Below are 122,921 nucleotides of genomic sequence, written 5' to 3' on the forward strand. Positions count from 1 at the left end.
CGCGGCTTCCTGGTCAGAATGCGCCCTGCGTGTCCGGGTGACGCCGCGCCCGCTGATTGCACGCCTGCCCGGCGACAGCCCCCACGCAGACAGCGGCTCTCGCCCTAAAATGGAGCAAGTTGTTAATGGCGGTCACTCGCAAGTGACTTGCAAGAAATCCTGAAAGTGGCTCACATTAGGCATTTTCTGTGCAAAAGACACATTCCCACTTCCGGAGTTCGAGAAGTTCGAGGGCTTGGTGAATGAATGAGGTCACGGGGGCTGGAGAGCATGTCTGAGGGGCGCGAAGCGCGCCATCGTTGGGCGAGCCGTCCCCTTGCGGGGTCTCACGGAGCACAGTGGGACGGGCCGGCCTTATCTGTAAAACTGCTGGGGTGCTGCGTTTCTGGAATTCGGTATTTCTTTTTAAATAACAGTGTTGCCACGGGCAGCTGTCAATCATCTGTGCCAGGAAAGGGTAAGTCCCACGGGTAAACCCGATTTACGGTGATTGGTTATTTCCTGCGGCTCTGCCAGGAACCCCTAGAGCCCTCGGTACGTCGAGGCGGCTCCCCTCTCCCAGGAGCTTCCTCCAAACTCGAGCCCCTTTCGGGGTGGCCCTACATGCCCCTTGGCCCAGTCACTCTTGTTCTGTGACGTAGCTGGACCTGCCTGAGGCCAGGCGACCCTGAGCGGGCCCCGGGGTGACTGGTCGTTCTGGTCCCCCCGGGCGGACAGATGCTGTGAGGTGCATTCCTGAGCAGGGGGGACACGGGGGGGGTGGCGGCGGGGGCCCCTCATGCACCTCCTTGTGCTGCAGACGGAGGGACAACTCACCGGTCACCGTGGTGATGGGTGTCTTCAGCTCACGGAAGTCACCCCTGGCCCCCACCCGAGCTGCTGTCACGTCCGTGCCCTGTGCCTGAGAACGAGAAGGCTGGCCTCGGGGTGGCGGGGTGAGGGAGTTGCCAGCTGCCCCTCCCTGCCCACCCCCCCACCCCGCCCCCATGTGCAGCACTTATCCTGCCACAAGGGACAGGAGAGGCTGGGTGTCCGCGGACCTGAAGTTCTGGAGATGAGTCAGTCGCGCTGTGGGACCCTTTACAACCCGGAGCTCAGGGCGACCGCCCCTCCTGCCCTCGAGCGCCGACACAAACGAGACTGCAGGTTATTGGAGCAACGATAGGCCCCGGCTCGAGCGGGGCCGGGAGACACATCAAATCGGATCACGTCTAGGCAGACGGAGCCAGCTGCGCCCTTCCCTGCCGCGTTTTGAAATTCAAATCACATTTCTACCTTGGACATTGTTAGAAGACTATTTTTATCCCCGCTGTAATCATCTAATTTGCTGATTACGGGTCTCAAATTGCCACAGAGAACTCAATTTTTGAAAGAATTGTCCTGTTTGATCAAACACGTTATTCCGGCAATGCAGCGTTTGTTCCACGAGGGTACCTGCCAGGCAGGGCCGGCCGGGAGTAATGGCATTAGAAGCCCGCACTTAAAACCACGCATTAGCTAATCTACCGGCGACAATAGAGCCTTAAATATAATTTGCCGCAGACACTTCAGTTCCTGCGAGGCAGACAATTGCATTGCATTGTAGATTTTCCTGCCTCATCCCAGTTCCGAATGTGACTCCAGGAGACTCTCACTCCCGGGCTCCCGGGCTCCCGGGTCCACTTCCCCCAGCCTCAGACAGGGGGCGATGGTGGTAGCCTTGGATGACAAAGCAGCCCCCACGCCCAGCTTTTAACCCGTTTGTCCTGACCAGCGCCAGCCCCCGCAACTGTGTAGCGTCTGGCTGCGGTGAGGGGCCAGTCTGCGGTAGGCTGCCGTCATAAGACACACGTGTGAGCGGCGTGTACCTGTGCTGGGCGCTGCCTGCAGAGCAGGCTGGGTGCCGTGGGGCAGCCCAGGTGAGCCTGGGTCCAGGTGAGCGGGAAGCCGCACGGGCGGTGGTGTGGGAGGGCGGGGGGAGGGCGGGAAGAGACCCTGGTAGCAGGAGAAGGTGGGCACGAAGGGGCGGCGGACGGAGGGGCCCCAGGCAGAAGGGGAGCGGGGACCCAGTCCCCAGGGGCGCGGGCTGTGAGGCGGAAGCGGAGCCGAGGGTCCCGGCAGCAGGGGCAGTGTTTGCGCGGAGGGCAGTGCCGGGCGGCGGGGGCTCCGCGGCGTTCCTGGGCCGGAGCCAAGCCTGGCGCACACAGGTGAAGCCCGCCCGCCTTCCCTGCGCCCACGGTCTGGGGACCCCCGAGAAGACCGCCGCCCGAGGTCAGGGTGCTGCAGGGTCCCCACACGTCTTCCCAGGCTGTTTGTAACACTCCCGTGGATATCTGGGTCCACGGGCAACAGATTCACAGAAACCACGGTGGTGGGGGCGGGGGGGGGGTAGAAATTCACAGAAACGGGATCAGACCCTGCCCAGCGTCCTGCCGCTGGTTCCCTCCCTTCGGCGTCCTCCCCAAGGGGTGCCTGTGTCGGTGCCCGTGGGGCTGCCTCCATCCCGGTGGCAGGGGTTTGCTCGGTGGGGATGAGCCCCCGTGCCCGTACCGCCGCCGCTGCCGAGTGGGCCCCCGAGGCGCTTTCCTGCGGCTTCACGCCCGCAGGTGGTGCTGCCCCCAACACGTGCACACACGTGCCGCGTGCGTGGCTCTCCCAGGCCCAGTCCCAGGCGTGACGCTGCGCCTCCGCCCCAGGAGATCAGCCAGCCCCCAGATCCTGCTGATTCTGCCCCCACTGCGGCGGGTGGCACCAGCCTGGGCACTGCCCGCCATGCCGCCCGGTAAAATAGCCGCGGTCCCACCGGATGGGCTTTTCCCCGACTGGGAGGGTGAAGCGCGTCTGTTGCACGGAGCTAGGCAGCTACGCCACACACAGCACAGACGCGGCAAGTCCCCGGAGACGCCACGCCTCACGGTCTCGGTGAGGAAACACCGTAGCTGGCTGCACGGTCCTGTCCTGGACGCACACTAACATGACGAGACCCCTTTCCTGCAGGGCTCACTTGTGCAACGGTGCCCTCTCTCTCTCTGCCGTTTTAAATGCACGTGTGCATGCGAACTTCCCCCTTTTCATTGATACTTTTTAAAAAGGCTTTATTTATTTTAGAGAGGAGAAGGGAGAGAGGAAGAGGAAGAGAGAAGCATTGATGTATGAGAGATATGTGGACAGATCGGTTGCCTCTCACACACGCCAACTGGGGACCTGGCCTGTCACCCAGGCATGCGCCCGGACTGGGAATCGAACCAGCGACCTTTGGGTTCGCAGACCAGCACTCAGTCCACTGGGCCACACCAGCCAGGGTAGTTTCTGTTGCTCTTTATCTGTGAGCACCTGCTGTTGGTGCCATCGCTCGGCACAGAAGCGTGGGACATGGCCCGGAGCAGGCGCTCGGTAAGGATGTGCTCCGTGAGTACACGGGCAGCTGGACCGATTCTTACACAAACAGGCACTTGCATTAAATTTCACACTTTTCCAGAGGAAATGTAGGCCAGCTTTTACTTGCAGAAGATCAACATTGAGACTAGAAAGCAAGACACAAACAGGAGTGGACCAGACCCCGTGTCTGTGCCGGTGCCTTTCGGAGCAAAGCTGCCGGGCCCCACCGGATTCCGATTCCCGGCAGGGCGGCTAGGGCAGGCTCCCTCCGCCTGCCCGGCCCCGACGCGTCCTCCGGCAGAGAGCCGGCAGACGATCCGTTCCCCAGGACAGACGAGGCAGCTGGAAATGCAGAGCAGCGTCTTCCGGCATCACAGCCTGGGTGCCCAGGACCCTCGTCTCTGTGCGAGGCGATGGATGGCTTGGCCCGAAGAGCCTCCCCGTGAGCCGTGCCCTCCGCCCCTGCCGGTCTGTCCCCCCTCCGCCCCTGCCGGTCTGTCCCCCCTCCACCCCTGCCGGTCTGTCCCCGAGGCTGTGTGGCCCGGGAGGCAGGTCGGTGCCGCCTTCCGTTGTGTTTGGGCTGCACGGAGGCTTCGAGACACGTGACCCCTCCATTGACACTCGGGAGAGCTTGCGCTTGGACACCCTCCCCGCTCTGGGCGGCCGGAGGGCGGGGCCCCGACTCCCACTCCCCTCTCTGTCCCAGGAGCCCAGGTGAGGCCCCGGGTCCCGAGAAAAGACTGTTCTGGAACCCGGGAACAGGGTGAGACCAAGGAAAGGAAGGTTTCGAGGGCAGCGGCAGAGATGGCACGGCCCCCTCTCCACCCCGGCCGCCCAGGATGTCCGAACACGTTTACTAACTGGGACACAGCCCCGTGCCAGCCTGACCCCCACGGGTGATTGCTGCAGATTCCGGGGTTTATGGGAGGGTCTGTGGGCTTTCAGCTCATCACTCGCCCACCCGGGGCCTCCGTGTCTCCCTCAGGCCTGTGGGCGGGGGTGGGGGCCGCTGCACCAGCGAGCCCAGCCTCCTGGGCGCCAAGGCCGCGCTCCGGCTCTGCTCACACTCTGTCCTCCAGGTGGTGCCGGGAGCCCAGTCGGGCACTCTCAGGTTTGCAGTCACACGCTGGGGAAGCCCCCGCTTCCTGTCAGCAGAGGTTTCGTTTCTCTAGCTGTCAGGAGGGCCGGGGCAAAGTGACACTGGCCAGCAGGTGGGCTAGAAACCTGCCATGGTCTGAGAACTGCTTTACCTCCTCCTTGCCCTCCAGGTGACCCCCGGGTGACCTCTGACCCTCACCCTGACTAGGGCGTGTCCAGGAGACAGGTGGGGCCGCTGTGATTCCAGGGTTCCAGCGCTGCTGCTCGGAAAAGACCCCCTGTGCAAAGGCTGGTAGCCGGCCCTGCAGGTGGCCCTGGACACCGTCCGGGGTGGGAGGGGCACTGGGCTCCCTCAGAGCCTCAGCCTGGGGCCGGGCTGTGTCGCCCCTGGGGTGGAACCCCGAGCCGAGCGTGGCTGAAACACTGTCTCCCCAACTCTGCCCGGGACCCAGAAAACCCAGGCAAGGGGCGACAAAGTGCAGCACAAACAGGTTCCCAGGTGGCTGGCTGAAGGGACTCTGTGCGCTGCTCGCTGGAGCGCCGTCCAGGGCAGGTGTGGGTGCGGGTGCGGCGCGGCTGAGGAGGGAGGACGGAGTCCCGGGATGCCCAAAGGGTGGCCGGGCCCGTAGGAACTGTGCTGCTTCCTCCTCTGCACGACAGCACCTGGTGACCAACACTGACGGGCCCCAGGGATGCTAACGATTCCATCCTTTGGTCTCTGTTAAGAAAAGAAAAGGAGGAGGAGGGAGGAAAGGCCTCTCTGCCCGAGCTCCTCAGCCCCACCTCAGCCCCACCGCGGACCTGGAGCCCAGCAAGGCGCTGGCCTCTCCCCGTCCTCCGGACAATGCCGACGACAGCTCCCCGGGTCCCCAGGCCCTGTCCCCACCCAGCTCCCTTCGGCTTTTTCTTTTTCTGATTTTCAGAGAGAGAGAGAGACATGGAGTCACACACACTCACTGGTTGACTCTTGTATGTGTCCTGACCAGGGATCGAACCCACAACCTTGGTGTAGGCAGACGATGCTCTAACCAACTGAGCCAACAGGCCAGGGCCGTTCTGCTTTCAAATAACCCACCTTGGGTCCCCTGACGTGGTAACACGCCCTGTTTGGGCGGAGCCGCAGGCCGAGTGAGTGTATGTGTGTGTATGTGTGAGTGTGCGTGCGTGACGGGTGTGTCCCACAGTACTGGGGACAGTCAGTGCTTAGTCGTGCGGAGAACACTTCTCTCCTCCCAGGGCCCCCAGGTGCACCTCAAATCACGTTTCTCACCCGAGGGTTGGAAGAAAGAAAGAAAGAAAAAAGGTACGGGCTTTCTTCCCACAACCCCTGTCTGTCGGATCTCGCTGATGGGCAGGAGGCAGGAAGGGGTCCGTTGCTCGGGTGGGTGGGGGGATAAGGCGATGGCCGCGAGAGTCATGGTCTCCTCCTTGAGCCCTGGAACGCAGGACTTGTTGGGAATGGCACCAGAGAGGAGCTCCCAGGCCAAGTGTGCTAGCCCTCCGTGGCCTCCGGCCCCCTCCCCGGTGTCCCTGTGCGGCTGCGGCAGCTCCGGCCCCGAGAGAGGCCCCGGGGAAGCCTCCCAGCGCCGGACGATGTCTCTGGCGGGAGCGGGTGAGGTGGATGAGCCCACTCGGTGCCTCTGCTGATCCTGGAACACGGACGTGGTGACACGGCACGTGCGAGGAGGCACGCACACGCTGGGGACCGCCTTCGGCTCCGATGCCAGCCCCACCCAGGACTCTCACCCGAGAAGGGGCCTCCAATGGTGTTCCGGTGACCCTCCTGCCCTACTTCTCGCCGGCACGCCCCCCGCCCCGGGTCACCCTGGCGTGTGGGAAGGTTCGAGAGGGGTCCCGATGTGGCCACCCCTGCCACAGCTCAGACAGGCTGTTCTGGAACTTCCACGCAGGGCGCTCAGGTGGGAGCCCCGGGCCCTTCCCAGGGCCAGTCTGCTACTGTCGCCCAGCTGGCAGTCCAGGCTCCTGCGGGCAGCCCTGGGGAGCCAGGGCTGAGAAGGGGGGGCTGAGCCGTGGACGGCACTGGGGCGGGAGGCCCCCCACCCTGTGCTCACAGGCCCCAAACAGCTGCGGGACCCTGGCACCCTCAGCTGCCCGACTCGACTCCCGGAGACAGTCTCGGCCCGACCACCTGCGAAGCCGTCCTCGCTGGAGCTGCACCCACAAACCCTGGCTTCCCCCAGACGAGCTCAGACCTGCGCAGATGGGCCCTCACACCACGGAGTAAAAATAACGACACGTGCGACTCCGGGCCTCCCCTCCTCGCTGGGCAGATGTTCCCCTGCGCTTTGGGAGCGCACTGCCTGCGCCCCCTCCTCCCCGCATTCTCACCCCTTCTGGTGCGCTGGCGGGGACCAGCCGTGCGCTCCGGGGGTGCCCTTGCGAGGGCTTCTGGGGTGCCGTGGCCACACTGCCGCTCATGAAATGGTCCTGGGAAAGGGTGGGGGGCTGGGGCGAGGCCTCGGGGAGATAGCCGGTAGAAGTGGGGGCCAGAGGCTGCATTAGTGCCCAGGGCTGGTGGCAGACAGGATGGAAGGAAGCTCCGGGGGTTCCTGGGTTTCTGAACCCCAAACCTCAGTCAGCCCCAGGAGCTCCCATAGGCCATCCACGTTTACTGCCCACGTGTGCCGGGAGCTTCTGCGCCAGGCCCTGGGACACCGTGCTGGACAAGGCAGCCCAGAGGACACTTGCCGAAGGCGGACTGCAGTCTGGGGGGCCACAGACTCGGGTTGGGGGGCAGCACAGGGGGCGGAAGAGAGGCCAGAGGAGGCAGGGGTCCTGGCCAGACCCGCTGTGGAGACCCTGGAAGGCTGGGTGTCCCTGAGGAGCCGCAGGACCTGGAGCCCCAGGTGTGGGGGCGGCTCCATGCTGTCTGCCTCGCCCCTTGCCCCCCAGTTTCCTCTCTGGCACCCCCCAGGTCTCCCTGCCTTCTAGCTTCCACCTGTCTCTCCCTGAGACCGGCACCTGCCATCTCCCAACCTGCTCTGGAGGAGGAGGAGAGACCGGGGGTCCTCACTGGCCAAAGCCCCAGGCCTGAGCCCCCAAGCACAAGGCCTCTCTGTTGGTCACCCAGATGACCACTCTGGGGCCACTTGTCCTCTTTAGTGGGATGAGGGTGTCCAGTCCAACATCCCAACGCAGTTCAGGGAAGCTCCCAACAGGTGTGGCCATTGGTCCGGGGATGGGGGTGGGGCAGGGAAGCGGCATTACCAAGGAGAGAAGCGCTGAGGCCGGCCAGCAGGTGAGTGAGCTAGGAGGGAGCTAACAGAAGCTTCAGGGGCCACCACACAGGTGAGTCCCTGCCCTGACCTGTCTCAGCGAATGCATCAGGATAAGCCACTTTGAAGGTGCCCGCCTGGAAACTTCCATGAAAGAGGGCCGGAGGGCAGGACTGCGGTCGGGGCTGCGGCTGGGCTCAGCCCGCAGGAAGGGGCAGTCCCATCTCCGCGTGCGCGCTCACTGGCGTGCGCACCTCTCCGCTGTCCCGGTTTCAGTCCAGTCATCTAAGCCGCCTCAACTCCATTTTAGGAGAGAGGAAACTGAGACCCGAGGAGGTTCGGAAACTTGCCCAAGGCCGCACCGGCGGGGAGGGGCTGGCTTCAGGGCCTGTGGTCACGCCGCGTGAGAAGCCCAAGTACCAACCCCCAGACCCAGCTGAGGGTTGGCCGGGTCCCAGCATTCGCTCTCCCCCGGGGCTGCGTTCCCACGGCGGCCGGGCCACATGGGCCTACAAAGAGGGCGCCTCTCCCCTGGCCCGGCCGCTCGGCTCCAGTGCGCCCCGACCACCCTGCCGACTCCGCGGCCGCGCGCCTCCCGGTCACGACGGAGGAGGAGGGCGGGCGGTCCGGGAGGGAGGGTGGCTCGGAAAAGGAGCCTTGCGTGTGCCGGGCGCCGCCCCGCTGCGGGGTTGCTGCTGAGCCCGGGCTCCGGGAAGACACAGGTGGGTCCCGGAGGAGAGACCGTCCGGTGAGCAGCGGCCCTGCGCCGGGGCCCCTCCATCTCCAACCCCGCCACGCCCGGGGGAAGCTATCGCGACGTTTGTGAGAGCGCCGCCTCTGAGCCTCCGCGGGAGGCGGGCACCACGGTCACCCCACCGAACACCCGGGCAACACAGGCCTTCCTGCGAGCCCCAGGCCAGGCCCAACCCCGAGGGGCGGGGGCAGGACGCCAGGTCAGGACCCCGACCCCGGCAGGGAGGAGCCAGATTGCCCGGGTTCGGATCAGGCGCGCGGCCCTTCCTGGACACGTGGCTCTGGCGCATTTCCTAGCGGCTCCTGGCTCCGCTGTCCCCGGCAGGGAGACGGGCCGGAGCTCGCCTCCCCAGCCCGCCGTAACTGTGACGTCTCTTGGGGCGCCGCCCGCACGGCCCAGCCCGTCCTCGCTGCTCGTTTGACTTTGCAACGGTGGCTGGAGCGGGACAGGGCGCTGAGGCTCCGCGGGGCCGCCGCTTCCCAGCCGCTCTCTTTGGGCTTCCCCCGCGAGCGCCGGCCGCGCGACACAGCCACCAGCTTCCCTCCGCCAGCAGCGAGCCGGCACCGCCCTCCCAGCCGGGCCGCCGCTCCACGTGCGCGTGTTTACCCACGTGACCCCGCCTCGCCCCGCCCGCCGGCCGACCAGGGCCCGCCCCGCCTCCGAGTGCGCCCCGCGGAAAGGGCGGGGCCAGGCCGGGGGCGTGGTCTGGCCCGCGCAGGCGCTCCAGTGGGTCGGCCCGGGGGCGTGGCCAGCGTGCTCCTGGCTGCGGGTCCGGAGCGCGGTGGAGCTGCTGGAGTCAGGTAGCGGGGAAGCGGCGTGTTAGTCCCTGTCGCGGGAGACGGAGCCCGGCCACGCTCGGGCGTTCAGGCAAGGGCACGTCCACGCCCAAGTTCCTCTGCCTTCTGGGCGGGGCCGCTTCCTCCCTGGCGCTGGTCCTCTGGCCCTTCCCGTGATCAGCCCTTCGCGCGTCCTGCCGCTCCAGCGCTGGTGTCGCCCGGGGTCGGGGTCCGCCCCTCACTTGACTCCCGCCCCCGTGCGGACAGTCCTGGCAGCTCTACCAACAACGAGCCCACGTGAGCCAGGCGCTCGTCTGTTCCGCCCTGATCTGGGCCTCCCGGCTCCCTGTCTTCCCGCCCCGACGCCCGCTACGCCCCCCGGCCGGGCGGAGCAGACTGACTGTGGTGGAACCCACCTCCCTCCCCAAACCGGGTTCCCCGCTGCTCTCCCCCCGGCTAAGGACGTCACCACCACCCCAGCCCGGCCGCGTGCCCCCAAACAGGGCTTGCGTCTTGACTCCTCACTCCGAAGGGACCCTGCCCCGCAGTCCCCTCTGTCCCCCCCCCCCGCCCCCGCCACCTCGGTCTCTGCTGCACCCTGTCTGTGGCCCCAGTTTGGGCCACGTCATTCTTCAACCGGGACCCCCCAAACCGTTTCTAGAGGGCCCCCGTCCTGTCTCACGCCGCACGGTCCTCAGGCCAGCCTTCGTGGACGGCTGTGGAGGGGCGGGGGTCTCCTCGAGGGCGAAGCTCTAGTGACTGCGGGCGCCTGCTTCCAGGACGGGGCTAAAACCCGAGTCTCTTCGCCCTTCTGCAAGTCAGAGGACGAGGGTGCGCTCCGGCTCTGCCACTACTCGGTGTGGCCCTTGACTGACAGTCCGGCCCAGGCAGCGGGAGAAAGATAGAGTGAGGCTGAAGCGTGGGAGCAAAGAGGCAATGCAGTTGTTGTCGAACACGGGGAGCAAGGGAGCCGGCGACTAACCTAAGGACGGAGCCGAAGGAGGGTGTTTCCTGTAAGATCGGAACAGAGTCGGTGATGGGTTCCCCTGCAATGACAATGCATTCCTTCCTTCTTTCCCCCTTCCTTCCCTGCTTCCCTTCTTCTTTTTATTTATTTTTATTTTAAAGATTCTATCTATCTATCTATTAATCTATCATCTATCTATCTATCTATCGATAGGAAGGGAGGGAGGATGAGAGGGAGAGAAATATAAATGTGTGGTTACCTCTCGTGGCCCCCTACAGGGGGCTGTGGCCTGCAACCCAGGCATGTGCCCTGACAGGGAATAGAACTAATGACACTTTGGTTCGCAGCCTGCGCTCAATCTACTGAGCTATACAAGCCAGGGGCTTCCCTCCTCCTCCTCCCTTCTTCTTTCTTCTTCTTTCTTCATCTTTGTTTAGAGAAAGAGAGAAACACTGATTTGTTGTTCCACTTATTGATGCAGTCATTGGTTGATTCTTTTTATGTACCCTTGAGCGGGGATGGAACCCACAACCTGGGGAACTGGGATGGCGCTCCAACAAACTGATCTACCTGGCCAGGGTGATACATGTCTTGAAAATATTAATAAAAATAAGATATCCTGGACAATACTGAAATATTTCGGAATTAACCTAATAAAAAATGCACCAGATCTTTAAAGAGTTAAATCTAAAACTCAGAAATATAGATTAAAAGAAAAAGACCCAACTGCATAGATAACTAATGGGATAATATCTTAACCTTGAAACAATGTAACTTTTCCACCAAATGACCTATATATTCCATGCAATTCCTGTAAAAAATCCTGGTCCGGTTGTATTGGAACTTGGGAAACTGATTCTCCAGTGTACATGGAAGAATAAAACAAGTCCACAGAGTGTTCAGATAGTTTTGAAAAAGAACAAAAGGAAGGTCTTGCTCTACAGGCACTAAAACAGATTACAGCCCCAGCTGGTGTGCCTCAGTGGACTGAGCACCGGCCTGCGAACCAAAGCGTCGCCAGTTCTATTCCCAGTCAGGGCACGTGCCTGGATTTCGGGCCAGGTCCCCAGTAGGGGGGACATGAGAGGCAACCACACACTGATGTTTCCCTCTCTTCCTCCCTCCCCCTCTCTCTAAAATAAACAAACAAATAAAAATATGTTTTAAAATAAAAAATTTAAATAGATTACAAAACCATAGTAATTAAAAGAACATGAAGTAATTAAAATAATGAGAAGGCAGGTGGGAACCTGGTGAATAGGGCTGAAGAGACTCCCGTCCCCTTCCCTGAGCGGGTCACCACCAGGGACTGCAGCTGCGTCTGCCTGGGGTGCTTTGTGGGCTTCTGAGCCTTTGTCACTGACCCTGCCGCCCCTCCCACCAGCCGTGCCTTTGGACTGGGCGGGGGGGAGGCGGCAGGTGGCCCGGGGTTACCTGTGAGGGATTAGGCATGCTCTCACTTTCACATAGGGAGGCAGAGGTCAGAGGGCTCAGACCTTGCCTGAGTGTCAAAGCAGAAAGGGCTCGGAGGGCCAGGCTTGGACTTTGGAGTGTGCACCACGGGTCCCAGTCCCTCCCCTACTTTCTAGGCACAGGAACTCGGGCAGGAAGCCCAGCCACAGTGAACCTTGGTTCTCTTCCCAGTGAGACGGGAATGAAAATAAGGTCGCACTTGGAGGGCAGGGCCTGGAGGCAGAGGCGGGGTGGGAAACCGTTCTCTCCTGCCCTGTGTCCCTGTCATTGCCTCTCTCTCTAACAGCATGGACCAGTGGAGACCCCGGTTCTTTGCGGGTCTTCGCACATCTTTCTGATCACCAGGTGGCGGCCTGGAGGCCTTCCGGGAGAAGCTCAGAGCCAGGGAGGGAGTGCCCGTTGTAAGTGGCCAAGGAAGTCACCCACCGGAGCCAGTTCTTTCAAACCCCATCCCTTTGGGCCCAGGTCTGAGATGGCCCTTTGAGTCAGTGCTGTTTGGGGAGGCGGGTGACATAGTGCCCCTCACCCCAGTCAGGGTTCTGACACCCACACACCGATACCGCACCGTCTCGATTGCTGCAGCTGTACAAGTCTCGAAATCAGGTTGTGAAACCTCTCCAAAATGTACCTTCCTTTTTTAAAGCTACTGTAGCCATTTTACATCTTTCACATCTCTATATAAAATTTAACATCAGATTGTTGCCCTGGCTGGTGTGGCTCGGTGGATTGAGCGCCAGCCTGCAAACCAAAGGGTCGGTGGTTCAATTCCCAGTCAGGGCACAGGCCTGGGTTGTGGTCCAGGTCCCCAGTTGGGGGCACGTGAGAGGCAACCACACATGGATGTTTCCCTCCTCTTTCTCCCTCCCTTTCTCTAAAAATAAATAAATAAAATCTTAAAAAAATAAAATCAGTCCGTGGCTGGCGTAGCTCAGTGGATTGAGCGCGGGCTGCGAACCAAAGTGTCGCAGGTTCGATTCCCAGTCAGGGCACATGCCTGGGTTGCAGGCCACGGCCTCCAGCAACCTCACACTGATGTTTCTCTCTCTCTCTCTTTCTCCCTCCCTTCTCTCTCTAAAAATAAAATAAATAAAATCTTTAAAAAATAAAATAAAGTCAGGCTGTCATGCGGAAAAGCCTGCTGGAGCACCAGTGGGGACCGCCGTGACTCTGTCGATCCGTTTGGGAAGAGCCGATGTGCTAACAGCTGTGTTGAGTCTCCGGGTCCACGGCCATGGCCCCCGTCTCTGTTTACTGAGGACTGTCTGGTCTCGGTCAACGAGGTTTACGGAATTGAGCCTGCGAACCCCCAGCATATTTGTTTTGAGATTCACCCCTAAGGATCTCATTGTTCATGTCACTTTAAACAGCATTGATTAGAGAATCACAGCTTCTCATTTTTGGGGGGGCCGTATTCTTGGGGATCTTCTACAGAGGTGATCACGTCTCCTGTGAACAGTTAGTTTGGGGTCTCCCTCTCCGCTTGGCCCGCCTCCCCCGTCGCACGCCACTGGCCGGGACTTCCGGGGCCGAGTGGAATGGGAGCCCGAGAGGGGACCCTCCGAGGGCGTCCTGACCCGGGAAGGAGAGCGTTCAGCCTCCCCCACCGCGGCCGGTGCCAGACCCAGGCTGGTGGAAGACGCCCCGCGTCAGCCCCTCCTCGAGTGCGTCTCTTCCTTTCAAATCACGAACAGGTGGTGAGTTTTTCCAGCGCGGTTTCTGCTGCCGTTGAGGTGACCGTGTCGTATTTCTCCTTTCTGGGATTATGATGATTTTTTGAATCTTAAACCCAGAATTCCTGAGATAAAGCCCACTCTCCTGCGTTTCTAGGTTTGACTGGCTAACGTGGCGTTCCAGCTGCTGCACGGGTGCTCAGCAGGGCTGTCCCTCTGGGCCTCCTTCTGTGGTGGGCTCTCTCTCTCTCTCTCTCTCTCTCTCTCCGACCCCCACGGTCCCTGCCTGTGTGCTGTGGCTGCCCCAGCCCCTGGTCCTCCAAGGCAGGAGGAGTCTTGTACCCGAAGTGTCCTCTCCAGGTTCTACTCGCCCTGCGTGGGGCAGACTGGAGCCCGCCCTCAGACTTAAAGCCACACGCGCAGGCCGCTCACCCAGTGCCACTTGGCCGCGCGAGCGTGCCTCTCCCCCGCCGCCCGCCTTCAGCCCCTCCCCAGGGCCTGGTGCCTGCGGTTGGTCAGTGTGGGGGTGCGTGACCGTTGCCTGCAGGAGGCTGGTCGGAGGGGGGTTACTCGGCCCTGACCAGAGCAGAACCCCTGAGGAGTGACCCTGGGGAGTCAAGAACCCTCTTCCTGCCGATGTGCCCGCTGCCGTGACTCTGGGAGCCCCCTGCAACTCAGGTGGAGGACAACCTAAATTGAGAGTTGAAACCTGAGATCTCTGAACAAAGCACCGAGTGTCCCAGAAACCCTGCGATGCCCTAGACTCTTCTGTCGCTAGGCTTCTGCTCAAAGCGTGAGCGCCAAGCTCCCAGCCAAGCAAATCCTTGGGGACAAGAGAGCCTCCTTCCCAGCAGTTCCCCCGAAAGTCTCAGGACGGAGCCTCATTGGCCCGTCTCGGGTCACGTGAGCATCCCTGAACCAGTCACTAAGGCCAGCACAAGGGGCAGGGCTCTGATTGGCCACCAGCCACCCCAGGTCGCCTGGACTCAGAGATACAAAGGGGCTTCCCAGGAAAAGGCCGGGGCTGGTCCGCTGGGAGCCGGGCGCTAGGTGAGGATGTGGTCGACAGGCTCGCCCAAGGGGGTCTCCGAACCCCACGCCCAGGACCCCCAGGCCGGCGCCGCTCCTTCCCCTCCGCCGCCCGCAGTCTTGACGCCGAGGAGCCAGCTCTCGTTGCAAAAAGGGGGAGAAAGACTTGGCAGTAGCCCCGGGTGCAGACGACTTGATAAAATATTTCTTGTTTTCTCGAGTTTACGTAGACCAAGCGTGCACTGTTGCGAGGGGGTGGGTTGGCAGGGAGGTGAGATCAGTCTGTGTCATTCCTTTTTTTTTTTCTTTTTTTCTGTGCGTCGCGTACACTTCCACTGGCTTCGCGAGCACGCACACGCACACGCACACACAGGCTTTACAGAAACCCTCAACCCCTCGCCTGCTCTCTGTGGAAGGAATAAATATGTACTTTCAACTTCTGTTCTTCGAAACACCATATGGTCTGCGCTGTGAGCTTAAAATACTCTGGTGAGCGGATGCGTCCGTGGAGCAGGCAGCCGGGCGGAGCCTTCCCCGCCAGGCTCGCAAGGTTAACGCACCCTTTACAGTGCGGCGGGGCCGGCGGGCGGGGCGCGGCGCGGTCCGAGGGAGGCGGCCCCTCGGCCTGCACGCGCAGGCTGCGGGGATCAAGGGGTGCCGGCGGCCGAGGTGGGCTGCCCAGGGTGCCTTTGATGGGCGCTCAGACACTCGCAGTTTGGGTCCTGCATAATCAGGAGTAGCAGGCTGATGGTGTGCGTGAATAACTAAGTTTGTCATTGAGGTTAATTTTCCTTCAAAAAAGAGCACGCCCCCCCCCCGCCATCTCTCTGGGCCGATGCATATTTATAAAGGGCAAGAGGGAGGCTGGATGGGGGGAGGAGCCCCGGGGCGCTGGAAGGGGTGGCTGGACCCCGAAGTCCCAGAGGCCTGGCTCCGGCCGGGCCGGCCGGCAGCTGGGAGCGGGGGCAGGGCGCTGCGGGTCCCCGCGGAAGGAGCTGCTGGGGCCTGGCAGCCTCCTCCCCGCTCTGCCGCCACCCGCCCCCGGCCCAGGCCTCGGGGTCCCCAGAGGACTGCCATCTCCAAACGAGGTGTCAGTAGAGGAGGGACGGCCGCGGACGTCCATCGCACGTAGTTCTCTGAGCCAGCGGTTTGTTTGGACAAATTCTCCCGTTTTCTTGGGAAAAGCAAAATTGTATCGTGCTGTATGTGTTTTGGTATTTAATACGTGTTAGATTGTTCATCGTAAACATTTTAAATAGGGGGTGGCTCTTGTAACCTGCCTGTGGCATTTCTTTTCCCCCTCTTTTCCCAGACTGTCCCCGGGGTCTCGGGTGGAGCGGCCTAGCCCCTGGCCATGCCTCTCAGGAGCCAGGCAGGGGTGGCTGAAGAGGGGCTCAGGGACCCTGCCTGCCCGCTGTTCGGGGCAGGCCCTTTCTTCTCGGTGGCCAGTAGGTGGCAGCTCTGAGCCCCCCACTGCACTGAGCTCAGGGCCCCGGGGCCTGGCGGGTGTGGAGATCTGGGAGGTGGAGGGAGGCTCGATGGAGCAGCCCAGCGATGTCCAGCGGCCCCTGCCTGGGACCGGCCGTCCACCCTCCTGTGCCTGGGTTCCGATGCAAGGCAGGTGGACTTCCTGGAGGAGTTGGCATCGTAGGCGAGAGCTGAAGGACAGTAAAGATTTCAGGCAGCAGGAAAGAAATATGCCAGCATCCAGAGGGCATCGGCCCGGAGCACTCAGGAACTACTCACAGGCAGCGGCCGTGGCTGGAACACGGACGATTGGGATGGAGCTGACTGGGGAGTCAGGGCGACCTCTGACACTGGTGGAGGCGGCGGGGTGCGGGCACCCCGAGCGAGGGGTCTGGACTCTATCTTGAGAGCAGTGAAGAACCCCCCAGCCCCCCTCCCCGCCCCTGCAAGGCCTTCAGGTTTCACCCCACCCTACCTGCTGTGGCTTTGGGGGGGCAGGGGTGGTTGAGCACCGAGGAAAGGGACCGAGGGTCCCCCACTGCGTGCTGGGCTGCTTGGAGGAAGCACGTGCCCCTTGGGAGGCTGTCGGGAGGTCCCGGCCCCCGGGGGCTGGCAGGCCAGGCCAGGGGAGGGCACGTGGCCGACACGCTAAGCGGTCTCTCAGGGTGGAGGTGGGGGCGCTGGGCCTGCCTTTGGAGAGAGAGGAGGTGGCGGGTGTGGGCCGCTGGGCGTGTCCATAGATTCTGCCATGCGGGAGTTCGGCTCCTCCCTCTTCCACCTCCCCAGACCCAACTGGGAGACCCCTGCCCCGGGGACACGCGGCATTTCCAGACAGCACCGCCCAGCGGGTGCTGCCCAGGGCCTCTGAGCCTTTCTGCAGCAGGGCGGGAGGCCAAGGCTGTACAGACCTGTTCCGGGCCTGGTGACAGGCTGGTGGCTGTTGTGACACAATGTTCATTGAGTCCCATCTGGCTCTGTAGTTCATGTTCGTTTTTCAATTTTTTTAAAGGTCATATTTATTTATTTTTAGACAGAGGGGAAGGGAGGGAGAAAGCGAGGGAGAGAAACATCCAAGTGTGGTTGCCTCTTGTGCGCCCCCTACTGGGGACCTGGCCCACAACCCCGGCCTGCGCCCTGACTGGGAATGGAGCTGGTGACCCTTTGGTTTGCAGGCTGGCGCTCAATCCACTGAGCCACACCGGCCAGGGCTGTCGGTAACATTTAAATATTTAATTAAACGTGGCCAATAGTTCATGAAACACTGTCAAAGCCACGGGGACGCTCCATGCCACTCTGCCTCACCCTCCCGGGCTCTCCACCCCCTCCCAACAGTGCAGCCAGGCCTGGTGCCTGGTGGCGAGACCCCGGCCCGCAGCCCCCCCCACCCCGCGCTCTGGGCGCCACTGTTGGGTTCGATATTGGCTGCACTGGCCGAGGGCGGCGGGGCTCCTCTCTGGGCGGGGACATTGGGCTTCTCACATGGCACCCTGGGCTCCCAGGGGCCCCAGTCAAAGGCGGCCGTTTCTCGGGACAGCCGGGCCTCAGCCTGGCCCAGCTCACCCCTCACCGTCCGGGTAGTCACAGCTGCTCCCGATGGACAGGTCAATGTGAGCATATGTGAGGAGGGGAGACGGGTCAATGTGAGCACATGTGAGGAGGGGAGACAGGTAAATGCGAGCACGTGTGAGGAGGGGAGACGGGTAAATGCGAGCACATGTGAGGAGGGGAGGCGGGTCAATGTGAGCACATGTGAGGAGGGGAGGCGGGTCAATGTGAGCACGTGTGAGGAGGGGAGGCGGGTCAATGTGAGCACATGTGAGGAGGGGAGACAGGTAAATGCGAGCATGTGTGGGGAGGGGAGACGGGCTCACACAGGCTTCGGCGGGAGCTGCTGTGCACGGTGGCGGCGGTCCGGCAGAACCCGCGCGCACGGAGGCCGGTCTGACGTGCAGCTGGGGCTTCCTTCGCGGTGGAAGCACCCGGGAGGTTCTAACTAGCGTGCCCCCGGCCCTCTGGTGCAGGCTCCTGGCTGGATGCCCGCTCCCCTCCTGGCTCCAGCCCGGCGCCCTCTCAGACGCGGGACCCAGCCCCTTTCTCTCTGATGCCCCCTCGGGGACACCCCTCTCCTCCTTGGCAGCAGAGCCACAGGGACCAGGGTGCAGCCTCCCACTCACCGTCCCCCAGGCCCGAGGTCTCTCCTGTCTCCAGGGGACATGGCCGTCTGTGCGTCTCTGCTGGTCTCTGCAAACCTGGTGGGCCGGTGCCTGTGGGCCTGGGAGGGCGCCGCTGGCACCCGGGGACGGGTCAAAATGCCCCAGTGCACACGGAGCTGCCCACACTGCCCTGGAGATGCCAGCAGCCCAGCCCGTACGGGTGTGGTTGTTACGGAAGAGCCGTCCTGGGGGGCGGGCAGGCAGACAGGTGTGCCCACCGCCAAGTCTTGAACTGCAGCAGAGACATTGGCCTCGACTCCGAAGACGAAAGCGGGAATTTTAGCCCGGGAGCGGGCGGAGTCAGTGGATGGGGAATTGCTGGGAGGACACGAGGGGCGGGGGAGGCTCTGGCCCAACCCACAGGGCGGGATCCTTGCTGAAGGCCGTCTGGGCGAGCGCACATGGGTGGGGCAGGGGTGGGGCAGACGAGGAATCTGACGGGATGTGGAGGGCGATCAGATGGGGAAGGTGGGGGTTCCGGTGAAACTGACAGAGCCGGATTCTTGGTGAAACTGGACAGTGCAGAGGCGAACGGGGCAGCCCGAAGGCGAAGACTAGCTGAATGAGTTTGGGGGGGCCTGGGTCGAGTCTGGTAGTGGGGAGTGCCTGCCAGTGTCCAGGGACCCCCATCCCCGCAGAGCCAGAAAACCGGCACCCCTCTTCAGGAATGCAGGAGCCCGGGGGAGGAGTGTTAGGGGGGCGGGGGCAAGGGACGGCGGGCCCCCTGGGGAGGCCAGGGTGTGTCAGTGGAGCCTCACAGGCCTGAGGTCAGCGGGCAGGGGAGGACCCTCAGGAGCTGCAGAAATAAAATGATCTCCCAGTGTAGACAGTCAACCCTGGGGCACAGGCGGGGATCTGGAGTCTCTGAAAATCTTCAGTTTTACGTGTTTTTAGCATCTGGGTGTAAAGGTGATACTTTATCTCTCCACGCCGGCCTTCCCCACGTCCATGGGCATCTGGGGTGCTTCCGGGTTTGCTGCCTTCCTTACACACGGAGCTGCAGGAAGCGGCCTGGCCCAGGTGCTCCTCTGCTGGTGCCTCCGGGGGGAGCGGGCTGCGGGGTCCAGAAGGCGTCTGTGCCGGAGCCGCCACCTCGGGTGCGCAGGACGGAAAGGTGCCTCCCTGCCGAGATGCTCCTTCAGTTCCAGACACACAGCTGACCTCGTGATCGTGGGAGTCTCCTTCTGGGCTGGGGTCTAGGCTCGCATCCCCCAGATGCCCAGGCGTTGGGGGTGGGTAGTGGGGGGGGTGCGCATAGGTGATTCTGCACCTTCAGTGACACCATGGGCTCTGGGACCCTTCAGTCCCAGCATCTCTCTCCTGGTTCTGCGGTGTGTGCTTGGGGTGCGGGTTACCCAGGGGCCTTCCTGTGGCCCAGCTACCGAAGCCCAGCATCTCAGGGCAGGGCCTGCCCGCCACCTAGCAGCCCTTCCCTGCTTTCTTGGGGCCACTTCCTGCCATTTCCTGTGTCCCTAGGAAGGCCCCCCACCTGGACCCTGCACCAGAGAAATCTCTTCTGAAGGGCAGGGTGGAGGGCAGGAGGGGGAGGGGAGCTTCCTTCTCCCTAAGTCCCCTTCTCCTCTCCCATCGTCTCCCCAGACACTCCCCGTGGGCCCAGGGTCTTGCCCGTCAGCTCAGGGCCTGCCCGAGGCTGGGGAACCAGAGCAGAAAAGGGGCTGCAGTCTCCCCCTGCTGCCACCTCTCTCCTGGGCCCGGGAGCCAAGGACGGCCCAGCCGCCCTCCTGGGGCGGGGGCACTCACAGGTGCAGAGAGACGAGGGGGAGTAACATGTGGAAATGCTGCCCCCCACACGCTCCCCTCGTGAACTACGGTGCACCGTGGAAAACAGGCGGCGGCTCCCCTCCGGCCCTCAGCTGCCTGTGCCCCCGTTCTCTGGGACCTCTGTCACCTCGTGGGTGCCGTCCTCATGGGACGGCCCGACACTCAGACACGCAGACGGCCTGTGCACACACGGCGATGGGGCGTGGTGCTGCTCCTGCCTTTGCCCAGTTTTCTATGGTGGGTCTTCTGCTTTTTTCCTCGTCAGGGTGAAGGGCCTTTTGTTTGGAAGTCAAGGAGGCCTGGGACGTGTGGGGGCCGGTGTGGGCAGGGTCGGCGGAGCCGTTGGGTTCTTCTTCCCAGACGCTGGCCAGAGGGCCTGGGGGCGTGGCCCAGGGGCTGAGAGGCCGACACCCACCCCGAAGCGCGCAGCCAGACTGGGCGAGGACAGGGGTGTGGCTGCGCCAGGGTGACCGGAGGCTCCGGGACAAAGGGGAGTAAAAGCAGTGGTGTCAGAGAAACAGAATGCGGGAGAAATGAAAGTGAAGTCAGGGTCAGAGTCAGAGGCAGGGAGGCCCTGGGGCAAGACCCTGGGGCGAAGGTGGGGCCCAGGCACCTGGGGGAGGCCCGCCCACTCCCGCCCCTCCTCACGCACAGGCACCCATGGCGGCCCTGTGCGTGCGTGACTGCTCGCACTCCGCGGCGAGCAGGGAGGCGGCGAGAGGCGCAGTGACTCGTGCCCCGTGCAGAGGGCGTGGGGGGTGGGGCCAGGGACGGGACTTGAGGCTGTTGACTTGGTGCCACATCTTGCCTTTTAAAGTTTCTTTTTTTCCCCTTATTTTCTTCCATTGTATTTTATTTTATCTGTTCTTAGCCTTTCTTTTTCAACGGGCTCCCGAGTGAATGCGTGGGTTGGCACTGCGCACACAGTAGATCCCAGAGACTCCACTGGCTGGGCATTGCCACGGCCGGCTCGGTTGGGTCGCTGCTCTAGACCCGGGCTGTTGGACCCACCGGGGGTGAGCCCTCCGGGGCCGGCCGGCCTGCCTGCCAGCACCGCGGCTTCAGCCTCAGTCTGCAGAGGGCGCGCTCTGGCTGGGGGCTCCCTGTGCACCAACTCAGACCCCTCCCAGGGCAGAGGATGCCAGCCCCTGGGTCGGCCATCGCCCCCTGGCTGAGCCAAGTCCACAGCCCATTCCGCTCCGCTCCAAACGCACACTGCTCGGAAGGCAAACACTCCCCAGATGCTTGGAGGTGGGAACCGACCCCTTCCCTCTTCTCTGCCGCCCCTCCCCTAAAGCTCCCGTCCCCGGTCAGCTCAGAAACTGCCCAGGGCTTGCCTCGGGGCCTGCGCCCGCTTCTGGCCAGGGGCATCATTGCTGCCCGCTCTCCAGCCAGGCTCAGGGCACCATCGAGTGTGAGGCCCGGCCTGGGCCTCAGGGCGTGGAGACCCTGCCCAGGGTCCCGCGGGCCATCGGCCACCGAGTTCTTAGCAAGGCCCTGGGCCTGTCGGGGCCACATTTCCCTCGGGCGTCCAGTGCCCTCATGGGGTTGGGGCGGCAGCAGAGCGACAGAAGTGTGAACAGCTAGAGGGCGCGCTCGGGGCAGCCCGCCCTCTCCTGCGGCCGCCGCCCGCCCGCGGGAGCGATCGCTCCTCCAGCATCCGGGCCTCGGCCGCAGCCAATCAGCACGCGCGCCTGGAGCGGCGTGAGGCGGTCGCTGGAGGACCAGCTGCGGGCCCCAGCCGACTCCCCCACGGCCTGTGCCACCTGCGGGGTACGGCGCAGCCCGGGCGGGAGGCCCGCTTCCGGGGGGCGCGCTGCAGGTGGGCCCTGCAGACCCTGCTCCGGCCTTGGCCTGGCCGAGAGCTCCCTCCCGACGCAGCGATCGCACAGCGTCTGCTGCCATCTGGTGGCGGCGCGGGGGCAGCTGCGGCGCAGCGCGGGGGAGGCCGGGCCAGGGTAGCGCGCGCGCCCCCCGCCCAAAGCTCCCCCGCTGCGCCACGCGGCCGGGAAGCCCCAGGCCTCCACGCTGCTCAGCACCCCCAAGCCCAGCGCGGTCCGGAGAAGGGCGGCACGGTGCAGTGGCCCGCGCCTGGCTGTTGGGTGACGCGCAGCAGGGCCCTTCCCTCTAAACCCGGCTTTCTCAGCTGGAAAGCGGGCTGACAGAACCGTGCGCCTGCGGAGCGGGTGCAGGGACCGCGCGGGCGGAGGCTCGGAGAGCCCCAGACCCGGGTAAGAGCTCGGTCAGTGTGAGCCGTGGCTCTCGCCAAGTCCCAGTCTCTCTCTCTCCGCCCGCCACTCGGCGGTGCGCGGTGCTGGCCGTGTCTGCATTCCCCGTGTCTCCGTCTGCGAACTGGGTACGCGAGGCGGCCTCCCGCTCCGCAAGAGGCGACGGTGCCGGGACGGCTCCGCCTTTCCGAGGACACCAGCGCTTGCGGCGCTAGGCTTTGGGGGCGCGCCGCCTCTCAGGTCCCAGCCGCGAATCCTGTTCCAGAACAAAAAGACTCTCTTTCTGCTGCCCGAGCCTGGAGGCTCTTCCCCGGGGCCCATAGATGGGGTCCGCTTTCTGAGCCAAGGGCATCTGGGCGCCTTTCCTGCAAACCCCTCCCCAGGGTCACAGACCGGGGGGTCCAAATCAGGGGACCCGCTGACGCAGACGGCTCATCCCTCTGATAATATGGTGGGCGACTTAAGGAAAATAAAGTTTCCTTAAGAAAGAAAAGGCTGGCCTGGCTGGTGTGGCTCAGTGGACTGAGCGCCGGCCTGCAAACCAAAGGGTCACCGGTTGATTCCCAGCCAGGGCACAGGCCTGGGTTGCAGGCCGGCTCCCCAGTAGGGGGCGTGCGAGAGGCAACCACACAGGGATGTTTCTCTCCCTTTCTCCCTCCCCTCCCCTCTGTCTAAAAATAAACAAGTAAAATCTTAAAACAAAACAAAAAAAGAAAGAAAAGGCTGTTTGGATCTATTCCTGCACGGAGCCCCGTCCCAGAACCTGGGGGTCTGGGGTCTGGCGTGTGCGCACGCTGTGCCTTGGACACAATTCTGGCTGTAATTCCTTTCCAGCACGCAGCCAGAGAGGGCTCGGGAACCGGGCCCCGGGGGTAGCCACGTACGCCTGCACGGGAGGGGAGACGTCTCTGGCAGCTGCTGCCACTCCACCTAGGAAATCGCCGGCTCCGATTCAAAGGTATCAAATATTTGCCTAGCTGTTCAACATTTCTTCAAATAATATACTCGCGGCTAATTCATATCGAGACTCGACGTCTTCATCTCTCCCAGGCCTCCCTCCCGGATTAGCGCGCCTCGCCTGTTCTGGGAGAGCCTTGTCCTACATTCTAAGAATAGGCCGGAGCCCGGACACCTGCGGCATCAGCAGAGCTTTTGTCTGTCTGCAGGGTTGTCCTCCGGGGCGGCTGCGGCGGAGCCCGGAGCCGCGCTGGGGACACAGGCGGCTGGGGGAGCCCAGGTGCACGCAGGACGGAGGCTGGGCCCTCCTGAGCGGTCCTGCTGGCTGCTGCCTTCCAAGAGGGGGTGCATCTGCTCCCAAGGCTCCCCACCAATCCCTCTTTCCACCCCCCAGCCTGGGTCCTTGACCTCTGCGGGGGATGCAGGCCTCTCACCCGAGAAGCCCGGGCCTTTCTCCCCGGCATCCGACCCTGCTCCCTCCAAGGTCGCAGCAGCCCAGGGTGTGTCTGTGTCAGCCGGGACCTGGCAAGAAGCAGGTGGCATGGGCACTCCGGCCACTCGGGGAGCATTTAGGAAGGGGCTTCTTTACAAGGGGGGTGCACGTGGGCAGGACACGCCCGGGCTCCAGGGGCCTGGGAGGGAGAAGCCACCTGAATCTGGGGACCGAGGCGGCTGCGTGGAGAGTGCCGTCCGGCAGGAGGCGTCCCCAGGAGGGGCACAGGCCCTCCGGTGGCTCTGCAGCATCTGCAGTCTCCCGCTGTGGTCCCCAGGGTCCGCCCACCCGGAAGCCAGCGCCCTGTGTCCTGTGGAGGAGGCGCAGCGGGGCACGCGTTCGGCCTCCTGTCCCTTCCTTGCGGCCCCCCCCGCACGCCGGCCCCCCCGTCCCTCCGTGCCGGGACCACGGTCCCGCTCACCGACTCACCTTCTCCTGGGGCCCCTCAGCTGTGTCCTCTCCACTCCCATGCCTTGAAGACGGTGGGGGTTTCGGGGGCGGGGGGCTGCTCCTCTCACGTGACCTTCACTGCTGGAGGGGGAGAACGCCAGGCCCTGGGGCGGGCGGCCGGGACTCTGGGCTCTCCCTCCTCTGAGCGGCTCTGAGCGAGGCCCATCAGCATCGCTTTCGTCCCGTTACTCAAGGGCTTCCCAAGCCCCCTCCTTCGCCCCTCCTTGCTGCCTTGGCGGGATTACTGAGGAGGAGTTCTCTGCTCCCGCAGCGCCTCTGGCCACCAGCGAGCCCTCTCGAGGCTCCTACTGTGTGCCCAGCCCAGCCCACGGGAGAGACTCGGGTGCCTGAGGCCAGAGCATGCAGTCCAGGTGGGGGCAGGACCACCCCACGCCCACGTGGTCACTGACAAAGGACCCCCGGGGCCGCCGCACGGGTTCCGGGCCTTGCCCCGGGGGTCGATGTGGCCGGGGAAGGTTTAGTGTCCACTCTTGACAGCTCAGAGGGCAGGGTGTGGGCGAGCCCCTGTGAGCTCAGGCGCGCTTAGCGGGGAAGTGCGTCCCCGGGGCGCCGCTGCTGTTGTTCAGTGGCAGGGACTTCCGCCCTCCAAGCATCACAGGTAAGAAGGTGCGTCTCCCAGGCGGCGGCTCAGGGGGGTGCAGACCTCAGACAGTGGGGCGGGGCTCGAGGGGCAGCAGGTGTGCAGCTGGGCCTCCGCCCTCGACTCTGGGTTGAAATGGGACAAAGTGATCCCCGGAAGGACCGTCCCGCCCGTGTGGTGTGTCCACACTTGTGGACAGGGCTCTCCACACCGCTCTCCCACCCTGGGCGTGACGTGCCCGGCCAGTGCATGCGGCTCGAGCGTTTGTATAATTTTTGCTTCTTTCCCAGCCTGCTGGGTGCACTGCGGCCGATCTCCGTCCTGCCCTCCCCTTCCCTCGCCGAGAGAGACGCACCCCCTGCGTCGCCCACGCCAGGCTCCGAGCAGAGCGGTGGCGTCGCTGGCGCCCACCGTCCCCTGCCCTCTGGGTGTGATTAAGAGGAAGGCACCCTGCAGGGGAGAGGGAGAACAGGGTGCAAAACAGCCCAGCCGGTGCTCTTCTCGGGAACTCCCTCGCCTTCACACCCCCCAGTGTGTGCCCCCCCCCCCACCCCGCAGGACCCCCTCCTGGGCCTGGCAGGGCTGCCCGGGCCCCTCCCTCCGGGGCCTGCCCTTCCCGCAGCGGCAGCGTCTCCCCTTCAGCTCCTTCTGGTCCCTGCTGCCCCGGCAGCCCTGCTGTGTCCTGGGTCCTGCTTTTCCCTTGGGGGGGACCCGCCTGTCACGGGGAGTCCGTGCGTTTTGGGTGGCACTAACCGCGTGTGAGAGGTGGGGCGGAGCCAGGGCAATCAGAACGGGGCTCGGGAACCGCTCCGGGAGTGTCCTCCGCCGAGCCCGGCCTGGGCGTCACGGGGGGACCCTGTCTGGAGGAAGAAGCCAGAAGCCGGCTCCCAGGACAGCTGAGCCTCTGGTGAGAACCCGGGAGCTGGTGTCCTGTTGGGCCCTGGGTCCGGGCTGCTGGACTTTGCAGGCAGACTTGTCCTCCTGTCCCCTAAGTGTCCCTCCGAAGTAGCTGGGGACCCTCCCACCTTCCCGTGGCTGAGGGACCTCGAGGTGGGTCCCCAGACTGCATCAGTGTCTGGGGGAGGCGTGGGGGCCAGCAGCCGGCCGGCTCCCACGCAGGCTCTCGGGGCTGGGGGGCCGGGCAGGGCGGGCTGGGCGGGTGTGCAGGTCTCCCGCCCTCGGTGAGAGGCCCAGGGGATGAGAGCCCCGGGTGCAAAGTGCTCGAGTGCCGACCAGACACACTGTCTCTCACAGGGGTGACCCGTGAGCACACAGGTGGCACCTCTGGAAGCGCCAAGTGCCCCAGGTGCAGGGCCCAGCCTGGGGGCTGGGGGAGTGGGGTGGGCAGGGCTGCTCAGCGGCCCAGGAGGCCCCGACCCAGCCTGATGCCACACAGCGAAGAGAGAGGCTTTCATCCTGGGAGTCCCCCCACCCCCTCCCCAGTCGGCCCCGTCTGACACACGGGAGGCTGGTTCTGGCTGGAGGGGGTGCAGGCATGCAGCCTGGCGTCGGTTCCCCGGGGACGTGCGGTGGGTAGGGCCCCACGGAGCAGCCTCCAGTTGGTGACAAGAGAAGTCGTGGACAGGTGGTCCAGCTCCTTTGCCCCTAGGAGGGCCGGGGCCAGGCGGGTCAGCGCTGCGCCCCGGTTCCGGCTGTGGGCGGTCTGCAGCCGGACCTGGCTCCCCTCCCCACCCGGGCCTCGCCATGCCCCGCCCCCCCGACCTCAGCAGAGCCTGGAGGAACCACCGGGCGCTCAGTCTTTTATCTGCAGTGCCCCAGGGGCCTAACCACTGCCCCAGGTGACCTGCCCAAGGAGACGGGAGTCACCTCTGGTCTCGGGGTCCCGTGGAAAGGGGTGACTAAAGTTGCCAGAGTCTGTGGCACTTGGAAGAGTCTGTGGCCAAAGCCTGTGGGGGGAATGGGCAGAGGGAGGTGAGGGCAAGGCAGGGAAGTCCCCGGAGAAGCCGAGGCCGGGGGGGGGGGCGGCTGCCCCCAGAGCCCACTCTGCAGCCGGGGGAAGCGAGGGCGTGGCAGAGGGGCCTCCCCTGCTCTTCCCGCCCGGGAGCGGGGGTTTCTGGGAGCCTTCCTTTTCTTGCCAGTTGGGCTAAGGAGCAAAAAGGAACAATAGATTTAAACAGAAACAATTTGCATTTATGATGAAGACAAGGAATATCTACCTTGCATTTTCCTAAAAAAGAAAAATTAAACCCGTTTTTAATTAACTGATAAACTATTAATCAAATTTTTGCAATGTTAGGTGACACATTATTCATTTAGATAGAATGACTGTGAACTTAAACTAATCAAATCTGATTTGCCCACATAGGCTTGATTGAAATACATTTTAACTAGCATATACAAAGAGAAAATCTTGGATTTCTTACCTAATCTTCAGAGTATACTGCTGAGTTAATAAGGGCATTTTTTTTTTAAAAATGAGACCACCATTTCTTCATCTGCATATCAAAATCAAGAAGAACTTAATTGCAAAACACATATTCCTGAAATCTAATCATTACACTGCTTTAGGGTATTTTATTGAAGCACGTTAAATTATGGACAGAATATTAATGGTGGAGCTAATCAAACCCAATTAGTCACTTCTAACAATAGTCACATAAATATACAAGTCAGGTACGACGGCACTGTAGCTGTGATGTAAAATTGTTAAAACAGTCAACCTATGGGATATCCGTGGAGTGTTGGGGTCAAGTTTAAAGGCGAGAATGGTGGGGTAGGTCACTTTGAAGGAAACAAGGTAGGCAGTCCCCTGCAACACCTGACAAGAATTCACAAGTTTTCCCGCAGTCTTCAGGTTCATGGGACTCCGGGACATGAGCGTGCCTATAAGCAATCAATCAATTAATCAATCAATCAATCAATCAGCAAATCCTCATAAGGGGGCTTCCCATTTCCGTGACCCAGAATATGACTCTTGCATCCACAGACGCCACTTGGACTTCTGCTTTCTGACTCGTTGCAGGCCTGGTGGAAGTGTAGGTCTGAGGTCCCCAGGCCTCTGGGAAGCGGTCAGAGGGGTGGGTGGAGTGTTCCGGGTCTGGGGACGTGTTGTCCACGGGGTCTCCCTCCCTCCCCCCAGGGGGCAGAGCCAGGCGGGACCTGGCTGGTGGACCGCCTCCTCCCACAGATGGGGCTTTGGGGCAGGGGACTGCAGGACTGTGGGGAGTCCCAGCAGAGGCCGGTGAGGGAGGGGTCTTGGTGGAAGATTCCAGGCCTCAGAGGGAGGCCGCAGGAGGCAGGTAGCACCTGACCTGGGAGACCCCCTTGCAGAGACCTCCCAGATTCTTCTCAAGCCCCTTGGCCTAACGGTCCCAGACTCCAGCCCGCAGGCGTGCCTGACCTTCATGTCACCTTCGTCAGGTGGCTGCAGCCTCATGGTTCGCTTCACTGGCTCACGGCCTCTGGTGTCCGGTCCAGACCCCTCTCTGCAGGGGACAGGCGGACAGCCGTCTGCATCTTGTCCTGTCGACCTCTGTGGACTGGGGGACCCCATCCTTTCTGCACCCTCCCCCTGCCCCTCCTCCGCCCCTCCCTCCAGCTTCCCCGAGTCACCTTCCAAACAGACCACCTGCGCCCCTGTCCCTGTCTCGGTTCTGCGGGACCCCTGCACCCAGGCCTGCTGGGTGCTGTGACGTCATCTCACCACGTTTGTTATAATGAAACACACACCAGTACCCCCTTACGACGATAAGCTAGAGATAAAATAAGCAGTGTTTAAAATAACATTTATTAACAACACACCTTTTCGCTCTCGCCCACATATTAATTACGATATTCTTGGTGAGTGGCAGTGTGATTAAATGGGCTTCATTATTTCTGAAAATCTTGATTAACAGTTTGGGGTGTAGCAATTTAGAAGCCCGGCCTGGTTTCATTTCGCCGTCACGCGCAGTTTCACGGTTTTGGGAACGAGAAGGGTGCGTCAGAAAGGTACGTGGGCGCCCACGGGGCGCGGGCCGCCCTGGGCCACCCGCCCAGCCAGCCAGCCGACCCCGTCTTCCCGGGCGGCGGCCGTCACCGACGGGAAGGGGTCGCAAGGCTCCCTTTACTAGAAGATGCGTTTCCAGAGGAGTCGCAGGGTCCGAGGGTTTGTCCGTCGGGATGTTTGAGACGGTTTTCCTGGGTCACACACCCCCCCCCCCCGCCACGCTCCTTCCACTTGCTGTTTGTACGCATCTATGTCTCCTCGAGGTTTCCCACGCCCGAGGTGAAAATATTTAATTTTCATTGATGCAATAAGTAAACTACAGCATCTATTTAAATCTGCATTTCCCGAGCATTAGAGAGAATTAGTGATTTTCCTCACAGGCTTTGGCCATTTATGTTTCCTCTTCTCTGAACTGCACCTTCTGGTTCTTTGTTTTTTTTGTTTTTTTAAAGATTTTATTCCCTGGTTTGCAGAGAGAGGAGAAGGGAGGGAGAAGGAGAGGGAGAGAAACGTCGGTGTGAGAGACAAACGTCACACCTCCAGCCAGGGACCTGGCCCCAAACCCGGGCACGCACCCTGACTGGGAGTCGAACCAGCAGCCTTTCAGTTCACAGGCCGGTGCTCAGTCCACTGGGCCGCACCAGCCAGGGCTCTTTGTTCACTTTTATAGTAAGTGTTTTGTTTTTTTAAAAAAAGATTTTATTTATTTACTTTTTGAGGGGAAGGGAGGAAGAGATACTTTGATGTATAAGACATACGTAGATTGGTTGCTTCTCACATGCGCCCCAACTGGGGACCTGGCCTGCAACCCAGGCATGTGCCCTGACTGGGAATCGAACCGGCGACCTTCTCATGCACAGGCCGGCTCTCAGTCCACTGAGCCACACCAGCCGGGGTGTATTTTGTCTTTCCCGATTATTTGTAGAAGATTCCTATATATTCTGCCTATTAATCTTTCATCTATTAAACATATAGCAAAGATTTTTATCCCGAGGCTTCTTTTTAAAGTTTGTAGTATCTTTGTAGACAGAAGTTTAATGAAGTTAAATGTGTTATTTATTTTCTCCTGTCTGTTAGATTTGCCTAACAATGCTTTGCCCGTCCAAAAAGCGTTTAAAAATTCTACCATGTTTTCTTCTATTATGTTTACAATGCTTTTTATTGTTTTGAATCTTTAAATCATCAGACGTCAGTTTGCGGTTATTGAATTAGGTATAAGATTCCTTTTCAAAACAGTAGGTGGTCTATTCCAACGGTGTTTATCCGAGAAATGCTGCCCTGCTCCCTCCCTCCTCTCCCACGTGGAACGCCAGATCAAACCCGACTTCTCTTTAACAGTGGTGTCTAGAATTTCTGTCCCGCGCCTCTGATCTCTCACGGCCTTCTGTCAACACTGTGTTGTGTGCCTGCTGCTTCTTAAACCGCATTGAGGTATTCGCAGGCCCGCTATTCCCAACTGCTCTCTGTACACGTATTTTATTCCTGGCATTTACACTTCAGATGAACTTGAGGACATTAACGAGTTCATAGCACAACCTGCGTGGACGTTGTGTGGGGTTGCACGGAGTACGGAGATTAACTGGTGCAGAATCCCCAACGGACATTCCCCGGGCCGTCGCATGCGATTTATATCTTGATTTTTAGAAATCTTTACTTGAAGGATCTTCAGGAAAAATTGTTTGGTTTTCACAGTTCTCATTAAGTTGAGTTCTAGACTTTGTGTTGTTCTGGAATAAATCTATGGACTTGAATTTTTTTTTTTTCTGCTCTACTAGGCTGAAACCCTGGGACATGGTTTTTGCAGTGTGATTGCCTTTCTCGTACAGAATGTACCTGCATGTGCAGCGCCTGTGGCTACCGTACATCTCTGAGTATAAGTGCCTGTCTTCTCCACCTCCACGGGTTGATGTCTCTCAGGGCAGGCGCTCTGTTCTGGTTACTTTGTATCTAACACCTGACACATAGTAACAACTCAAAACACCTTTGCAGAGTGCATGAATGAAAGAATGAATGAAAGAAAGAAAGTGATATTGAAGGGCCTACACAGAGAGGACAAGTGTCTTTCCCCTGCATGTGTGGCATTGTGCTTTTCTTAAGTTCTTTCTGCTTTGCAGTTTTTAAATTTTTTTTTTGTGATAATGTATTAATACTTAAAAAAAAAAAAGAAAGATGATTTTCACTTGGCAAAAGAAGAAAACCACGATGGAAGAAAGAGCACCACAGGGTGCGACTGGTATATTTCTCGTCAACTGGAAAAGGAGAAAGCTGGCCCTGGCGGGGGCGCGCAGTAGGTTTGGAGCGGCGTCCGGATGCGCGGAGGTTGTGGGTTCGATCCCGGGTCGGGGCCCGTATGGGAATCAACCAGTGACGCATCATTAAGTGGAATAACCGATCAGTGTTTTTTCCTCTCTCCCCCTCAAGTCAATAAAAAACTAAATGAAAAAGAGAGAACTGTGTACCTTACGAGCGGCTAGGGAGGGAGGGGCCTCGCGTCTCTGGATGACTGGCTGTCCCAGCGGTAGCGGCTCGGTGGTGCGTCCTCTGGGACGCTCCTGCCTCTGGCCCTCCCAGGCCGCGGGAGGACGCGGCTGCCTTCGCTCCTCTCCTCGCACGGAGCTCCCGGCCCCGCCGAGGCCCTGCCCAGGCCGGAGGAGTTAGACGACAGCCACAGCCGGGGAAGGGCTTCCCCCTGGCCCTGGGGTTGCTCCTACAAGACGATGATCTACGGCGCAGGCTGCTCCCGTGCCCCGGACGCCCGAGGGAGGGCAGATAGACGGGAGGGCCGCCGCGTCAATAACACACGCGGCCGGCCGGGGAGGACATCGACCCGGTTCCCTCCAGAAGGCGGACGCCGGGGACCCTGGAGCCCCGAATGGCGTGTAAATAACGAGCCGCGGCCCCGCCTGGCCTCGCGGCGGCGTTGAGGACAGCGGAACGAGCCGGAGGAGGACAAATTAGAAACACAGAGGGCGCCGCGCAGGGATCCGCGCAGGGAGGGCCATTCATCAGGCCGGCGTTGCTTGCTCGGGACAGGAGCCCGGGGCTGCGACGGCTCTGGACCGAGGTAACGGAGAAACTCGTGGTACGATCATTATCTAGTAACGGGAAACAAGAACGTGCTGCTCGGGAGGAAGAGCGATGCGGGGATCACAGCAGCTGGCGCCGGAGCCTGTCACGGCTGGCGCCGCGCCAGGCACTGGCCCCGGACCAGACGCGCGGATGACAGGGGTCGCGACCAGAAAGGAGGCCGCGGGGGTGTGCGCGGGGGAGGCAGGCCGCCGTCCTGCGCCTGGAACCGGCGTCGGGGAAGGGCCAGCTCGGCCGGCTTCGCACGGGTCTGCTCGGGGGCAGGGCCCCGGCCTGCGGGCACAGGGATGGACCACCCCCACGCGCCCCCTTGGTTCTCGCCCACCCCCTAAACTTTCGTTTTTAAATTAAGACAATCTTTTTTTTTTCTTTCTTTAGAGCAGGTTTAGGTTCACAGCTGCGTGGGAAGAGATGTCCCATCACCGGCCTCCCCCACCAGGGTGGGACTTTTGTCCCGACGACAGACCTGCGCCGACGTGGCCTCGTCACCAAAGCCCGCAGTTCGTGTCAGCGGTCGTTCCTGGTGCGGTACCTCTCATGTGCGCGTGTAATAACGCCAAGTAGCGGTCCTCACGGTGTCACGCAGAGACGTTCCCCCGCCCTAACCCTCCTCCGGGCTCGGCCCGCTTCCCACCCCCCCCCCGCCCCCGCAGCCTCCGCGAGCGCCGGTCCCTCTCCTGTCTCCGCGGTGCTGCGGTGTCTAGGGAGCGAGTCATCCAGCTGGAGTCACTCGGCAGGTGGGTGTACCCGGTGGGCTTCTTCCGCCGGGTAGCGTGCATTCATGCTCCTCCACGCCTTTTCGTGGCTCGATAGCCCTTCTCTCTCTCTTTTTTTAGTGCCGAATGGAGTGCCACGGTCTGCACGCACCACAGTCTATTTGTTCATTCGCCCGCGCGAGGACCTCCTGGCTGCTACCGGGTTTCGGCGATGAAGCTGCTGTCAACGCCCACATGCGGGTGTCTGGTGGTCGTAGTTCCGGACTCCTCTGGGTGAACACCAAGGAGCACGACCGCTGGACTGCATCGTAAAGACGTGGTGAGTTTTGTAAGAAGCGGCCCAACTGTCTCCAAGGGTCCGGAGCGGCCGCACCCTTCTGCATCCCCACCGGCCAGGAGCGAGAGTTCCCGCCGCCCCACGGCCTCGCCGGCGCGCGGTGGTGTCCGCGTTTCCGATTCTGGCTGTTCTGCTAGGCGCGCGGTGGAGTCTCATTGCCGTCTTACCTGCTCCTTTTTATCGTGGAAAATACAAACACGCCCCCTCCCCCCGCCCCCTCCCCCAGCTGCAGCATCACCGGCTCCCGGGCAGTCTTGCTTCATCTCTGCCTGCACCCCCTCACCTCACACGCCCATGGGTGCGGGAGCCGGGAGCCTTGGGGAGAACTCCAGCCCTGTGCAGGACTCCAGGGCCCAGGGAGCCAGGCCCGACCTTGACAAGACTGTGACCTTGTCGAGGAAAAGGAAAAAAGGGGACCTTGGGCTGGAGAAGGAGGCACTCGAGAGGCCGCCAGGACCGTCTTCAAGTCTTGGCCGAGCGGTTCGGGAGCAGAGCCGGGCACAACCCAGGGACGGCAGGGAGCCGCACTGGGGGCGCAGCCGGAGGAAAGAACCTTGCAGGCACAGGAAATAGTGCAGGAAGAGTCTGGCCCGACTGTGGCGCCTCCGAGAGTGACCCGCTGGAACCCGCGCTGGGGGCTGTGGCCCAAGGACACTTGCGCCTCATCCGAGTGTTTGAACTCCTCACTTCAAAGGAAAAGACATGCAGGTTTTGCCTCTACTAAGAGCACCACAATGGTAAAAGAAGGCGTTTTCTACAGTGACGACTGTCTCCTAAAGGAAGTCCCCGGTCCCTGCAGATGTGCCCAGCGGGAGGGGCTGGATGTGGCAGGCGCCCCAAGCCGGGCCCTGGGAGAACCACCCCAGACTTTGCTGAAACACAGAGATCAGGGTTCAGCAGGTCTGGACAGGCCGAGGACATTTTTTTTTTCCTAATTTCCCCCGAATTGGAAACTTCACTGGATATTGGATGGTATTAAGGCATTATTGATGTCCAAAAGATATGTACAAAGATGCTCACCTCACCGATCATCAGAGAAATGCACACTGAAACCACAGCAGATATAATCTCGTACTTGTTAGGACGGCCACTGTACCCCAAAATACTGAAAGCTAACAGATGGTGCTGAGGACGTGGAGAAGTCGAACCCCTGTGCACTGTGGCTGGGAGTGGACCGTGTGCAGCTGCTGTGCAAACGGGTCCCCCCGCCCCCCGCCTGAAAAAATAAAGATAAAACCACCACAGGACCCAGCAATCCACGTCTGGTTATTTATCCAGAAGAGTTGAGATCGGTGTCTCAGACGTCTGCACCCCCTTGTCCACTGCGGCGGTGTCACCAAGAGTCAAGATGTGTGATGCGTGAACAACCTGTGTGTCCGTCCGGGGACAAAGACAACGTGGTGTAACATACAATGAGATACTCAGCTTAAAGAAAATAAGGAAATCCTGTCAGACATGTGTGACACGTGGAGGAACCTGGAGGACATTATGCTAAGTGAACTAAGCCAATTACGGAAGGGCAAAGACTGCCAGATCCCCTCGCAGGAGGAATCGAAAGCAAAGTCAGAAGCAGAGGACAAGGGGGTTGCTAGGCGCCGGGGAAAGCGGAAGTGGGGAGCGGCAGCAGCCACGCATCAGATACAAAGTCTCAACTGCCCCAGTTGAGTGCGCTCGAGGGACCTGCCGTATAACACAGCTCAGGATATTGTGACTTAAGCACCTGTCAAGAGGGTAGATGTGTTAAGCCTCATGGCAGAAATAAAAAAGGAATCATTGTAACTGTAACTATTTTTCTTAGGTTTCTTCATGATATTCTGGTTATATTTTTACAAAAAGTATTTACCTTTTAGAGACCTATGCTGAAAGAGTTACAAGTGGAATGATACAAAGTAGCGCATTTGCTTCTGACCGAGGAGGTGGGGAGGATGGGATGAAACGAAATGGGCCACGAGTTGGTGATGGTGAAGGATGGGCCCTGGAAAGGTGGAGTTCATTACTCTGCCCTTCTGCCAGGAGGAAAATGTAAAGAGTGAGGCCCTTGTGGATGCCCGGGGAGCAGGGAGGGGCTTCTAGGGACAGGAAAGCAGGGAGGCCTGGCTATTTAAATGGAGGCTGCAGCGATGCGGAGGAGCGGGTGTGCACAGACCTGGAGGAAGTCTCGCGGGTGGAGGACTGGCCGGTGCAGGCCCCTGAGGCTGACACTGGTGGGAAGTGCTGGAAGGAGAGACTGAGAGGCAGGGGGCTTGCAGGAGGTGGGAACGTGGGTAGGTAACGCACACCTCCCCTGGGGCCCCTGGGCTTCCGGGTTGCAGTGAGACCTGGGTCCTCACCAAAGCCTCACTCGGGCTGTGGGGCTGAGAACAGACGGGGGGCTGTGTGAGCCACGTGTGTTTGGCTGCCAGCGATGGAAATCCTGATGCAACCCACTGGAACCATCAGGAAATTCGCTGGTGTCTTTAACTGCAAGTCCGGAGGTAATGTGGGCTCCGGCGTTGGCGGCTTCAGCCTAGGAAGGAGCGCTCAGATTCTGCCGGCCGCAGATTCAACTTCCTCTGAGGTTTGGAGGTGGTCTCAGTGGTCTTCCTAGGTGAAACACGCAAGGCTGCCTGCTCAGTGCTTCCCGCCAAGGGACTGGTAGGTTTCTTGCAGAAGTGTCTCCAAAGAATGAGGAAGAACTTTTGCAGAAGCCTCCAGAAAACCTGTATTTGTGGGGTGTCACATGTCCCTTCCTGAGCTAACAAGGCACAGGGAAAACGCATGGCCCTTAGACTGGGGCTGGGGGCTGCCAGCTTCCCACAGGCAAAGGAGCTGGGACGTCTGGGGCTGAGCACCCCCATGAGGTGGTGTGGCAGGGGTGGGCAGCAGCCAATACTCATCACGGGGGGCACGAGTGGAAGCAAGGAGACCAGAGGACAAGCCCCTGAGGTGGCTGAGGATGGAGAGATGATGGCAGACAAGGTGCTCAGCGGTGTCTCAGGGGTGTCGAGGTAGGGCCCGCAGGGAGGAAGGGAGCCATCACCACGGATCCTCTCCGCCCAAGTTGCCCTCCTTCGTCTGTTTGGAGCACATGGAAAAAGGGTGTCTCAGGTTGGGCGCTGGCCAGGAGGGCGGGCAGGCACCCCAGGGTGTCAGGTGCAGCTGCCTGTGGGTGCACTCCCATCTGCACACGACAAAGGAACGGGGCCATCGCTCCCGTTAGGGATGGTTGTTAGTGCAAGGCCACCTCCACGCAGTACGCGTGCACGGGGCGCCTACTGGGTACAGTGGTCGCAGGAAGGAGAGAGCGCAGGAATACTAGAACGAGAGGGAAAGTTTCGTTCGCACACAGCAATATATTAATATGAGTATCATAGCTTTGAACAAGGAACCATTAGAATGTGTGCCGTAATGAATGCACATGCAAATATAATCGCGTCTTTCAATTCATTAAACAGGAACGGTTTGCACTTGCTACAGTTGAGTGGCTGAAGCGGCAGCTTGAGTGCAGGAATGAAGTGCATGAGATGCAGCCCTGAACGCCCGGGGTGGGGGAAGGCGGGGACGTGGGGCACAAAGCTCCGTCTGCGCCCCGCTCCGGAACGCTCACGGTGCGTGGACACCGAGTGGAACCGAAGCTTTACGGGAGGGCTGCGCACGGGCTCGGCCTCAGGCAGCCGCGCACCACGTGACCGCCGGGGGCGGGGCGAGGGAGGGGCCGCGCGCGCTTCCCGGCGTGCCGCGCGGGGCGGGGCGAGGGGCGGAGCCACGCGGGAGTTCGCCGCCGCGGGACGTCAGGCTCGGCTGGGCCACCGGACAGCGCCTCCCGTTCTCCCGGGTTCGCTGCTGCTCGGAGCCGGCGGCGGCGGCAGGCGGAGGGCGGCATGCGCGTGTGAGATGCGGCGGCGGGCAGCCGGGACGCGAGCCGCGGCGGAGCAGGCGGGCGAGGCCTCCTCAGAGCGGGGCGCGCGGTGCATGAGGGCGAGCACGCGGGCGCCGGGCAGCCGCCGGCCACGCCGCCTCCATAAACACTTGTTTAGGACTCGTTCGCCTCGCTGAGGCCCCGGCGCCGCCATGGAGGCCCCGCCGGACCCCGCGCCCCTGGCCGCCGCCTCGGCCTCGGCCCCGGCCCCGCTGCGCGCCCCGCAGGTGGCGCGGCTCCGCGAGGAGCAGGAAAAGGTAACAGGCCGCGGCCCGGCCCGCGCTTCCGCCGAGTCTCCGGGGGGCGCCCGCGTCCCCGGCCCGGGCCCGCCCCCCCGGCCCAGCCTCGGTCGCGGCCCGGCCCGCTCCCACCCCGCACCGGGGAAGCGCTCAGCCTCCGGGCCGCCTGGGAGAAAGTGACGGGAGAAACTTTTGTCACGTGCTCATGTTGTCTTTTGTCTGCAGCCCTTTGACCTCCGAGGGGGCGGGGACGCGGGGAGGCTGCGACCCTCCGCGTCACTGACGTGCGAAAGGGGGTCACGCTGTCGACGGAAGTGGCTGCGAAAGTGTGTACACGCCGCATCCTCGCCCCTGCCGGTTCTATCCGGCCTGTAACGCGGCCGCGGGCGCGCTTCCAGCGCGGGCTGCGGGGCGCGGGGCGGCGGAGATGCCCTCCCGCCGCGTGTGAACTTCGGTCGGGTGGCCCGTGGGCTCTACGCCGCCCACGACGGGGGCGGGGGGCGAGTTGCGCATTTCCTAACGGGATGGTCTGCGCAGACGCCCCCACCGCACCGAAGCAGCACGGCGTCCCTGCTCGACCTCAGATTTTCCCCTTGGGGTTCTGGAGCATTCCAGGTGTCCCCTGCTCCAGAAATTTCGAAATCCTGACTCTGGAAAGCAACGCTTACTTTACTTAAAAGGCCCTGGGCCACGTTGCGAGACAGGGTCCTGGTGCAAAGCGGGAGCAACTTGTCTCTAAGCCCCAGGGGGACAGCCCCGTGCAGAAATGTCTCCCCCGCACGGCCGAGGCGCACAGCTGCGGCCCCGGGCGGGCGGGAGGGGGTTTCACAGCACCTAGAGCAGAAAACCGAACACGCCCGGCCCTCGCGGGCTCGGGAGCCACCTGTTGGGGGCGTCCTTCCTGCCTGCGCTGCTGGGCCCCCCTCCGGTGCGCGGTGGCGCTTTGCGAGACCCGTCGCTCTCTAACCAGAGATACGACTGTTGGGTTTTAAACCTGGCTCCTGTCTACACGGGGGTTTAAAAATTAACGCTGTTTGGCACATTTAAGCTATAAGACATTAATGGGTCTTCATTTTCTTGAAGAGAGAAATAAAAGAACAATGAAGAGAGCTCTTTCTGAAACCAGTTTGTCCATTTTTGGCGAAGCTGTTTACGCTGTTGTTCTTGTAGAATCGGTGAAGCCGACCCCCGGACGACGGTGTTCCCGAGTGGCGGTCGTCCCGGTGGAGGTGTCAGCGTGCAGCGTGCCGACCCGGCCCGCGGCCTCCCCTGGCGCATTAAACAGAGACGTTCTGGGTTTCACTCGGACGCCAGTGCGTCTGGAACACACGCGGGATCCGTGTGGGGTGCTCTGAACAGCCCTGGGTGTGGTGTCCAGTTACCTCCGAAAACCGCCTTCCGGGTTCAGTCCTGCGGAGCCTGGGTGGCTGGTTTGAGTGGACCGTGCTCCCGGGTCCCCATCCCGTGTCTCTTGGTGCCGGTGCGGCACACCCCCCGTGTGCGTGTGCGTGTGCATGTCTGTTGTGCTGTGTGCACTCACTCCCGTCAGGGAGCGGCCCCTCCAGGAACAGACGAGGCTGCGTTTTAGAGGCTCCGGGCCAGCTAAGGCCGCGACCGCAGACCCGAGAGACCGCTGCGTCCAGCGGTTTGGGGCTGGAAAGCTTCCCCCGGCCAGTGTCCAGCGGTGTTGTGAGGGTCCTTATTCGGGCTCTCAGCCCAGCCTGCCTGCAGGGGCTGAGCGAGCTGGAGTGGGGTCAGAGCGCGGGGACGAGGCTGGAGGGGGATGGGACTGATGGCGCAGCGGCCACGAGTTCGTGTGGCGCCCAGTATTCCGTGTGCGGTTCCAGACAGCTGTGCGGCGGGGCCTGGCCTTGCCCTCCCAGGGCCGTGCTGCGGGAGAGAGGAGGGGCCTGGGCAGGGGGGCAAGGGCCGGCGTGTCCTGCCCCCAGGGTGGTACCTGGCTGGATCCCTCACAGGCAGGGCCGCCTCCGGGTCCGGGCGTCAGCCCTCTGCAGCCTGGGCGGAGAGGGGCCAGGTGGGGCGGGTCAGTGTTGCTCCTCAGTCTGCTCTCCATGGGTTTCTGGTGAGTCCTGCTGAGGATGGAGGCAGGTGTTGACCCGGTCCCTGGCCGTGTTGCCCGTGTTTGCCCTCGGAGCACACACAGCAGGGACGATATACGTCGGTGACCCAAGGCGGGGAGGCAGCAGGGGCAGGAGTGAGCCATGGCCCCCACTGTGACCGTGTCTAGCGAGTGGACAGTGAGAGAGATCGTAACCTGGTTTCCATCCGTCACACCCGTGCCGGGCCTTCCGCTCACTCCTTTGTGATCTGGTAAGGGCACGGGGGGCGGCGGGGAGCAGTTCCTGGCGGCTTTGCCTACAGTGGAGAAGACACTGAAAACCCAGCGCTAGGGGCTTGGTCACGTAAGTCCCCGTCGGGGAGGAGGGCCCTTGTGCGGGCAGCGGAGGGGAAGAGTGTGTGTGAGATGTGGTAGCAGCTGGGTTTGCGCTCGCGGGCGTCATCCCCTTCACGTGGAGGGCACGCCGCCACGGTTTCCAAAGCACAGCTCCCTCCCTCAGTTTACCCACCAGCGAATGAAATCGGGTGGGGTTTTAGCTTTTTCAGTAACGGGTGTTGGTAACAGTTCATTAGTTCCAGTAAGAACTGGGATGTGGTGTCTTCAACCACTAAATACTTTCTGTGCCGAGAAATGGCTTTTGGCTGGTTGCTGGGCAGGTTTATTTCTTGGTGTTTCCAGAGCTGATGGACACGGTTTATCCAAACGTCCATTCTCCGTTCGTTTTTTGTTTGTTTTCTTTTTTCCCTGGAGGTTTTGTTTACTCTTAATTCTCTGTCAAAAGATACAGGGACAAGAGGGAACTTGGGTTAACATTTTCTTCTTTTAGCCAAGTCTGTTCCTGCTGACAGTGAGACACTCAGTGGAACCGGGAAGCTCCTCAGGACCCGGGACTGCGGGGCGGCGTCTCGGGGCAGCATCTTGGGCCGGTCGGGAAGTCTCCTCCCGCCGGGGCTTGTTACAGCTGCTCCTGCCTGGGAATCGCCTTCTGTCGAAATTCTGGTTTCTTGGCTGAGGAGATATTTCTGTAATGTCAGTATTTTATATCTTCAGAACCAGTTATCTTTCAGTAGCAGAGCTACTGGGGGTTTACTGTAATGTGGAAAAAGAGCTGTATACTGTTGTTTTTATAAATTTATTTGCAGGAAAATAGTAACTTTTGGAAAACTCATAAGGATAATAGTGTTTATTATTTCATTGTAATTGTTACCGAGTGGCTCATGTAATTCTTACGCAGAGTTTTGGAGTAACTTGCACTTTCTTGATGTGGAACCTGGGGAGGTAAATGCATTGAGCACACATTTCAAAATGTTCATGAAGCAGGACAGTAACTGGTGGGGCCTCCGTATTCCTCACGGCGAGGAACTGCCTGGAACTGCCTGCCGCGGGTCCCGAACGGTAGCTCCTCTCTCCCGCCCCGAGTCCGAGCCGCCTCATCCCAACAGGTGCTTATCCGGTGCCTGTCGCATGCCAGCCGTGTGCTGCTGGGGCCAGTCATGAATGCGGCAGAGGCAGCCCTTGCTGGAGCGGGGTCGTGTGCTGGCGGCAGAGGCACAGAGCGGGCCCACTGGAGATGTCCCGTGGGTGTCCTCTGCGGGGCTGGGCGGAGTGAGAAGGTCTGGGAGGGTGCTGCGGTGCGTGGGGGTCTGAGCAGGGGTCGGACAGAGGGGGACGCCCCATCTGTGTGGTGTGTGTGCGCAGGGCCGCAAGGTCGGGGGGTGGGTGTCGCAGGGAGCACTGAGGTGAGGGCCTGCGGTCAGGACGTGGGGACTGGGGTGGGTCTCGGCAGTGGGAGGGTTTGGGTTTGGTGTCTGTCAGGTGAGGGGCACGGGATGTGCTTCGAGATCCCACTGATGTCAAGTGGGACGCGTCCACTTGTCACGTGTGGGGAAGGGACACTTGGGTTGGGTGTTGCCAGTCTTTGGTGACATGGGCTGGCGTCACCCGGCCGGCTTTCGCCTCAACGGTGCTCGTCTGGGGGCGCGTCGCGTCGTCTGCCCGGGTCTTCTCGCTCATCGCCTGGCCGTGGTTCGGGTCCACCCACTGGGCCACACATTCTCCACTCGTTAAACCTGCTGTTGCTTCTTTATTTCTTTTCTCTTATGTTAATGCAATGTATCTGAAAGCTCAGCGTGGTGGTTACATGGTTCCCACTGTCCGCCTAGTCGGTGCCTTAGAGGTGACAGTGTGTGTTCGCTTCGGCTCGCAGGCCGCCGTGCGTGCGGGGGAGGTCCCGTACCGCTCCGCTCCGCCCTCGTCTGTGGTGGGCGGTGCGGCTTCGTGGGCCTGCCCCCCTCGTCTGAGCTGTGCTTTACCTGTTCGGGCGTTTGTCACCTGGATGTTACGTCTCACGTTGTATCCACACTTCGAGGATGCCGTTCCGTTTCTCTGGCTTCCTCTACTTCTGCTCGTTTCTGTCGGTGTTACTGTTTGTTCCGGGAGAGTTTTGGTATGTTTCCCCCGTCTGCTTTTTTGCACGGCTCTCTTCATCTTGGTTTTTTGGCATTGGATTGTGACGGGCCTGGATGTGGTTTTCCTTGTGTCCCGCCGGCTTTAAATGCACACTTGCTTCAATCTGCAATTTGGTGGCTTCTGTGAGTTTAGAAAATTCTTGCCCACTCTTCAAATACTGGCTTGCATCGTTGTCCCTCCTCTACCTGCGGCACCCTGGGGACACTCGGTTAGACATTGACCGTCTCGCCTCTCCCCTGCCCCCACTCTCTGGCCTCCTGCTGCCCTGATGCCAGTTCGGACCCCTTCCATCCACCTGCACTGTGCTCACTGGTCCTCAGCTCTTACCTGTTCAGTGTGCGGCGCCGCCACCTACTGAATGCTTAATCGCAGGAGCTTTCTTTTTTGTCCTCAGGACTTGCGGTTTGACGTTTTAAGTGGGGTCTGCCTCCGCTGCCATCTGCAGCCTCCCCTCTGTTTTCGTGGTGTGTTAATTGTGGAGCGTCTGTGGCGTTTAAGCCAAGTTAGGGTCTGTTTCTGTTTGTTTTTTCCTCTTGTTTTCTTTTCTTAGCTGCTTCTCTTTTCATAGACTGCTTAGTAATTTTTTATTCGATGCCAGACATTGTAGTGGAAAATCGTAGGGACCTTGGAGGAGGTTACCTTCCTTCCAAGGGGTGACTTTCCTCGCAGCGTCCGGAGGGCGAGCGGGCCCGTGTCACCACGCAGACCAGAGCGGGCTCTGGGTTTCGCTAGGGCTGGCCTGCTGGAGTTGGGCTCCGACTCCCGGCACGTGACCCTCACTCCTGCAGTGTAGCCCCGATTCCACAGGCAGTACGACGTCCTCTCTCGTGACTTACACGACAACATGCGTGTGCTCTGTTTCTCTCCTGTTCCGTGCTGCCGGATGACTCCCTACACCCGCAGCAGCGCCACGCTTCTTACACGGCTCCGATGTCTTGTAGGAAAGTTCCTCCAGCTTTGTTCCTTGTCAAGATTGCCTCTGCTTTCCTGACCCTTTGCTTCTCCAGGACTATTCAGAATTAGCTTTTCGGTACTCACAAAATAACCTACCGGGGTTTTGCTTGGAGTGCATCAGGTCTGTGATCGATTTGCGGAAAATCAACATGCTTACAACATTAAGCTTTCCAATCCATGAATGTGGTATGTCTTTCTGTTAATTGAGTTTTTCCATAACTTCTTTCAGTATTGGCTTTCTTAGTACATGTATCTTTCATGTGTTTTAGGTTTATCCCTAGATATTTATTTTTTATTGCATTTTTAATTTATTGGCTGTTTATTTTTTGCTGGTATGTAGATGTGTATTGGGTTGGCCAAAAAGTCCATATGTTTTTTCTGCAAAATAAAAGACATATTTTTCATGTTCACTAATAAGTTTATTGATTTGGATATTTTGAGTATGTCGGCTCTCTCCCGTGTGGTAGAACATTGATTGTTCTCAGTTAATGTCTCGGTTTGATCGCTTTCAACTTCAGCTGGTCTCCCCTACCCGACCGTGGAGCGTCGTCCGATGAGAAATCTCCGGCACGAAACTTTGCAACCACTTCTGACACTTTTGATCAGTCACAGCACCTTCTCTACACAATGCACCGATCTTCGTTTGCATTTGCTACCTTTCTTGAAATACTAAAGCATGAGATGCCGAAAACGTTGCCTGTTTTCTTCCATCTTCAATGTTAAAATTGCTACATAAAAATTCACTGATTTTGACTTTTTTAAATGCACACTGTTAGGTCAGCTGCCGCAACACAGTCTAGCACCGTTGTTTTGAATGCAGCAGAGACAACTGAGGCTACCGGCAGAGCCATCTGGTGGGGGGGACCCAAGGAGCTTTCTGGCCACCGATGCTGGGCTTCGGGGGACATCTGTGCAGGCTGCTTGACTGCGGACTCTTGTTCGAGTGCTGTGTCAGTGTGTGTGTGACACGTGGGCGTGTCCTCTGAGCGGTAGCTGTGCGCTTCGAGGTTCTCACGCCTCGGTGTTATCCCGTTGCCTTATTGAACACCCGGGGCCATCAGTGTGACGTTGGACGGAGGAGCTGGGAGGAGCCTCCACGTCCTGCCCGGTGAGTCTGGGGAGAGGCTGTGCCGATCCACTGATCTGCCGATCCACCGTCGCAGGCGGCGTTTGCTGCGGGGCTGGTGCTCTTTAGGGAGGCGAGGAAACGTTCTTCTGTTCCTGGTTTGCTGGCTTTGTCACTGGAGGATGCTGAACTTCATCACGTGCTTTGTCTGTGTTTATTGAGGTATTTACGCGGTGAGTTAATCTGAGTTTTCAAAGTACCAAGACACCCTTGCGTTCCTAGAAAGGACCTCTTGCTTCCATGTCTCCCTTATCACGTGTGTATTGCCAGACAGAATTTTACACGGATGCAGCTCTGTTCGATTGGAGGCGGGACTGGGTGATGTGGGGAAGACGGCCCGCCCCAGTCCCTGATTGGTTCGTTCCTATGTAAATGAGGGCTCCTGGCCCAATAATATTGTCCTGACTGATTGGCATGATGTCACCACGGCTGGTGGCTGAGGGTGCAAGAAAGGATATAGACGCGCCCCCCAGTGGGGAGCAGGCCTCCGGCCCTTCAGTTGGGTTCCGGTTGGGTTACCAGCGCGGGACCTCGGTTTGAGGCCGGCCCAGGGGGCCCGGGCGGGGCAGTGCGGGAGGCAGGCCCCCCACCCCCCCAGAGCCTCCGTGCCACTGTGGCTGCTTTGCTGCCCAGCGGGCTCCCGGCCTGCACATGGTTGCTGGGGTCAGTGTCAGGACAGACACAGCTCTGCGGTCTGCTCTCCCCCAGTGGCCCTGCTAGGTTTGGTCTCCGGGTCGCGCTGGCCTCACAGAGTGGCTTTCGGTTCTGTGTGTTTCATCACAGCATGGGTGCTGTTGGTGCTGCCCGACCTCACGTCTGGGTGATCAGTCGTCAGACGGCCGTGGCCTCGTCTTTTCCTGTCCAGGTATTTTAAACTAGGGACGCAATTTCTTTGTCTGCTAAAGGACTATTCTGAGTTTCTATTTCTAGTTGTGTCAGTTTTGTAATGGGATTTTCAAGGACTGCTCATTTTTATCTAAGTTAAAACTGGTTGACCTTGAGTTAGTCGTAATTACCTCCGGTCTCGTTTCCGTCTGTAGGTTTGGTGGTGATGTTCTTTCCACGTTTGTTATTGACAATCTGTTTTTCCCTTTGATTTGTCTTCTTAGGGTTTTATCAGTCTTTGACTTAAAATAAGTCATTTATTTATTTTTAGGGAGGGAAAGTGAGGGAGAAAGAGGAGGAGAGAAACATCAGAGGAGAGAAACATCAATGTGTGGCTGCCTCTTGAGCACCCCCAGCTGGGGACCTGGCCGGCAACCCAGGCCTGCGCCCTGACTGGGAACTGAACCAGCGACCCTTTGGTTCGCGGGCTGGTGCGCAGTCCACTGAGCCACAGCAGCCAGGGCTCGTTGACATTTTTGAAGAACCAATTAATTATCATTTTCTTTGTAAGTTGACTTTCTTCTTCATCGATTTTTGCTTTTATCTTTTTCTTCCTTTCAGAAATTTCCTGTTGGCCTGCTGTTTTTTTCTGGCTTCTTGAGGTAGGAGCTACCCTTTTCAGCTGCTCTGTGCCGCCCGGTTTTGGGTTTCACCGCATTTCTCTCTCATCAGCACCTGGGGTGCCCGCATGCCTCGTGTGTGTTGTCAGTCACTCGCAGCACGTTCCGACCCCCACTGCGGTCTGCTCAGGAGTTAACTTCCTAAATAAAGGTCACTGGGTTGGCACACATGAGATAGTTTCGATTTTCTGTTGTCACAGTGAATTCTGTTCTGGTCCGAGGACACGCGTTTGCGAACGGGTCTTGCCGTGTGGCCTCGTTCGGCGTCCTGCCTGCAGTCCCGGCCGGGTACCAGAGCGGTCACGTCAGCGTGTTGGTCTTCGCACCTTTTCACGATGGGTCTTGTTCTGTCTCTTACCTTTGTTCTTCGTGTTTTCTTTTTCTTTTAGTTTTAACCTGTTTGTGTTCGAAGCGTGTGTCTTAGAAGCGGCACGTGTATTAGTTACCGCGTTAAACACCCACCTGGGCCTCCTCCCCTTTCACCCGGGCTGTTCAGTCCTGGAAGAAGCCCTGGCCCTCTTCCTAGACTGGTCATGAGTTGGGTGGGGGGGAGCAGGACCCTGGCGCCCGTGCCCGTGGGGCAGCGTGGGGTTGTCAAGCACGCCAGGCGCCCGGCTGACCACCGGCTGGCTGGTGGACTGCCATTGAGAGCGAGCGTGTGTCTGGGAGAGTGGAGGCCAGCTCTCAGCCAGCGAGGACCTCACCGCGCGCCCGGCGCCGTGCGGCTCCGTGCGTGCGCCTCGCAGCTGCGGACCCCTGGCCGCAGGGGCGGCTCTCGGGAGGAGCTCACCGGGCACTCGTTCCGGCTGCCCAAGCCTGCCAGCCGGCTCTTTCTGCCGGGCCGAGTCAGGGGGGTTCTCTCTGCTTCAGGAGTCGTCGTCGTATGTTTTGGCAAGTTTAACTTAAAAGCTAGAATTAATCCTCCATAGCCATCTTACTTTAAAAAAAAAAAAAAGCTTCTGTGAAGGACCAGAAAGCCACGAAGGGTTTTATGTTGTTCTGGTCTGTTTTCAAGAGCTGCTGTGACAGAACCAGGCTCAGGACCTTATAGTTGCTGTATGTATTTAATAGCTAAAGGAATTGACTTGAGTTCATTTCAGAGCACATGTGGTTATTTGGAACTATTTAACTTAACAGAAAATACAAGATAGTCCTTTTTAACCCAGGTAGATAGATTTGAGTTTGAATCACAAGATTTTCTTCCTTTTAAAATGCTCCTTCATAGCTAAATTGCAGAAATTTACCGAAGTTTAGAAATCATTTGCTGCCTGGAGAAGGACGGCCGGGCGCCCCCTCGCGGCGTGAGCGCAGCTGCAGACCCTGGGGTTTTTGGGAGGCCGCGGTCTCCGAGTCTGCAAGCAGGATAAGCGCCGGCCTCCCTCGAAGCCCGCCCGCTTCCGTGGCCGCCTCTTCCCTGCGCCACGTTTCCGCGGGTCTCAGCACGTCTCCCCTGTATCTGGGTGGCGCCCCGGCGGCACCGGGCCAACCCTGCGCGTCGCTGATGCGGCTGCAGCGTCGGACGGGGTCTTGGCAGCGAGCGCTTGCCGTGTGCGCTGGGGAGCAGATGTGGTGGTGGGTTACCCTCGAAACCTGCTGCTGGGAAACTGTTTCAGGGAAGAGAAGGGGCGGGCGGGGCGGGTTGGGGGGACAGCCACAATCCAGCAGGGGGCAGGCGGGTGCGGGGGTGATGGCAGGGACCCTCGGACTCGCCCAGGCACTTGGTTCTTAACCGTGAAACGCATGCGTGCCAGATTTGCATATTTACTAATTAAAAAGGCTTCCTGGAAACATTAAGTAGATGATCTTCTGTAACCTTTAACACTGTCACTAATGGATATTGCATGGAAAATCTCATCGAAGGTCCTTTAAATAATGTACCTGATTAGGAATATGCAACTAGTTAATATGCAGCTGCGGCGGGATGACGGTGCAGAGGTTAATGAACACCTGCCCGGGCGCGCGGGGCTCTCCCGCCTGCGGTCTGGCCCCTTCGTGCTGCGGCGCTCGCGTGGGGGCTGCGGAGCCTCCTCCCCGCCTCGCGGTCTCCCCTTGGGACGGAGCCGTTACACGGGGGCTTTGTAAAGAGGGTCTCGTCATGTCGGCTTCCTTTTCCGTTTGCATGTAATTCCGCTCGTGTGTGTGAGATGATCGCCAAGTCGGAAACCACCGCGGGGCCGGGTGCGGTGCTGGGTGCGGCCCTGCGCGCGTGCTCACTGGGAGGGCTTCCTCCGAAGCGGCGAGGCGAGCGCGTAGAGGGCTGGGTGCTGGGCCACAGCACGCCTCCTGGTTCAGGACCGCTCGCTGCCTTGGTCTTCGCGGTGCCTCCGAGGAGGACCCTCGTTCCGGGAGTTAAATGCCGTCAAGAGAAGTCCGGTGACGGCCCCAGCCCGCTGTGCGGTTTCTGGGGAGCGTGCGCGCGCGCGCGCGCTCGGAGTCCAGTATGGGGCCTGCGCCGTGTCCCTCCCACCAGGCAGCCTTTGTCGCTCGGTGTGTCTGTCTCTGAAGTGCTGCCGCCGCCGCCGTCCTGGAGGCTACTGCTCCGAATTTTCACCAGTGGGCTGCTTAGAAACAGACCATTGATAATCTTTGAAGACAGCGCTCCTTTTAAATTGCTGTTCATTCTCCCCCTTACTGGTTCGTGTTACTTGTTTTCTGAGCACTTTTAGAATCTACTGGAGTATCTCTAAGGGAGACAAATAACTTTTATATTGAGTTTTGTTTTAGTGTTATAAACATAACTTCGTCTGGCTAGGAAGTGCTTAGAGGTTTGTCATAATTCACCGGGGGAGCGAGTGGGCTGTTCAGAGCACCTCCTGGTCCCGAGTGTTTCTTTTTGAACACGGAGTGGAAGAGTATCACCGAACTCATTTTTAATGCGTCAGGATAAAAATTACAGGTGAAAACATTTGGAGATATACCGACAATATAAAGTATTTTCACTGTTGTCATTTCTTTTTTTACCGTTGAAACATGGATGCTATGTTGTCTGTTCTGTTATTTATAACACTGTGTGTATTCTACAAAATATGTAACATTGAAAACAGGCCTGTAGATTGTACAGAGTACCAGTTATCTCATGTCATGTGTCACCTAATGGCTCTGAAGCGGGTTTTGCACCGAGGGAGGGTCGGAGAGCTGCCATTTGTCCTGCAGTTATCAGCCGCATTAGCGGGCGTGATGAACTGTGCCGCTCAGAGCCTGCCTCGCGCGGCTGTGCCCGTGACAAGTAAAAATGGAGGCCGAGGGGCCGCGGAATCTGTGAAGCCGCCGCTCCAGCCCCCTGCCGCGCTGACGTCCGCCTCTGTGCAGGCCCACTTCTCACGACCAGTTGTCTGTTTCCACGACAGGTGGTCGCACGCTGCCGGGAGAGCATCCAGCACTGGTGAGTGGAGACGGCTGCGGCCTGGGCGCGTCTGCAGCGTGGGCGGGCGCTCGTCTGTGTTTGAATACAGTGTGCACTGTTTCTCGGGTGGCCCGTAACTGGGTTCTTCTGGTACCCTCCACTTCTGATGCCTCTGCCCGCAATTTATGTTGTCTTTCCCCGTTTCCTGACTTACGTGCCCCGTGATTTCCTGAAGCTGTCTCACCGCTTGTGTTTATTCTAATTGCCTTTCTTTCTTTCTTTTTTTTTTTAAAGTAAGAATAATTCGATTATGAAGTGGGGACAGACGTTTTTGAACTAGACTAATTGTAGCTCTGTTTGGGGGCATTTCTTGCATCTATACTAGAATAATGATTGCAGTTGGTTGTTTTTAAATAAGGGTGGAAACGTGCACATCCCCCTGGAGTTTGAGAAGCTGGCTGGCTCCCTGCACCCCCCGCTTGCCGTGCTGCTGCGCTCGACCCCAGTGCGGGAGGAGGCCGGCAGCCGCTCGCTCATCCTCGGCGTCTGGGGCGGCCCTCCGCAGATGGCGCACCTGCTCTGTCCTCCGGGGAAACGCTCAGCTGGGCGGCGGCCAGAATCTTGCCGGGGGCGGGGGGGGTCGTCCTGAGGTCCAGCTGCCGACCTCCCAGGACCTCCCAGGCAGGGTCACAGGACACCCACGCGATGCCTGCGGAGGCTTCCCCGCACCCTGCTGACTGTCAGCTGGGAGGGGCCTGCCAACGGCCCTTTGGTGCTGAGATTAAACCTCTGCTTAGACGCCAGCCAGCGTATCATATTTTAAATTTATTTTGAGGCTTTGTCTTTGTGCCCGAGAGACCTCCAAGGGGATAATTTATAGTTGGTGCACACCAAACGTGTCCTGGTTCCAGCGCCCGTGCAGGGGGAGAGGGGACAGTGCAGGCTGTACTGGGCCCTGAAAGCCGCCTGAGACTTGCCCTGTCCGCCCCTCGAGCCCTGCGTGTCCCGGGCGCTGCGTCTGTGGTGGGGTCCGCCTGGCAGCCTTCTGGAGGGGACTGGCCGCTGTCATCAGACACTGTCCCCGTTAAACCTGGGCCTCCGCCAAAGAATTAATTCCGCCCCCCAGCCCCCAGCTAATTTGGTCCAAGTGAACCATTTTACAAATGGTTCTTAGAGGAAATTTTATTAATGTTGGCTTTCTCTCTATTAGTTTTGGTAAGGAACTCAAGAAATTAGCAAAAGGTTGGATTCAGTGAGAACAGATGCTAATTGACACCTGTGTGTGTGCTCCTGGTTTATTGCTGAGATTCTTTCCCCCTTCGATGGGGGCCTGTGGTCTCCTCGGCGCCCCGCACCTCCGTCCACGCTGGCACGCTCAGGACCGGTGAGGTCTGAGTAGACGCAGGCGGCGGCTCGGCTCTGGCACTCGGAGCGTCGTGGCTCCTGACGCTGCGGGGGTGCCCTGCCCGGTGAGCAGGGGCAGCCCCCACTGGACTGTGCCTCCGGCCCAGTTCTCCGGCGCACGCCACACTAGAGCAGCTTAGCGTGCTCGCCTCTACACACCTATGCATCAAGCAGCCAGAATAATGCTTTCCAGGGAGAAATTGCTTTTTCCTCGGAATCGTTTCTAATGGGGCTCAGGAAACAGACTTTCCTGTCTGCTTTCTTTTTATTTCATTAAAAATTTTTTTTTTATTTTTCAACAAGGACATTTTCTGTTTTGGTTTTTTTTTTTAAGATTTATTTATTTATTTTTAGAGAGGGAAGGGAGGGAGATAGAGAGAGAGAGAAAAAAACATCATCAATGTGCGGTTGCTGGGGGCCTCGGCCTGCAACCCAGGCATATGCCCTGATTGGGATTCGAACCTGCGATTCTTTGGTTAGCAGCCTGCGCTCAATCCATTGAGCTACGCCAGCCAGGGCTCCTGTCGGCTTTCTAACGAGGATCTGACAGTGCTGGAATCTGCGAGCCCACGGAGCCCGTAGCCTCCTTGCGCGAGAGACCTGTGGCCAGAGAGTCCGGGAGCGCTGCGGGCCCTGGTGCTGTCCCCCTAGTGCCGCAGAGAGTGGCCAAGCTCCTCCCGGCGGCCAGTTGCTCCCTGGGTGGGATGGGGAGGCCCCCTGCTCTGGAGGACCCCCGCTGAGCAGGGGGTCACCGCAGTGCTGGGCACTGTGGGCCCGGAGCCCGGGTGCCTGAGCAGAGGTGGCCACTCTCAGGGCACCGCCCACTCTGCTGCGTGCCCGCTCCCCGGACACCGCTCCCAGCCCCTGCAGCCGAGCACCCCTTCCTGGTGGGCGACGCCCCCCCGTGAGGGAAGAGCCCAGTGTGGGCGCTCAGACGTGCACGTGGTGTCTGCCGGTGAGCATGCTCTTGGGTGCCCTTCTGAAGGGCTCTCTCCCCCGGGGCGAGTGGTGAGCATTCCAGGCCGGGCCTCCCTCTGCCCCTCCCCCTGCTCTCTGTTCTGTGAGTGGGAGATGGGGATCGGCGAGATTTACTGCCGGAGTATTTTTAGGGTGAGGAACATATAGTGAGACTCCTTAATACTCTTCAGACTAAACGAGATAATTTTTATTAATTATGCTACTCCAGCTTTAGGGGAGCCAAGGAGTAAACGGAAACCAGCCCCACGGTGTTTGTAGAGCAGTCATTTTTATTATCCGGAGAGCAATTATCCACGTTGCAATTTGTCCTAATTTCAGTTTGACACTATCTACATGTTCTTTAAAATGACTTGCTGAATTGGTGGGTTTTTGTTATTTTAAAAAATTGACAGCGTTCTTCTGCTTTAAAAAACCGCACTGCCCTGGCTTTGCCTGGAGCCGACGCGGATCTCCAGGGGAGGCCGGCCCCGGCCTCTCAGCCTGGGCTGCCCCCCCAGCAGGTGTGGCACCTGAGCAGGGCTCCCCGCGGGGACAGGGGCACAGGGCCACCTCTGCTTCTAGAGGGTCACGTCTTCGGGCTGTTCGAAATCAGGTCACCGGCAGCTCTGCTCAGGTGGGACGTGAGGCAGACCCGGAGCTGGCTCCGAGTGCCTTTGTCGTGGTTTCTGCCCACTTCCTCCCAGCCCCCTGGGGAGCGGGCCTCACCTGGCCACGGTGGGAGACGCCACTAAGGGCTGGGGAGGCCCCCTTTCCAGCCCCCAGGGCTCAGAGGACTGGAGCGCGGGACCCCACACTGTGTTGGTTTCCACGCTGCAGCCGCTCTGGGCTGCCCGCCTCCCTCTGCATGCGAGGTGCCCTCCCCGTCTGCCTGGGCGCCGGCTTCCAGAGCCAGGGGGCCTCCTGCCCCGGGGAGCGGGCTGCCGAGGGCGAGAGGGCGCTCCTGCGCGGCAGCGGCCCCGAGGGACCTCCTTCCCTGAGCCTCATCCAGAGAGGGTTTTTACGTGACAGCAGACTTCAGTCTTTAAACAGTTCGGTCAGGGTTCCCATGGTCACGTGTGACGACATGCAGCCCGCCGGAGGAGCTGCTCTGCGTGCTCACGGAGTGTTGGGTGTCCTCTGTCGGCAGGAAGAAGGTGGACGAGGACTACCGCGCCCTGCAGGAGAGGCTTGGCGCGCTGCCGGACAAGCTGTCCTACAGCGTCATGGTATGTGTGCGGCGCGCGGCCTCCTGTGCCGCTCTCCCGCGTGTGCGGGGCGCCAGAGGCAGCCGCCCTGGCCGGGCAGGTGGGTTGGTCTGACTTCCGAACAGCACCCCCGTCACACCAGTGAGGGTGACAGGCGGTGCTGACCTCTGCACTTTCCCCCAGACTGACACTGAGTCGCCGCACCGCGGGGGCTGACACCCGTGGCACGGGTGTGCGCACGGAGTTCCACCCGTCCGGTGTGCAGGCCCCTGTGCTAGAGACTGTGATTACGGCAGAGATGTGGCACGCAGCCGCCCCGTTAGCCGGAGCAGGAGGGCGCCGTGATGCGAGCCCACGGGGTGCAGCCCCAGAGCACACATCTTGTGTGTGGGGTGCCGCGGCGGGTCGTTGGCGTGGCCCTCTGGTCGGCACAGTCACCCGTCCACGGGCCCCGGGGCCCTCTTGTGCTGCGGAGCGTCCCTCCTCACGGGCACGTTGACCTTGACGCCCCAGCCCACGCACGCGGCGGTGCGGTATCACCTGTGGTCCTGGCCCGTGTGCCGTGTCAGTTCTGCAGACGCGCTAAAGCTGTGCGTCTGCCCTTCCTGCGCTGCGCAACGACGCGGCTGTTCTATGGGAAACTTTCAGTTTTCAAAAAAGTCAAACGCGTTTACTAACTTGCCGCTTCCTTACGCGTTTGCTCTCACTGAGGCTCGTGAACCCCTCTCTCCGACGGCTGCGGGGAGACGTGCCGTCCGCCCTGGCGCTGGCCCACGGGCCTGGAGTCGTTCCCGGGGGCCCTCCTCGGGAACGTCAGTCCAAAGTGAGGCTCCCGCGACACTGATGCTTTTTTTTTCTTGGTGTAAAGATACAAAAGGCCTCAGTGGGAGCTTTCCATGCTGAGTGTTCCATAAACAACGTGTTTTTAGTGTTTTTCCTTTTCCCCCAGGTGCCGTTGGGCCCCTGTGCCTTCATGCCGGGGAAACTCGTCCACACGAACGAAGTCACCGTTCTGCTCGGGGACAACTGGTTCGCAAAGTGCTCGGCAAAGCAGGCCGTGGGCCTGGCCGAGCACCGGAAAGCACGTAGGTACCGCCGTGAGGGCGTGTCCTGCCAGGTGGGCCTGGGGCGCGGGCGCCGAGCCGAGGGGCCGGTGGTGAGGTCCGGCCGTCTGCGATCGGGTCGCTGTGGGCGCGGGGAGGAGCCGGGCAACCGCAGCCCTGGGGCAGGCTGGCGCCCGCCTTAGTGTGTTTCTGGAAGCGACGACGTGGAGGTGTCACCCGAGGGGGCTTTGTGGGTGGAGTGGGGACTCCGCGGGAACGGGGTCGTCCTGGGCTTTGTGCCCGGGGTGCTGGCGGTGCCTGCGCTGACGTAGGTGTGCCCAGCGGGGCGGGCTCGCCACCTCGCTGACCAGAGACCCCGGGCGCGGGGCAGGAGCCGCCCGTGAACGGTGTGGCTTGGGACAGGGGTGCCTTTACTTTTCTTGGGGGGCGGCTGCCGGGGGTGGAGAGGCGCTGGCGGGGTGCACCCTGGAGCTTGGTCAGCGGTTGTGGGCTCGTCTGCCAGGGCGGGCGCCCGAGCTGCGGGGGCCTGTGCCTCGTCTGTCGGTGCGTGCTCGTCTACACGCACACGCTTCGTGGTGGTTGGGGGGCTGGGCCGAGCCCTCGCCGAACTGCACGTCAGAGTCAGGTCTGTGAGCCTGCGCTCCCACTTGTGCACTCGCGTGCTGAAGGTGGTAGCGCTGTACAATACCGCCCCGACCTGCTCCGTGACTTCTGGTTAAACGCGCATCTGGGAATCGGTTTTTGAGGACCCTTCTACACAAATGAGGTCAGATTGATAGAAAACAGCTGAGACTGATTTCTAAAGCTGAAATTATTTCTCTTATACACGAGTGGGTACTAGTTAGAGAACTCATTCACTCAGTGAAATTCTGGGGTCTATATTTGGAGATTCTAATTGCAGATCAACTCCTGTAAGTTTATAATGGATACATATTTTGATCTTTGTGACACTAATCAGAATCGTATTGTCGGGTCTGGGTGTGACTCCTGGCCGTGGCTGTCCTTTTGGCATTGCGGCCTCCAAGTCAGCCGTGCGTGCGCGTCCGAGGGGAGGGGGCGGGCACAGCTCTCCCCTAGAGGCCTTTTCTGCGGGGGTCTTTGTCCGCGGGGGTGGGGGCTCTGCTGACAGGGAATCAGGTCACAGTCTGTTGCAGGGTTTTTATTTTGATCTTTGTATGGATGTGTGCAGAGGAATCTTGAGACTCGGTTATGACTTACTACGTTAATGGGAGAATACTTTTGATAGACTAGAGCTGTGGAATGCAGGAATATGTTTTGGTAAGTCACCTTCCAGTGTTAAATATGGTTTTGTGAATGATCAAATGTAGTGACTTAGGCGTCAGTATTTACCTAAGATGGTGTCCAGAATACATACATATAAAGTATATTGAGAACCTATTAGGGTAAATTAATTGTGGGAAGTTTCATTCACCCAGCTTTATAATAATTTGTAATAACTGAAGAAAATGTTTAGGCATCTTGTAGTACTTGACATTTACTAACAAAAGACACTTTATTTTTCTCAAGGCAGAAGAGATACAGCAAGTTCAGCATGCTTCCTCCCTGTCGACAGGCATTGGGCAAGATGGAGGGAGGTCATGGCGTGTTTGACAAGGAGGCAAAATGGGTCCGGCACTGTTCTGTGCGTGGGCACAAGCGTGTGGAGATGTCTCCCCGCACCCCCGCCAGGGTCCGGGACAGGACTCGGGGTCGCACCGCAGCCCCGCCTCCCCGCCCCCTTTGTGGCTGCGCCCCGCCTCCGCCTGCAGGCCGAGACCCTGCCTGGCCCCGCTGCGCTTCAGTCTCCGCTGGTCTCTGCCATGCAGGGTCGGCCTCCGTGGGGGGCGTGGGGGGGCGCTTCCTGGGGTTCCTTCTGCCTGGAGTGGGCAGGGCCTTTCAGACTGGTAGATTCAAGTCTTTCGTTGAATTGGTGCAGTTATTTGTCATTGTTTTTTCAAGTAATCTTTTGCCACTTTTTTTTCTTTCTGAGATTCGCTTAATGTGACATTGGACCTCTTGACAGTGTCCCACAAGTCCCTTGGGTCCAGTTTACTTTCCTTCATTTTCTCGCCGCTCCGTAGACCTGACGGTTCCGGACGCTCAGTCTTCAGGCTGGCTGATCGTCGTGGCTGCTCGTTGGGGTGTGCTGTGCAGCTCTTCCGGTGGGGGTCTCAGGTCACTTGCTCATCACTGCAGCTCCGCAGTTTCTGATGGTTCCCCTCCACGACTTTCCTCTGGTCGCACACTGTTCTCCGCCCTTCGCGCGGCTCTTCGCGTGTCCCCTCGGGCCCCGTCCCACGCCTGCGTCCCCCGGGCCCGGTCTCTGGGCACTCGTTCTCTGGCTTGGGCCTCGCTTTTGTTTGTTGTTCACATCGTGATTATTTGGTGGAAATGGGGCATCCGGAAAAACAGCTGCCTTGCCCACTTCTTGCGGACTGGTGAGACGGGACCTCACGGACGACCGGATGTGCCCCGAGCCCGTGAGTGAGCCCGGCAACCCGGAGCGGGAGTCCTTTCCTGGGCTTTCTGGGCCCGGGACCCTCTCTCCTGGGCCAGTGTGCGGGCTCTTCGTTTCCCGTGCACACGCTGATTTTGAACGTCTTTTTTTCGTTTTAATCTGCACCTGAGGACATTTGTTCATTGCTTTTAGAGGGAGAGAGGGAGGGAGGGAGAGAGAGAGAGAGAAACATGAATTGGTTGCTTCTGTGCGCCCAGGCCGGGGATCACGTGCTTAGACTGGGGATCGTCCGCACCTGGAACAGGGGTCAGACCTGTGACCTAGGTAAGTGCCCTGACCAGGAATTGAACCCACAACCTTTTGGTTATGGGACGATGCGCCAACCAGCTGAGCCACGTCGGCCAGGGCTGATTTTGGATGTTCTAATTTCGCAAAGACCCTCACCTCAGTTTCTCTCTGTGGCCTCAGACTGTGTTTTACGTGGCTCCCCCCAGTCCACTGGCCCAGGTGTCTGAGGTCTTTCGCGGTCAGAGCCTGCGCTGCAGAAGCTCAGGCGGGACAGCTGCCGCCAGGTGCCCAGGCGCCCCCGACTGGGTCGCGTGCTGCAGACGAGGTCCGGTCTGTTCTCGGTGGTTCGGGGGGCCGTGGGGACCTGGGCTGCGCCCCATTGCGGGGGTCGGGGACAGGAGTAAGCCTGCCGCCAGGGCTCCCACCCTTCGACCATGGCCTGTTCCTGTTCAGGGCGGCTTGGCCGCCCCCACCTGGACTGCTCCCCAGAGCTGGACTGCTCCCCAGAGCTGCTGTGACTGACGTCTCCCCGTTTTGGGTCGTGTCCGGTCGCTGTCAGGGAGAACAGGGCTGGGGCTCCGGCCCGTGGTTTCGCCCCTTCCTTTCGTTTGAAGGGCAGGTTTCTCTTCCCTGTGAGCATGAGGAGCTTCTGACCGGGCGTGGGTGCGAGAGGAGCGAGCGGTCCAGGAGGAGGAGGGGAGGAGCCGAGGCCCGGAGGGGCGTGGCTGGGAGCCGGAGTCTGTGCGCGGGGCGTGTCCTGGGGAGGGGGAGGTGGCCGTGGGCACAGCCCCTGGGTCTGTCTGGGGAGGCAGCCGTGGGCTCTCCAGGGTGCCGGCCCAGTGACCAGCGCCGGTCCCTGGAGCGCACGGATGCCGGGTGCCGGGCCAGCACTGGCTCTCGTGGCCCGGTCTGCCCGAGGAGACCTCGGGCCCCTCCCTGACACGGGCGGCGGGAGAGCGAGCTGAGGGGCCCCTGGCTTCCGGTGCCCACTGCCCGGAGCTCTCGACTCTTGTCCCCTGACCGACTCTTCTCTGCTCCTTCCATCCGTGTTTCCCAAGTAGGTCACGTGTCCTCTTTCTGGTTCTCTCTGTTCTGTGGGCAACGAGTCCTCACCCCACAGTGGGTCAGTGTCAGTGGGTCCGGGGGCCGGTGTTCCCCGGTTGACCGGTGCAGACCAGACCCAGGGGCCTGCAGGTCTCGGCGGTGATGCTGAGACCGTGGCGAACAGAACGACGCGGCTCGAGGGGCCCTGTCAGCCCTGCTTGTCACAAGGGGCGCCCCCACGGTCTTGGTGTCCTTCTGCCCGTCCCTGCCCCCAGGCTGGTCACGCTGCGGCGTTTCGGGCTGGCTTTTTTGTCGGGAGTGGGGGTGGCGAGCGCGCCGCTCTCCCCACCGAGGGACCTGCAGAGACCAGGAGCCGGGGCTCGCCCCCGTGCAGGGCGCGGTTTCCTCGTCTCAGCCGAGAGTTTGGGGGTCCGGGCCGGATGTCCCAGGCCTCAGCACGTGCGCTGTGTCCCCTCGGACACTTTCTGTCGTCTTCCTGTTCTTCCCCGGCCCCTCCACCCCACCCCGGCCCACCCTCCAGGCTGGGCGCCTTGGCCAGTCGGGAAGGGGCCGTCGCCTGGCCCAGCTGCGTGAGGCTGGGTTTGGGCGCCGAACCATTCCAGCCGGTCTCCCGTGCAGAGCTCCGTTCTCAGTGCGCCCCGTGGTTCGGGGGCCTGCCCCGGAGGGAGCCCGCCCCGGCCCTGTGGCCCTCGGCGGCTCCGCCCCCGCCGCCTGCGGCTGGTCACCGCCTGCCCCCTTCCCAGAACTCGGCTGACCCCCTGCTCTGCCTTTCCTTTCTCCTTTCCCCTTCATTGTCTTCGTCCCGATGCCTTTAGACGCTCGCTGTTCCCTCTCTAAATTGCTCATTGATTTGAGAGAGACAGGCAGACACCTCGGCTTGCTGTTCCACGTGCTCGCGCAGCGTCCGTGGTTGGTGGACTCTCGTGCGGGCCGCCCGGGGGTGGAGCCTGGGGCCCTGGTGCGGCAGGCTGACGCTCCGACCCCCTGAGCCACCCGGCCAGGGCCAGAGTGTTTTCCTCGCTGCTGTTTTAATGAGGTTTGGGGCAGAGCGAACGTTAAGGGCGGGCACCCAGTCTGGGTTGAAGCGGAAGCACACATCTTTGAACCGGCGGAAGGAGAGACCTGGATCGGAGGTGCGCGCACGTCTCCAGCAGGGGGCGCCCTGTGGACAGTGGACGGGCCTGGGGGGGGCGTGGAGGGAGCCGGAGGGCCGAGTGGGCATGTGGCCCGTGGGAGGGCTGCGCTCGCGGAGGGCGCTCGTGGCCCCGCAAGGCTGTGCGGGGGATGACTGCGCCCGGACCCGTTTCTGCCGCAGATATGCAGCCTCACCCACTGCCAGCCGGGTGTTCCCGAGGGTCTGGTCCAGTCGCTGGCCGGCAGGTGAGTGGGGTGGCTCTGCGGAAGGTCCGCAGGGCCCCGGGGGTGTCCTCCCGCTTCACCCGCGGTCTCCCGCGTGCGTGCTGCCGGTCGGCTCTCTGTGCCCTTCTCCCAGCAGCGCGGAGGGGCTCGCTGGTTCCGGCCCGTGTGTCCCCGCGTGTGAAGTGGTGGGGTGTCACCGGGTTCCGCGTGCCGCGGAAGTAACGCGCGGCCCGCTTTCGTCAGCAAAGAAGTGATTGGACAGAATTCTGCACTTGGGAAATCCTGTGGCAGAGATCCTAATTTTTGGTTCCAGTGATCATGTTTGAAACCCGTCTTTTGTTCCTCCTTCCTCAAATTATTCATCTCTTTCTCCCAATTTTAGCTTTTTCAGTTCCACATATTTTTGGTGTATGTGGGTTACTGTTTGTACATTTTCACAGCTGTGCATTTGACCCAAGTGAACCTCAGTGTTCTTTCGCAACAGTTGATGATTAAACATTTGTGGGAGACTGAAAGTAATACAGATAGTGTCCGTGTCAAAAAGTGTACGTCCTGTTCTCTCGGCTGGCTTCTGTTCGCTGGGGTTCGAGACCTGACTTCCTCCGATCCCGCCGTGCCGTGTGCAGCGCGCCAGGCCCTGCCGCGCTGGCTCTCGCGGGCCCTCGGCGGCGGCAGCCTGCGTCGCTCCGTCTCGGGCAGAGCGGGTTTCGGAGAGGAGAGTCCAAAAAGCTCTATGAGAAATATAATAGAGATTGTGGTTACTAATGTCCAATCTCAAAGTCACAGAAAGGAACCAAAGTAAATTATTCTGATTCTTTTGAATCAATCTGTTGATGTGAATTTTATTTTAACTTATTTATTTTATACAAAATCAGAACAGGTGTTATCCTGCTATATTTTACTCTTATTCTGAACACCGTTTTTTTTTTTTGGTGGTGGTGGTTTATAATTGGCCCAGCTTCCTTCTAAATTTTCTGTGGTTATCTGATCTTGGCTTGTTTCCGAACGCAGGACCGGGGACCCTGGCTGGGGCCGTGACGTGCGTCGTGTGTCTCAGGGGTGTGTGGTCGTCAGTCGTGCGCTGTTTCTGCACCGCGGCGGCGGCTGTGAAGTGTGTGGGCTTGAGGTCCGACCCCTCGCTTGGCCGCCGTGGTTTGTGTCCGTGTGTAACTGGAAGAGCTTTGCTCCAATTCAAAGGGGGAGACGTGCGGTCACGCCCCTTCTCCATAATCACCCTTTCTCCGAGGCATTCTTCAGCTTCTCAGATGGAATATTCACACAACTTTTTTTTCATGCATGACTTAGGATGAATTTCCTTTGAAATCGGCGGCGGCCGGCTCACCGTGGCCCCGGCGTCTGCGGTGCCCCGCGTGGGCAGCCCCGGCGCGGGCAGCCCCGGCGCCCCCCGCTACCGGCTGCAGTCGCTCAGGGCCTCTCTGTGTGGACAGACTGCTAAACATGCACGTAGCTTACCTACCTGCCATTTTTAATATTTTCCAGTCTTCTTGAAAAAAGTTATTGATTTGACCTCCTACCTAAAATAATGTTCTTTAGCTGGTTAGACACATTATCTGACTGAGTTTACTGAAGCAAAAACATTCCATAACCCTAACCTTTTCCCTGACCCCTGCTTTTAACAACTGCCGACACGGCTCTGCGCTGCTGCGCGACCGTGCCCGGATGAAATCTGTCAAACAGCTCCTTGAGTTATTAGGCTGTCTGAGTCTGACCTTTCTGCAATCAAAGATATATGACTTAAGGGCTCAGATTTGCCATGGCAACCGGTCCAATTTGCTGCCGTGAGAAAAGGTCTAATTGTTGCAGAAATTTAATGATCTAGAGCGACATCAGGGCTGTGAGATTTTATGAACTGTTTACACCGTAATTTTCATTTTGTTAATGCAGTCTTTTTTTGTAACCCATTCATGGCTAGAGCAGAGCGGTTGTGTTTTATTTAGACTGTCGTTGCCGATCAGGAGAGCTGTGTCAGAAAATGGGCCACCGTTTGAGACGCCCTTAATACGGGGCGATATTTCACTGGGAACACACTTCCTTATTTTCGTTCTTTTAAAGGATATTTTAACTGCCTCGACCTTTGCCAGACCCACATCCATCACGGGCCTGGGAGGAACTGCAGACTTCTCCTCCACCCTCTCCTGATCGGCCTCCTGATGGAGTGCCTGTCGTAAAGCAGCAGGGATCGTGGGGCGGCGGGGGAGGGGGCCGAGTGCTCTCCATTATTCTCCATCAGCGCCCGCCCTTCACCGACCCTGCACCTGGGGAGGACCCTGCACCTGGGGAGGAGCAGGGCGCCGCCCGGCAAGCGGTCCGGAGAGAGGCCCCGCAGAGCGGGGCGGTGCCCCCGCTGCAGCGCCCGGAGGGGCTGCTTCTGCCACGGGAACCTGCCTCACTTGTTGCACTGACCCGGCGTCGGGTGGGGAAATGTCTCGTCATGTCAGTCCCCACATGGAAGTTTTTTCTCCCGATAAATTCATGGAGGGTGATATTAGGAGAAATTGAGAGTGTATATAGATTGTATTGTTATGCAGTTACTAAAATTTAAACTTGGGAAATGAATATTATGCCATAAACAGTAAATGTTGTATTTTCAGTTATCTAATCGGGAATATTTCTGTATAGAAACAGAGTAACTGATTGTAATCTTTGCTGTTCATTTGTTGCCCAGCTGGACAGGGCTGTCTGCACGCACATGGGGCGCACTGCCCCGTGTGCGCAGGCCCGTGGGGGCGGGGCTCTGGCGGGCGGGGTGCCGGGCCCACCTGGCGCCTTGGGCTGTGCTCCGCTGCCCAGAGGAGCCGGAGGCCGGACCCTCGACTGGCCCCAGAGCGACGTGACGCACACCCCCCGGGGGAGGGCGCAGGGTGGCTGGCCTTTTGAGAGGTGCATCTGGAGTGAAGGTAGGAGTAAGGCAGCGCTCTTTCCGAAGGGGCGCGAGGAGGTCGTGGGGTCCAGGGCGGGCTAGTTGCAGGGTGCGGGGCCACTGCGGGTCTGCTGTGGGCCGCGCTTTACACGGGGGCTGTGGTGTCGTTTCAGACGTGAGGAGGACGATAGACGATCTGAAGAAGGTGATGAAAAATTTTGAGTCCAGAGTTGAATTTACAGAAGATTTGCAGAAAATGAGCGATGTGAGTGTTGTTTTCGGTTCCCAGTTTGCTTAGAGGAAAATTTCATGCTGGGGAAAGAGCCTTACCGCCGGGCAGCAGGTGGGCGGGGCTTGCAGTGCTGCCCGCCCCTTTCCCGGGCTGCGGGCGCCTTTCGGTCCCTCGGACACGCTGGCGGGCCGGCTGTGACGTGCTGTTTCTGTTCAAAACACTAGGCTGCCGGCGACATCGTCGACATACGAGAAGAAGTTAACAGTGACTTCGAATTTAAAGGTAAGCAATACGGTTGTTATTTACGTAGTTATTTAACTATTTGTCAATTGCCTTGGAGTTCACAGACTCTTCTGTGAGATACTTGGGACTATGTGATGTTTTTTAATTTATAAGATGGCAAATGTTTGTTCCATTTACCCACCCATTTTTATAACGGATGTTGCTGTCAGGGTTTCAGTGTGCTCTAAGACAGAAAACGTCGGTGGGTCAGTGACTTTTGGATGGCACGCGCGGTCCGCGCCAGGCTCTCGGGAGGCGGCGCGGCGTTCTTCAGGGCTGCGTCCCGACCCACCCCGTCCGACCCCGGGGACGGGTGTTCTAGACTCGGGCCTGTCCTAGCGTGACCTTCGACCTTAGGCCATTGTGCATCTCTTGCTGGTGGTTCTCTTCCCGAAACGGTGGCTGCAGACGCTGTGTTTGGAGGAAAGCGTGGTCTGAGCTCGCGGCGGCCTGCAGTTTGGGGTGCCGGCCCCGGCTTGGCGGACCGCTGCCCCGCCTCCCCAGGGCTCCCCTGCTGCCCTGGTGCACTGGGGCGCGGCCCGCGGCCCTGGGAGGGGGGCGTTTTCCAGTGGCACAGGAACGGTGCCACTGCTACGGTTTTCTGCTTTGCTGCTGTAGAAAACTGTTACAGCTCACATTCACTTTGACGAAGTTCACAGGCTAGCGATGCACTCTCAGGGTAGTTGTTGAACGGGAGGCGGCGGGCGCGCGGTCAGGTCGGAGAGCAGGTCAGCAGGGCGGCCTGCGTCTCTGTGCGCGGTGCCCGCGGAGGAGCGGGGGGGTGTGTGCACGTCTGGGGCGGGAGGCCCGTCAGTGCCGGCTCGTCGGTGACTGTGGCCGTGACGCAGGGCAGGCCGTGCAGCGTCGTCCCCGTGTTTCCGGATCCGGGAAAGGGCTGTGCGCTGGACGCGTGGGGAGGCCATCCGCTAGTCCCGCGTCTCAGGACAGCACTCCAGACCCCTTCCCTCCTGCCCCTGCCCAGGGTCATTTGCTTAGGACTAAAGTGTTTGTCAAGCGGAAGACGGGCTGCAGTGCGGGTGGGGCCTGCTGCTGCCCGCGCGCAGGGTCGCAGAGAAGGTGAAGCAGTGCAGGGAGCAGAGACGTTCCCGCGCGGAGTGGCCGTGGGAGGTTCCAGGGGCTGTCCGCACGGGCTCTTCCAGGCGTCGGTGCCCGCAGTGCCCCGGGTGGGCGTTGTCCTGTGACGCGGTGCCGTGTGGTGTGGATCCGGGCCAGGAGGGTCGGCCGTGTGCCTTGCACTGGGCCGTGCGTTGCGACGAGGGTGCCTGGTCACCGTGTCTGCCTCTGCGGGTGCGGGAACCTCTCTGAGCGGCTCGTCACAGTGTCCGCGCGCGTGGGAGTCCTCAGGGCGCTCGTCAGCACCGGTGCTGAGCTTGCAGGTCCGGGGGCCCTGAGGCCCCATGCTTCCGGAAGGTTCTCCAGTGCCGGCCTGGCTGCCGCCCCCCAGACTGCTGACTGGGGATCAGGGTTCTGAGAGGCGTGCACCCTTGGCGCTCCCCCAGCTGGCTGGGAAGTCACACCCCCGTGCCCCCGTGTCTCCGAGTCCCCTCCCGCCTCAGCAGGCCTCGGTAAGTCGAGGTTGGTGCCTTTTTGAAGCTGCCTGTTAACGCCCTTGTCTTTCCTCTTCAAACAGCAAAACACCGCATCGCTCACAAGCCTCACTCCAAGCCCAAAACCTCAGGTAGTTTTGAAGCAGAGTTTCCCGACGGCGCGAAGGCCCAGGCCCCACTGGCGGACGAGGCGCTGTGGGCGCGGCTGGAGGAGCTGGAGCGGCGCGAGGCGCTGCTGGGCGAGCTGGACAGGTAACTGGCGCTGACGTGTCCCCCCGTCCCCCCGTCCCCCCGTCCCCCCGGGAGGTGCTTCCTGGGCAGCAGCAGGGCGGTGCAAGTGTCCTGCAGGGGTGGGGGGGGGGGCGAGAAGCGCAGCGCTGTCAGGCGCGCATCGTCCTGCCGCCCAGGGACGGGGGTGAGCGCTCCAGGGTGCCTCCTCGGGCCGTGCCTGCCTGTGCGCCCTGCACGCCTGAGGGCCCTTGCGGGGCTGCTGCGGGCTGTGTGCGCCTGCGCTCACGCGGGGAGCCCCGTGCCCCGTGGGCTGCGCCTGTGGGCTTCAGGGACTCAGCCCGTGCAGCCCTCCGTGTCTTCTGCGCGGCGCAGGCGTGCGTGCTTCCTGCCCCGTGGCGTGCGCCGTCCTGGGTCCCGTGGACTGGCTGGCGCTGGTTACTTCTCAGAGTCGGGTTCGTGGCTTGTGATTTCCTCCGTCATGCGCGCTTTTTTTGCATGATGGTATTTCGGTTCTGTTGCATTTTTGGTTTTCTTGTTTTGTAAGGTGCTCAGGTCCTCTGTAGAGTGAAGTGTGAGAGATCCGCGTGTCTGTGTGGACGTGAGCCAATCACTGCGTGGGCCAAAAAGTCTGTGCAGTTTTTCCCATAAAATAAAAGACGCATTTTTCATGCTCACAGTCACTTGATTGGTTGGGATATTCTGGCATGCCGGCCATCTCCCTCTTGCTGTAACGTTGATTGTTCTCAGTTAACGTCTCGATTTGATCGCTATCAACTTGAACTGGTCCACCCGGCTGTGGAGCGCTGTCCAGAGAGACATCTCCGGCACGAAACTTCACAAACCACTTCTGACACGTTCGATCGGTCCCTGCGCCTTCTCCACACACTGCACACATCTTTTCTTGTGTTCCAGTTGCATCTCTACCTTTCTTGAAGTAACAAAGCATAGTATGCCCAAAATGTTGCGTGTTTTCTTCCATCTTCAATAATAAAGTGGCTACACAAAAATTCACCAATCTGATAAGTTTTTTTTAACGCACACTGACACGACAGCGGTCACAATAAAATCTAACGAAATTGTTTCCGACGAAGCTGAAAGACGACTACGCGCTGCTGGAGCCGGTGCACGGAGAACCCCAACGGGCCTCTTCACCAGCCCGCTGTGTGCGTGTGCGCCGGTTCACGTTCTTGGAACAGTTGCAGCCGTGCGTGCGCGTCCAGTGTTCCGAGTGTGGAAACAAAGTGAGGAGATGGTACTGTCCTGTGGCTCTGCCCCACGTTTCTGGTCGTGGTGTGTGCCGCGCTGGCGTCTGGTGGGCCCGGTCCCCCCGGGAAGGTGACGACCTCACCTGCTCGGGCTCTGCTCGCCCCACGTGACCACGACGTACGCAGTCAGCGTAGGGACGGGGCCTTCTCTGTCCACGTCGGAAAACTTCTGCTCACCTAGAATTCTAGTTTCACTGTTCAAAGGCCTAGTTTTTCCCCAAGTAAATGAGCTGCAAATTAGAAAGCGTGAGATTCTGCATTTGACTTTCCTCTTTTCCCTTTCCCTTCCCCAGCAAGCCTGACACCGTGATTGCCAATGGACAGGACGCCACGTCTTCCGAGGAGGAGGAGGCGGAGGAGCAGAGCAGAGCCGCGGCTCCCGGCCGCTGTGACGGGGGCGCCGCAGACCCCGGACCGCTCAGCGGGCGAGTGAACGGTCACGCCCACTGCTCAGTGAATGGGTCGCACTCTTACCACAGTGACGAGGATGAGGACGAGGATGAGGATGAGGATGATAGCGAGGAAAGTGAACCTGCCCACCACGCTGTAGGGGCCGGACACAGTTCCGTACCAACGATATATTTTTCTCACACTGTGGAGCCGAAGAGGGTTTGTGTGCTCTTCACTTTACTAACCTGGCATGTAGTTGGGACTTTGCACAACGTCTCTGATGTTTTCTGAAAGAACAGCATTAACAGTGGTTAACATGGCAACAGGAAACCATCTTTCCCTCTTTTTCTGACCAGTTTACTTAAAAAGAAAAAGGGGAGAAATAGTCTGAAAAGTTAACTGGTGTTGGGCCCTTGTTCTCGGCGGCTACACTGGGGTTGGAGGTGTGTGGGGTTTGGAAGGGTTTCAGATTTCTTTTCTTTTTTTCCTACTTTTTTAAAAAAAACATTTTATATATTTAGAGAGAGAGGAAGGGAGGGGAAAAAAGAGGGAGAGAAACATCGTTGTGTGGTTGCCTCTTGGGCACCCCCTACTGGGGACCTGGCCCACAGCCCAGGCACGCGCCCTGATGGGGAATCGAACCCGTGACCCTTTGCTTCACAGGCTGGCTGGCTCTCAGCCCCCTGGGCCACTCCAGGTAGAGCCAGGGGATCGGATTTCAGTGGCGACTGTTTCGACTCCGCCTGTGCTCCGTTCCCAGAGTTTTCTCAGGAACTCCAGGGTGACTGTTGCAGGCGTCCGGGTGTGTTCGGGGTGCTGGACAGTGACTGCAGCAGTTAAGCTCTAATCACTGCAGGCTGCTGTTTCTGCGTGGGCAGAGCCCGCCAGGAGCACCCTGAATAGGGAGGGGGATTTAGGAGGAAGTGAAAACAGCTTCTTTTCTGACAGTCAATACAAACACCTTCGGGCGCCCGGGAGTGGAGGAGTCTTCCAGGGCGGGGCCTGAGCTGCTCCTCCGCGACACTTGTCCCTCTGGGACTTTCTGCAGGGCGCTCAGCACTGGCGGGCTCAGGGGACGGGGGTTGGGGGGTGGGGAGGACGGCTGCCCTTGAACCCGGAGCCGGCCAGGTCTGGCAGAGCACCCTCCGCCTCCCCCAGCGCTCCTCCCCCGCGGGCAGCCCTGGGGCGCTGCCTCTCCACCCCGGGCATTTCTCAGGGCCCCTAAGTTGTCCCTGCTCTCGCGTGAAGGGAGGTGATTGGTTTTTAGAATAGTCTAATTCTTCAGACGAAAGGGAGCCTCTTGTGAGTTCTGTGGGAAAAGTGACTGATTTAGTCGGGGGAAAGTTTGTTTCTTGATTCCCCGGGCTGCGCATCTCCCCCCTTCCGGGAGTCCAGGCGAGACGTGTCTGCAGGACTGGGGCGGGGCGCCCCGGCACGGACGGGACGGGGGCTGGGCTCAGGTGTCAGGTCCGTCTCTCAGAATCAGAGGCATTTAAAAATTGTGAATCGTAAGTACGATGTAATACTGCTTTTATGACTTAAAGTTTATATTCTTAGTTTGTGCTATTTGTTCGCAATGCGCGATGTGGGCCAGGAGCCCGCGTCCTAGCGGTGGGCGCAGCCGGAACCCGCCCCGGGCAGCCCGACTGCTCCCAGGTCGCTGTGCGCTGCTCTCTGGGGGGAAGCGGTGTCCCCGGAGCCGGAGCCGGCCGTGACGGCAGATGGACGGTCCGCCGGGGGCGGTCCCGTCTGCGGAGGTGCGGGGAGGGGGCCCTGGGGCCCCGCACCTCGCCCCCCCCCCGCCACCGGAGATGCGGGCGCTCCCCCTGTCGTGCCCCGAGTCGGGGGGGCAGTGGGCTTGGTTCTGGCCCGGGCTGCGTTTCTCGGAGGATCGTAACTCTTCGCCGGGACACTTCCAGGTCCGGATCAATACTGGAAAGAACACCACTTTAAAGTTCAGTGAGAAGAAGGAGGAAGCCAAGCGGAAGCGGAAGAGCAGCAGTGGCGGCGGCCACGCCGCCCCCGAGCTGCCCACCATCAGGACCCCGGCGGACATCTACAGGTGAGGGCGGGGCCCGCGCACCCCTGCGCTTGCGTCCTTCCGGGTCGGTCGGGCAGAGGCGCCGGGGGTCCGCGGGGGGCGGGGGGCACGCCGGCCCTGGCGGTGCGTTCGCGGGGGCTGCTCTCACGACTGGCGTCCGGGAGACCGCGAAGTGCGAGCTGTCTCCTGAGCGGGTCCGGCTCGGGGGCGGGCTTTGGGCGGATCCCGCGCCGGTCACCCGCGGCGCGTCTGCGAGCGGGGCGCTGGGCTCACTGCGCCCCGCTGCGGTTCCCAGCGGCGCCCGCGGCGGGCCGTCCGAGGCCGCAGGAGCACGCCGAAATCCGCAGACACAAGTCTGAGCAAACCGGTTCGGACCGCGTCTCGGAAGAGGTCGTCCGCGGGGCGCACACGCGACTCCCAGTCTGGCCCCTCGCGTGAGCGCGCGCTGTGCCCCCGCAGGGTCTTCGTGGACGTCGTGAACGGGGAGTACGTGCCCCGGAAGTCCATCCTGAAGTCGCGCAGCCGGGAGAACAGCGTCTGCAGCGACACCAGCGAGAGCAGCGCCGCCGACCCGGAGGAGCGCCGCGGGCTGCTGCGGGGCCTCAGCTGGGAGGAGGCGGCGTGCAGCGACGCCGGCGAGAGCATCCCGGAGGAGGGGCAGGAGGGCCGGCCGCGGGGCGCGGCGCCCCCCCTGGCGGGGCCGCCCGAGGTGCAGGTGCGTGTGCCTGGTCAGGGCCCACGGGCGGGGGCTGGGGGCCCGCACCTCGGAGGGCTCGAGTCGTCCAGGGTCCCTGTTTCCCAGGCGATGGTTGGCGTTTGCAGGGTGTTTCCTTTTTTAAAAAAAGAAAGTTTTCGTTGCCTTTGCTGGGTGACACTGGCCGACAGAATTAGAAAGAAGACGCCTTCACCCGGCCTCCCTCCCTCCCTCCCTCCCCTGGTGTCAGAGGTGCAGCGGCTTCTCTCCCGGGCACTGTCTGCACTCGCCTCTCGGTCACTTCACTTCACTTCCCTCGTGGTCTCGCGAGGCTGCAGGCCTGGGCGGCAGCCCCATGTCTCTGGGGCGTCACTGTGCACACATCTGTCCTCTCAGATGTCACGGGACCTGGGGGACCCGGGGCCTGCGCTGATGACGACTCCTAAGCCAACCGTGCGGGGCGCACCGTCCAGCCCGCTGTGTGCCCTCAAGCACAGAGGCCAGGGCCGGCATCGCCGAATGCGGTGACACGCCCGGTGGCCTGGACGGCACCGCCTGGGAGGCGGCCCTGCTGCTGGGCCGTTGGCGGGCTGCGGGCACATGGCCCCCCACCCGGCGCCTCGCCCTCCCCAGCTGCCATCCAACCCCGGGCTGCGTGATAACTGTGATGCCTTGTAGTTCACGGTGCGGGCTGGGCACAGATGCGGGGTGTGAAAGTCGAGGACCTCTGTCGACCCGATTTTGGTAAACGAGGGGTGTTTCACCATTTGCTTTTTTGTATGAGCACTGAAACACGGACTCACACTTGGTGGTGTGATTAAGATATTTTAGTGGTATTTGATTTCTCTGAATAATTTGTATTTTGATGGTCTGTCTTTTTACCCAAAAATCTTATGAATTTACTTTTTAAAAAAAGACTTTTGTTTATCTTTTTAGAGAGGGGGAAGGGAGGGAGAGAGAGAGAGGAGAGAGAAACATGATGTGTGGTTGCCTCTCGTGCGCCCCCGCCTGGAGACCTGGCCTGCTCCCCAGGCCTGTGCCCTGACCGGGAACTGAACTGGCGACCCTGGGTTCGCAGGCCGGCGCTCAGTGCACGGAGCCCCACCAGCCGGGGCTGCATGTGCTTGCAGTGAAAGTAGACATGCAGCTGGCAGCGCAGGGCGGAGGAGTTTGTGGGCGCCTCGCTCCTGGTCGTCCCAGCGCTCTGACCTTGTCTTGCAGGCCTTCTCTGGAACCGTGGTAGAAAAGGACGTGCTGTCGCCCTGCGCAGCCCCTCGCCCGGCCGGGGCGCACCCGCTGCTGCCCCCCATTCCCGAGCGGAAGGAACTTCTGCCGGAGGCCTCAGAAGAAGTCACGAAGAGGGTTTCCAAGTTCAAAGCTGCCAGGCTGCAGCAGAAGAACTAGGCCCCGCCCGGGAAAGGGGGGCCGAAGCCCAGCCCGGCGTCCGTGTGCCCCGCGCACCGCGGACGCGCTCCCTGCGTGGGGCGGCGGTCGGGCCCGACTCGGAAGCAGCCCCCGTCCCTGCCAGTGGCGCCCTGAGTCCCAGCGAGCGCTCGGCCCCTCAGCTCCGCATGCGGCCCGCACGCCTGTGCCTGCCGGCCTGCGGGGCGGCGCCCTCTCCGAGCGGTTTGCGGAGAGCGCCGTCCGTCTGCACCGTTGCCGAGTTCCGGACGGAACGCGGCGGTTCCGCACCAGCTGCGACGCTGCGTGTACCCTGTGGGCCGTTGTAAGGAAACTTTTAACATTTACACAGATTCAAGAATTCCATTACTTGCTTTAGCATCTTAAAGGCACTTTAAAGGAGTCTACTCGCAGGTCCTGCAGCTCGGTGGCTGTGCGAGGACGCTGCCCCCTCGTCTGTCGCTGCGTCATCTTGGGGGCGGGAGCCACGCGGGGCCCGTCGGGGAGTTTCTGTGGTCGGGAGAACGGTATTTTGTAAAACGTTTTTTTTGAGTAAAAATTTTATGAAACTTGCTCTCGAAAATGTGAACTTGATGACTCAGAGTTGAGTAAGGAAATGCCCGTGGTTCGCGTGTTCGCTGCACGCAGTGCGCGTGTCCTCGCGGTCCCGCGGGCACGTCCTCCCCGCGGGCGCGGTGTCGGCGGCCTTCTGCCCTGGGGGAGACAGAGGCCGCCCTCGCCCTCAGAGAAACGTCCTTGAAGCGGGGAATTCTGTGTCCTGGTGCCCGACACTGCCGTCCCCCGAGGCTCCCTGTTTGTAAGTAGCTGAGATAACATACTTACTTCCAGCCGAACTCCTCAACGCACGGAAACGTGTTCTGACACAGAACCTCACATGCCGTGTCACTCGCGGCCTGACACGCACCGAACCCGGGCTCCCGAGAAGTGTCCCGTGCTGGCGCTGAGACGGGCCGGCAGTGCGGTCCGCCCCTGTGCACGGCCGTCCGCCCCTGTGCACGGCCACACCGTCGAGGGCTATTTATAGCTTCGCTAACGAGTCGGTGCTTCAGCCGAGTGGAGTCGTGTCCCAGAAAAGTGGGAGCTCTCTGCAGCTAGAACAGCACGACCGTGGAGTTTCGTGAAGATGTGTTTTCATAGTCGGGGCGGCGGGGAGCCTGAACCCCCGAAGTCCGTGGACAAGTCAGAACCGAGGACTGATCTGGAAAGGTCGCCCCTAAAGAGGCGGGGATGTGTTCTTCAGCCCACGTTTGTCAGCGGTGCGTGCGTTTCTGGTCTAAGACTGGTTTTCTCTCAGCCCAGCCCCACAAAACCCCAGCTCCCCTGGGAGCCGGTCACTGCGCCGGAGCGGCGGCCGTGGCGGGCGTCACGGACGTGCGGGGTCACCAGGTCACGCTCCGTGTCCCCGAGCTGCGTCCGGAGCCTGCCGTGCGCGCAGGTCGCTGCTTCTCGTGGGCCGGTGGACGTCCCCGAGACGCGTTGCCGGAGACCACCTGCCGCCTGCAGCCGCAGCCCCGCGGTGGCGCGCAGGGCCCCCGTTCCCATCGCCGGAGCGGACCAGCAGGTGGAGAGCCTTTGTCCGAACCCGTTTCAGACCCACAGGGGAGGCGCACAGTCAGCCCTGAGGTCCCACACACTCTGCCGCCTCCCGCGGCCGACGGAGTCCCTCTCATCGCGACCCCCGTGGGCGGGCTCCTCACTCGGCCAGGCCACACGCCTTCTCTGAACTTCACCCACGTGCCCCCCCCCACCCCCGGGGCCCCTCGCCCCGGGGACAGGACCCTCCCCGGCTGCCCCCACCTGTGTGTGCTGCTGCTCCTCGGTCCCCACCCGCCCCAGACCGCTCCTCGTGCCCATCGGCTCCCAGGACGGGCGTGGTGGGAGCCCGGGCCGGGTGGTCTGCACACCGCGCCCCACCTGGGGGCGGCCTGAGCGCCGGCAACGTCGGAGTGAGGTTTTGTGGCCGGAGCAGCACTGCTCGTGCCGGGGACGACCCTGGCGTCCTCCTGCGGACCCTGCCACTCCGTCGGTCACCTGGTCACCGGGGCAGGGCGGAGCCTGCTGGGTTTTGCCCCTGTAAGGCCACTGTTCTCCCTGGGTGGCCAGGAGGCGGCGTCCTTGGGGTTCTGAGGGTCACAGCTGGGTAAAGGGGCGACCAGGGGAGCGGCCCTCCCTGCTTCCTGCCTCCCGAGCCTGCGCCTTCTCCCCGTCACTCCCCGTGACGCCTGCCCGGTTTCCTGTCCCCTGACCCCGAGGGTGTGGCCACAGACCAGCCCGGGGACTGGACGGGGTGCTTCTCGGTTCGGGTTTGCCCGGCGCTGCCTTGGGGTGGCCTGGGCTTTCGAGTTTGGGGGAGGGGCTCACAGAGGTGGGTGCCTTTCTTGTCCCGTCACGACGATCCTCCGGACCACTCCCTGATGCTGTTGGCCGGCTTCTCTGCCGTCGCCAGTGCGACTGCTCGGCTCCCGTCCCGGGCCCTGGGCCGAGGTGCAGAACGCAGTGCGGCGAGGGGCCGCTCCTGGCCTGTTTTGGAGCCAGGCGGCGTCTGAAGCATCAGGGCACGTGCCTGGGAGGTGTCGACTTCTGGAAAGCAGGGGGAGACGCGGTCAGTGGTGCTGCCTGGCATTGATGGGAGGCAGGAAAACACGGATCTGCTGATTTCCAGAACCGTTTTGGGAAATCACTTGCGTTACAAGGTAATCAACTGAGTAGGGCTGGGCGGGAGCTTCCACGCTGACCGGACGTAACTGGGGACGTTCCCGATGCCCCGGGTCTCAGCGACTGAAGGACCCGAGGGCCCCCGCCCTGGACAGGCTGTGTCCCCACGACTGCCCTCACACCCCCCATCTGGGCGGCGTCAATAGCCTCAGCGACCTTTGGGGCCTTGTCCTTCCTTCTGAGCTCGAGAACGGCCAGTTCACAATGTCTGCTCTGGACAGAACCAGGAGTTGGGCCCGAGCGCGTGGAGCTGTGGACCAGGCCCCCCCCCCTTCCGTGGAGACACTTGTCCTCTCGGAGCGGGGTGCCGGCCGAGCAGCCGCGGCCTCCGGTCCCCTGCGCTGGGCTCGCCGCCCACGCGGCGGTGTCGGGCCCTGCAGACCGGAAGCGGCGCGCTGCGCCCCGGCGGGGGCGGCGGCAGGGGCCTCTCCCTGGCCGCTGCTCCTTTCAGCCGAGGCCCGGCGCCCGCGGAGAGGCGCGGGGCGTGGGGGAGTCAGACGTGTGTGTCTGGCGTGCGGTGTTTCTGTGCTACAAACAGCTGCATGCTCACCCACATTAACCCCGTGGTACGTGGGTGTTGCCAACTCCTGCTGTGTCTCTTAAATCAAATCCCGTAAACCGCTGCGCACGGTCTCGTTTCCCAACGGGCCGGCCTTCCGGCGGCGCAGGGACTCGAACTCCGCCCTGCGGACTGGAGGGCCGAAGGCAGACGGACCGTCTTCGTTAACTGCGCAGTTCAGTTGATCAGAACGACCGGATAGGATTTTGTGTATAAAATAAATTCACTCACATCCAATTCTGTGCCGCGCAGCGACTCGGGGGCCGCACGTGGGGGCGGTCACCACCGCGCACACGCGAGGTCCTTCGGCTGCTGTTCGCCGTATCGAGCACCTTGTCTGGGTCCGGCTCGCGTCCCAGTATGAAATGGCTTTTAATTGCGATGACCGACGGCCATCAGGCTGTCCAGCCCTCGCCGTGGACGCGGACACAGAGCACTTTTCATTTCCCTCTATTGATCGGGCAGCGATTGGCTGGAGGTGGATTCAGAAGCCGGGGAGGAGGGAGGGGGGAGGAGGGAGGGGGGAGGGGGAGGCGGTGCCGTCCGCGGGTGATTTGGGCCCTGCCAGCCCCTCGGGCCGTGCAGCCCTCGTGCGCGCCAGTAGGGGGCAGCGGCGAGCAGCGGCCCCGGCCGGGAGCTGCCAGTCAGCGCGTGCAAATTATTATTCATTTCTGTTATAGGTGGGGTGTGCAGTCAGTTACAGTCGTAATTACCAGGACGAGAGGGTTTCCTAGGCAACCGGTTTCCCCCCTCGCTCACGCTGTTGCCGAGGCAGGGCCCGGGAAGCATGACATTGCCGCGTTCCGAGGCCCGCGCCCCCCGCCGCCCCGGGTCCGAGGCCCGTCCCAGCGTCCCGAGGAGCTCTCGGGCGTGCGGCCCGGCCGCGCCTCCGCGGAAGCCGCCGGCGCGGAACATGCAAATCCCCACCCTGCTCGGCCCGTGGCTGTGAGTCCCAGGACGCTCCGTCTCAGTTTATTTTGGAAACAGTGGGTCCCTTCGCTCCTAAGTTTCACTGCGGAATAAGAACGGGCGGAGACGGGCGGAGAGCAGACCCCTGCGGCGCCCGCGGGGTCGGATGCTTCGATGGGGACCTGCCGCTGCTCGTCACCGGCACGCCTGTCCCCTGTCCCGGCCGTGAAAACGCGTCACAGGGAGGACAGGACGGCGGCCGTCTCCGCGCAGGGGCGGGGCCGCCTGTCCCCCGCTGGAGGACCTCCGGACCACGCCCACCACCGGGGTGCTCGCGTCACGCCCCATGTTGGGGCCGAACTGACCCAACACCCCGCGGGGGCCACGCGCAGCCTCTGCCGGCCGAGGGGAATCCGGGGGTTCGCGGTGCCGTCCCACTGGAGGTGGGGAGTGCCGGTCCGTTTGCAAGGAGTCAGAGCCCGGCCTCTGGGTTGTCGTTCCCACCCTGCCCCGACGCCCCTGTGGTCTCAGGGAGGCGGAGCTGTTCGCCCCTGGCTGTGCCCAGGGCCTGGGACAGCACCCGAGCGCTGCCACTGGTCACTGTGCAGTCTGGGCCCCGGCCAGGCCCCCCTGTTGCTCAGGCTTTTGCTCCTGGGGAGTGTCCGAGCACGTCCCCACACAGCCCTCCCCTGCTGTCACCTGCTACCCCTCTGGTAGCTGTCCCCCACCTCCCTGCCTCTCTTTGGGGGCCCCTGGCCAGCCCTCAGCTCTGCAGGCTGGGGTGTGGGGGCGCCTGCAGTCTGGCACAGCGGGGAGGGAGGCCTCAGCGAGCAGCTCTGCGCCCCAGCACCCTGCAGGTCTGGGGCGGCTGCCTCCACCTGTGTCCCAGCCCCATCCTGCTGCCGACCGTGGCTGCTGGGGCTGGGCCGCCGGGGCTGGACTGCCGGGGCCTGGACGGCAGCAGTGCAGGGATCCCGAGGCCCCGTGTCTCCAAAGCAGCCCCAGGTGCTACACGTGCGTTTCCCGGCACCCTGTCAGGTGTGGGCTCACGGGGGATCCGACCGTACAGGTCCCGTCAAATGGAATCACCTGTGCGCCTCCCCCAGGGCGGGCTCCTCCGAAGTCTGCGTTGACTTTAAGCCATTTGACAGCCTTGGTGAGAGTGTGAGCCACACTTGAGGCCTGCCCCTGCCAGGCCCAAGGGTTTCACCAAGGACGCAAGATCCGCGCTTTCCTCCGAGGAGAAGAGCGTGGACCCTGGCTGGGGAGGCCGGGGTGGCTGGGGGAGGGCTCCGTGCACGCTGGCTAGCCGAGAGAGTCGCGTCGTTTCCTCGCGCACCCCCTTCGGTGTGAACGACCTGGTGTCTGCGGCTGCGCTTGGCCAAACCAGTGCCATAGACCAGACAACACCCGGTAACGGCACGCGATGGCGGGGGTGGGGGGTCGTCTGACGTGGAGTCGGAAGAGCGCAGAAGCCCCGATTCGGCACCGTCCCTTCTGGGGGCGTCTCCCGCGTCTCTGGTCCCCTGGGCGCCGAGGGGCGGCCCGGTGCTCACACAGCGGCCAGCGTCCTGCCGACCAACGCGGCGCAGCGGCCAGAGCTGGGCAGCGCTGAGACTGTGAGCTCCTTCTTCCAAACAGCCGGACTGCGTCAGGAAACGTGGTCCAGCTCTTAAGGTTAACGCATTCTGTTTGGGGGGGAGGATCTAAAAATTACTCGGCACCCCAGACAAAGGAAATATTTAAACTGCTAAGTTCGAACAAAGATACAGCCTGCCTCTGACTTCTCTGAAGCCCTATAAAAATTCTTTAAAATTGCCTATTCACTCAAATTTACTGAGTGTAGCAAAAATGTCAAAGGCATAAAGTCAGAGAAGATTGAATAAAATAATGCAGAAAGACAGATTAGTCATGCACAGGCCCACACAGCCTTTCGCAGCGCACAATGCCACTTTTTACGGCCGCGCGCGCGGCACAAAGGCCGCGTTCAGTCCCCGGAGATGATACATGGTCAGCCGTGTCCTCCGCCTTTGATGCCAGCTCGCATTCATCTGGGCCCTTTCACGGGGGCCGCGGCGAGACGTCTCTGGGCTCCCAGGGCGTTGTTTTATTTGCCACGCACAAGGGCCGGCGGAGAAAGCGGGGATTATGTCACTCGCGGCACCGGAGGGAGGGGTGGCGGGGGGGTTCTGGGACCCACAGGAGCTGGCGGACACGTCCGGCCCCTGCTGCCTGTCCCCTGCCGCGCCTGCGCCCCTCGACCGGCATGCTGATGACCCTGGGCAGCACCGAGGTCGAGAGGTTGCTGAACCCCAGCAGGGGAGGCCGGGTCCAGCTCTCCGGCAGGGCAGTGTGCCCGCAGAGGGACAGGAGGCCGTCCGTCCGTCCGTCACCCTGTTGTCCGGCAAATTTCGTAAAGAGCGGCCCTCTCGACAGGGCTCCTGGGGCTGCCCCAGGGGACGGAGGCTGGCTCATGTGGACACGTCCACGGCAGGCCGCAGCACAAGGCCACCGTCTCACCAGAGGCGCGGGGGGCGCAGCGTGGGGTGCAGAGCCCCAGGCCCGCGTGCAGACGGGTGGGCCTCTCAGAGGGACGCACAGGCCCCCGGGTTTCCCCGGAAGGAAGGCTCCCTTGGGCAGGCCTGAGGTTCTCAGGAGCCGGTGCCTCGGGTCTCGCTCGGAGCGGGACCTGGAGAAGGGACGGAGGTGCCGACGGACGGACAGCTGCCTCGGAAAAGGGGGCGGTTCCTCAGGCCCACAGGGGCCGTCTGGGCCTCCCGGTGCCGCCAGAGCCATGGGAGCGGACAGTGCCGGGGTCTCGAGTCCTGGAGCCCCGGGCCGGCCCCTCAACCAAACACGCGGGCCGTTCGAACCCTGAGCCGCGGGCCACTTGCGGACACGCCCCTGTGGTGGGGGACCCGGCTCCTGCCCGGCGCCGCCCCCCGAGTGACCGGGGACAAACTGTCCCACTTCTCCGGGCCGGTTCCAAGCTGCGGAACTCCGCACCGTGTGCGCGAGGGAGACGGGGCCGGGTGGGGGCTGGGCTGCAGGTGGAGGGGACACGGTCTCGGGGGGAGGGGCGCAGACGCCAGCACCGAGCTCGCCCCCCGCCCTGGCCCACGGCCCCGTCACACACAGACCTGCTCGGGGCCAGCCCCGCGGGGCCCACGGCTCTGCCGCTTCCCAACTCCGGCCTGCGCTCCCGCCCCGCCTCCCCGAGCTTCCCGCCCGTGGGGACCCTCCCCTGGGCCTGCAGGGCCCCCACGAGAAGCCCCGCTGGGCCGGGTGGGCGCGGGCCTGCCTGTCTCTTCTCCGAGGGCACTGACCCCGTCCGTGGGGGCCCCACCCTCACACCGGAGCCCCCCCAGAAGCCCCGCCTCCTGACACAGTCCCGCCAGGCTCTGGGGCCCAACCTGGGGATTTGGGAGGGCCCCGACCTTCGGCCTGGGGTGCCCTCTCCCGGGAACCGACGCCCCACGTCCCCACTCCCCGGGGAGATGCCTGTTCTGCCCTCGCCCGTCCTCCTCCTCTTCTTCAGCGCCACCTTCCAGCCACAGGCGGCTCTGGGACGGTCTGCGTCGGTCGGGGGTGCAGCACCACGGTCAGACCGTCAGCTGTGCGAAGGGCCCCCCGACCTCCGGCGCCCGCCTGGCGCCCCGCCCCGCGTGGGTGTCACGAGCCCCTTTTCCGCTGCCCCATTGTTCACGCCCATCTGCCGCTCAGGACGCTGGGACCAGCAGTCATCGTCCCTGAAGGCGTCTGTCACCGGTGCTGGTCTCTCTACTCCCGGACGCATCTGGATGAACACAGAGTTCTCAGTTTCGACAGAGTCAGATGTGTTCGTGCGTCCCTTCATCGTCACCGGCGAGTCGCCCGAGGGGAACGCGCTCCCACCCCAAGGTCTGAATGACGTCTAGACCTGGTTTTTATGGAGAAGCCTGAAGTAGCGTTTTTAACACTGAAGCCTTGAACCCGCCTGGTCCCCGTCTCCACCCCGACGCGGGGTGGGGGGAGAATCCAGTTTCTCCTCTGTCCCGACAGCTGAGCAGCGGCCCCCCGGCCCCCCGCCTCCCGGCTGTTCTGATGTGACTTTGTCGACCCGGACCCCCGAGTCTCGGGCTCTGTCTCCGAGGTCTCCCAGGACGCTGCACCCCTTAATCACCTCCTGGCCGTGGTCCTGGCGCGGGCAGGCCGGCCCTTCCTCTCCCGCCCGGGGTGCAGCGGGCCCCAGGGCTCCTGTGCCTCCCCGGCGCTGAGCCGGCTTCTGGGACGTCCCCGCCGGACGCTGATGGGACGGCTCTGACGTCCACACACGCTCAGCTCCCCCGTCCGTGAGGGCGGGCTCTCTCTCTGCACGCTCCGGCGTCTGGAAGGGCTCTCCCTGAGTCGATACTTTCTCCTGGAGGCGCTGCGCACAGTCCGGGAGACCCCCTTCCTGTCGGGACTCTCGGCCGTGGACTCCTTTGCCGTCTTCTGGCTCTCTCAGCTGGTCCCCTCCTCGGGGTCCGAGGCCAAGGCTGCCGGGAGCTGCGGGGAGAACTCTGTGGCGTCTGTGGCCAGCGCAGGCCCCTTCCCCTCCGGAGGGGCCCAGGGGCGCACGCAGGCTGAGGGAGACGCTCCCAGCCGGGGGTCCCGTGGGGAGCCGGGGAGGGGGCCTGAGGCCCAGGTTTGAGCTGACAGCCCTCTTTCTTTTAAGTCAAAAGAAGCCCTCCGTCGCCGGGCGGCAGGGGTGCTCAGAGGCGAGCTCTCCGGGGGAAGGGCCGGCGGGTGTCCGAACTGCACGAGGAAGCCTCCCTTCCGCCTGTGAGCCAGCCCAGAGCGGTGCCCCCCTAGCGTCCCGGCCAGGTGCGCCGCAGGTGTCGGGGCAAGTCCGGGCCGGCGATCAGCCGGGAACAGGCGCCCCAGCCCCTGGGGACAGAGAGGTGTGGCGTCCTGGGCCTCACACAGCCGCGGCGTGCAGGCAGGCGCAGAAGTGGGGGGCTGCTGAGCCGTGCCCCTTCCGGGCTCTGAGGGCCGGGCCCCCTGTGCAGCCCTGGGGTCCCGGCCCAATTCGGGGGTGGCCCGAGGGCCCCGACACCACCGCTCACACGCCCGCGGCCTCTGGGCCAGGGGGCTTCCCTCACGCCCCCAGCCGTGGGGACGCGCCCCGATGACAGCACCCCTGCGGCCTCCCCCGTCCTGCTGGGGGGTGGCCGTCTCCGAGGTGCTTGGGGGGCCCTGGGCACCATCCCCGAAGCCTTTGGGCAGCACCCAGGCCCACCTGCGAGAAGCTTCCCCACCTGCAGCCGAAGAGGCTGCGTCCTCACCTGACCCAGGTCCGCCGGCCAGGAGCCGCCGGAGCCGTAAGTCACCATCCAGAGGGCGGTGACAGTCGCCTCCGTGCCCATTGATTAATGAAAACAGGGCCGGGTGGACGCAGAGTGGATGGTTATAAATGGCGCTGTCAGGCAGGGATAATTATTGTATTAATAAGGGAGCGGCTCCCCAGCACTGAGAAGGCGGCGGCCGGCGCGGTGTCTCCGTGGGGCGGCGAGGTGGGCTGGGCGGGCTGGGTGGGCTCGGTGGGCGGGGCCTTTCCCCGCCGTCGTCCCCCGGCCCCGCCCCCAGGCTGGCACAGAGCCCCCGAGAATCAGGGCGGCTGCAGGCGGCCCCCAGGCCCCCAGGGCGGCCCCTCTGGGCTGTGCGGGTGCCCGGGCCGCTCCCGGCGGGAGCCCGCCTCGTCGAACCTGAAGCCCTCGCTGCTGCGCGCTAAATATTATGACAGCTCCGGGCTCCGCAGTAATTGATTCGCCCACACAGCCATTTAGTCTGCGAGCGGCGCCTGGTGCCGATTCCACGATCTCCTCCGAGGAGTCCGCTCCCTGTGGAGGACGCCGCCGGCCCCCCGTTCCCCGCGGTGGTGGAGCCCCTTCCTCGGGGCGGGGCTTGCTTGGGGAGACACCGCGCGCCCGGGGCCGCCCTCGGAGCGCGGGCGCGCAGGCTCCACGCCGGTCGGGTCCGGGCGGCGTCCCTCGCTGCGGCGGAGCCGGACCGTCACGTCTGCCCGTGACCTTCATCGGATCCGGAGAGGCGGCGGCGGGATGGAGCGTGGCTGGTTTTCAAACCCGCGCGCAGATGCAGCTTCCCCACATCTGAAGCTCGGAGAATTCCTAATTAAATAACCAATTAATAATGTAGAATAGGAAAGGCGATCCCCCGCCCCCACCACCGAAACGCAAAATCGTAATTAATCAGAGCACAAGAAGCTGTCTGTCTCTGTATCAGAAAAACGGAGACTCGGATTTTAAATACCCCACCACACCTGAACCCGGGCCGGGCGTCATTGCTATGGCCCGGAACATCTCAGACGAGATCGGGTTTTGTTTGCTCAGAGCCCGGGAGGTCGGACGGCTGGAATGGCAAAACTAGAGCGCGCTCCGGTCCCGGAGACTAAACCGCCGGGCGGGGAAGACCGGCCGGCGGCGGCCGCCGCCAGGACGGGGCGGAAACTGCCCCGGTTCCGGCCTGGACGCCCAGCGCCTTCTGCCCGCTTCCCCGCCGAGGGGTGGGTCACCCCCACCCCCACCTGACCCCCTGCAGGCCCACCAGACCCCCCGCAGGCAGCCCAGGAGAGACGGGATCCCTGCGCCCGAAGGAGACCCCCCACGGGCCCTGGAGACGCTGCCCCTCCCCCCACGGCCGCCGTTTCCCCTGCTCCCCGCCCCCCGTGACTGTCAGTCAGACCGGCGCCCCCCACGCCGCAGGCCCTCCCGCGCCCCCCACTCTGCGCCTCCGCGCACGCCAGGAGCAGCTGTCCACGCGAGCCCCAGCCGCCCGCGCAGCTCCTCAGTGGCACAGGCGCGGCCCCAGCCCGGCCGTGACGCTGCAGGAAGGCGCGAGTCGGCTCCGTCGCTGACGGACTGGCCGGCGGCAGGCACCGCGGACGGGCGGGCAGCCCCCGGGCACCCTCATCCGCGTGCCCCGGGGGGGTCGTCGCCTGCTTCCCGAGCCTGGCGGGCGTTTCCCCGTCTCCCAGCCGTCGCCCATCCCATGTCCTTCTTCCGCAGGTGAGCGGCGGGCACCTGCCTGGTCGTCCGGAGGTGGCTCCGCTGCCGCCGGCTCCTTCGTGTCCCTGGGGAGGCCTGTCCGGGCCTCCCCCACCCCCCCCCACAGCTGGTCCTCCGGGGGCCTGGGTGGTGCTGGCCCAGGTGCTGCCAGCCTCCGCCCCCGCTGTCGGTCTCACCACGGCCGCAAACCTCCTTCCTACAGAGCGTGCGGTTGTCACAGCCGCAAAGAACCTCCGGTGACAGATTTGGTGGGACCGCTGTGCGGGGGTCTCCTGTTGACAGAGCCGAGAGGAGGCGGCAGACGCGAACGCGGTGAGGCCTGGGGGTCTGCATCTGGCCGCCAGTGGCCCCCGGGGCAGGCGTGGATGGCCCCCCGCCCCCTGGGGGTTCCCTGTGGGGCTCGGCAGGCCGGTTCGGAGCGGGTTTCCTGCCCTGCACCTGCGCCCCTCCCCCGGGAAGCCCAGGTGAGACGCCCGAGCCCGGGGCCCGGGGCAGGGGCCTCACACGGCCCCTCCTTCCCTCCCGCTCCCCTCAGTCACTGTCGGCCCAGCCGCCGGCCCTCAAGCTTGTCCCCCAGGGACATGGAGGGGCACCCCTGGGGCAGAGGCTCCTCCCCGCAGTGGGGAGTGCCCACCACACTCCTTCCCTGTGCGCCCTCCTGGGGCCAGACCCGGGCTGTGAGCTGGGAGTCGCCACGGTTCCGGCCCTCGATGAGCTCACGGTCAGTCGGGGGCGGGGGCAGCGGCTCAGCCCCGAAGTGGTGAGGGGCCCAGGGGACCCCCAGAGCACCCTGAGAGTGGGCAGCAGGGGCCCTGACCTCCCGGGAGTGAGAGCTTCCTTCCACCTGAGCCCCCGGGACGGCAGGGCCGGCGGCCAGGACGGTCGAGGGTTGAGGGTCGGCAGCCAAGGGTCCCGGCGGGCGCAGCGGCCTGGGAGGGAGCCCAGCACACTCCAGGAGCCCTGCAGCAGCCCCCGAGCCAGGCCAGGCAGGAGGGGGGCGGCGGGGGGTGCTGGGCGGGGAAGGCCGGTGCGGGGCTGGGAGGCCTCGGTGGGGAGAGGCCTGGGCGGGAGCCGGTGGGGGCGTCGGGGCCCCGGGGCCACCCAGGGGACCCGAGGCCACTGCATTCAGAAGCAGAGCTGTCACACGTGACGCTCGGCAGGTCCCTCCGCCACCCTGGGTCCCTCCACCGTCCACGCCTGGGCCCAGCCCTCGGCTGCCACGTCCCCTGGCCCCCCTGGCGGTGACCCCCCAGGACTGGCCTGAGCCCCTTGTGTCTCCTGAGTCCGAGGCCCCTTCCCAGCCTGCAGGGGCCCAGCCCACACCCGCTGCCCCGCAGCCGCCCCTGCGCCCCCTCCGCCATCCCGACACTGGGGCCCCCTCATGCCACCCCGGTCCCACCCTGGAAGGAGGCCCGGCCACCCTGGCCCCGTGAGCAAGCTGTTGCCCGGCACGGCTCTCTGCCGACGGGCGCAGAGGCCGACGCCGCGGACCAGCTTTGGCACTCGGGAAGGCTTTGATTGCGAGGCCCACCGGTGCCCTGGCCCCGGGGTCCGGCAGGGACCGAGGGGTTCAGCACCGGCGTTTCTGGACAGCGGACCATCGCTTCCGGGAGGGTCACGCGGGCCCGTGGGTCCACGGGGGAGAGTGAAGGGCCCCTCCCGAGGGTCCGCCCTCAGCTGTGGTTCCAGCCTCCAGAGGGGCCGGGAGGACGGGCCGGAGCCGGCCCTGCGGGGACGAGCCTCCAGGGGCGGGGCTGCCACGTGCCCTCCCAGACCGCCGGCCCCCACCCCGGGGAGAGAGCCGCCTTCTTGGCCCCCATGTCCACGGTAAGACTCGAGGGTCCTGGCGTGGGTTCCGGGCTCCGGGTCGGCCCGTGCGAGGGAAGGGGTTTGGACACGGGGCGGGGGGGGGCCGTCGCAGGTTTGAGGGCCGTCGCAGGTTTGAGGGCCGTCGCAGGGTTGAGGGTCAGGGCCAGCGCGAGGCCCTGGGGAGAGGGGGTGCCCTGCCCATCCCTGGCCGGCGGACCAGCCTCCCCTCCTTCTGGCCTCCAGTTCCCGGGCTCCCCAAGCTCAGGGGCTTGGTGCCCCTTCCGGTCCCTGGGGTGACGAGGGTAACGGGCAGGCCCAGGCCTGGAGGGCCGGGAAGTGCCCGGTGTCCCCGACTCCGGCGGCTCCTCCGAGGGCCAGCGGGCTGTGGGAGCGCCGGCCTCCGCTCCCGGGCCAGGCCGCCGCCGCTCACAGCCCCTGCAGCACTGCCGGAACCGCCCGCTGGCCCTCCGGAGCCTTCTCCGCCCTCCAGCCCGGTCTCCCCACCCGGCCCACCGCCCAGTGGTGTCCGCCCCTGAGGGCCGCAGCTCCTGGGAGCGGGGAGCAGAGGGTTCCCTCCGGGGAGAATGAGCGGCCGCCCCAGGGGCATGGGGGGGAGGGGACCTGAGGTGGCATTGGTGCAGCCAGCTGGATGAGTGTCAGGGAGTGCTGGCGGCAGTGGGTGGGCTCAAGCCCCTCCAACTGGCCCGGTGCCCCAACCCCCACTGTATGTGCCCAGCCCCCGGGGTCTGAGCTCAGTGTGAGAGCGCCCTCAAGGTCCCTCTGTCACCCCGCAGGCCCAGGGGGCCGGCCCTGCCCCTTCCCGGCCTCAGCAGGGTCCCCGGAGCCCCGAGCGGCTTAGGAAGCGTGGGCCGAGGCAGGTGCGCAGCCGCTGTGGGTGGGAGGGTCTGGTCGTCTCTCTGGCCTCCAAGTCTGGCCTCAGCCCCGTGGCCAGGCCTGGGGAGGGAAGCTTGTCGCGGTGGCTGGCCCTGAGAATGTTGGGACGAACCCCTCCCTGGGGGCTTTGGGGGCTCCCCCACGCTCCGGCCCTGGGAGTGCAGAGCCCCCGGAGCTCACAGCCTGTCGTCGAGGCCACCTGACATTTCTGCTCTGCTCAGAAATCCAGGGGCCTGCCAAGTGCCTGCTATTTGCCCTCCCGTCCGCCTGGGAGGCCGCGGCTGCCAAGCCCACCGCGAGGAGCCCACCCCGTGGGGGTGGCGGGCTGGGCGGGCCAGGCGGGGGCCGGGCCGGGCCTGGGGGGGTGGCTGCCCAAGAGCAGTGCCGGGCTCCTCTCCGCCCCGCCCTCCCCCCTAGGGCTGCGCTCCCCTCGGAGCGCCGGGGGGTGCCGGCCTGCAGGAGCACCCCCACCCCCCCAACCCCGAGCCAGGGCTGTGGGGGCCGTGGGGTGCCGAGCCAGGGCCGGCGGCACCGTCGATACTGGGCATTGACCCGAGTCTCCCGGGGCGGGCCTGACATTTGGCCGGCGTGCCCCGAGTAAATGTGCCCGGAAGGTCACGGAGGCACAGACTGTGTGCGGTGGAGGCGTGTGCGTCCCGAGGAGGCTGGTCGTGTCTGCGCGGCTCGGTGACTCCAGGCCGCTGCTCAGCTCTGCCCTGGCGGCGGCTGCCCCGGACGAGGCGGGGCGGCAGGGCTGGGGGGGCGGCAGCCCTCTGGTGGGACCGGCTGCCGTGCTGCGGATGGAAGTCTGTGGCTGTTGGCGGCGGGGACGTGGGGTGCAGATCCTGCAGCAGGGAGCCGGGCTGGCTCTGGGGTCTATCCTGGTTCCGGGAGTCTGGTTACCAGGGACACAGACTCAACTCCCGGCTTTCAGGCATGGCTGGATCAAGGCTCTTAACAACAACATGAAGGCTCTGCTTCTTCTGAATTAGCTCTGCCTCCCTCTGTGCTGGCTTCGTTCTCACCAAAGACGGCTCCTGTCACCTCAGCAGCCCAAGGACAGCTGCGCCCCTAAAAGTCACAGGAGCCCTTGCCTGAGCCAGTCACTGGCCCTGGTGACACGGTGCCCTCGTGGGCTCCCCCTGGGGCAGGTCACCTCCCAACCCCAGAGTGTGAGTTCTCACCTGGAGGCGAGGAGCGATGTGACGCTGTGGGCTCGGGGGAAGGGGCTCCCCCAAAGCAGCTCCCATGCGTGTCGTGACCCTGAGCTCCCACTCGAGTCCCAGGCACCCCGCTCTGCCTGGGGTCCTCCAGCCTCATGCCGGCCACACCCTTCCGAGCCGTCTGAGCCTGGGGGAGCCACACGGCAGAGCGGGTAGAGCCAGCCACGGGGCACGGCGTGGCCCCGGCACCAGGAGAAAGCTAAAGGCAGGCACGGGGCGGGGCTGCTGCCATCTGCAGGGGTGGGGGCAGGCTCCCTGGAGGAGGCGGGAGCCAGGGTGCTGGTGGGACCCCCAGAGGCAGGAGGAGTTTGGTCGAGGGCCCTGTGTTCAGCCTTCCCAAGCATCCTCCCTCCTGCACGAACTGGAGGGAGTTGGCTCGGGTCTTTGCCAGGAGCCCAGGTGCGGCCTGGTGGCCGCCGAGATGGGCCAGAGGGGAGCGGCTCAGAGGCCCAGGGGCTGGGGCAGGTGGCAGGCAGCTTCGTCGGGAGGCTCCGCCCCCTGGGCCTCTTCTTCCCCTCCCCTCCCCCAGGGCTCCCTGCGTGGGGGCTTCCCTGGGGCAGCTCAGCGCCCCCTGCAGCCCACCCAGGCGTTCGGCGTTCCGGTGGGAAGAGGGCTGGGGCCACCCTCTAAACCAATGTCAGTCTTACCGTCCTTGTGTTTTCTAGAACACTCTGAGCACTTTGCGAGTCTGGGCTGTGTCCTTGCTGTCTCCTGGCCCGGGGGTTCTTTCCTCAGCCTGTTGTCTGGTCAGTCTGGCCTAAACCTCGCCTCCTCCAGGGAGCCATCCCTGATTGCCGGGACGGCAGCCTGCCCTCTGCCCTCTGGCCCCCTCCAGCGGTGCAGTGCGGGTGGTGGGGCTCGCCTGTTCCACCCGTCGTGTTGGCTGCTGCATCCTCAGCATGGGGATGGACAGATGGACAGATGGGCAGATGGGTGGGCATGCATCCCGGGTTGGAGCAGAGCAAGCCTGTGGGTGGGGGCTTCTCTGCAGGGGGCTGCCCTCAAGGCCCGGGTGGGGCAGGGGGCCCCCCCAAGTCCAAGGCTGAAGCCCCGAGTCTCCTCGGCCTTCCCGTAGTCCCCACCCTTTAGCTCTGGGTCAGGGGGTGGGAGGGTAATCCCCTGTCACTGTCAGATGGGCAGGGAGCCCGGCCCGGAACGGTGCCCCCCACCAGCCCCGGGAGGCTCCGGGGCTCGCCCCTCTGAGCGGGGCTGCAGGCCGGACAGCTCAGGTGGCTGGGGCTGCAGCCTGTGTGTGACCTCGAGGGGGGGCAGAGTTTGGAGTCCCTTCCCCTCGACTTCCAACCGCTGGGGCGGGACTGCCACCCTGCGCCCCAGCCACCCTGGTGTCCGGCGCACAGGCCTGCTAGGGCCCCCAGCCGGGAGTGGGGGGACCCGTCTGCTGCCGGGCAGGCTCACACCACTGGCAGCGGGGTGGGCGGGGCTTACCGCCCGCTCTGGGCACCAGGGCGAGAGCCCCAGGGGCCGGGGTGTGGGGGTGGGGCTGGTAGGGAGGGGAGAGGGGGTGCCCAGGTGGCCAAGGCTCCTGCCCCTTCCCAGCCCAGAGGTGCTGCTCTCAGGGGGACTCTGGGCTGTGGGGGCAGGCCCGGCGCCCCATCTTGGAGGGCATTGTCCTGCTCCCCCTCCGGTGGGCCGCCCCTGCACCCCTCCTCCCCAGCCCGGCCCCCGGAGCTGCAGGAAAAGCCGGCCCAGGCCTTGTTTATTTGTGGAGAGTTGTAGCTGGCTGGGCGGGAAGCGAGCCTTGTCAGGGGGATTTAACTGTGGGTCGCCGTGAGTTTGAGGGGCTCAGGGGGAAGAAAGAGAATTCCCCTTCATCTCCCCCAGCTGCCCCCGCACAGCCCAGGGCGGGTTTCCGGGCAGAAGGAAAGGACCCCCACCTGGGGGCGGGGCCGGGGGGCTGTCCTGGCTTCCTCCCTCGGCCCCTGGGGGGGCCTGGGCTCTGCCTTCTGGAACCTGCAGGCAACGTGGGCCAGGGGTCTGGGGCCCACCCGGCCTCTGGAGGGGGCCCAGGGTCGGAGCCCTGTGGGAAGTCTGTGCGGGGGACAGGCAGGTGTCCCTGGCCCGGGCCCACTGCCCGGGGAGACTCCCGCTTGTCGGTGATGATTTATGATCAAAGGGGCACCAGGTCCCTTTGTCTGTGACCCAGGGCCCGCCTGTCTGTCAGCCCTGCTGTGGGGGGCTGGAGGGTGGGGACCCCGCAGTGGAGGAAGAGACGGGTCTTCAGGGCTCCCTGTCCCGGGGGGGCCCTGCGGCCCCTCCCCACCCGTGGGCGGGCGAGTCTCACACCCCCTTGTCCATGTAAGCGGCTCCTCCGGCCTGCCTGGGCAAGGGCCCTGACTCCTCACCAGAGCATGGGGGGGTGGGGCCTCGTGGCATCGGCTTCCGTGGAAACTGCGATTATTATGGGAAACAGCCAGCCTGGGGCGGAGGGGGCCGGCGGCCACAACCAGATAAAACGGAAAGAACTAACTAGGGCGCCCGGGCCGCTCCCGGGGAGACTCCCGCTTGTCGGTGATGATTTATGAGCGACCGCCGACCGGGAGCGGGCCCGCCTGTGCCGGAGGCCCGCCGCCGCCCCCGCCGCCCGGTGGGTGAGCCCGCGGGCGGCCCGGCCTCCCCACAACGACGACAAGCGGGGCCCTTCGTGGCCCGGGCTGTTAACCCCGGCTGCCTGCATTCCAGGGCCAGGCTGCTGGGGGGAAGGGAGGGGACCGCTGGCCCCGGACTTGGCATGGAGGTGGCCAGGGCATATGGATGGCGGCCGCTGGCGGGGCGCCCATGCCGGGTGCTGGCTCCTGGCCCAGCGCGAGCCCGGGGCGGCGGCGGCGGGCGGGCCCTCCGTCCCTCTCTGCCCCGTAGAGGCCCTGGCAGGGCCGGCCCGCAGCCCCCGGGCTGCCCGCGGAAGGGCAGCGATTTGTCCTCGCGCGAGGCCGCCAGGACCAGATGGCGGGTCTTTCCAGCCCACAGAGTCCGCTGACCTTTGAACAGCGGCCGCGGGATTTCAGTGAATGAAAGGGCCGCTCTGAATGCGCCCAAATGAGACGTTGCGTTTCCATACATTTTCTTTCCAGCCCCATCTGCGGATCTCATATTGACCCGGAGTTATCTGCGATGGGGAAGTTATTAATTCTGACAGATATAAGGGAGAAGCTAATATTCGCCTTTTACAAACACCTCATATTAATCTCGGCCCTGTAAACCGGGGCTGCACGCCGGCAAGGGCAGCTGGCGCCGGCCCGGAATCCGATAATGAAAATCGGGGAGGGTTAATTTCAGGGACGGGAGAGGAAGGGGTGCCCGCTGCGAGGTCGGAGTCACAGGGGCCGGGCGGGCCCCCGGGGGTGGAGCGCGGGCCTGGACGCCGGTGCTGCGGGGCGGGGCTGGCCTGGAGGGGCTGTCAGCCCCACCCCCGGGCTCCGGCCCCGCGTTCCGGGGGCACAAAGGCCAGGCTCCTGCCCGACCTGGCGGAGAAGGAGGCTGCTACTCCGCTGTCTGAGGCCCTGAGAACCCCCCGTGGGGCTGCCTGATGGAGTGGGGGGGCCTGCCCTTCCTCCCGGGCGGGCTGGGAAAGTGGGGAACGGACGGGGGAGGAGCTCGGGATTCTGGGTAACATGGGGCACGGGCCGGAACTCGAGGTAGATGCTGCCTCAGGCACGCCCTTTGCCCTCAAGCGCACCCTTTGCCCTCAGGCCCTGCTGGCCCCGCCGTCCATCCTCCTGTTGCTCCCCAGGGGCCCCCTTTCTGTTGCAGGCCGGCCGGGTCTCCTGCACGCTCCCAGGTGTGTGGGGTGCCGCCGGCTCCCGCTCCCGCCCACCTGGTCGGGCATCTCCAGAGCCTCCCTGGGTCCCAGCTCCGAGTCCGTCCCCGTGAGGCCTCCCCGTGGGAGGCTCCTATACCGCCACGTGTTGGATTGTGCCCCCCACATTCCTGTGGCTTGATCCCGACCCCCAGCACCCACGTGCGGCCTCCCTGGCAGACGGGGCCACGGCGGACGGAAGTCGCTGGACGGGGTCGCGCTGGAGCAGGGCGAACCTGAGGTCACTACGACAGTGTCCTTGTAACAGGGGAACACTGGGACGCACGGCGATGCCCCGTGGATGGGGGACGGTCACTGGGGCGACGACGGGCCCGTGAGCTCAGGACGGCCCACGGCAGCCTGCAGGCCACAGGCCAGGCAGATGCAGACCCCCCCTCCCGGCGCCAGAGGGAGCCTCCGGCCGCGTGGTGGTCTCAGGCTCTGGGCGGAGACAGGCAGGCCCGCGGTGGGAGCCGCAGGCGCCGTGGTCCCTCGCGGCGGCGGCCGACACACCGACCCGCACGTTGCCTCCCTCGCCCCGTGGCTACATGCTGAGCGGGACCACCAGGGACTCCACGAGGGAGGGGCGTGTCCGGCAGCCATCGGTCCACCCTGCTGGATGCCCGGCACATCGCAGGTCCCCCCCGAGTAACTGGGGGACCGAAGGCCGAGCACCTCGAGTCTCTGTGGGAAATGGAGCAGGCGGCCTGGTGCCCGGAGCTGGGACACGCACGCCGGACCTGCCCCGACAAACAGCCCCTCCTGCCCTGAAGGGGCGGTGTTTGCTCTCCCCGTGGGCCCTAGGGTGCCGGGGGGGAGGTGTGAGGTGGCGGCTGGGGAGCCCTGGGGACCGCTGGGAGCTTGTGGTGCCCCTGGAGGCCCAGGCCTTGGCAGTGGGTGCTCCCTGTCCATCCTCCCCGAGGCCCCCAGGGCAGCCATGGCAGCAGGACGGCCTCGCTGGGCATCACGGCCACGCCCTCCATTGGTGCCTGGATGTAGATGCGCCTTCCACGCCGTGGCACCTCGCACACCGTGGTGGGTGGCGCTCAGTCATGGGCAGATTTGCTCCCTCCGTGTCTCTGGCTGCCAGACGGGCAGGACCTTGGCGACCTCCGAGTCTGCCCTGTGCCGAGCCGCCGAGTCGCCGGGTGAGGCTGCTGGGGCCCAGAGAGGGGGAGAGGCTTCCCCGGGGGCGCACAGCAGGGCGGGCAGAGCAGGGGCTGGGCGGGGGCTGGGGCTCAGTCGCTCTGCCTGGGGAGGGGGCGGGGGAAGCCCTGGTTGTGGGGGGGGCGAAGCTGGGGGCTCGGGACTCTCTCCTCCTCTCCCCCCACATCAAACCCAGGTCTTTGGGGCTCGATTTTCAGAAGCAACTGAGAAAACTCTGAGGAATGACTTCCTCACCCCCTCCTTTCTCACGCCCTCCTCCTCTCCCACACCTGGCAGCACACACCTGTGGTTCAAGCAGCCCCTGGGGACACGGGGGCGGGGCCTGTGTGGCTCTGCTGGCCCTTGAAGGCCAGACCCTAACTGCTTCTCACGGCGCAAGTCACAGAGAGCCCATTAACCTATGGGAAGCAGAGGGCGTCTGAGTGAGTGTGGGTGTGAGTGCGTGTTGAGTGTGAGTGTGTACTCGCGTGCCCTCCCTTCCCGTCCCCTGCGAGGTGGGTGGTATCTGAGACACAGGGAAAGACCCAGGTCCTTTGGTGACTTGTCCCCACTCCCCACCAGGCCTGTCCCTCCCAGCTCCGTCGGCCCAGGCCTCGCTGGGCTCGGGGCTGAGCCTCCACCGTGCCCCACGCGGGGGCAGAGGTGGCTCCCTGTGGGCAGACGACAGGCACTGGGGTGGCGCTGCCCCACAGGGAGCACTGACCGGCCAGCGGCCAGCGGCCAGCGGCCAGCGGCGGCCCTGGCCCGACCCCTGTGAGCCCGGGCTGGCTCTTGGTCTGCGGCCACGGCACCGCCCGACGTAGCGTATCGCCAGCATTGTGATCGGGGAATCAACACCTACACGATCTATTATTCATTAAGTGTAACCAATGTATAATTTAAAACAGTGGGTTTGTCAAATATAATGATAGGTCAGCATAATTTTCTGCCTCTTACTAATATCTATAACATCTTTGCCTTAGTCAGCTCTATTTAAATATGCAATCATTTACGGCTTTTGAGAATATTTCTGTGCGCTTCCCAATTTCCGATATTCAACGACGACGGATTTTATGCTGACATCAATAGCAAACTATTAAAGACAGTATTTCATTATTGGTTTTTCATCCCAAAAGTTATTTACAATTATATACCGAGCACTAATATTAAAGGGAACCTTTTAAATGAGGTGCTATCTACTTTAACAATATGTCTGTCACACAAGGAGATTGTGTTTAAAGATTTTATCAAGAAATGGTTGTTTGCCGAGGTTATGTTTTGTCCATGAAATATGCATTTCATATCTCTTTCATTTCATTAACATAATTTAATTTGCGCTTTGCATTTTGTGCATAATACATATTTGATTTACAAAACAAATATTTCCATTAGAAAATGAATTTCATGCAGGCAAAAAAGCAGAACCAAATGATGTATTGAAGGAAAATAAGAAGAAATGAAATGCGTTTTCTCAGTCTATTAAAAAATCCATGGCATTGACGGAGAGTGCACTTAGTGCTACATTTAAAAAATAGCACATATGTCAATGTATTAACAAATAGAATTGGAAATACAAATATTTCCCTATATCAAGCCAAGAATCTCTTTATTTTAATTGAGTTGATTTAAAAGCCCAACTACAATTTAATTTTTATTTCGTGGCGTGGTGCTGGGGCCGGCGCTGGTGGGGCCGCGAGGGGCTGGCAGCTGATGGAGGGAGATGGCTGACCTTAAAAACGGCTTTTATTGACAATGGAGGGACATGGTTGAGTGGGGCGCGCAGGAGAAGTGGGCCCTTTGTGGTCCGCAGCGGGGCGGTGCGGGGGGCCGGCGGGCGTCTCGGCGGCTCCCCGCGTGCTCGGCGGCCCCCCCACCCCGTGCCTGCCGGGCCGCCTCCCCTGTGCCCGTCCCTTCCCCCAGCATGACCCTGGGGCTGGGGGGGTCCAGGGACAGGGCCCCCAGAGCCTCGGTGGGCCCTCGCAGGAGACAGGGGCGGTGGCGTCGTGGGGTCTTGGAGCTGGGGGATCCTTCAGGGCCTGCGCCCCTCGCCTCCATGAGGGGGGCGACCCCGGTGGGTCAGGGGTGGGCACGCCCCGGTCAGTGTCCGCACAGCGTCATTCGAAGGTGACCTGCTGGGCCGACGGTGTCGGGTCAGTGATGAGAGGGCGCTGGACGCAGCGACCCCACCTCTGTGCCAGTCACTGGTGGGGGGCACCAGGGGACCCCCACCCGGCAGGCCCCCACCCGGCAGGCCCCAGCTGCTTCGGAGCTCACGGAGGACAGAGGGGTGCTGGTGCTTCAGGGAGGCCAGAGGGGCGGGGCCTTGGGGACGGGCCACTTGAATGCAGCCCCCCGGATTCAGAGAAGGACACTGAGGTGCCCCCCTGAGGACGGTGTCCCCCCCACCGGGGAGCCGTCCGCCTGGCCGCCCGCACTCTGCTCCTGCTCGCCGACCCGCGGGCTCTGTCCTGGGGGGGGGGTCGCAGGGGCCTCACGTGACCCCCCCCTGCTGGGGCTGCTGGGAACGCCCGTGGCCTCGTCAGAGGAGAGTTGGGGGGCCGGTCATGGGGCTTCCCCGGGCCCCACCCTCCAGACACCGCCCGTGTCCCTCTGAAAGCATTGTCCCTGCGCCTCGGAGACCCTCTGCGAGGTCCCCTCCGTCTGGGAACCCTGTGCTCCCCCATTCTGGGCCGGCCTGGCCATCCTCAGCCCCAGGCCCTGGGGGGTGGGGAAGGCCTGGGGTCCCCTGTCACCTGCTGATGCCCCCGCTCACCTGCCCCTCCCGGTTCTCCGCGCCCCCCCCCCGCCCCCCACCCTGGCCCGAGGGAGCGGGTGTCCCTTCTGTCCCTGGCTCCTCTCTCCAGGGGTCGCGTCTCTCCCGGCCTCTCTGCGGCGTTAACGGTGACTTCCTGGGCGTTTCCTCATTCTAAAAAAAAAAAAAATAATAGTGGCTTTAAACATGGGAACACGAAACCGACCCTCCCAGCAAATTTTTCAGTGAACATCACAATCGGGGAACAGGTCGATGTGGATGAAGGCCCCGATCACACCCCAAGTCCCTGGGCCTGGGCCGCAGGGGCGCCGGGGACGGGCAGAGGCGGGGGGGGGGGCGGCGGGCCGTGGGGACCCGGCTGCCAGGGCGTGCGAGCGCACGGCCCCGGCCGGACACTGCCGGGCTCTCGGGGGCTGGAGGACCCCCCCCCACCGGTTCCCGCCACGCCCTGTCCAGGCCCCTGTGCACGGCCCAGGGGCGGCCTCTGTCCAGCTCGGGGGACACTGTCCTAGAGGGCCTGGGCATGGGCCCAGGTGGGCCCAGGTGAGCAGGGTGGCCCGTGGGTGTGTAAGACTGTGTGCGTGTGAGTGTGTCAGGGTGTGTGAGCAGGAGCACACGGAGCGTCCCCGCCCCGCAGCGATGTCCCACAGCCACGGGGGTGCCACGTGGCCGCACTGCACTCCCCCTGGGGGCACCGCTGCCCCTTCTGCTGCGGGAATGCTCCCCCCCCGCCCACACCCGAGCTGTGGTTCAGAGCCCCCCGGCTGTCCTCAAGGGGCTCCGAGCCCCGCACCACCACCAGCCCTTGCTGTCCTCTAAGGGGCAGCCCCAGCGGGCACGTGAGGCCCCTCCGACCCCGTTCCGCCCGCCCCAGGGACTGTCAGGCGCTTCCCCCTGGGAAGGGTGCTGGGCGTGGCTCCGTGGGCTGCGGGAGAGGGGACAGCTGGGCCGCAGAGGGGGGGCTTCCCGGGGGTGCTGTGAGGTGCCCTAAGGGCGCCACAGACGCCGGGGCCGGCCAGGGGCACAGGGCCTGTGTGGTGGTGGTGGTGGGGGGGGTCTTTCTCCCCTCCTCCCGCCCCCCCCCTCCTGCTTGCCTGAGCCCGCGGACAGGGACCCGGTTCTGTGTCCATCGGCCCCTAAGAGGCCCCTCCGGGCCCCGCCCAGCCTCCTCGGCACAGTGGGCACCTGGCCACGGAGTGGCTGCTCCTGTTTGCGGGGGGTCAGGCGTCCCGACCCGAGGCAGGTCCTGGCCACCGCGGGGCGTTGCTCCGGGGAGGGGGCTCCTTGAGGGCCGCCCGACGGCCGGGAGGAAAGCGCAGCCGTGATTTAGGGCGGCCGGCACTGGACGGGACCGGAGCCCCGACGCCCCGGACCTCCGGCAGAATCACGGCTGCGCGGGAGGTCGACGGCACCCGCGTCCCTCGCCGACGAGCGGCATAAATCTCTGTTTTCAATGTCTAATGACATGTAAAATATTTAAATTTGCAACTCGGAATTATTAAGCTGCCAAGGTTTTCCTGCCTATTAAAGTGTATTCTTGCCCGAGAATTTACGGGGCGCCCCATGCCCGCCGCCAGCCCCTGGTGGGGGACAGGAGGCATAGATTTGTGGTCTCCTACCAGCAGAAACTTCAGAACCTGACCCTGTCGACGGAAAATTCATGTCTCTCGCTCGGGGACAAACGCATTCTTTGTAAAGGCGGCCCGTGGCCAGCCTTGGGCCTGTGTTAGTTTATTGTCGCTGGTTGATAACGTTTAATGGAAAAGATACAAGAGTGCCAAAGAATTTTAATTATTTTTGTGATAAAGTTATATGTTCGGCCTTGAAAAAGTGGAGATAATGCGGGATTCATTATCATTCGCCGTGTGTTTAAACAGACGACACAGAATGCAAACAAAAGCAGATGAAATTTGAAAAGTATTATCAATATTGCAGATAGCAGATGCCCTTTCGAGTCAGAACAAGCATATCTCCTATAGCAACTTTACGGTTGAGCAGTTTATTCATTTCTATTAGAAGGCTGTACGTCTCTAAAATATGTAGATGGTATCTAGCAAACCCAGCCAACCGGGCGGGTCACTCGGCCTGTTTTCCCAAATTTATTGTTTCCCTGCCGCAGGCCCGCCCGACCCGAGGGGCATGACCGCGGAAGGGGGGGCGTGTTGTGCCCTGCCCTGTCTCGCCCGTGACTTTGGGGGGCTCACGGGGGGACGTCGGAGCATGGAGTCTGACCGCGGCGGAGCTGGGTCCGCCTCTGTCTGGGGCCTGGATGTCGGGGGCCGGACGCGAGGTCGCTGGGCCTGCCTGTCGGTAAACCGTCCGTTCTCCCTGGGGCCCCCCCACCCCTGGCACTGGGGGGGTAACAAGCCCAGGGGCCAGTAAGGGGCACCCCGCGGCTTCCCTGGGGTTTGGCTTCGCCTCGACAGCCGGAAGGTCCTGTCTTCTTGAAGGCTGGGGCCAGCCCTGGACAGCGAGATGGTCCCCAGGGCCACCACCTCCCGTGGGGATTTGGGCAGATCTGCGGGGCTGTCCTGGCCCGACTGTCCTTCCTGGGGGAGGGGTCAGCTCTGTCCCCGAGCTGAGTCAGCGGGAGAGCCGCGAGCCCCAGCTTTGCAGCCGGAGAGAGCCTGGGCGAGTGGCCTCTGTGGGGCCGGCTTCCCGCTGTGTGTGACGTGGGTGAGGGGCATCTTGGGGGTCGCTGGGGTTAGACGAGGGGGTGCATTCGAGTGAAGCCCTCGGCTCCTCCCTGGGCCTGGGGGAGGGCTTGGTGCGGGGGGCCGGCGTGACCATTGCCAATCGTGTTGGTTTCCCACCGATGGCCCCCCGGATGCACAGGACGTTGCCGTGTGCCCAACGGGGCCCCTCGTGTGGCTGCCGCCCGGCCTGGGCCTTCTCACGGCGGACCAGGGGAGTGGCAGCCGGCAGCCGATGCAGTGGGTTCAGGTCCGGGGCTCCCTGGCTGCCCGGCCCGTCAGGCCGCCGACAGGGTCTCTGACTTGGGGTGAGGTCGAGGCCCCTCACCTGGCGGTGTGAGCTGTGGGGGGAGGGGCAGCATGGCAGTGTGCAGGGCGGAGGTCACTGTTGTGGGGGGGCCCAGGGCTGCTGTCGCTGGCCCCGAGAGGGTGGGACAGTCCCGGTTCCGAGCCACGGGCGGCCCGGCCTCTCCGGCCTCCGGCCGTGTTTGGGCCCCGGCCCTGACACAGGGAGGGACGCCGTGTCTCGGACTCGGAAGCCTCCTCGGTCATCCCCAGTGTCAGGGGATGAGGTGGGAGCCCGGAGACCGGAAGGGCTAAGGGGCACCGGGCCCTGCCTGCGGGACCTCGTCTTCCCCTGTGGGCCCTCTCCAGCCCTCCAGCGGGGTGCGCGGCGGCGTCCTCCCTGGTCTCCGCCCCCCGCCCTCCTCTCTGAGGCTCCCCCGTAGCTGCCAGCCCGGGCCACCTGGTGCTGGGGTGGGGTGGGGTGGGGGCCAGCTCAGCCCTGACTGGGGGGTGCCCAGAGCAGCCCCACACCGACACCCTTTAGGGACCAAAGAAGTGGGCGCCCGCACCCCAAAGTCCTTTCCATGGCTCATGGCCCTGGCTGCTCCGGTGCATGCTGGGAACGCGGCTCCGTGAGGACGGGGGACCCTGCTGGATGGCTCGTGGGAACCCCAGTGCAGGCCGGGCTCCCCGGTGTGCGTGGACAGGGGCTTTGCTGGGGAGTTTTCTCACCTGGGGTCAGAGTGTAAGGGTGACGAGGAGCAGGGTGGGTGGCAGGCTGCAGGCCAGCTCCTGGGCACGGCCTCCCCGTGAGAGAGCGCAGGAGTCTCCTGAGCGATGCCGCGGTTGCCCCGGAGGAAGGAAGGGCCAGCCCCACCGGGGCCGCTGCATTCACTCGCCCGCCTACAGCGGCCAGCGCTGGGCCCAGGGGGCTGCCGAGAGCCAGAGGACCGCCGCCCGGTCCTGCAAACCGCAGGTGCCTCCCCCCGAGGACTGTCTCTGGGGAACCGGGCATTAACCTGTCAGAACCACACACGAGGCGAACCTGGAGGAGACCCAAGTGTCCCCCGTGCGTGTGTGGAGCGGTGGCATCCTGGGCGCAGGGGTTCCCGAGAGGGGCGCTCCTGGGAGGGGACAGGGGGCCGCAGTGAATGGCAGGGGCCTGGTCGGTGATGTCGGAACGGGGCTTGGGTCTCCAACAGAGCTTCTCTTTGGGCGACGGAACGGCTGTCCCGGCTCAGGCGGCCACGGCCCGCTCCGCAGGGCGAGGGGCTGGAGGAGCAGGCCCCCGCCCCCCGCGGCCTGCAGGCTGGGGGGCCCAGAGCAAGGGGCAGGCAGAGGCACCGGGGCCTGGCGGGGACCCGCGTCTGGTTTCCGGGTGGACGAGGGCTGCGTGCTCCCTGCTCACAGGGCCGTGGCCGGGAGAGAGACAGGCTCTGCCCTGAGGACCCGGCACCTCCCGAGGGCCCCCACCCCTGCAGGCGCCGTCCCCCGAGGACTGGGGCAGGACACCTCCACTGGGCCCCGGCCACCGCAGCCCTCCGGTCCAGCTCCACCCGGCTGTGCGTGCTGGGGAGGACAGCGCGGTCACGCAGAGCGGGGACAAGGCTGAGGGAGACAGTGCCCAGCGCGGCGTGTCCCTCCTCTCCGGTCCCCGATGACTCCGCTGTGCCCAGGGGAGAGCCCGCGGGCCCCGGGGCCTGCCGGGAGGACCGCAGAGGGGACACCACCCCCGCTGCCCCGCTGACACCCTCCTCCCCTCCCACGCTCCCGGGGACCCTTCTTCCGCCCGGGCTGAGGCCCCTGGTTGGTGTGCTTTGAGCATCTGCCCCGGCCTGTCCCAGCCCCAGGGAGTCAGGGGCCCCCGGGAAGTCAGCGGGTGAGCTGCGGGGGCCCCCAGGGTCCTGTGATGTTGTTGTGGGGACTCCCCAGCCCCCACACCCCCACTGCAGTGGGGTCTGCACCCCGGGGCTCACTCACCTCACGGGAACGCCAGTGCCACCTGGAGGCTGACGCGGCTTGCCCTGTTAAGCCCTCCCCTGTCTCCCCATCTTTTTGAGGGGCGGTGGCCGGGATGCTGAGCCCCCCCCCTGCGCTGGGTTCCAGCACTCAGACAGCTCCGTGTCCCCCGGAGGAGGCCTGGGCAGCCAGGGGGCTCCAGGGCGGGCATTGGGCCATTTCAAGGGCCCTCAAGGGCTCCCTGCCTGTCAAGGAGACGTGGGCGGCCAGGCTCCTCCCCCGGCCCTGTGATTATGCAATAGATTTAAAGTCTCCGATACCCACAAATCTACATCAAAATATGTTCTCTAGCCATAGGGAGCGTCTCGGAATTGTTAACCTTCTCCCCAGGTACCAGAGGTAACATACTGTGAGATTAGATGTATATTTTCGTCAAGCGGCACCACCCACGGAGGGGTTCATATTTACATCTTTTGTTGATATTTTTTATGGATTAAAAGCGCCTCTTTGCTAGGTGATAATTCTGCTAAGTACTGTAATTTGCTGCCATTAATATTTGTCTGAGTCCTCGTTTGCAAAATATATTTGAAACCACGCTAGAAAGTCGCGTAATTGCTTCTTTGCGCGCCGGGGAAATGAGTCGGCTCCCTTACCCGGCCTTTATCCTGTTAACCTCGGGGCGGGCGCTGCTCGCGGGAGCCCGGGGAGTCGTGAGCGCGGCGGCCGCGGAGTCCCGGTGTCCCCGGGGGCGGAGGCCGCAGCCTGGCTGGGCCTGCTCCTGGGGCTTCCGGGCGCACCTGTGAGCTGTGGGTCCGGCCCGCTGTCCCCCTGGACCGCAGTGGGCGGCGAGGGATGTTGCGGATGCCTGGCCCCTGCCCGGGCCTTAGCCTGGGGGGCGTGGAGAGAGCTGCCCGCTCCCCCTGCCCTTGGGGCGCCGGGCCAGAAGCAGACACCCGCCCTTCCTGGGCCTCTGTCAGGGCCGGGCTGGGCCGTGGGGGCCTTGCTCCCCTGACCCGACTCTCCCCAGGGAGCATGTGCGTGACTGGCCGTGTGTGCAGCCAGGCCTGGGGAGGGGTGCCGGGCGAGGCCCCCGCTTCCTCAGCGCCAGGGATGGGGGACACTGTGGCTCAGGGCCTGGAGCCTGGGGTAATTTGGGGCTCTGTCTCCCAGGGCAGCGGGAGCCCCAGCAGGGCCCGGTGCTCCCGGCACGGCACCAGCCACTCCCCAGGCCTCCAGCCCGGGGCCGGGGGTGTTCCGCTGGGTCCGGGGCTCCCACCCTCGGCCACGGCCTCGCCCCGAGGCAGAGGCAGCTGTCTGCTGGAAGCCACGCCCCTGGGCCGGGCGTCCGGAGATTCTGGGGTGCCACGGGGCCACGGCGTCTGGCCGGAGTGCGGTGAGCATGCGTGATCTGTTTGTGCGTCTGTGGCTGGGGGGACAGCCCGGCCGCACGGGTGTGGCCGTCTTGTGGCAGAGCCGGACCCGAGGCCCGCAGCGCCCACCGCACTGAAGCTCCAACCTTCCACGTCCACTGTGTCAGCTCTCGCCCCACTGGGGGGCTTCTGGTCAACCCCGGGTCCGGGGGCCCGAGGAGGGTGCGGGCCCGCTGGGGACCGTGGCAGGGAGGTGGGCGGACGACCCCGTGCTGCCGAGCGAGGGACCAGTCCACCGGCCAGTCCTCGGCTCTGAGCGTCGGACCCGTGGTCTGCGGCCCCTCCACGCCCCTGCTGGATGCCCGGGGGGCCTACGGTGACCTCTCCCCGGCTCAGGTTCCCCGCCTGGGGGACGGACAGGCGGCTTCAGAGGGTCTGAAAGTCGGCCACACGCCACCTTCGGCCTCCTTGTGGGTTTGTCCCCGGTCGAGATGGAGGTGACAGTAGTGGACAGGGACTCTGGGGAGTGCTGGAAACTTCTGTCGGCCCCCTCCAGACTCGGGGGCCTGGTGCTCTCTCTTCGGACCCTGTGGAGGTCCGCTGGGCCTTGCGGGGTGAGCGGCTGAGGACCCCCCAGGCTTTGGGTAGACGGAAGGACCCTCCCAGTGGCCGTGAACTGACCCCCAGCCTGGGCTCGGAGTCCAGGTGGGACCCGTGTTCGGACCCGCAGTCCTGCGGCCACCAGGGCGGAGGAGACTGCGGTGGCCGCTCTGCCCCGCGCCCCAGGCAGGCCGCCCCCCCAGCCTGAGGCAGCCACCCGCGGGCCCTGCGCACCCCAGACAAAAGCCGTGCCTGCCTCCCCAGCCTTTGCGCACATCTGCATTATTAGCAATGCTAATACCATTCTGCACTGATAAATAATTAAACAATTATGGTCATGAATCAATAAGTTTAGCACATTTTTTCATCAGCAAATTGTACTGTATAAACAAGAAATATAAATTACCAAGTCTAATTCCCCCCTAAAATTATAAGCATTTTATATCTAATAATTAAAAAAGTATTCAGATTCAATGTAGGGTAGTTAGAACTTTAAAGAATCCTTGGCTCCCACCAAACACCGTTCCATTGTCGTGTTTTATGTCTCTGAATCTGATTAACATTTTGAGATCCGGCCTCAGGAATCTTCCTTTGTTAGCTCCCGGAGAGGCCGCCGAGACCCCCCCCATCCCTCCCCGCGCCCCCACCCTCCCCGCCGGGGCGTCCGGCGGCGTCCAGGGCCTGGGTCCCCGGGGTTGGCCGGAGAGCGGGGGCTGGCGGGGGCTCGCGGCTGAGCGCGTGTGGCTGTGCAGCCCGGCCTGTGGGCTCCGTCCAGCCCTGGGCCGCTGCCCGTCTGGCCTGCAGGCAGCTGTTTTGTTTTTATGTTTTGTTGTTAAGTTCAGATTTTTTCCCCAGATTTTTCGGAAAGAAGCGGAGGCGGTGCGACCCCAGGTGCACGGTGTCGGAGCCCCGTGCACACGGGGGTGTGTGTGGCGGGGGCGGGTGGTCCCCCTCGCTCCCCAGCAGTTCGGGGCTGCAGCGCCCCTCGCGCCCCTGCCTGTCGCCGTGGGCCTCTGGGATGGCGGCTTCTGGTCGAATGGTCGGCATCCCCTGGCCCCTGCCTGCCCCGAGCGTATAAGGTCAAGGTCACCGAGGCCCAGGTCCCAGGCACTGTACAGGAGGGGCACCGGGTGCCTGGCTGGGAAGTGGCCCCGTGACAGACTTAAGCTCACACCCAGGCGGGCACAGTGGGATCTTGGGTGTCCGCCTCCGGCTGCGCAGCCTCCTCCTGCCCCCCCGTGGGGCTGACCCGCCGGCCACAGGCCTGGCCAGACCTCCCCGGGGACAGCGGGACGTTCGGGGCCTGGCTGCCGCTGCAGAGCTGGAGGCTGAGGTTTGTGGACAGGTTCCTGTCACCCGAGACGCTGGGGACGTGTGCTCTTGCCTGTCACCTTCTACACGGAAACTCCCGGGCCGGACTTGGGCTGGGCCCCACGCGGCTGAAGGCGGCCCGGGGGCTGAGGAAGGGGTGCAGCAGGGTGACCTGGGCAGACGGGCCACAGTTGCCGGTGGACCCGGGGTCCAGGCCCTCAGGGTCACCTCGGGCCCCCACAGTGCGTCTGGACCCGGAGTCACGGTGCCAGGGCTGCTGGTGCGGGGCGTCTCTCCCTAGGGACTCGAGGACGTGCCTCTGAAGGGAACAGTGGCCCCTGGGAGCGGCCATCAGCCGGACAGACCGGCCACCTGGCGCAGGCGGGCTGCGCGCCCGGAGAGCCTGCGCCCCCGGCAGCTCCGGGAGAGCTGCCCCGGGCCCTGGCCGGGTGCTGGGGCGAGGACAGGGGCCCGAATGACCACGAGGGCCCCAGGGCCCGGGGTCAGCGGGGCTGGGCTGGGGGTTCTGAGCCCGGGGACAAGGCCAGGTGAGGCTGGGGGCCCAGGGAGGGCTGGGAGGGGTGGGGCCGCACAGAACGCCTCCCGGAGTCTGGGCCCGGGGGCTTGGTTCCTGGTCCTCCAGGGTGTCCTAGGACACGCCTCTCCACTGCCCACCTGGGGAACCAAATGGGGACACGCGCCCGCCAGCCTGACCCCGTGCTCCGGGCCGTGAACTCCTGCAGCTGCTCAGGGTGTGTGAGTGTGTTTGTGAGTGTGTGTGAGTGTGTGTGAGTGTGTGTGTATGTGAGGGGAGGGTACCCCAGGGGGCAGAGGGAGGCCTGCGGTGTGGGCCGGGGGGCAGCGCCCCAGAGCACCTGGCCCATGGCGGGGTCCGGTGCAGGGGTGCAGGGGTGCGGGGGTGCGGGGGTGCAGGGGTGCAGGGCGGTTGGGGATGGTCCGGCCTGGCAGGAGGCAGAAGCCGCTGACTCTGGGGCCCGGCCAGTGTCGGAGGAACCAGGGCCCACCGCGCTTTCAGTCCCCGCAGGCAATCCCCGGGGTCACACCAGCGGCCAGCGCGACCCTCCCAGTTTCTCCCCGAGGTCTGGCCTCTTTGCCTCCATGCCCGCCCCTCCGGCTGCGGGTGGAGCCGGGCGGGGGCACCAGCGCCCGAGGGCGGGGACCGGGGTTCTGTCCGGCCCGGGGGCCCGGTGGCTCTCAGCCGCACGTGTGGTGAGTTCTGCTCCCTCTGCCGCTCACCTCGCTGTTCCAGGGCGGGCACCTCCATCGCCGGGGCCGCCGCCGAGGGAACACGGGGGCCGGCGCGGCAGGGACACCGGTCCGGACGGCCCCCGTGACGCCCTGCACCCTGACCTGCCTCCTTCCTGACCCTGCGTCCGCGCCAGCCGGGCCGCCGCCGCCGCCTCTGCAACCGGCTTTCGCTCTCTGGTCCCGGTTTGGCACAAGTTTCCCACCTTGTCAGCGTCTCTGGTCACAGAGAAGCAGCCCTCCTGCTTCCTTGTCTCTCCGTGTTTATATTTATTTATAATTTAAAAACATTTTTGCAGGGGCTTCCTCGGCCGCCCAGCTCCTCCCTCCGCAGCCCTGGATGGGGCCGGGTCCCTGGGTTGTCACGAGTGTGTCCGTGTCTCCATCTACACTTTTAATGTCAAACCAGCGCTCACATTCCGGATTAGCTCACAAAACTGGATTACACAAAGCCAGCAGGTTTAAAAATATTTCAAAGACGTTGCTTTCATGCTTCAAATCCTTGAGAAGCCAAACACACTTCTGAAACTAAGTCTTGGGTTTTGCTGGGGAAAAAAAAAATAAGGAAAGTGTTTAATAGCACATATGGCATAATTTTATTTGACATCTGTTTTGTAACAAACAATATTTAGCTCACTTATTTGCTGAATGATACAGCACACAGTGCAAACAGAAAGTCCAATGAACAGTTTTAACAGAGTTTGTAATGTATCAATATTTATTGCAAAAGAATGCAAAACTTAAACATTTAAGCGTGTTATTGATCGTAATATGCAAAACATCGATCACCGCAACGTTGCCGTCGCGAGCAGGAAGTGTGCGGGGTGCTGGCGGGGCCGTGGCTGCGAGGTGCGTGGCGGCGGGAGGTGCCCACCGGCGCCCGGCGGTGACATTTCGTCCGGGGCCCGCTCCCCGCCGCCCCACCCTCATTTGCATCCCCCTGTCCAAGACAGCTGTCAATATATTTAGGACGCATTAGCTCATAGCGGCAACATGGTGACACTGTTGGCTCCTCTGCACGGAGGGGCTGATGTTAATGGAAACAACGTTGCAATGCTGGGAGCTCGCTCCGCTGGCAGCCCTTCCAGGAGGCATCCCAGGCACGCGTGGCCCTTCTGCAGGGATTATCGAGGGGCAGTGGTGCATGCCACCGCCTTCTTCTTCCCCTTCTTTTTTTGTTCTGAAGTCTCACTACGCAATTTGTGCACGGGCTCGGACGGCAGGGACTGGGGCTGGGATGGGGCCGGCCGCCCCCTGGTGTGCAAAGCTGGGGGAGGGGTGCGGCCCAGGCGCTGGGCCACGGGGCGGCAAGCAGGACGTGGGCGCTGCTTCTGTTACAGGCGTCGGTATCGGGAAGGGGATTTTGGAAAACGGTTAAACAGACGGTTCTTCGGGTTCTGGGCAGGAAGGAAGAGCCAGGTGTCGCGGTTCTGCCAGGTTCTGGGGGACGGTGCGTTTGTCCGAGACGAGACCTCAAGCCGGACACGACGCCCACGTGTCTGTCGGCTGCAGGCCCCCTGAGGGCGACTGGAGCTTAACCAGGAGCCCCCCAGACGGGGCTCGGGAGAGGAGCCCCGGGGGTGTGCTCTGGGGCCTGGACGTCCCCCAGGACCAGGGGAGTCCCACGGGGGGGCTTCTGTGGGCCCTCGGACTTCCGCAAGGATGTCGGAAGTGACGGTGACCCCTGGCTGGCGCCCGGTGTCCAGACACCCGGCAAAGATCGCAGCACGCCCCCGTCCTGTGTCCCCCACCCCGGCCCGGAACGCCCCCTCCAGGTTCAGGGGGCTGTGGTTGCTCTGAAAAGCCAGGGTTTGTGCCTTCCGTCCCCACAGTATTAAAAGGGGGGTCCACTGAGACCCCCCGTGGGAAACCCCTGGGTGCCCGGCCCAGCGGAAGCGCTCGGAAAACACCGGGTGCTGTGCACGTGGCTCGCACTCACCGCTGGCGCTCCGCGCCTACGGCGACACCGGCCTGAGGCCTTGGCCTTGACGCAGCCCCTCTGGGCCTCAGCTCCCTCCTGCTGGCCTGGAGACGGCACCCCTGTCCCTCGAAGCGACCCCCGTGAACGGTGTTGGCAGCGTGCCCGGCGCAGAGCGAGCCCCGTGGCTCGGGGCGGCAGGGACAGAGCGGGGCCGCGTTCTGAGAGCCGGGGGCGGGGGGGGGGTGGGCAGCCCTGGCAACGTGGGAACAAAGGGGTCTGCAGCTGGGGAGGGCGGCCCTGCAGGGCCGGCGGGGTGAGGCCGAGATCACCTCCCCTGTGGGAGAAGCTTCTGGCAGCTGTTGCGGCTGCACCGGCTGAGACCGGTGACTCGGAGTGAAACCTGGCTCGGGCGGTGGCAGCGCTGTGGGGGGGTGTGTGTGTGGGGGCCCCGGGCAGCAGCCCACCCCCTGTCCTCGGCAGCCGGCAGGGGACAGAACGCAGAGGCGAGCAGCGTGCGCGGCCAGGAAGCGGGGACGTGGCGCAGCGAGAATAAATAATAATATATTTTTTCCTGGCTTAAACGAAACTCTATAGATATAAAAAGCTGGAGAAAGGGGATTTTTTTTTCAGACCTTAATTATAGCAGGGTTGTTAGTAAATTTACTGAATTGCAAATGTAAAATATTCGATGGCCTGAGTAAAACCACATATTTAAGCCTTCTAAATGAACATTTCTGTTTTTTGAGTAATTTGTACCATCTGTGTCAAAATTCTGAGTCTAAAAAAAAAAGCAGTGGAACAAATGTTGGTTCCATAAAACAGTCCTAGTTCATTGTTGAAATTGTCACACATTAGCGTCGCGGGCCATCTGGGAAGACAAAAGCCTCGGAGCAGATTGCGGGGATGATTTTACGGGTCTGGTATTAATCAGGACGGGGCACAATATTTGAGCGGAAAGGAGAGCCGGGGTGAGGAGCGGCCGCCCGGCCGCCCGCCGGGCTCTCCCCGCCGCCGCCGCCGCCGCCGCGCGGGCGTGCCGGCCGTGGGGCCGTCGTCAGGAGCTGTGAATCGGAGGCAGGGACCGGTTCCCGTGGGCACGCGTGTGCGCAGAGTGCAGAGTCTGTGTGGGCTTGAGGCGCCGCGCCCCGGGGATGAGAGCCCTCGCAGAGCCCCCTGGGGAGGAGAGGGTGGGGTTCCCTTGGCCCCGGGCACCCACCTGACAGTGGGGGAGACCCTCCCCTCTGCCTCCCGTGGGCCCGCTGCGGGGGCCATCTCCCGGGGCTCTTCACTCCGTGCCGGGGGGCCCCGGGTCAGCCTGTCCCCCGCTTCTGCCCAGGCGCGGCCTCATCCGGGGGAGAGGGGAGGCCCCGTAACCCGCCACCGGCCACTTTCAGATTGACGGTGCTCTGTCCGAGGGGCCGAGGTGGCAGCTGAGACCACACAGGGTCTCCTGCTGGCCTCCCCCTTGGAGGGAGCATGTCCCCGTGGGCCGCGTGGTTGCGGGGAGCTGACGGTGCCCACGGGCCCTGCTCCCCCTGCTCTGTCCTGGGGGGCATCTCCCAGAGCCCAGGGGAGCCCGGGCCCCGGACGGAGTTTCACGGCCCTGCACTCAGGCCACCGGCCGGGGGTTCGGCAGAAGGAGGGCCTTGAAGGGAGACACGGACTTGGCTGTTCCACCCTGTGGGCTGTCGGGGTCCCTGGCCCAGGGCCGTGTGACTCCAGGGGCCGAGGACCCGGACAGGGGCGTCAGGCTGGGCGGGTGTGGGGGAGGGTGAGCCCTGTGGGGGCCGTTGTCTCCCTCCCAGCCGGCGGCACCGACCCACTGCGGCCAGTGTCTGCTGCGTGCTCGCCCTCTGGCGCAGGGAAGGGCGCGGCCACAGGAACGCAGCCCGGGTTTCCGGGGAAACTGCCCTGGGGCGGCGGGCGGGGCGGCAGGGGGCAGGACCGCCGGGAACACGAAGGGCTGGGCCCCCAGAGCTCAGACGCTCCGGGCGCGAGTCCACCACTGAGGGCCGCACCCGAGGGCCCAGGGACCCCTCTCCTCGGGCGGGTAAATCCTGCCTCCCTGGGGGCAAGGCCACATCCCAGGAGGCCACCGCGGCCACCGCTGGCCTCGCTCAGAGGGGCCTTCCCCACGCCTGTCACAGGGCCCTCGGTCTGCCCTGTGGTCACAGGAGGCGGGACCCGGCTGTCAGCGGGGGAGGGGTGCAGCCACCTTCCAGGGCAGCAGAGTAAGAAGATGCCGGCGTCGCAGAGCGGAGACTGGGGCACCTCTCTCTCTCTCACACACACACACACACACAGATACACACACACACAGATATGCAGACACGCACAGACACACAGCTCACACATGCGTGCTGCGCAGGAAAGGGATTCAGGCCGCACAGAAGCCCCTGGAGGGGCGGGAGGGGGCGGGGAGGCGGCGGCCGGCCTCTGGCCCGGCTCCGGTCACGGGGCCTGGCCAGGTAATGGGCGCCGCCGTGCTCCCCGATCACCGGTTCCGGCGAGACATTGTCGTCGGCGCTCTAATGTCCTCCGCTGCAGCCACGGCCACCGAGGTGTGGGCGCCCCAGCGGCTAATGGCCCGGTGTGCTGCCGAGGGCCGTTAACCCTCTGGCCGTTAACCTGGACAGGGCACGGGGTCGTTACCGGTGGCGCGGCGCTCACGGACAGTCACACCTCGTGGTGTGTGCTCCTCAGCCCCCAGAGGCCCCTCTGCCGTGGGCACCCCGAGTCTGGGCGGTGGGTGGGTGTCTGGCCTGCGGTGTGCATGGGAGCCTGCCGTGTGCACCCGCCCCGGGGCGCAGTGGGACAGAGGCCTGTGCCCGGGACACCCAGGGCTGCCGGGGGTGAGAGCGGTGGTGGTGCTTGGCCGCGGGGTCTGGAGGGTGGGGGGGGGCGGCGGGCGTGGCACATGCAGGGGAGAAGCGCTCCGGGTGGCCCAGGCTCTGTCCGCCTGCGTCGGGCCTTGGAGGTCAGGGCAGACACTGCGCAGTCTCCGGCCTCCAGGGAGGGGCAGGGGACAAGCCCTGGCACAGGGCGGAGCCGCGGGTCAGCTGTGGCTGGAGGAGCCGGGCGGGTGGCTGCCCGGCGCTGCCTCTGTGGTCCCCAACCACCGCCCCCCCGCTGTCCCGTGTGTGACCTCTCCGGACTGGGTTCCACCTCAGTAACACAGACTCTGGAGTCAGACCTCCTGGGCTTGCGTCTTGGCTCAGCCGTGTCCTCGCTCAGCGGCCCTGGGTGGAGACCCCCCCCTTTGCCCCTCAGCTGCATCCTCCGTGGGACGAGGCATGCGGCAGAGCCGCTGTCACCGCAGCGACCTGGGGACAGCGTTGGGGGCGTGGCCTGGAGCCTGGGGACAGTGGCACCAGCACGCCCTGCCCCTCCTCCCCGCTGCGTGCTCGCCACACACGTCTCCCGGCTGCCGTCCCCTGACGCCGTGGCCCCTCCACCGAGAGGCCGTGCCCTGGTGACTCATCCCCCGGTAAGAGCACCCCACCGGCCAGGCGGCCCGCCCCCAGGGGTGTCTTTGGGTCCAGGGTGCAGAGCAGGTGACACTAATGTAGCCGCATCTGGCCTGCCTCGGGTGGGGACCAAGGGCCCGGCCGGTGTCGGTCCTGCCCCACAGGAAGTCCTGCGCTGCTCACTGCCGCAGCCCGGCCCCTGTCTGAAGTGGGAACGACCGCGGTGCTGGTTCCCACGCGGACCACCCCGCCCCCGCCGGAGGCCGAGCCGGCCCCTCCAGCCAGCACCCTGCTTCGTGTGCAGTTTGGGGTCGGATGCAGGCTCAGCTGGCAGAGGGGTTGGAGGAATCCAGTTTGGCTAAACTTCTCCAGAACCCTGCACTGGTCTGGCTTGTGCCGCCTTTGGTTTCAAAGGCCCTGCTCCAGGCGGGGCCCACCAGGAAGCGGCGGCCGCGCGGGGCCGTCCCCAGGGTGCCCGCGGCCACTCTCTCTGCCGGAGCCCCATGCAGCTTGGCCACGGCCGCGACCCCACCGCCCCCTGGGACCGGTGATGGGCGTTATTAGCCAGGGGCCCTCTGCTCTGAAGGGGCTTTCCCGAAGACCCAGAGAGTAGTGTCCCCCACCCCAAGGAGCTGGCACATGGGTGGGGGGGCTCACTCTGAGGGTGGCGCTGGCCCCACCCACCAGAGGACCCCCTGGTGCGAGGGAACCACCGCGGCTGCGCACAAGCGTGGTGGCATGGGCCCCGCGCAGCGGGCAAGTGGACAGAAATGCCATTAACACAGCACATTAAGCTCCCGGGGAAGTAAACAGGAATCAAATCAATGCCTGGCACTGGGGACAGCTGCCTTTCCCCAGATGGTGCCCCAGGGACGGGCCTCTGGGGGCACAGGGGTGGGGCTGGGTGCTGTCTGGGGTGGGGCCGGGTGCGGGGGGGCGGTGGTGAGCGGCATGGCGGGCCGGCCGTTTGTCCAGGTGCCAAACGGAGGCACCGGCAGCACCCAGGCTGAGACCCGCCCCTGTGGTGTGCCTGCGTCTGGGGAGGGGGCCCGGGGGTGTGGGCTCAGACCCCTCCCCTCCCCTGGGACCCTGGGTTTGTGCGCCTCTGGGAGGAGTTGCACGGTTGGCCTGAGGGTGGCACTTGGCCCAGGCGTGCCACGGCAGAGGGTTGTGCCCTTGTCTTGTGTCCACAGCATTGGGTTCAGGGATGCCCCGCTGACCCGTGTTTGTGACAGGAGGCAGCCTAAGGATTTTCTGCCTGGAAGTTTCTGAAAGGCCGTCCTGGCCTGAGAGATTGCTGCGGTGGCAGGGGAAAGGGCAGGTCTGGCTCTGGAGGGCCGCCCTGTTGTGTGGAAGAGCTGGGCTGGGGGTGGAGCCATGCAGAGGGGCTGGGCAGCTGGGCAGGAGCTCCTGGATCCAGCTGTGCCTGAAGCTGCACCTGCCTCACCCCTGAGCGCTTGGGAATCTGAACCTTCCCCTTCTCCATCCTTTATTTTAGTTTTAGTTGGGATTGGGTTATTTGCAACTTAGAGTCCAACTTGCCAAATACGATCCCTGAGCAAATGGCTCTTCTTGTAAAACAAGGAATAACCTTATTTTGTGTGTGCATGTTGTCTGTGCATGCCTGTGCATGCCTGTGCATGCCTGTGCATGTGTGCACATGCGTGTCTGTGTGTAGGGTGGACGTCCATCTCAGTGGACATGTGAGGAGCGGCCATGCAGGTGCCGACAGGGTGAAGCGTGTGCCGCTCTGCCTGGCCTCCTGTGCCTGACGTCCCCGGTGCAGGCGTGAGCGTCTGGGGCCATGGTCCCGCGTCCTGGTGTCCGGGGATGATCCTTTGGGTGTGTGTCCTGTGTCCATGGCCAGTGGTCAGCCCTCTGGGTACCACTTCCTCACGCACCCATGGGGTCGGGTGTCTGCCTGCTCACCAGGGCAGCTGTCCCCCTGCATCTGGAGCCCTCCTCTGGGCCAAAGCATCAGCGTCTGGGATGTGGGCAGCTCCGACTCCACCCACAGGCCCGGGCACCTGTCCGTGCCCGCCCCTCCCCCAGCTGGGTGGGTGCCTCGGCGGCTGCGGCACGACCACGGCACGACCACGGCACACTTCCTGCCGTCCCTGGTCCCTGCCCTCCAGAGCTGCGTCCACACGCCCACCGCGTCATTGCCCACGACGGAGGAGGTCACAGGCAGACCCTCCGGCGCTGCGGGCCCGGTCCGGGTCTCCCCGTGCACACACGTGACGTCCACACTGTCCCCGAGTCCCCTAAGTGTGCAAGGGCGTCATGTCTGAAGAGCGGCGTGCACACCTTAATTAAAAATACGTTATTGCTAAAGATGCTCACCACCGCCTCAGCCTTCAGCAGTGGGTGGTTGTCTCCTGAGTGGGGAGGGCTCTGCCTCCACGGGGGTGAAAACCCAGCGTCTCTGCACACGAAGGGCAGCATGATAAAGCCCCCTCTGTGGTGTCGCTGTCCCCACTCGCTGGGGGCCCTCGGGGTGCACACCCACTGCCCTTACCCTGTGGGCAGCGCCTCCCTTGCGAAAGGGCCTTCCTGTCCACCCAGCCTGGCTGTGACGCTCTGGCCCCGGCCCCAGGGCCCCGGCTGGGTGCCTCTGCGGCAATGCCCCCTCACACAGCTGCCCACCCCTCCCCCATGACCCTCGGGTGGGCCAGGGGGGGAGGAGGCAGCTGGGCACAACCTCGAAGAGTTTCAGATTCCTCTGCTGATTCCCCCCTCGCCCTCCCTTGGGTTCCTGATCCAGTTCTCGCTGCTGGCCCCGGGGTAGAACTGAAGGGTCAGGAGCTGGCTACCCAGGTCCACCCCCACACGAAAAGACTTCAGCGAGAGGCTCACGGTCCAGCGTCCGCGGCCAGGAACACCGCTCCGCCGCGGGGTGTGGTTCCGAAAGGCTCTCCGGCCCCTCTGAGCTCCGGGCCGAGGCCTCCCGTCCCACTCCCGCTAAAACCTTGCCCCTTGTCGCTCGTGTCCATCCGGCTCCTGGAGGGGCGGCGCGCAGGTCTCTAATCCAGTTCGTGAGGGCGCGGCGGGGATCCCCCCCGAAAGTCAGTGCAGGATCTCGCCCGCCCCAGCCCCTTTCCGGGGAGCCCGGGACGCACCCAGGTGCCAGGCTGCCCGCCGTGGCACCCGAGGGTGCGGGGCGGTGCAGTGGGCGGGGCACCCAGAAAGACGCTCCGGCGGAAGAAGAGGACTTTGTACAGACAGGCAGGAGGGAGGTTTGTCGTGGGTGACAGCACGCGTGTCCGTGAGCCTGTGTGCAGGCGTGTACGCGTGTGGACTTCCGGGGGCAGCGTCCTCGGGAAGGCCACCCGCCCCGCCCCTCCCTCGGCCCCGCCCCTCTCAGACCACGCCCCCTCTCAGACCACGCCCCCTGGCTCCCGAGGCTGCAGTCCCCGGTGCCGGCGGGGCCGGGATGCCGGGAGACGGGGCGAGGAGTCCTACCGCGCTGTTCCCCGGGACCCGGAGTGAAACCGGGAACAGCCCCACGCCGTGGGCTGAGGGCGCCCCCGCCGCGGGTCCTCGGAGGGTACTCCGGCCAGACTGCGCGAATAAATGAACGTGCGTCCTCCTCGTTCCCGGTGGGCCACCGCCGCGCAGAGCCCATGCCGTCGGGGGCTGTGCTTCCTCCGCGGGACCCGCGGCCGTCCCCGCGGGGCATTTCCGCCGCGTGCGTCTCCGGTTCTCGGCCCTCTCGCGGAGGACCCCCGGGGGCCGGCCTGCGCACCCAGCTGGGGAACAGCCCAGACGTGGAAACGGAGGGAGGGAGAAGAGTAAAAAGAAAAAAACACGCACAGACGCCCGGTAGAAACACAGGGTCGACGGCCTAAGTCGTGACAGTGAATCGGTCCCCAAAGGCTCCACGCTGACGGCTGAGCTCGGGCAAGCCCCCTGAGAGGGCAAGGCGGAGCTGGCTCATCCCAGGAGCCTCTGGGTGCACCCTGTCCTCTCTGCCTCGCCCTGCCCGCGCCCCCCACCCCGCATCCCAGGCCCCCAACGTCTGAGGCACAGAAGCCACCCAGCCCCACTTTGTGCCCCTTGTGGCTCAGGCCCAGAACCTCGGCACCTGTGACATTGACTCCACCGTCCCCTGGTGGCCCCGGGTTTCCGGGCTTAGGGTGTGGTTGGTCTTGGCGTCTCCGGTTCCCGTAGAAACACTTCGAGGGGGGTGTCGCGTCTGATGAACAGAAATGCTCCCTCCCCCACAGAAAGGAAAAAAAAAAAACCCTACACAAGCCCCCAAACCTGTTAGCTGGAAAATATTCCAAGATCAACACATTTTAATTCACTAATTAATACAGCTAAAAGGCATTTTTCATATTAGACTTATTAAAATCACTTGTATTTAAGTGTTTTTGAACTCGTATTTTCCGACGCGGCGCGTTTTTCTAAAGTGTTCTAGTCGTGTTATGCAAATGCCTATTTAAATTACCAGGGGTATTTGTTCTCTATTTCTACTCTGTAAAACATAATTTTAATACAAGTTATTTGTGAAATGCACATTGGAAAAAAGAAAATAAGATTTGAGATGGCATTTCTATGATAATTTTATTGCAAATGTTGACCATGTTTTTGTGTTTGTCTGCAAAAGGTAATGCAACATACACATGCGACATGTTCCGGGATTTATGGGCGTCTGTGACTAAATTAGGAGCGGGAAATTTGCTCCACTTTTGGAACCCGAGGCAGGGCAGTCCATCACCCCAGGGAGCACGCTTTCGAGGGGACAGGCACGGCCTGGCCGCTGGCTGAGCCCGCGCCACCACGGAGAGAACACGTGCTCTCGCTCTGCACTTGAACGAGGCTCTCTGACCCCTGTGTGCCGGCAGCCATGACGTTTGAGGCGGAAACACAGGCCTTTGTCACGGAGAGGGAGGCTCGGCGTGGAGCCGGACAGGGATGATGAGTGGAAAGGCTCTCTGGAGTGACATGTAGGCAACTGTGGGTGACCCGGCCCCAGGCCCTGCTTTATGGATTTCTCTAAAATGTGTTGTCTTCTTGCTGCTGACACCTTGTCCATACCCATGTGTATCAAAATAGGAAGGGGGTCAGAGGCAAAAGTTGGAGTTGAAAAGAAGGAACCTTGGACTGAGGATTAAGTATGCATGGTGTTTCTGAGCTTCCTGGCAGCCAAGGCAAGAAGGGAAACACAACAATGTCAATGCTTTAGTTATCCAGTCGAAAAAACCCGACCTCTTGGGAGAAGAGATGGTTTCCCCAGGGTCCCAGTCTTCGTGGAATCCACAGGGAGCCCCTCGTAAGGGAAAGCAGGGATACACTGAGCCCTGCCCCCAGAGATGAGTCTATAGAGGCTGCAGAAATGCCCTTAAGGGTCATTGAATCCAAACAAGGGGTATGGTGCTGAGGAACAGGTGTTTAGATGTTTGTGGGCTGGTGTGGGGACAGCTGTGATGGAATGAGACTCCATCTTCAGTGCCCCCCCAGTCCCACAGGGGGTCATTGCTCACCATGCATGTGTGTGTGTGTGCGTGTGTCAGCCAGCACTGGCGTGGGGCTTTTCTGCACCTACCTGAGTGCTGACCTGTGGGGGGCAGGGTTCTGTGGGCACATGCGCTGGTGGGGACTGCATTCTCATCGGCGCCTGTCCCTCTTAGGTGTCGGGATCTCCAGCAGGGCGTGGAGACGAAAGCTCCCACCTGCGATGACCCGCCTGCCCCCTGGGGCAGCCCTCCCTTGATGCCTGGGAGGGAGGCCTGGTTTGCTTCGAGACGGGGCCTTGCAGCGTCTCCTGAACGTGCACCACAGGTGGACGTTCTCGCGTGGACCGTGGGTGTCCGGGAGGGGGCGATGGGGGTGGCCGTCTGGGCCAGAGGAGGGAGCACCGAGCAGGAGGAGCTGCTGCTGGTGGCGGAGCTGGGGGAAGCTCCCGGAGGATCCGCTCTGCGGAGAGTGAGTGAGGGCAGGGACAGGAGACAGGACGGCGGAGGCGGGGGGACTGGGGCCAGCAGGGGTGCCCAGACGCAGCATCCAGAGTGTCCCACGGGGGCAGGTGGCCTGATGCCCAGTGTCCATCAAAGGGAAGGAGAGGCTGCAAGTCCAGGCGAGGCCGGCCCTGCCCAGGTCGCCCTTGCTCTGGATGTGGTGCTGGGGTCCTCCGTCCAGGTGGAGGGAGGTGGGGACGGTGGATTCCGGAGCAAAGAGGCACCTGGGAAGCCGTCTGCCTGCCCCTCACTGGGGCCTGGGCTCCCCACGTGGCCTCTCCCCCAGTCTCGCCCTGCTGGCCACTGAGCTGCGGGCCGCCTCGCCTTCTGGCTGTTCCGCAGACTCGTGCTCACCCCGGGGCCCTGGCGCGAGCTGCCTTCTCTGCCAGGGGGGCTTCCCCGCCTGCCCTGCACACGCCCGGTTCCGGGTCTCTGCTCAGGTAGCCCCTTCCTCCGGGGGGCCTCCCTGACCTCCGCTCCTGGTCCTCCCCCATCCCATCGCCGGCCCTCGTCGCCGGTGACTGAGACGACCTGGCTCTTCCAGTTGTTTGCGGTGCAACTCCCACCTCTGCCCCGACCCGAAAGGAGGCCACAGGTCCCAGAGACCTCGTCCACCTGGGTCGCTGTGGAGTCCCCAAGGCTAGAACAATGCCCAGCACGCCGTGAGCACCCATCAGTATTTGCTGGATGAGCGAACATTTTAGGGGTCCCCTGTGCAACTGGGGGGCAGACTGAGCCCCCGTCCTCCCCTGGGGATCTGGCAGGCCTCAGGGTAGTCCCTGGGAACCCCCACCTCCCCTCCCCCGCCACCCTTTGTTCCCCCTCGGGGTCCCAGCAGCCGGAAGGCAGGGGTGTTCTGGGTCTGGTTTCCGTAATTGGTTTGATATGATCGTGAAAAGTATCTAAAAATTGGACAGCTGGAAATGTTTTTCCTCCCATTTATTACTTAAAACAGCCTTAGCATTTGGGATTGCTTTAACAATCAGATTCTCCTCACCGACAAAGGAAAAGGGGTATTTTAAAGGCCGTGAGCCCACTCTTGCCTGGTTTGGAAGGGACCCCACGAGGTCAGGCCTGGGGCGGCTCCTCTCCTGCCGGGAGCCGGGGGGCCCAGAGCGGGCGGCCGCTCCGCCGTCGCAGCCGCGGGAGGAGGCGATGAATTAAGACAAGTGCGCCACGCAGGCGGGCATTAGCTGCGACAGTGAAGAAGTGTCCTGGATGTTCAAATGGCCCCGGCTAAAATATACGGAGGTTAAAACACGGGGTAACTTTACAAATCACTAATAATTTCTTCGGCTTTCACTGCAATAACATTGATTTAATTCATTAGATTCCTTTCTAAATCTATATTTCAGTTTTAGAGTTGTCAGTTTCCGTTAATGACAATTTCGCCCCATCTGTTCCGACGCGAGCGGGAGGCTCCTCGCCGCCGACAAGACGGATCTCCGGGAGTGCGCGCAGGGGAGGCCGGAAAGGTATCTCACTCGGAGGGGCCGGCCGCGGCGGGGCTCAGCCGCCGGGCGCAGCTGCCCGCAGACTGCTTGGGGCTGACGCCCGAGGGGGGACCGCCCCCACGACACCCACCACGCGCCGCCTGCCCGTGGCGCCCTCCAATCAGAGGGGCCCACTGCCTCGTCGCCGGCTCCTGTTTGTGTGTGTGTGGGAGGATTTTCCGAACATCTCCGCTCCTTCTTTCTCTTTAAAGACAGAGCAATAACTCAGGGTGTCAGCTCTCCGAATTCCAGCGGCTACGGTTGGAATGGAAACGCGTTGCTGCACCTTGGCCCCGGAAACCGCCCTGTGACAGTCAGTCATCGCCGCACGCCGGGGGAGCCTCGGTCTGCCGCGGGGACAGGCCTGGGCTCCCGGCTCCGGAAGGGGCGTCCCCAGCGCGTCCCATGCAGCCCTCGCGCCTGTCCGTCGTCCGCGGGAGCTGGCTCCCCGCAGTGCGGGCTGGGCACGGGCCTCGCGGGGGGCGCGCCGCGGAGTGCGGACCCTCGGTGGGGGAGGCGGGCCCGTCTTCCGTAATTGTCAGCCCTGGAAAAATACACCCGCCCATTTGAGAAGACACATGTGCGGTACGTGACCCGGGGAACCGGGGGGTTTAAAGAAATTCAAAAGCCTTCTAGAAAAATATGGAGGCACTAAAACATATACGGAGCCCGGCCGGATCCTCACCGTTAATATTCACCATATGTATTTACATTCAACGCGACGCCGGCAAATGAGCCGCTGCCTCGGAGCGGGAGTGGAGATTGCTGCTCGCGCGGGCCGACATTAAGTTGAGTTACTGTTTCGCTGCAGACTTCTCGGGAAGGTCTACAGACAGTTGTGGGAACCAGGCTGGGAACCCTGCGCGTGGGCCGGCCTCCGGATCTCACATAAAAATTAGTGGAATCCTCCCCGTTTCAGATGTCACGCTGCGCGCAAATTAAAAACCAACAGAAACACTAAGGCTCTGTGTTACCTGCTTAAGTGCACAGAATGTATAAAACCTTCCATCAGACACTCGGGCTCGCTCGGCTCTAAATTGTGTTAGTTTAATAGTTTCTTTTCTGCTGTTTGTATTAACGACGCACTCCCATCTGAATGCGGTGCTGCGCCGCGAACCCATCACAACATTTCCAAGGTTGAATGCATGCAGCCGTAGTCACGGCTTTTTAATAAAAAATCTCTTTGTACCCAGTCCTCCCTTCTCCCCTGTTTGTTCTCCCAGGGCCGCGGCGGCCTGCGGTGCGTGCGGAGGCCCGGGGAGCGACCGGTCTACGTTCTCACCGGCTCCACCCCACGTGGGGAGCCCAGAAAGGGGGCTCCCAGCCACGCAGAGCCGAGGGGCCGCCCAGCCCGGGATGGGCTCGGTGCGGGGGGGGCTCACGGGGGACATAGATGGCGTCATCTGAACATCTCCTGCCTGGATCGCCGCTGGGGCGATGTCTTCTGTGTCCCCCTCCGCACGGGCTCCGGCCTCCATGCTGAGGTGCCTGCCCGTCTCCGCGGCTGGAGGGCGTGGGAACCCGCACCACCGGAGAGGGTGGGACCGCAGCCCCTGTCCATCCTGGGGTCTTCGAGCCCCAGACGCAGGGTGTGGACCCCCGTCGCTATCTGGGTCACCGGGGACGCCGCCAGAGGCGCCCACGCCCACCTGGCGCACCCTTCCGAGGTGTCTCTGTGCCCGGGACAGGCCTCCTCAGGGTCATCGTCTGGCAAAACCGAAGTTAAACCTTCCAGTTCTGTCTTGCCGGCCGAGGGGCGAGAGCACAGCAGCACTGAGAGGGAGCCACACGCCCTTCTGGCGGGGGCTGGGAGGAGCACTCCCGGGACCCAGGAGACTCGGAGCTTGACCGCTTGCCGGCTGTGGACTGGGGGCGGGGGCCGCCGGCGGCCCGGCCTGGCTCCCCCTCTGGGAGCAGGCGGTCTCTGGACGGGGTCTCGCTGCAGGAGTGACCCTTGTGGGCAACACCAGACCCTTTCCTGCGAGACCCTACATGTCCCGTAGCTGTAGATTCAGACAGATGTGCCATCGACCCGCCCCCCTCCCCCCAAAGCTGCCATGGGAAGGGAAGCGTTTACAGGGCCGGATCTAAATGAAGACGCCGCTGTCTCCCTTTCCGTCAAAGCCGGGTGTGCATTTGTGGGCGGTTTCGGAATCTCGCAGCCACACCCTGAACGCACGCGTGCACACTGCCCCGTCTTCTCCCGTCTCAGCCCGACGGCCCGGCCGCTCCAAGGCGTGCCAGAGCTGAGAGGTGACCCCTGCCCGGAGCCCAGGCGCCTCCGCCCAGGGACTGACGGGGTCGTGCCTGCAGGCGGTGGTCCTGGCAGCTCGGGCTGCCTTGTCCTTGACACAGGGGACAAGGAGCACTGAGGCCGAAGGGCACAGGTCTGCCCTGCCGACCCCCAGGGACTGCGCTTTGCAAAGCGCGGCACGCTCTGCAGGCAGAAGGGGGAGACAGGGGTGCACATGGATAACCCACCCCCGGAAACCAGCCTTCTGAAGCGCTGAGGCCGCAGGACCCGGGACTGGGCTGTGAGACTCCAGGGTCTGCTGAGCAGGAGACAGCCCCCTCCCCTGGGCCTTTCCCAGGTGGCCGAAAAGCACCTCATTTCCCCAGTGGGGTCGGTTTTAGGAACAGCTCATTTCTGACCAGGCAGGATGGGGGTTCAGGGCGTGTCTTTCCAAGCCCGTTGGGATGAGGTCAGGGGCCCCACTAACTGACCAGACATACTCCTGGATGAGAAATCTTCACCTGTTTTGGAAAATTCTAGCAGGTGTTTGGAGCCCAGGAATTCCATGAAGACCAGGTATAGTCCACAGGCAGCCATGTCGTGCAAGAGTTATCTCGGTGGCTGGAATCCCTAACTTATTTTCTTCTGCAATAAAGAGAAAAGGGGGAATCAGTTATTATTGATCATGTATGAAGCGAAACCTTTTCCAAGAGGCCAGGTTGCATTCTGTCACAGAGCGTCCCCCGGCCCGGTTCCGGTTCCGATTCCGTGGAGGAGTGGCCTGCAGGAGCCGCTGGGGACGCCCAGAGGTGGGGCAGGTCGGGTGGAGCCAAGGCTGGGCCCACCTCTCTGGGGAGGTGCGTGGGCCGGTGCTGCTGGCCGGGTGTTCCTGCCGGCGGAGCAGCCAGTTCGGCCGTCCCGGCTGCATCCCCCGAGGCCCGTGTCCATGAAGCCGCTGCACCAGGTACTCAGGAGCGAGCCGCTCTGGATGAAGTTAATGGCGACATCGATTATGCCATAACCCAGGGCCAGGCCGAGTGTCCTGCCTCTCTGCCACGGGCCGTGTTTACGAGCTACTTTGGCCTCGTGGTCGTGGTTGGGGGGGGCGGGTCCTGCAGGAGAACCACTCTCCACGCTCCGTTCCGACCCGAAGGGGCCACAGGCGCGGGCAGCCGGTGGTGGTGCAGCACCTCAGCCCCCCGGGACCCCACATGGCACCTTCAGGGTGGACACCACGGCCTGTATTTTCATTAAATGGGGGGCACTGTGGGCGGCACGGGTGAGGGACTTCCGGCCTGGACGAGTGTGGGCAGCTGGTGCGCCATGGGGCTGCTGCGATGGGTAGCTCCTGCTCTGGGAGGGGGCTGCCGACGGGCCGAGGTCCCGGCGGGCGGGGTTGCGCAGAGACAGACAGCTTTGGGTTTGCAGCCCCGCCTGCCACGCACCCACGGCGCCGGCCCCGCCCCTCGGTCTCCCCGCCTGAAAAGCGAGCGGTAACATGCGTGCTCACGGAAGGCTGTGAGGACCGAAGGAGGTTCTGCACCTGCACTGCCCGGGCGGGGACGTGGCAGGTGCCCAGCGACCGCCGGACCCAGGGAGGGCCCCTCTCCAGTGCCCGGCTGTGTCCGCACGGGTTCCCGTCCCCTGGACGGTCCCGAGCCCTGCGACCCGAGGCCCGGGTCAGCCTCCGTCACTGCCCTGACAGGGCCACCCCTCAGCTGGACCAGCGCGGTGACCACGGGGACGTCACCCCCAAGCCAGCATCAAGCCCACTGCCAGGGCTGCTTCGTAAACACGGGGTCCCCACGCATGGGCACTTCCCTCGGGGGCGGCCCTGCTGCCCACTCCCAGGGCACCGGGGGACAGCAGCTGTGGGGGGTTTTACTCAGTGCCGTGGCCACCCACAGTGGAGCTGGCGCAGGCGGAATCAGCCGGTGCGCGGGCTACTGTGGGGACGCCTTGGCCCCGGGGTCGGCGGGGGTGGGCAGAGCCCCCCGGAGCAGAGCAGTGAACGCCGCCAGCACACAGCTTCGTGGCTGGGACCGGGTACTCACTAGGTCTGCTGTCAGCAGGTGCCCGTGGGCCGGTCAGCGCTCTGCTCTGTGTCCTGGAGGTCCTCGGCGGTTTCCTCACCGGGAGCCGAGGGCCAGGGCGCCGGTGGGATGGGCCGTGCTTGGAGCCCGGCCCGGAGCCGGTCCTCGCCTGCCTGTCCCGCTGCGGGGTGAAGGCTCCGAGGGCGCCCACGGTCACGGTGCGGCAGGGTCTGGGGCCCCGAGATTCCCGCCGTCCGCCCCGGCCCCGGGGCCCAGGCTGCGACGGTGCCCTCTCCTCTCTGCAAAGGCCTCTCGTTGCTGGCCCCCACGGTCTCCAGCTGTCACGTTACTGACCCGGTGGGCGGCCCCGCTCCACATCCCTCCTGAGTGACGGCGACGCGGGGCCTCGGAATAGCTGGGCCCGCCCCCTGGCCGGTGCCTCCACACACGCCCGGAGACCGCCGGCCGCACACGCAAGGTCACCCGCACGGGGGTGCACATACCCGTGGGGCGTGGGCTCGCACTGCTCGGCACACAGACAGCACAGGTGGAAACACACGCGTACACCTGTGTGCAGACCGGCGCTCGCTGACGCTCACAGGCGTGCACAAACGGTGCGCAGACTCGCACACCTGCGCACATGCCCGTGCGCCTGTGTGTGCAGACAGCCAGACACGCCCACGGTGCAGACTCGAGGCCCACCCGCCGTGGCCAGAAACCCAGTTATTTACGGTGACGAACCTGAGTCACGGGCACTGGAGAGGGACCGCACACACGGGGTTGACGGACCACAGGCCACAGGGCCGCAGGTGATCCAGGAGGGCTTCCTGGAGGTGGCAGCCTTGGTCGGTGCCGAAGGAGCTCCCCTGTGCTAACCCTGCCCCCCCCTCCTCCTCCCCCTTCACGTGACCAGCCCGCCTGGAGCTGAGCCCATCACGACAGACTGGCACGGCACGGTTCGGGGTCATCTGTTCCTCGATGTCCTCACCGCCCATCGCCTCTGAGGTGGCTTCCACGTTCGCCCCTCTCCCAGGCGAAGAAGCCGAGGCTCAGCGAAGTCTTTGGCCTGAGGACTGGCCGGGGGGAGGACCACGAGCGGCTGGACCCCGATCCAGGGCTGTGTGGCTCCCAGGCCACCCCAGCGGGCCCCCCACACGCTCCTGTGAGGCTGGAGGCGCCCTGTGTGCCCCCGCTTGGAGAAGGGGACACAGCCCCGGCTCCACGTGGGAGAGGGCTGCAGAGGCCCTGGCTGAGCCACCGGGGCAGGTCGACCCGCGTCTGGGTCTCGGCACCGTGTCTGGGGAGGGCGGGGTGACACCGGGCGTGGAGGTGCTCTGCCCAGAGGCCGCCCCACGGTGAGTGTCCTGCACGCCTTGGGGTCGTCATTACTGCTGTCGTTGTAACTTGATGCGGCGGCATCGTCGGGAAAGGAGAGTCACAGGGAGGGACAGCCAGGAGGGGGCGGAGGGAACCCGCCGCAGTGGTCCCGGGGTCCCTGCTGCCCCTGCCGCCCCAGGGGAGCTACCCCGCCCAGCTCCCAGACCCCCCCATCCCACGGCCCTGCGCCCCGGCCCTCCAGGGCGATGCAGCGCGGGCCAGGAGTGACTCGGGTTCTCCCTGTGTGACCTGGGACGTGACCCTCAACCTCTCTGGGCGCCGGGTTTGTCCCACGTGGAATGGGAATAACGATGTCCACCCGGAGGCGGCTTCCGGAGTTCCTAGGGAAGGAGAAGCGTGAAAGGGCTTCGCAAAAGACCCCCACCCCCTCACCGGGCAGCAAGATCCTCCCCGGGGCAGACGCCCCTGCAGACAGCGCCCCCTGCTGCCCAGGAGGACTCCGGCCCTCCGGCGCACCCAGTTCCGCGCAGGCAATTCCAGGCTCTGCCCTCCGGCGACCCACCGACCCGATTTACACCCTCGCTGTCCTGCTGCCGTTCAAGTCACGACACGTGTGACTTGAATGCACGCACACACGTGTACACAGGCCCACACACGTCTCTGCGTGTGCCTGTGCGTGTAGGAAGCAGGGGCAGGGTGAAGACGAAGCCCCAGGACGGCCTCCTGGGTCCCCGGAGCCTCGGCCGGCACGTCGCGGGTGGGTGTGGGGAGGGCCGTGAATCTTCATCCCTGACCTTTGTAGACAGAAAGCCGTCCTGTCATCACGGACCTGTCAGCAGAGGGGAGGATGGGAGGAACAGTCTTCGCCTTTCATGCATCAGAAAACAGTTCCTGGCCATTTCCCAGCTCTGAGCTTGAAACCCCCCGACTCGCCCGCGGGCCCGACTCCCCGAGGCCGGGGTGCACCCCGGCGGCCCGGTGCCCAGCCCTCTTGCCGCCCGCTCCGGGGCCCAGTCTCCCCCTGCTGCCCCGTGTCCGCTCAGAGAGCCTCCCCCGCGGCATCCGGAGCAGCAGTGCCGCGGCGACAGGGGCAGCTGGTCTGGTGGCACGTGCCAGCTCCTCGGTGTCCCTGCGGCCGAGGAGACGGAACCTCCCCGGCGAAGGACCCCCTCCCCCCCGCTCCCGCCCTCGGGATGGTGCCGCGCAGTGATCTCTAAACCCGTGATGCGGCGGGAGGAGGACGGCGGAGGGAGGACCGCGCTGCGTATCTCGGGAGCGTTACAGGCATTTCCGCGCTCTTTGGTGGGGGCCCCGCATTTTCATCCGTCACGGGGTCACGGGGTCACGGGGTCACGGGGCCGTGCGCCGTATGCCGCGGTCCCTGGGCGCAGCACCCCAGCACCAGGCTTTGGCTCAGGCATTTGTGCGAGTGAGTCTCGCGTCGGCCGTGTGAGATGGGCGGGGCCACGCGGCATCATGGCAAAGCAGACCAACTTGCCCCGCTTGCGGGGCCCTTAGTGGGGCCAGAGCCGGGCTGCCCCCAGCGACTCAGGTGGATGTTCTGCGTTCGGCCCGCTGGCCCTCAGGGCAGGCTCCTTACCGTGCCCATTGTCACCGACCACAGACAGGTGCAGACGTGCGAGGTCAGAGGGGTCGGGTGTGGTGGCCGAGGGGGCGCGGGGCCCGCGTTGGGAGCCCAGCCTCTGAGCCCCTCCCCTGTAACGCGGAGAGGACAGGACCTTCACTTCCTCCATTGCCATCCGAGGGACGGACCGAGGTGCATCTGCCTGGCACCAGCTAGGCGAGTGGTCAGGGAACGTGGTCACTGCCCATTGTTACCACTAGGATCAGGCCAGCGGCTCCTGCTCTGCGGCCTGTCCCCTCCTCCCACCCACAGTGACCCGGGGAATGCCCCTCGCCAGGGCATCTGGACACTGAGGGCCCTGTGTGAACAAGACAGCACGGTCCTGACCAGGTGTTCCCAGGTCCCCGCAGCATGGAGGCACCCCACCCCCCAAGCCCCACACGACCTTTGCGAGGCTGAGTGGCCGGCTGAGCTCGGTCCTGGACGACCCGTTTTGTCTGGGGGGTGGCCAGGGGGACTGTGGGGGTGACGGAGTCAGGTGGGCGCCTGAGTCTGCAGGACCTGGGAGCTGGGAGTGACCTCTGATGGTCAGAGCTGGGCGGGCAGGGGTGATAGGAGGGGAGGTGCTGGGACCCCCGGTGTGAGGGAGGTCTGTCCCCCGCTCCTGCCCCTTGGCTCAGGGCATCTCCTGTGAGGGGATGGTGGTGCTGGCCCCTCCCTGGAGGGGTCCGGATTGAGTCCCGCCCCTGCCCTGCCCCTGGTCCCCTAGGCTGTCCTGCCTTCCCACACCCACAGCCGGCCCCACCGTCCCAGGGCCCTGCAGCCGGAGACGGGACCCTGCGGAGCCTCTGTGGGGGCAGATGCCAGCCCCAGGTCTGACGGCCGGACCTCAGCCCACAGACCCCACGCCCTGTGACCCACGGACAAGCACCCAACCTCCAGCGAGGCCGGATCGGGGCGATGCGGACGACACAGTCTAATTCTACCTCAACGATGCAGGCGGCTCTGTAATTCCGTGTAATTCCATTAACCGAGAAGCTGGGCCGGCCTGGGGCAGGCAGGACTCGATTATCCTCGCCGGCCTGGAGCGGGTGCCCCGAGTCCCCGTGTCCCGCGAGGTCCGCCTGCGGCCCCGGGTCGGAGCAACGGGTCCCTGAGACCACTGGGTCCTCGGAGGAGTCACAGGAGTTACAGGGGCCATGCCGGAAGGGAAGGCTGTTCTGGGGGAATTCTGCAGGTCTCCGGGCTGAGCAGGCAGCAGGGGCCGGCGGATCTGCTGCCCATCCATCCGTCCGTCCATCCCTCTGTCCTTCCTGGGAGTTTCCCGGGCTCAGGCTCCTTCGTCACCTGCCAGACAGGGTCACCCCTCCTTCCTCTCGGCTCCCGAGCCCGACGGCGCACCCGCCAGTCCAGCGGGTCACGGGCGGTTGGGGCGATTGAGGGCGAACGGTCGGGAAAT

General features: G+C 63.0%; 2 protein-coding genes across 2 annotated transcripts; one reads left to right on the forward strand and one right to left on the reverse strand.

Moving 5' to 3' along the window:
• The first annotated feature begins 36,373 nt into the window (after positions 1-36,373).
• URI1 (URI1 prefoldin like chaperone) lies at positions 36,374-69,613 on the forward strand. Its single transcript, XM_045818701.1, has 11 exons — positions 36,374-36,795; positions 48,259-48,293; positions 51,763-51,841; positions 52,770-52,905; positions 61,109-61,200; positions 61,392-61,449; positions 63,101-63,269; positions 64,807-65,122; positions 66,823-66,965; positions 67,404-67,659; positions 68,860-69,613. Exons 1-11 carry the CDS (start codon positions 36,691-36,693, stop codon positions 69,040-69,042), a joined length of 1,572 nt encoding a protein of 523 aa, XP_045674657.1. The 5' UTR covers positions 36,374-36,690; the 3' UTR covers positions 69,043-69,613.
• An 11,211-nt stretch (positions 69,614-80,824) lies between these two features.
• LOC123806144 (collagen alpha-1(III) chain-like) lies at positions 80,825-101,451 on the reverse strand. The gene is made up of 12 exons (XM_045819154.1): positions 101,328-101,451; positions 100,986-101,128; positions 100,247-100,485; positions 100,030-100,204; positions 98,402-98,660; positions 97,539-97,713; positions 96,439-96,495; positions 94,762-94,982; positions 91,582-91,643; positions 84,177-84,342; positions 83,624-83,887; positions 80,825-81,408 (listed from the first exon to the last, which is right to left on the reverse strand). The coding sequence occupies exons 1-12, from the start codon at positions 101,449-101,451 to the stop codon at positions 80,825-80,827; spliced, it is 2,469 nt and encodes an 822-aa protein (XP_045675110.1).
• Positions 101,452-122,921: the final 21,470 nt, after the last annotated feature.

Source organism: Phyllostomus hastatus, unplaced genomic scaffold (assembly GCF_019186645.2).
Source record: "Phyllostomus hastatus isolate PE091 unplaced genomic scaffold, TTU_PhHast_1.1 phas_scaffold_345, whole genome shotgun sequence".
Taxonomy (NCBI): domain Eukaryota; kingdom Metazoa; phylum Chordata; class Mammalia; order Chiroptera; family Phyllostomidae; genus Phyllostomus; species Phyllostomus hastatus.

Bases quoted from the DNA above. Each gene is read 5' to 3' on its own strand.
- LOC123806144 (XM_045819154.1), bottom strand. From the start codon at position 101,451: ATGGAGGTGCCCGCCCTGGAACAGCGAGGTGAGCGGCAGAGGGAGCAG. The intron at 94,983-96,438 runs GTGTCCTGCCCC...CTCCCCCCACAG, and splicing joins GTGGCCGGGGCCCAGTGGAG to CTCACACCGCCAGGTGAGGG. The intron at 83,888-84,176 runs GTGAGAACTCAC...CCTGGTAACCAG, and splicing joins ACATCGCTCCTCGCCTCCAG to ACTCCCGGAACCAGGATAGA.
- URI1 (XM_045818701.1), top strand. From the start codon at position 36,691: ATGGAGGCCCCGCCGGACCCCGCGCCCCTGGCCGCCGCCTCGGCCTCG. The intron at 61,201-61,391 runs GTGAGTGTTGTT...TCAAAACACTAG, and splicing joins ATTTGCAGAAAATGAGCGAT to GCTGCCGGCGACATCGTCGA. The intron at 65,123-66,822 runs GTTTGTGTGCTC...GGACACTTCCAG, and splicing joins ACACTGTGGAGCCGAAGAGG to GTCCGGATCAATACTGGAAA.